General features: G+C 41.7%; 2 protein-coding genes across 16 annotated transcripts; one reads left to right on the top strand and one right to left on the bottom strand.

Moving 5' to 3' along the window:
• Positions 1-203: 203 nt before the first annotated feature.
• On the top strand, positions 204-9,814 carry sertm1 (serine rich and transmembrane domain containing 1). The gene is made up of 2 exons (XM_026183080.1): positions 204-564; positions 8,906-9,814. Exon 2 carries the CDS (start codon positions 8,911-8,913, stop codon positions 9,250-9,252), a length of 342 nt encoding a protein of 113 aa, XP_026038865.1. The 5' UTR covers positions 204-564; positions 8,906-8,910; the 3' UTR covers positions 9,253-9,814.
• A 3,995-nt stretch (positions 9,815-13,809) lies between these two features.
• nbeaa (neurobeachin a) lies at positions 13,810-113,224 on the bottom strand. Of its 15 annotated transcripts, none has more exons than XM_026183053.1 (61): positions 112,499-113,224; positions 81,703-81,934; positions 77,086-77,186; positions 74,493-74,588; positions 74,207-74,328; positions 71,265-71,391; positions 69,368-69,487; positions 68,356-68,502; positions 63,019-63,216; positions 61,942-62,075; positions 61,188-61,296; positions 59,135-59,287; positions 57,095-57,263; positions 50,485-50,564; positions 50,035-50,097; positions 49,556-49,653; positions 47,718-47,810; positions 45,017-45,125; positions 44,827-44,908; positions 44,447-44,570; positions 44,125-44,317; positions 42,567-43,253; positions 41,995-42,438; positions 41,079-41,296; positions 40,748-40,901; positions 40,255-40,278; positions 39,779-39,862; positions 38,890-39,070; positions 37,364-37,488; positions 37,188-37,253; positions 36,880-37,048; positions 36,186-36,571; positions 35,639-35,775; positions 33,370-33,524; positions 32,442-32,568; positions 30,612-30,731; positions 29,572-29,705; positions 28,896-28,957; positions 25,879-25,943; positions 25,306-25,414; positions 23,522-23,688; positions 22,859-22,983; positions 22,627-22,773; positions 22,020-22,156; positions 21,770-21,887; positions 21,487-21,589; positions 21,290-21,405; positions 20,377-20,489; positions 19,979-20,119; positions 19,752-19,871; positions 18,392-18,544; positions 18,094-18,258; positions 17,927-18,016; positions 17,139-17,331; positions 16,626-16,697; positions 16,102-16,257; positions 15,587-15,757; positions 15,294-15,395; positions 14,921-15,117; positions 14,657-14,808; positions 13,810-14,557 (listed from the first exon to the last, which is right to left on the bottom strand). In XM_026183053.1, exons 1-61 carry the CDS (start codon positions 112,814-112,816, stop codon positions 14,467-14,469), a joined length of 9,144 nt encoding a protein of 3,047 aa, XP_026038838.1. In that variant the 5' UTR covers positions 112,817-113,224; the 3' UTR covers positions 13,810-14,466. The 15 variants fall into 15 exon arrangements, with proteins under 15 accessions (XP_026038838.1, XP_026038840.1, XP_026038839.1 ...); XM_026183055.1 differs by having other exon boundaries at positions 17,139-17,316; positions 37,188-37,256; XM_026183054.1 differs by having other exon boundaries at positions 29,578-29,705; positions 37,188-37,256; positions 112,499-113,223.
• Positions 113,225-117,357: the final 4,133 nt, after the last annotated feature.

A 117,357-nucleotide genomic window follows, 5' to 3' on the forward strand; every position in this document is an offset into this window, starting at 1 on the left:
GTCTGTCGGACAACTTGTGGTGTGGCGTTAACTGGCTTCGCGAACAGCTTATTAATAACTGCTCTGTGAATGTGTCTGATCGTTGGTGTGATCGTTATTGAAGCTGATGAGCAAGCAAAGAGAAAAGTGGGAGGGTGGAGACGGAGAAGTGGAAAGGGGAGAGAGGTGAGGATGGAATTAAAATTTCCTCTCTTCTGCCCATCTTTGCTGCTTCTCAAGGAAAGGAAGTGTCAGTACATTTAAGCAGCCACAGTTTTTGTTGTAGGCCTTTTATATGTGTCACTCCATTTCTAGAAGGGACCCATATGTGACTGCTTCGTCTCTGGCTGACGAGCCTGTGCGGCCGTGTTTCACACTGAATGACAGAGAGAGAGAGAGAGAGAGAGAGAGAGAGAGAGAGCAAGAGAGAGAGAGAGAGAGCAAGAGAGAGAGAGGGAGAGGGGAGGCTCACAGGGAAGCTCTGAGGGGCAACAGATCTGGTTTGCTCGGCTGAAAGACCAAACAAGAGATGGATTTTTGCACAACGTGAGAGAGGAGCAGCTGCTTCACATAAGAAAAATAAAGGTCTGTATCTATTCCTCTTTCTTTTCTCAGCAACTGCATGCATGCTGCTGATGCTTCAGGCTACTTTGTTTTATTTTACAACATTTTTCCAAATTATTATAATGAACCAGACAGAGCAGGGAATCCTATAAGGAAGGATCCTGCTAAACACAGAGAGATTATTCAGCTTGAACTCATCTCTTCATTCACAGACAACTTTATTTATGGTTTATCAACACCCGCAGAGCTGCGGTGAAGCTGCTGTCACCGGCAGCCTTTCTGTCAAAGTCAGAGAGATTTAAAAGGAAAAGTGTGCGAGATGTACGCATGCATGGCGGGAAGAATTCATTTTAGTCACCAACTTGGAAGGTGAGCGGGATTCCGGTGTGACAGTTGGGAAAAGGAGGAAAAGCGTGACAAGCGATGAGTGGGGCAATTGTTCCCCCCAAGAGGGTGAGGAAAGCGTCCTTTCAGAGCAATCCTGACAAGAGCGGGGTTTGTTTGCATTTGAACTGATGTATGACTCACTCAGCTCATCATAATAATCAGAGAGTAAATGAGCTGCACAGGCAGAGTAACTCAGCATCGGGTTTTATGCCACGGCGCTCAGAAATATCAGGAGTAATTAACAGATATGAGAATGAGGTGTAAAAATACACTTTACCACAGGGATGAACTAACAGACACACACACATACACACAGTGAAACATCAAAGCAAGGAGCTCATTATCCACACTGGCCACTGACCAAAAAAATCGTCCAGTGCTTCCTATTCATGATGATCACTGTTCCTGTCTGCTCGTGGGTTAACTCATGCTACCTTATTGTCAGTTAGATTAAACCCTTCGCAGCACCTTTGAGATCTCACTCCAATTTGGCCTTTTGAAAGCAGCACTTTCATGCCCTGAATATCTGAGAGAATCAGATAGCAGCTTGAACACCGGGGCACGACCCCCAGTAAAGCTTTGAGTGCAGTCAGGTGCGCTTCGAGATTTTGCTATTGAAATGTAAAAAGCTCAGAATAGAAACTGCAGTTTGCTCTTTAGTAGTTTTGCAGTCAGTTCAACTCCTCCTTTTTCTAAATCTGGAGCCTCTTCAGTTATGTTTATATTTGTGCACATTTTTTTAATGCTTTGCTTAAGTGCACAAAAAACTGGAGATGATGTTTGTTGTCATGCTAAACAAGAAGAGCGGAGAAACGGTTTACAGCTTCTGGTGAATATTGTAACATCTGTTTCTTCATACTTTCATCATTCCTGCATATCTCTGACCCTTTGTGCGTTATCTGTGGTATTTGCAACTGCAGAAGCAAATTGGAATTCATGTGGTGAGGCTTAGGTCTGCTTTCAGCTGATCTGGCTTTGAATGTAAGATACGTAGCATGGCTGAAATCCAGGTTACTTTTATCTCCTGGTAATCTGCTATTTGGACTATAGAAGTATACATACACATGTGCAAGTGTTGCATGCATCCAATACAATGTATATCCCCAGGATTTCTGGGTTTTTTTGGCTCCTCTTGTGTGCTTTTTCGTGCATGAAAAAGTATGTGCGCATCGACACACATGCACACACTTCCACAAAAGAATATGGTCCAAATGCCATGACATTTTGAAACACATGGATGTTGTCCATTATTCATGAAGTGAAGGGCTAGTACCAGAACTAAACAAACACGAGAATCCATCTCAGTGGGAACTTTCAGTTTTAGTAAATATTTGCATAAGCTGCATGCATGGATTGTTAAAATTCCAGCAATGGCCGGGCCTATTTTCTTTCTCGGACACCACAAGGTTTAATAAAAAGTTGCAGAGAGGCTCCAAGGCTGTCTCTGTTTGGCCCTGAATGAGCATGAATGGTGCTGAATGTGAAAAAAAAAAAAGACTTGCGTAAAGACTGAACATTTATTAATCAAGTAATTAATATTAGACTCATACAAGGCTTACAAGAAAGCACAGTAAGATTTGCTTTGTTCTATGATTTTATCGACACATCGGGTATAAAACTGCAAAGACGTGCACTGTCCAGCAATATCAACAAGCATAGAAGAAAAAAAAAGACGATACGCACTAAGAAATGAAAACATGCAAAATAGGACAAGAGGGCTGATGGGGACGAATGGGCAGAGGCATAAGCTGAATGGTGACCGTGAAGAAGATTACACAGAGATGATGAGAAAATTAGGAGGGTGTTGGGTGAAGAACAGATTGAGAAAGTGGAGCACGGGAAGCTACGCGGCACCGTGTCTCAGAAGGAGTTTGGCTGAACATACTCCAGTAGCAGAGGATGAGGTTGTTTGAGGAGAGACCTCGAGAAATTGTGCAGATCAAAGAGAAGGAGTTTGATCAGGAAAAAGAGAGAGCCTTGGGAATCGAGGCTCACTGTCTATAGAGATAGACCAGTGGCAAAAATATAAAGTCTAAGAAAGCAACAGTGAAGATACGCAGAGAAATTTGCTGAAGTGTGCAGCAGACAGCCGTGTCTATACAGAACATATTTCAAGTTCATGACAAAGCCCAGAAACCAATGCTGCTATAGGAATAAAAAGCTGAAATACTTAATCAGACACAAGTCATATCAGAGAGCAAAAAAAAGAGAGCACTTCAGCAAGAACCCACTGATGAGCTCCAGGCTGCTAGACTCAAGAGGAAACATGAGAATAAGAGGACTAAAAGGCAGAACAGTCTCACAGTGCTGAACTCTGTGCAACCCTGACTGGGAGTAAAACTGGGAGAAAAGTATTAAAGGACAGAGATGTAAGTCATGTCAAGTAAAGTTTGCTGATGTCCAGCCTCAAGGTACGGCGCTCACTCATCCTATTTCCTCTCAGAGGAGCAGCTACCAGCAGTGGTGTTCATTCTCTGTTGGAGAGGCTGTCCAACAGAGGGGCCATTCTGGCTTTAAAAAAGCAGCTTCTGCTCAGAGGGAGGTGTGAGAGCAGTCCAGATCACACTTCAGTGAATCTGAGATGTGGCAAGAATAGGAAGACATTGACAGCATGGATAGAAAAAAATGTTATATTGTGTCTATTAAAAAAAGTGTCTCTCTGAGCAACAATTTAAGATCACAAAGCTTTTAATTATGTTGCTGACCTTACACCTAGAAAATAAATCCTGTTTATTTGTAATGATGTAAGGATTTTCATGAGGTATTAAGCATGCCTCTTGCCCCCAAAATGGGCTTGAATATCTGATATCCATGTTTATGAGCAATCTTAATAAAAATCATGAATTACTGAGCAGATACATCATTTTTTGAGACGACAACTCTGTGGGAGACACATAAAAAGATGGGAATAAAGCGCACACATTAAAACAGGCAAAAGAAATTAAGTCCATCTTCAGCAGCCAGCGTTTTATCTTTAACCCTCTGTCAGAGAAAGGAGGTGTAGGCTCAAGGGCAAATAACCAACGATCTGTCCAAAGTCAGCAGAATCAATAGTGAGCAAGGCCTGATTGCAGCAAAACATTATACATTATACAAAACCCAGATCCAGCACAACCAGAGAAAAACAAGAGATAAGACGAAGGCCACTTAAAATTTTAACTTAACACAGTGTAAATATTTTTGCTGACAGCCTTCTGGGATCTCGTACACTTGTGCACTACATCACTGCCGGATGCAGTTAAGGATCAACAAAGAAAACTTTTGCAACAGACTTGATACATAAAGTCAATGACTTGGGTTTCTACCTGACACTAAAATGTGAATTTAGTGTAACCTTCAGAAGGAAGAAAAACCATAAATTTGTTAACAGAAGCATGTGATGTGAGATTGCTGACTCACTGGAGGCAGGAATAAACAACTCATGTTCCAACATGTGAAAGCCAAGCCACTTTTAAAATTCATATAATTTTCCTGTATAAAGATAGCTCATTTTCCCAATTAGTCCTCTGTGTTCTCTGTACTACATTTGCAGCAATTCCTAAGGAAAATAGCTACTGGTATTTATTATATGTAGGCGGGTGTGTGCATGTGTGTGTGTGTGCATGTGTATGGCTCACCTCTCCAGAGTCAGAAGGACTGCATGGCCTGCCCTCTTAAAGTAGATTAGCTTGAAAAAAAGAACTGAGCGTGCATCGTTGCCTGGATACAAAAAGCATCATTAAGCACAATTATCAGCCACTTCAGCTCACAATGAACAAGCTTCAGTGCAAATTTCAAAACAACATATCATTAAAATCAACAACCTATACAGAGGAGGAAAGAGTGGTATGGAAAGATGAGGCCAACAGGTAAGATGAGGAAATGTGGCTGAGAAGAAGGAGAAGAAGAGAGATTTGAAGATAGATAAGTAGGCAGGAGTTCACTGGCAAGTTTTTGGGGATGTTTCAGATGTATACACAACTAATTACTGACATTTTTTTAACCTCAATATATTGGAAATCTAATGTGACCAAAACATTTTATGCACTAAATGAAAGATGTCAGGTTGGGAGAGAAAACAGTACAGAGAACGATGCATTGCAAAAAGACAGCAGAAGCAATGAAAGGCAATGTGAGCAGCGTGTGCAGGGAATATCAATACAAGTTTCCAAAAGAGTCTGGGGGAAAAAGAGAGGCACTATAAGCTAACAAAAGCGGCAAGACAGTTTTTCACTGGGCCAGGACAACCATTGGGAGCGTTTGATAAAGAATACAGAGTTAGGGCAAGAGAGCACGCAATCACAGAAAGGCTGCAGCCCAACTCATTCCTCCTCATTATGCTGTGCATCTCCCTGAAGGTAGTTTGGGCTTTAAATTAAAGAGAGCTAGAGTTATTGCCAAATGTACCATCCAGAGAGAGACAGTAAGAGAATAAAATGGAGTGAATACGTAGGGAAGAAAAGATTCTGGGAATGGAGTGCCAAATTGCCAAACTTCATAAGCAAAAATCATCACAGAAAGTTTTGTACCAAATGAAATTATCTGAAACTTTGTGCAACAAAACAGATTGTATATAAAAGATGGATATAGCCACTGTTTGTCACCCACTGGTTTGCACATTCAGTTCAGTTTTGTTTATACAGAGCAATCTCAGATTAACAACTGCCTGAAAGCGCTTTACATTGTAAGGTACATAACTCAGATATTAGACAGAAAACCCAAACAATCCGATGATCCCATATTAATAAGCACTTGGTGACAGTGGGGAGGAAGAACTCCTTTTTAACAAAAAGAAACCTCTAGTAGAACCAGCCTCAAGGCCACGACAGGAGAGCATAGTGGAGGACAAGGACAAAACATAAACTATTCAGCAATATGTAGAATATAGTCAAGTAAAGAAGAAAGTAGAAAAGTGAGTTTCCAGAAGTGAAAATCCCCCTCATTTTCCCCACTGGGATTTTGATTTGGAGTCACTATATTGTAACCATTCAGCTATCCACTGTTACTAAGTGGAACATTGTGGCATGGTGCTATGTGTTGCTGTGGAAACCTATCAACTTTGTGTTATTAATAAAAAAGTGTTTAATTTGCAGTGCTGTGGAAAAGAACTCTACCCACAATCCTCAGCTGAAACAGAGATCTCTTTGATTGGTGGAGGTTACTGTTATCATGGAAATGTTTAAACTTCAGAGAGCGCAAAATCTTAGAAAGTGAGAGCGGTGGATGCAGTTAGGAGCACCATATCAATATTTAACTACACACACAACACACACACACACACACACATATATATATATATATATACACACACAAAACTATTATTATTATTAGACGTAGTAGTAGTATACAATATTTTAGATGAAAACAACTCCATTCGTGAAGGCTTGAAGTTAGTCCCTTTGGAAGCTGGTATTTGGTGTGCATTTTGGCATGATTAGTTCATTCACTGCCAAATGTATTTAAGTTGCACAGTCTTTTCACTTTCTTTTATTTATTTATTTATTTATTTATTTATTTATTTATTATCCAAATCAAATCTTTTAATGGTCATATTCACTTAGTAGCTTATTGGCTTGGTTCAAGTCTTATAACTCTTTGAGTAATGATTTTCCAAAGCGTCAGTGGATAAAACGAAGCTCTTAAAAAAGTGGGCAGGCAGCCTTAACTGTAAACTTTATCAAAAAGGAGCCTAATCTTTTACACCTCCCACCATTTATTACCTTATCTGAAAGAAAGGCAGCACGGTGGCACAGTGGTTAGCACTGTTGCCGCACAGCAAGAAGGTCCTGAGTTCAATTCCACCATCAGGCCGGGGTCTTTCTGTGTGGAGTTTGCATGTTCTCCCCGTGTTTGCGTGGGTACTCCGGCTTCCTCCCACCGTCCAAAGACATGCAGCTTGTGGGGATAGGTTAATTGGATAATCCAAATTGTCACTAGGTGTGAATGTGCGAATGAATGTGAATGCAAATGGTTGTTTGTCCCTTTGTGTTGGCCCTGCGACAGACTGGCGACCTGTCCAGGGTGTACCCTGCCTCTCGCCCTATGACAGCTGGGATAGGCTCCAGCGCCCCCCGCGACCCTGAAAAAGGATAAGCGGAAGCGGATGGATGAAAGAAAGCATGGAGTGCTAAGCTAATAAGCATCAGTTGTTAGCTAATGTTTTAGCAAACTTCGTTTGCTAAGACTATCCACAAATGGCTAATTAGATGTAAGCAACTTGCTAATAAGATTTGAACTTTCGGTTTACTGTGTGCTACTTAATCAACTGCATGACTGGGAATTATTTGTTAGATAACAAACAGGATCGAACAGAAGTAGAAATTTCTCAATATTTCAAGTTTTCACTGAGTAGCTTGCAGTTTGTAGTCACTTCTGGGTAAATCCAAATTTAGAGATGACTTATTTAAAATTTAGTGTGAATGTCTTGAGATACTAACCAAAACTTTTGGCCTACTGATGAAAAATGCAATTAATTAATCAAAATAGTGTCAAAAAGAAGCTTCCATAAGGTTAGCATGGACTTCAGTTGCTCAAATGTCCATTTGAAGAATTTCAGTTTTGTACGTCTGTATTATCATTTTTCAGACCCAGGGGTTTGCTGCTTGGGATTCATCAGTGTATAATAATATATAAAAAATACTAATGACTGTAACAATGTAGCATTATGAGCGTTTAATAGATTGAAAATGCTTATAACTTGCATTCACTAGCTATTCAACTTGCATCATTTAATCTCTGCCAATTCAGAATAACAAGCAGCTAGTTCAAGCTTAGTTAACTAATTAGCTTATGAAGGTTAAATCTACTAGCTAACTGTCCCTTTGTAGTATTATTAAATTTAAAACACAGTGTTCATTGGTCAGGTTAAATAAATGATTATTAGTCCACATCAAACTGATTTGGTGTCTGAGCAGCAAACTACAAAATTGAGAGAACACTTTGTGACACTGAGACAAGTTTATAATGTTTTTATTAATATTGTCAGAGCAACATTCCCAATTTCCGGAATGAAACATCATAATGAAATGAAATGGCAAAGCATTTAAAGTGAAACCTTCCAGTTTCTAACATGTTTTTACATTGTAGCTACTTCCGCAGTTTTCAGCAGCACTGATCTGATTAACAGAGGTGATTACTGCAGATCAAAAGGCAGGAGTATAATTTTCTCCAGCCTTAATATCGCACGAGTGGCCGGGCTCACATATGGGGCATGCTGAAATGTAGGCTATAAAAAATGGGGAGAAAAGGAGGCCAGGAACAGAAGATAAGAAAGAAGTTGAGCTCATACCACTGGGAGATGAAAAGTGTGCTGCTGACCTCTAGCTTTCATACCGGTCATGGTCATTTATTCCTCGCTTTGAAGTGTCTTTCCTCTGCTGTCATAGATCAAGTCAAGACACAAGGCTGGTCTAACCCAAATTCAGCACAGCCCCCTTCCCCTCTGTGTCTCACCAGCACAAAGACTCTGACTGCTCCTCCAGCGGTCGCTCGCATTTCCTCGCCAGTTTCGTGCCATGCAGTAATTTGTGATGGAATATTATTAACAATATTAATATACAGTGGAGGAGGATTGGTTTTCATCTGTCTTTGTGAAAGCTGATTATAAGGGGTTTAATTTCATCAGATAAGGATGGCTTCATTTATGAGCACGCACAGCTTTGGGCACCGAGCCTGACAGGCATTCAATAAGACAAGCACTCCCCCTGCTGTTCATGGCAGTGTCATCGGCATAAATAAAGTAAAACAAAAAGCTTCCTGACTTTTAATCTGAACAAAAATCCTTTTTTTAATTGATCATTTCCAACCAAGGCTGTTTGGGATTATGTGAGGGTGTGGGCATCAGGAAGCATCTCCCATTCTTCAGCAGACAAAGAGAAATCACTTTTTAAAGGCTTTTTGTAAATACTGGATTTTTAAACTAAACGTGTTTTTGCTCCTCAATAAATTTCCCTCCTCTTCCTTTTGTCTCTCTTGTTATTCCATGACGAAACAACAGTCAGGATGTCTGGGATTGACGTTCCGTTGATGGACCAAAATGAGACCGGAATCTCGTCAGTAGACAATGGGACTTTCCTCCGTTTCTCCCCGACCTCTGCCTCCACATCTGCGGCCGCCTCATCTCCGGGGCGTCCAGGGAATGTTTATGTTTATGTATGGCTCTTTCTCGGCCTGCTGGTGTTCCTTCTGACGCTGCTCGTCATTTCCCTACACAGGCTCAAGAACATCATCTCCTCTTCTTCCTCTGTCCCCGACTGCAGCAGCGAGGGAGGAAGCTCCTTCACCAACATGGAGATATGTAGCATCTCATCTCAGAGGTCCACCATCTCTGCACTCTCCACCTGAGGGATGTGGGAGGGAGCACATACAGTACAGACATATGCACATGTGCTCTCATTGGTGCATGCCCATGCAAACAAAGGCAAGCATGCGCACACATATAAAGCACACAGAGGTCCAGCACCTCCTCACTGTGACATACAAACACAAAAACCTTTTGTCAGCCCCAAAGAAGCTGACATAATGGCATTACAGTCCGTGCATGCATATTCTAATTCTGGCGGGGCCATGCAATCTGCATAGGCACAGGGGAAATATCTGCTCATAATGTGATGAAGAGGTCTTGAAGGGTGAGTGTGAATGCACCCTTCTGAGTCTTACTTTCACAATTAAGACAAATGAATCTGAGATTCTGCTTTCCCTTTGCGGGGAACAGCATAATGAGGGACTCATTATCTTTTCTCCTCTTTTTTCTTTTTGTCATTTCTCGTATTGCACTCGTGTTCAACTTAGAAGAAATACTATTGTTTGAAGTGAAGCTTTGTACAGCATGCTTCATAATGTCTGTAGACTACATTGCAAACTCGGTATAAAAATCCTATTAAAGCTCTTTAACTTTGTACATGAAGTACATAGATGTGTCTCAGCTGTTCAGTAAGGTTTTGGAAATGAAAAGGCAAGATACATCCAAACTGTGATCACGTCAGGCTGGTAATCATTCAAAGTATGAAGAAAGGAGGTTGCACAAGAAGAGGACCGATAACGGTGATGTGGATGTGAAGGTAAGAAAGAAATGACGCTTGGAGACTTGACAGACAGGCACCCACGGACTCCAGCTCCAGACAGGCCAGGTCAAAAGTGCCATCAACTACAAGAGGAAATTCCGAGCCTGAAAGACAGGTCTACCAGCGCGACAGATTACCACTCTTGCCTGTCAATTTATAAGGCGTCCGATCCCGGTCTCCATAGAGACTACAGCAGCTCTGTGCTGCCATCAGCTTTTATTCCAGGCTTCGGTTAGAGAAATGGTTGTTTACTCTGAAAATACATCATTTACTTGTTTGTTATTTTTTTAATATTGTGAGTTGAAGTCTTTTTGACACTGTGACAAAAATGTATGGCACGTACAGAGAGAATTATTTGAAAACGGTTCATTCATCTTTGCCACACTTTGTCAGAAAAGTCAATAAACTGTAAAGACCACAAAGGCTCACAGATGACAGCCGCAAGCAATAAAAACAGCCAGAGCTGTCAGACTCCTTGACAAATCCTCACTGTTCTCCAATTAATCTGTGTATTTCAAGTGGTACGGTCTGACAGACTCATCACTCCCCCATGTATAAACTTTAATCACAAAATCCCTTTAACTTCTATACATGCTGAAACATCACACTAATTAAAAAAGAGATTAGTGGCAATGCTTTCGTTTATCATTCCAGTTATAATTGAGGTGTTAATGGATTTGTTTGTCTTGCAAAATTAGGAAAATGGCTGTAGTACTAAGCATAAGATAAAGCATCAAATATACTGTAAACAAATTGGATGTAATTATTAGCTTTGCTGTAGTTTCACTTCAGCTCATTCTTCCCAATCCACGAATCCCTGGATTTTAATTTTTTTTTAAATGATTGAAAAAATGCCACATACAACCCAAAAATATATACAAAAATATGTATCCATTCATCTTTTATTATTAATATGTGGCCAATTCTGGTAATATCTTTATAAAAACTGTGCTAGACACATCAATAAGATGCCATAATTAGGTATACAAGACCTTAATAATTGAATTTTCGGTGGCTATACAGCTCAGTGGAAACAAAAGTGGGTACACAATATAGTAATAAAGCAATAATAACCATAAATAGAGTGCGGTATTGAACGTAGTTTTTAGGTGAGCAATGGTAGATGTAGTATAGTATAAAGTATAAATAAAGAGATTAATAACTAGGGCTGTTAATGTGCAAATAAAAGTAAGTGTAGTTTGTAATTGTACAGTTAATGTTTTACAATATGATAATATGTAAACATATTGGCCTGATTTAAGGTTATTACAAAGTAATAACTACCGCAACTATTTCCAGGTAACATTGATAGCATTAAATAGCACATTCAAATACAGATTCTTTTAAAACATGAGGTGGTATTAATTTTAATATTAAAATAGTGACCATAGCCTTGTTATTTTACTATATTTCTTATTGTAATCGGATTAATAAACACCCAGGTCAGTCAGTCAATCAGATTGTAAAGTTCTGGTCATTTTAAAGTAATTAGTTTTAAATCTAATAAAAAAAAAAAAAATAGAAATCAAAATGTTTCAGTATAAAATTAAGTCATATCATTTTAATATTTCATTTATAATTTTAGACTATAAAATTCACTTTTAGTGGCATAAATTGATACTTAAACTAGTGTTATTTTCTACTGCCTGGTCATTTTAACTGTTTGGCATGTAAATTTTATCAAAACCAATGTTTCTCTTATTTAGAAGCACTTAAAACATAAAGAGATATATTTTCTATATATTTATGAACAAAGAGCTGAGGCATGTTTAAAATCTGCAGACCTAGTATCACAGAGTAAGTGGCTTATGTAAGTAAGTGGCTTACTGAAGTGTCCATGGGCAAGACATTGAACCCCCAAGTTACTCCCAATGGCCGGTCAGTGACTTACATTTGATGCACTGGGTGAATATGAAAGGCGCGTTTTAGAAACTTTATTAGAAAACAAACAATTTCTTTCTTCCTGTTAAAAGGGCGTTTTTCCTTCCCACTGCTGCCATGTGCTTGCTCCCAGGGGGTCATCTGATTGTTGGGGTTTTCTCTTTATTATTGTAGTCTTTACATTATAAAGCGCTTTGAGGCAAGTTGTGTTTTGGCACTATGTAAATAAAATGGAATTTAATTGAAACTGAAGCTACAGTTGGTAAGGGCTCACAACAGAAGATTGGAAAAACGATGCATGGATCCATCCTGCCTTGTATTAACAGTTCAGGCTGCTTAATGAATAAATAAAACTGAATTGAATCAAATTATTAAATGATGTTTGATGAGAGCAATGTGTGGCCATTTTTTATAAGCAGCCAAGCAAGCAAGATTGTGTTTTTTAAGAGTTGCAGCAAAGCAGTAAAATAATAATCTGTTTATAGTTTCACAGCGAAAGTTCACAAATTCAACAACTAGTGTATAATTTTAGCTTTTAGTTTAATTTTGCACATAAAGATGTTCAGCTATGAGAACAAATGACTATTTTAAACTGGTGAAATAAAAGAAAATAGATAAAACTGAACCTCTAATGTCGTCTGTGAAATTTCAGGTTGTATAATCACTGTGACAACTTTCAGTGAGGACGGCTGTTCTGTTCCTGTGTTATTTGAAGAAGCTCCACAGGAGTAGGTTTAAATGGGTTCTTTAGAAAAGAACAATGCAGGAAATGCTGAAAACTGAAAGTGGTAATTTTGTACTACTAACAGGGTATTGATGTCTGTGATGCAGGATGTTGCTATTTTCACAAACAGGAAAGAAAAAAAAACAGCAGGTAGTTCAACGAATGACAAGTGTGTGCAAAATGCAGCGTTTTAACTAGAAATCGCATTTATGGAAGTAAGATTTCACTCAAAATGGCAATAAATGTACGCGTGATACACGGTTGTGATCAATGAAAAGCCAAGTCATCAAATTCTTTGCATATTTTATTTTCTTATCATGATTTTTTTTCCAACTCACACGTCATATTTTACATCTTTGCAATAAAACATGAATACAATAGTTTTTTTTTAGGGTTTCATAGATCCAAAAATATTTAACCTTTTTTTGGATACGTAAGTTGAACCTGTCGATAGAGTATGTGCATGTGCGCATTTGATCAAGATGGCTTCACACATACGGTACATCTCACATTTCATCCTCTCTCTCCGCCCTCCGCCCCGCCTCTATCAGCTACAGAATCATGATATTGCTTACAACTGTGAGGTTGTAAAACTTATAATCACAGATGAGCTCAACGTTTTAAATACAAACATCAATGCACAAATTATCCCGTAGGAAAATGGACCTAAACGAAATGGCAGCCGACCAGAAAGAACCAAGCTAATAAATAATGATATGTGATTGGTGCAAAGTGCAAATACAAAACAAAACTTTTACATTGATTTGATTCTCTCTCTTTTTTTTCTTTTTTTTTAAATAATCAACAAATGTGGGTAAGTGAAAGTTTGCGCTTCCAGTCTTATTCAGCTGATCAAGTCTCCCGCCAAGCCTGAACCGAGACTATATGTACATATTTGACAGAACGATCACCAAATATACAAAGGAAATCATGTCAGTCTTGTGTTCGTCATCCTTGGTGGCACTGGTAAGACCTCTTTATCATTACCTTCCCTGGCAAAACATTTACCACCGTTATTACCATCAGCCTTGTCAACATTATAATAATTATTACACAGTATTTTACATACAGCAAGTCATTAATAAATTAAAGGTGATAAGCGCAGTTCGTGTAGTGAAAGTAGAAGTGTAGACTCTGAAGGAAGCAGAGCCTTATTTACATAAAAATCTGATTTAAGCCTGCTGAGGGTAAAGAACAAAAAAAACCTAAATGAATATTCAAAAAAAGAAAAGAAAAGAATAAAACAGGTGAAATTAAACAAGATTAAACAATTTTAAAAAATTAGACCTTCCAGCAATTTTTCAAGGGTGAATTTAAGATCAAGCCAATAGCACCTGTTTTTGAACAATGGGTAGAGCTAGTTCATTTCTGACCATTTCTTATCAGTTTAGATACATATTTCATTAATTATCCACCCAATAAGCGATGTGCTGGCATCTCCTCAAATGAAAAGTAAAGAACAAAATGTTAAACATAGCCAAAAGAAAAGAAAAGAAAACCTAGGATTTCTTTGAGGAACAGCAAATGTACCAGTCCTGTGAGTGGTACAGGTATGAAAGACCTCTACAATATCTGCTCACCTTGCCTCCCCCTCCCCACTCTGCAGTCTTCTTATTCTATTAGCAGGTTTTGGTGTGTATCTTCTGGGTATTAAGTGTCTGTGGTTACACACGTGTGTGTGCGCGTACATACACGTATGCACAGAGGAAGCAGTTTCCACCAGCGCCGTCGCATCCTAAAATCAAGTGAACTTCACAAGGGAATACAGCCTAAGGTCCGGTACTTGTTTTTCCATCGTCTCTGAACCTGTAGTTTCCCCTGTGCTGCAGATACACAGCAGAATGCATCACCTCCTCGCCTCCCTCCATCGTCCTCTTCCTCGCACTGTCCTCAGTACCTGTTCTGGTGTTCGTAGTGCCAGCGGTTGAAGTCTATGTTGAATGCCACAATGCTGCCAGACGCCATGCCAGTGATCAAAGTCCTGAGGGCAGAGAACACAGTAAATCACATCTGCGAACCATCGAAACTTTTGCAATCACATCACAAAGGTGACGCAGTCTTTGTCCTCTTCCTGTTTTACCTCTGGTCGTGTGATAGGTCCATGGCACGGATTCCGGCATCACAGCCCGGATAGATGTAAAGCTGTTTGAAGTCACACGCCTGCCACACCTCAACAACTCCATTATCGCCTCCTGTCACCAAATTCTGCCCGTCACTACTTAGCAGGATTGCCTGGAAAAGAAAAAAAAGAGTCCAAGTTAAAAGAAGCTCTTGGTTTATGGCTGAATAATGCGAACACCAGTGTATGAAAATGTTTGCATTCGAGTAACCCTGACAGCTTTACCCGTGTCGAATCGTTGACCTCCATTTGTGCCAGCAGTTTTCCATTTATGCTGAAGTTGCAGAAGCGGCCTCTCTCATAGTAGATGATGCAGTGTCCCTCGCTAGACACCGAGATGAGGCGTGGCTGCTGGCACAGCTCTGGACCCTCCAGGGCTCTGAGCAGGTCCCCTGTGATAGTGTGGACGAGGCACGGGCCCTCTGAGGGAAAAGATCAAAGCAAGATAGTGTAAAGCTTTGGCAAAAGCAACATTCACTGTGATTAACGTTCACTGCGTCCACGCCACTGTTCTCTGATGTGCATCTTTTATAATTAAATTAAATATTTATTTGCAAATAAACCTCTTCTGGGCAAAGACATATAAAGATGTACAAACCTTTGGCTCCACTAATAACCAATCCCAGCTCCGCGCAGACGGACACACACACCACCTCGTGGTCATGTCCTGTCAGTACTGCTCTGGGAGCAGGATAGTCACCTGAGGAAAACACAGTTAAGAGTCAAACCACTACATTTGCAGTAAAAATGTTTCCATTGCTGTAAATATACAATAAACATGCTCTAATTATTCAACTTAATGTTTGACCTTGAAGCGCATTCATGCACTCATGTCCCAAACAACGACTAGTTAACTTGCACACATTCTGTATCCACCATTTCACCACTCACTGTTGTTAGGGTTGTCCCCTATAATATGGTGCCGCCCACTCCAGTACCACAGAAGAAGAGTGGCATCTCTGGATCCTGACACGATGTAGCAGTCTCCTCCAATGTAAGACTCTGACCTAGCCAGACACGTCACCACATCCCAGTGGCCAAAAACTATCTGGGTCAGCTTTCCTGTGGAGAGCAGGGAGGTAGACAAGTTTGCCAACGTGTGTGTGCCTCTCCTTATCAAACTCCTGGAAGGCGACGGTGGGATAAAAATGCTTCGTGATGATAACTTAATCAAGCCGTGTCTCCTTTTAAACCCGAGGATCAGTAAAAACAGCATCTACCTCCATGTGCCTGCATGTATTTCCAAAAAAGCCTGCATCTCTTCTATGTAATAAATTAATAAACATGCAAAGCAACGACTCTGACAGAATCATAAATTTAAGCTTCAAAAAGGAAGCTGACAGCCTCGAGGAAATGCTTGCTGTACTTAGTGCTTGACATGACTTATAAATAATACAAAAACCAACCAGTTTCTGTGGAGTAAACACGGAAGCTCTTGTCCCAGAAGCCGCAGACGAGGATGTAACGGTTATCAGCAGTAACCACAAAACAGTGTGTGTTAATTTGGATGCTCTGGTCCACCAGGTCAGTGATCTGACGCTTGTTCACGCCTGAGTTGTTTGCTACATGGGAAGAAAAAGATGTAATCAGGCTAATGAGGGCAGAAAAATGGAAAATGGTTAACAGTATATCTAAATTCCCGATGCATCACGTGATGCTTTTGGCCACAGCTCCCCCAGTGATCTGGAAATTCCCTTTATCTACTTACAGAACATGTGTATCAAAACTATGGTCTGCAACTGCTTATATAAAAACAAGAGCTGCATATAAGCATCTGTGATAAATTCTGCAATAACCTATAATATTAAAAACTCCTTGATTCAGATCTGCATCTGGGCCACATCCCACCTCTGGTCAATAAAATACGACATAAATTGCATCTATAACTTTTTGAATGGATAAAATGCTGTGAATATGTGTGAGAACTGACCAATGAGAGGGTCCATCTCAATGGGCAGATGATGAGCTTGTTCTAGGGAGTATCCTGGAGCTCCACGGAGGCCTGAAGGGTTTGAGGCACAAATATTACACAGTCATACATACGCACATCTTCAAGTGGTGAAGAAGGCCTGATCCAGTGCTCTCTGATGGGAGCTCTGATGCAAGCGTACATTAAAAATTAAGTGCCTCGTGTGGCAGTCGGTACTAAAAGCCACTTAAGCTGCCCGTGATCCTGTATAATCACATTACCATGATTAATTACACGTAGTCTGTTGCGCTAATGAGGTCATTAATAAGGTTAATTGAAGCTTTAATTAACAAATATTTCTATGTCAACATCGAGGGTGTGAACAAAACAGGACTAAAGGGCATTATGAAACAACAAGAGCAAATGCTTCAGGCTCAGCTGTAAGTATACAAGCATTACCGGCTTTGGGAAATCAGTCGCAAAAATTCTTTAATAATTTAAATTTTACACGGACTTCCATCAACGTACACTCACCGACAGTGTTGTGCCAGCGGTTTACGGCGAACAGCCGGCTACATGTGACCGTCACGGCTGCTGGTATGCTGAGGTGGGGGAGCGTGTTGGCCGCGACGTGTGTCACGGGAGAGTTGGAGGGAAACTTGAGCACCATGATGACATCCTGCTGCATCTGATCCTTAAACATCAGAGGGCTCTGGGGAAGGAAACACTGGTGAGACAGACAGAGAAAGAGAAAGGGAGAGAGAGAAAGGGCAAGAGGGTAGGTTGGAGGAAGGGGGATGGAGACGAAGGGAGAGGGACAGACAGAACAGATGGGACAGAGGGACGGCAGGGGAAACGGTATATTAGTGGGAGCACAGGGTCAGAGCAGGTACACACACTGAGGGTGGCTCTAGGTCTAGGAAAGGAGGCGGATGCACCGGTTGCTGAGGGCTCGGGGGCTGACGGGTTTGGGTTGACATTGATGGCTCTGATGTAGAGAAGCAGAGGCCTCATGCTGCTGAGAGTAGCAGGGACTACAGAGAGGCTACAAACACCATTACATACTACTGTATGTAATAAAACTTCAAATAGCTTACATCTTGCTAATGGAAGCTATTCCTCTCGGAGAATGCGGACTAAAAATAATTGATGCACTGGGTAGAAATGTTTTAAAAATATGATAAATAAATGAAAACAATGAAGATTCAAAGCACTGCTAGCTCAGTAGCTCTGCAGCGCTCCTACAGTTGACTTGGTGTTTTCATCAGGTGTTTGTCTGTAAGTGCGTGCCAAGATGTGCTAAGGCTGTTGAGGTATCTCACCAGGTGCATGGCGGAGGACCGAGGTGGGTGTGGCTCGATCAGCAGCTGGGAGGGCACCTGACCACTAAGCTGAATCTGGGCCTCAATCAGCTGGAATCAGAGAGGAAGAGATGGGCTTACCACGCACAAGTTCGATTTCTGCACTTTAATGATAATCGTCAACAAACCTCACGCTGTACAGCATCTAGATTGTCTAGGTTGACTGCTCCCTCGTAGGATAAGAAGTTGAACACATTGAGAGCTCGCACCGCTTCTGGCCCTCGCTGCTTGTAGCCAAATATTAGATCAATCCACTGGTGAAGCTGGCACGACACGAACTCGCTCTCCAATGCCTGGAGAGAGGGAAAGAATCAGAGAGAGAGAATATTCGCAGTTTATCTCCAGATTTGAAGGTGAGGCAAAGAAAAAAAAGAAACAAAACTTCCAGGTTTAGTATTAAAAAAAACAAGTCTCTGTTTTTCTCACCATGCGGTTAATGCGAACAAAATCCTCGGGTTTCTTGGCCCAGACGGGAAGCTCCACATCACTTACAGGAACTGCATCTTCGCGCATCCCGAGCTCATATTCATTACTGTTGACGAACATCTCGGGCAAGTAGTAGAACTCTGGGATCAGCTCCTTATGGACACGAGCAAAAACACATTGTTCAGTCACTGCCTCTTTTTGAGGAGCATGCTGTGCCATGTGGTGGCTTAACCTTGCTTAATGTCTGCATATCTTACTGGAAAGGAGACACAAATGATATTGTAACTGATTTTGAGTACATCATAAACAAAAAAGCACAATTAAATAAATAGAAAAAATAAAGACCTGAAGAGTACAGCCTACTTACGATGGGGAAATATTGTTCTTCTGCAAAATTACCAGGTAATTAAACAATACCGAAAATTACTTAAGCAGTACTTAAAATTACTTACAGTATAATTTGTATCTCCTTTCCAATAAAACAGAAACAATTTCGGTTAAGCCACTCTATAATACAGCCCACACACAGGTACAGCCTACTTGCTCTGTAAGATGGCAAAATATTATTTTGTTTTCTGCCAAATTACCAGAAAATTATGCAGTACTTGAAAATAATTATGCAGCACTTAAAATTACTTACAGTATAATTATTTCTTTGTTACATGTAAAAAACCAACTCGTTATTTGTTGTTTTAGTGGAAGCTAAATTTAATTTCAATGCATTTTCATATAAAAAAAACATTGAAATTGTTATATTATAAAACGAACACCCCAAGATCAGAAACAAACAGCCAACAAACCAAAATCACACAAAATACCTAGCCTGGTGAACATCTAACAATCCACCCTCTGCACTCTCAGTATAATAACAGGCTATGCTGCTGCTTTAGTTAACTGGATCTAAGAAAAATCCACATCAATTATTGACGCTCCTTTAGCAAATTATTATCAAATATTTCACATATGGTACTTTCAGCTGCTCCCTTATTTCCCAAGGGGTCACCACAGCAAACGGCTCCACATGTCTGATCTGGCACAGATTTGTCACCAGATGCCTTTTCCTTCCCTGCAAAACTCCCATTTATCCTGGAGTGCGACCACCGCTGACTTGCAAACCCTTAAAACTGGGGTTGTGCCTCCTCCTGGAATTAAGCTGAGGACCTTTCCTCATATGCAAAACAAATATGTTAACCACTTGAGGCCATAAGGCCACTTCTAAATACTTTCAAATTGGAAATGAAAGAAGAAAATCATAATTTCATGCTCCTGGTGTTAGGTCTCAGTGCGGATGGATTTTATGCTGAATACATCTAGTCCAACAACCTCAAACCAGTCACTTCAGTAGGTTGTTCCACGTTACCTTCACATCAGCCGTGTCCCTCTGGCAGTTCCTCCACGAGCGACCGATGCCAGAAAAGGCTCTCTCTGGATGGTCGAACTTACCATCATTAGCGCTGAGGAAAAATGTGGTAAAGGGCTCCTACAGGAACAGAAAACAGACACGTTCATGTGAAAAGCAGCCCTGAGTGTCTGGCGTGTGTTTAGTTAGCTGTTTCCAGTTTATAAGTGTGTTAAGTAGGCACTCACTATTCTGAGCATCCACATCAGTGTTGAATGAGCTGTGGAGTATAAGGTTGTGTAGTGGTGAGGAGGTGCGCTGTCGTCATCCCATGTCTCGTAGCGCTCAGCATAAAATGCTGCTCGTTTGGGATTCAGGGCACCGATTGGCTAGAAGAAATCAGAGAGAAATAACTGGATGAATACTTTGAAGAGAAACCACACATTAGCGTTCTTCTGCATAGCGGGGTGTATACGCTCTTGGTGGGGATGTGATAAGGAGAGATTTGTGCTATTCCTTGGTACATTATGTACCGTAAATGCTATTTTGTGACTTTGATTCATTTGAGTTGATAGCATCTCCAAGTAGCACACACGCAGGAAATTGGAAAAGGTGCATAAAGAGTTTTATGGGTGGGAGCTCTAACCTTGGAAAGGTCTCTGAAGTTGCCCGGTAGTGTGAGATCGAGCTCCTCTGAATCATAGTTGGTCAAGACCCAAGGAAAGACAGGGTACTGGTTCAAATCATTATACGTCCTCCCTGCAGAAGACACAACAGCCATCAGCGACAACAGTGTGGCGTTAGTCTTGTTATAAACTGCAAGGACACACACACACACACACACACACACACACACACACACACACTACTCTTAGATTATAACAAACTATAAAATGTCTGTGTAAATGTTACTCTGGGAAAAGAAACGTTGCTATAAATATTTTAAAATCTTACACATCCATTATGCCGGACTCGTGCTGAAATATTAACGAACCGCTGAGCCCAGATGAAATGTTATACACACATTAACTAAAGACGCATGTTTTTAGTTAAAAAAAAAGAAAGTCAAGCAGAAAGATAAAAGTACAAACTGTTGATAAATGATGTCAGGAGTTAAACAAATATTCACTCAGTTTCTTTGTGTGCTTCTGACACTTACTCAGTATCTCAATATGTATTAAAACAAGTGGTTTTATTCATTTTTCTAAATCTGTTTTCTAGTATATAAAGAACAATTTGGCAAACTGCAGACAAAGCATTCATCTTATTACAAATCTGTCACCTTCTTTGTCTGCCCTCTTCATTAAAGTGTTTATAGAATCACCAATGAAGGAAATACACAATGGAAGTGTGCGTTTTCTATCCTTGGCAATCGAAGCAACCAAATAAGTTTAAACTGCTAAAAAACTTCACAGTGAATAAGAAATGTCCATATGACTCAGCAGAAATGTTTGGACATATCAGCCAGATTTGTGTGCTTGACCGATCTTCTGTTCACACGTATATCATTGACAGGTCCAGAGGTAGAAGAGTCAGCGCTCATTTAAAGTGGACTTCACCTGCAATAGTGTTGAGGAACATGAGGTACTCAAAGTTAGAGATCTCTCTCCGCTGCCAGCGCTGCGTCATGTTGGATGACTTGAACAGCTGGCGAGGAGTGGCCAAGGAAATCCGCCTGAAATGTACACACACACGAAATGTAATTCTCCATTTATCAAATCTTGGCATTGCCCTTCGAAGACAGAGCTGTGCATACCTGGCCTGTGGCAGACCATAACTCGTTCCTACACCGACCCGCGGGAGACTGTAGACAACCCGTTTAACGGTGGCCTGGTCGGGGAAGTTAAACATCACAGATGCTAGAGGGAGAACAAGATACAGTTAATGCTGATTTAAAATGAACCACTCACTTAACACTGAGCTAATATCCAAGAGTACATTTAAACAGATCAGGTAGTGTAGTCATTCTATACTAAAGCGGGTTAATTGCAGTGTCACCTGTGAGTATGATCGTTTCAGTAAGAACTCTGGAGACTTACTTCTGTTGGCCATGAAGACTTCTAGTCCAGTGTTCTGTAGCAGGTATCGTCTGGAGAACACAGCTCGGATCTCACTGAACATCCATTTGCCATGCAAACCCTCCGAGTAGGCAAGCACCTAATGAAGATGCACATTATTGGGAAAAAAAGCACAAAGAAAGACTTATAAGTTAACCCTGTAATTTACCGGTTTTCCTCCTCTCTCTTTCTGTGCACTGATCACTTATAAAGAAAAATGATTTGTTCTTACTTTAGGGTCCATCTTCTTAAACGCAGTATCTTCTTCATCTACCTCAAAGTAGATCTCAGTAGTAGTGATGGACAGAGTGCCTCGAGCCACCACCACTGGTGCTACCAACTGAGCTGGAGTACTCAGAACCACCGGACCTGTGGGGACAAATTCAAGGGTCAGGCATTACTATCGGTAGTTATACAAGTATCCGGGTCATGCCAATAAGCATGATCACAGGAGAATATAAAACAGCACATTAGGGTCATTTCATGTTAGTTAAGATTGACCAATCATTGGCTTCTTTCCCCTCTGTTGGAAACAACCGATCGGTTATGAAAGCCAGGGAGGAATCACTGGATTAAACAAGGTGTTTGATCTGATTTGCATCAGTTTTTAGTGAATTGTGATTTAATCTTCTGTGAGATAAATCAGCCAGACGGTTAGATTAGCTGCAAAGCTTTCAAATGTCAAACTTGCCTTTGGAGATAAAAAGTCTCGGACGAAAACGTACTAAAAACAAGAGTCAGAGAGTTTATTGTTCAGCTGGACTGTAACAAAGTCTGTGTGTGTGTGTGTGTGTGTGTGTGTGTGTGTGTGTGTGTGTGTGTGTTTGTTTGTTTCTTACCAGCGAGGTTATCGATCTCTTTTTCCTGCAGCAGACTAACAGCGTCATCGTCTCCCTCCAGCATGAGCTCTGCCTCCGGGTTTTGGGTGACCACCGACTGACTCCGGAAATTCTTTTTTTTGAGTCCCTTCTCCTCGTCTTCTGTACCTGTTTATGTTTAAGTGAGCATGTTAGAATATGCAGGGAAAAAACAAAACAAAGCAATATTTGTATGTTAGTAAACATTACTGACTGTACTCATCGAGAGCTTTGAGCGGCATGTCGGCGTGAGTAGATCCAAAGGCATTTCGCACGAATCTCCGTCTCCTCCTGAGGTCGTCCTCCCAGTAGTCTAGACGCCAGAAGTCGTGTAATTGGCTGAAAGTCGGGAGGAAAAAAGATGAGCAATTTCAGTTGAGGCACTTGTCTAAAGACAGAGATGACGTTATATGTGACATTTATGCTAAAAACCACCCAAACTAATTTCCTACAGTCTAAAAGGTTCCTCGTTATTAGGATAAAGGGCATCATTTGACCATGAGGGCTTTTCCAACTCTACAAACACCAATAACGGGCTTTTAGATAAAGAGGAAGAACAAATATTGTTGAGTTATGAACTGTAAACAACCAACAGTTTCTTTAATAGTGGCATAACGGATGAAGGATGGATAAGGTTAGATGTTACATGTTACATCACATGTGGCCGCCAGCCTGTAGGAAGGTCTGGATGAGCAAATGCTGAAGTGCATTAAAACAAAATAAGGACATCAGTCTCTTGATGCTTCCAGGCAGTAAATATATTAGGAGTCAGATACTGCACATTTTTATTACCCATTTCATTAATTTATATCAAAATCTGACTCCTTACTCATACTCCTGCAGGGATCGCTCGTGAGATTACACAGTGATGGTCTACCTCTGTGACATTGTTCCCCATGCTCCGTGCTTATTGGTCAGGATGTTGAGGATCTTCTGTTTCAGCTGGTTAGCAGTCACATGATCTCTGTGCTTAGCGGCGCTGATGAGGTGATCACACATTTTCTCCTCCTCCCTTCGGTCTGCAGCGTACTGCGCACAGTTAGACTGGAGGAGAAGGGGACGTGGAAAGTTAAACAAGGACCAGAAACAGTAAGACCGTGGACCATTACTGTGACGAGGACATGGTGCTAACAAGGAGTCAGTAGGTGATCAGATGAGGATCCTTAGTATTTACACATCAGGCCGATACACGCGTGGATAACTGCTTATCTTATATTGCACATATGCTAACAAGATTTATCTGAAGTTATTCCGAAACTGTCAATTGCAATCTAATGTAAAAAAAAACTGTAAAAAATGTTTATATAAAAAAATATACTGATAGTCCATTTACTCTTAAATATCAACAATTAGTTGATTATCATTTTCTTGGAGGATCAAGGCTGTTTGTCAACCCTGAGATGAGAAAAAACTGAGTTTTCTGTTCCAAAAAGAGTTGAATAAAACTTTGAGGCATTTATTGCGGTAACAGACTCTGTGAACCTGTCTGCTGTCTGGTTTTAGTTCCTCATTTGTAAGGCTGATAGAAAAATGAACAGCAGAGTGAATTCATCGCACAATTTTACGTCTTTGCAGACATGAAATCCCAATTATATACGGTATTAGCTTCATGTTATATTTCACACAAGTGCTTTTATGATCAATCAGTCAATGATGTCAGCGCATAGACAGCAATCAGTGGACATCATGGATTTATGAACAGTTTAAAATAACAGGCTACATCTTTCTAACTCCGTGATTCTTTGAACAATAATGCAGCTGTTTTTTCTAAAGAAAAAACGTGTTTTTTCAAGTCACTTCACTTCAGTGACAGAAATATTTGCAAATGTTTTAAAACTAAAGTTTAAATATTAAATTTAAACACAATAATTTGTGATGCTGTAATCGCTCACAGTGACAGAAAAAGTGGGAGCATGACAATAAAACAGAACGAAACTTTGTAAAGTTAAACAGGCTGCAAATATATGCCTCGATATGCATCGATTATACATTGATATGCAGTTACTAGATGCATAATTTGTAAAGGTTTCAGTGTCTGAAAATTCACAGTTTGAAAACTTTGGGGCCATTTCCACTAAAAATCATCTAAATCGGTGATACTGGGTGTAAAAATTTGATTTAGAAATCAGTGTACGGTCCGACACTCAGCTGCGGTCATAAGCTGTGGGTAGTGGCTTATCCACAGGGACTGCTGACCCAAACCCAGACGATGGTTGAATTGACTCTTTTCTCATAAGATAAAAGTCATGGCCCACACCGACTCACACTCATATTCCAATGGATAAAAATAAGCTCTGCTTATTATTTACTTGTTGCCATGGTGACTCTTGGTATCAGAGCTCCATTAATGATGGCTTTTTGCTCCATTACTTATGCATGCTCTTAACGCAGAGTTTACTGACCTTATTTCTGGAGCTGAAAACTTAAATTTGTCCAACCCAGAGTTCAAAGTTAGTTTGTTGAACCTGCTTTCTGGAAAATGGACCAGATAAACCTGAACAATATTTACCTGAAGCCCTCACAAAACAAAAGGACTTCACTTATCTGCACTGCTGATTTTTTTAAAAACGTTGAAAACAATACATATCGTCCAGTTTCTGTGGCTTCTTGCTCGCATACATACAGCAAGTGACAAACAGAAGTTGTATTTTGTGCTTATACCTCAAATTCAGCATGTTTGTGTACATCCTCAGCCCTCTGTCTGTTCAGGATGAACTCCGCTTCATTCGCAACGCGCACAATATGATCCTTCATGGCATGGCACAGGAGTCTGGCAGTGGGAGTAAGTGGAAAAAAGAGCAAAAGAATAAAATAAAATGGAAGGAACCATCTCTATTTAGAGAAAACATAAATTCTCAACAAGATGGGATGTGCAGCAATAAGAATGGCTAATGATTTCAGCTAACATCTGCTTCATTTTCAATGCAATGCTGTCGTTTTCCACTTTGTGCTTTCTTTGTTGGGTTTGCACTGATACTCGGGTAGTTTGGAGTAAAAAGGAAAAGCAAAACTGCAAGCACTGAAATTAGACCGGCTCAAATCAGCTGTAAATGTAATTGCACAATAATGATTCGACTTCCTGCTGGTCACACATGGCACTGTGCACTTATCCTGGCAAGGTTCTCATTAGGGCTCTATCACACCCATTAGTTGTTAAGCACTGATACAGAATTAGTGTTAATGTGTGAATTACAGACTGATGTGCTGCGATAATAATTAAGTGTGATGGATTACCTTCCCTCATTGATAAGCTCAATGAAAGCAAGTCCAGCATTCTTCTGAATTGAGTTCTGCCACTCCTAAGTGTAGAAGAGACACCAAAAAGAGTACGATGAACCACAGCTGGGAGTAAAAAAGGGTAAATGATGAACAGGTCATGCCATGCACACACCTCTACGGGTCATTTTATACTGGTTTTATTCATGTTCTAAACATGTAGTCAGTTTATTTTGGAGACTAAAGAATGTTAATTCATTTACTGTTGGTTTTACAATGGCTCATGAAAGTGGATCAGAGCATCAGAATGACTAGTGGCGCAATATACAATTACCCAAATACTTCAATAAAATATGAAATAAAACATATGATTTACAAGTACTTTACTTGAGTGTTTCTGTGCTATGCTGCCTTCTACTTCTGCTCTCCATTTCTTTGTTTTAAAGAATTAAATTGTAATCCTTGAACACTCACAGGTAATCTTACTACGATACACAAAATCTATGTTTGGGTGTCTGTTTGTTTGCAAACTCCTCTTAGCTCATCAGGAGTTGAGCAGCCAAACTTGGCATGCAGGTACATCTTGGTGCCCCGATGGTTCTTATCCATATCAGACACTATGGCGTCATCATGTTGCCTAGCAACAAGCTAAAATAATCCATTTATGCACCTGTGAAATCTTATAAAATGTATCATATAATTTTGTCACAAACACATTTTCTTTATATTGCCAGAATCTAAATTAGCGTACTCCCTTCTGAGTCACCTGTGCTAGATCAGAAAGGATGCTATATTATGATGCTGTTATATTGCCTAGCAACCACATCTACCGCCCCATTTTTAAACATTTCTCAAGTTTATCAAGTAAATCAGTTTGGAACCAGCACCGACAGGCCAAACAATATTATAGCACGGGCATGCAAATGCAATGCAATGCAAAGTATATACACATGTAGTATCTACTACAGCTTACACTACATATCAGTATATACAGGATTAACAATTTATAATATATTTGTACCATATTCAGAGTTACATCTGAATATCTTTGTATTTGATGAAAAACAAAGAAAACACATGACGGTTCAGTTCCCATAAACATGTTTTAATGGAGTGTTGAATTAAATTTTTCTTTTAGCCTGCAGTAGGTTGAAGTTCCTGCCTGGGAAACCTGCTGAAAGCACCTCAGAAACGCAGTGACAGCAGATGCCAGAGCAGCTTCACTGATCCGATATTGATCGCGTGGAACTCTACAGGAGGGATGATTATTCCAAACGATATTCCCTCATTTGGTGTCTTGATAGTGAAAGTGGAGAAAACTGGTCTCCCAGAATTCATCTGCTATAGGCGTTCAATATCGTTGTGATCTAGTGACCTTCATACTCAAACTTTCACTGAGCTCTCGTGACATGCAATGGGGGCACTGTCATATACTGGAAAGGATCTCTCTCATCAGGATAGAGAAGTTTCAATACAGGACAAAACTGATCTGCAGCCAGCATTTCCTCAAACCATGACAACACAAGTGTCCTGCTTTCTTGGCCTTCTTGTTTTCATTAAACATCAACCTAATGACCAGCATCACAGTGATAAAATATGTGTTGGTAATTGATATTTTCAACCAATAATACTGAAGTATTTTTTCCACTAATCTAAAATCATCCAGGCCATCCTTTTAAACTATGATTCCTCCTTCAAAGCCACTTATCTTCAATTATGCTAATTAAAACAACAACAACTATGCCTTCTTGGCTTTTTAGTACATGCCAGAAACCCTTGATTATTAATACACAGTACTGCAGTGAACCTGTGTGAAGGCATCTGCATTTGTTATATCGGGGATTTCCTTTAATTGGTCAAACATTTGTTCATTCTTCCACAGTAAATGCTGTTACATCATCAGACCCTGACTGGACGAGCTGATCAACACGTAAAAGGCTTAAAAAAGAAATTTAAAAAAAAGCTTTATTTCAGAGGACATAAACGGTTTCATCATTTACCATTGACTGTGTGAAAAGTGCACAGTAGTGCAACACTGATCAAAGGAAAGATGAAAGAAACAAGTAAAAATGCTCCTGTCTGTGAGAGAATGGAGAGTGGAGAAGGGTAAGAGTGCTGCTGAAAGCCTCAAACTATCAGACCTCCATTAGCTCCACTGGCTCTTAAGGCTGTGAAGGACACGTGGGACTATCTCCTGTTACATCCCCCCATCCGGAGGATCGATTTCTGGGCTAGGGTTTGCTCTCCCGGGTCTCTAATGGCAGACAAGGCCGGAGCCAATGGTAATACTATACATGCTGACGAGCAGCCACCCAGAAGTGGAACAGAGAGGAAAAGAAAAGGGAGTGGTAAAGAGAAGGGCAGTGTGGAGAGTGGTACGAGATGAAAGCAGTTGCTCCTGAAACACCGATTTAAAAATGACCACGGCTGAAGATGTAAGAGGACAAAAGGCGAGAGAGAAGATGACATAGAGGTAAAGATGAAGAAAATGGAGAGCGAGAGGATGGAAATGAACGCCTAAAAGAACAAGAGCGCTTTGAGAAACTTTACAACTTAAAAGAAAAGAAAAGCTGGTGACAGGTTCCACTTGTGAAAGGCTCTGCGAAGGTAAGTGTCACTCTCGCTTTGAGTTTTATGGAGTTTTATTGAAGTAAACTGAGCTTACTGGCTTACTGTGATAGCAGACGGATAAATGAGCCAGACAAAACGAATTAAGATGTAACGTCTGTGACATAATGTGTTTTTATGTAAAACTTAAACCTTGCATATGTCACAATTCTAGCCCTGATTTTATTATTATTGAGGGAAAACTATGCTATGATATTAGATTACATCTGCAATGCGCTTATTACACAGTCGTCCCTGCCTCACAGGGCAGATCAATAACTCTGAAGCTTCCGGTGTGCTCTAACCCCCCCACCCGAAAAAAAAAAGCCTTTCAAAAACACTTAGGCACGTCAGGTTTTGACAAAACTGATTGAAAGCGTGAGGACATTTCATCAAGACACAGAGAGGAGAGGTGAGAAGTTACCAACCTGAGAACAGAGCAGCATTACGAGCTCCACCACAGACGTGCTAGACTTCATACAGACCAGACCTGTGGCACAGACACATACAACACAGTCAGGAGCCTCTCTTTTATTCTCTGTGACACACACACGCACGCACGCACGCACACACACACACACACACACACACACACACACACACACACACACACACACACCACTGCAAGATACAAAAATATCATCAAGAAGACACTGTAGTGTCAGCGGTTTCTGCTGCTGTGCACAATCATCGTTTAAAAAAAGCATGCCACAGAAAAGACAAGAACAAACGGTGGAGAAAAAGATGAGGGACACCAGGAAGCAGGTGAGCAGAGGCAGGACTGCAACGCATTTAGTACAATCTCTTACACCCGTAACGCTAAAACTGGCATAATCTTATCTAAAAATATTGACACATCTAGCTAGCTGAATAGAAACAGTGCAAAATCCTACCTGCTTGACGAATGGGTGAAGCAGCCAGTTCAAAGACACACACACACACACACACACACACACACACACACATCACCTCGTTCTCAACCCTCCACTCACTCTTTTTCGATCTCACTCTGTCTCGCGCACACATACATTACTGTGAGGGACAGTGAATGAGGAGACTCCACAGAGAGACGCCAGTTAGAGAAAAAGGAGCCGTGTACAGCACCTGTACCTTCTATGAGCAGCTCCTGCCCATGGCTACCCAGCAGCGTCCTGGACAGGAACGGAGCAAAGTCCACAAATATCTCCCTGAGCAAAGGGGCCACCTTCTCCAAAGCGCGCTCCAGCTTTGTGGTGATACTGTGGCGGAGATAATCGAGAGACAAGGATGAAAACGATAGGCGGGCCGATAACATGAGCAACATACAGATGAGGGTACAAGAGCGTTTGAGGAAAAATCTCAGGGGATATACAGTAGGCGAGAAGGGACAAATGTGAATGAAAGAAATATGTGGAGACACGTGAGAACAAGGAAGGGAGGCACAGGACACAGGAGAAGAGAAAAAGCAGGTGAAGGAAACAGAAAAAAGTGCAAGTCGGACACAGAATGTAGAAAAAAACGATGGTGTGGTATGGAAGCAGTATGTCTGTATTAGTATTACTAGGAAAAAGATGAGTTAGAAAGGATAATTGTTAGCCGGTCAGCTTAGCACTGTGGGATGAGTGAAGGTTAAAGTGTAATAAAAACTGAACCTGAAAAACTGCCAGACTTGTCTCTTGAATGGTATACTGCGTCTTTATGTGTGTACAGCTGCATTTTAAATGCTTTTCCATTCTTTAGAAATTGAGACATGAAGAGTACAAAGCAGCAGACTCAATTATGGAGCCGCGATGGCAGTGAAGTTTATATTCCTGGCTTTGTAGGTAATGCGATCTCTGAAACAGACCTGGGTCGCTAATCTACCAATTGTGGTTTTGTTTTAACCTGCTCGGAGAACCAGATGATTTGCGAAAGCTGCGGTGAAGGTTAAAACAAGCATCTCGACTCAGGTCTGGCCTGGAGTTTGGGGTTAGTGTGAGGAGATGACCATGCCAGAAATGACAGAGTTGACTCTGCTACTGAAAAATTGTTGAAGCTGTTGAGGAAGTCGGCCCTTTCTTGCATGGCATTCTGGGAACATTTAGTAGTGGTTGGGCGTGGCAGAGGGTGTGTGGTGGAGGAGGGGCAGAGGGAGGGGCATGGGGACAGGACGAGTATCTCCTTGCCTAAAACACTGTCCTGCATCTCGGGGGGCTGCCTGGAAGCCAGCCAGAGAGCTAAAAGACTTGAGCTCAGGGGGCGTCTGACCGCTGCGCAGCGCACACTGCGCCACCTCACAATAGGCACTGCAATACAAACCACACACACACATAAAAACACACGTGCAGACATGCGCACTGATTAAGGGAGACATGCACACGCATCCCACCCACTCCTGTGTGTGTGCACTTTTAGAAGAACATGTGCAGCCATGTGAAAAAAACTTTTTACACAACTATATGGAGTCCTGTGAAAAACCTGTGAAAGTAAACCCCACGATTCACCTTACACAGCAAAGTAATGATTTCCTGATTTCCTTATCAGTCTCTTGCATCGCTGTGTGGCGATTTTGGCCCACTCTTCTTTACAGCACTGCTTGACTTCACTGAAGATTTCAGGCATTCATTTATGCACAGCTCTCTTGAGGGCCCACCACATTTAATCAGGTTGAGGTCTGAGCTTTGATCATTTTCTTTTTCAGCCATTCTGTTGTAGATTTGCTGCTGTGCTCGGGATCATTGCCCTGCTGCATGACCCAATTTGGGCCACGCTTTATCTGACAGACAGATGGCCTCATGTTTTACTCTAAAATACTTTGGTATAACAAAAGGAGCCAAAAAGCAGGTTCTTTGGCTGAAAAACAAGCAACATTACACCCCTCCACCACCGTGCTGACAAGCATGGTGCTGTGCATTACAGCTAAACATCTCCACTTGATCTCGTTGTGGTTTGTTCAGCTGTGCAGCTTTGCAAACCTAAGCAGTGTTACTATGTGGAGTCTGAGATGTAGTTCTTGAGTTTTCTGCAGTTTCCCTAAGCATTGCACATTCTGACGTTGGAGTAAACTTGGGGAAGATTGCGGCATTGTGCTTAAACACACCTGAATGCTCCAGAGCAGCAAACTGCCAAAGCATCTGCTTTCATAGAGATGCTCACAAGTGGCGATGATCAATTAATCAGGTGCATTCGATTAGCAGCACCTGGCTGCGACTTACCTTCTTAATTCCGTGAAGGTGTACTTAGTTTTTTTCACAGGACTGCACAGATTCCTGCGAAAACTTGCTTTTACACATGACTGTATCTGCTAACATGTCTAAGTAGAGTACAACAAAAATGTTACAGTGCAAACTCCTACAATGGTAAAGGAACACTGCTAATCACGCTAACTGGTAATTAGTAAAGACCTCATGTTGCAGATGATCATAATTTTTTTAGTGACACCTATAAAGTCTGAAGACAAAACAGATTTTTGTTAATGACAAGTTCATTTACATGTTTACAAATACAAAAAAAAGACTGTTGAGCCTAAGACATTAACGGTCTTAATTAGTAAGTGGTGACGTTTTCATACAAAGTTTTCATATCAGAGGTGATGAGCATCATACTGTACGGTAAGTGAGAAGTGTCAGGGGTGCGTGTGCATGACAACATATAATATGTGTGGCTAGAAGATGATTAATATTAGCTGATATTAGCTGATGGAACGATACCTGAACCCGTCTTTTGCGGTTGATTAGTTTAGCATGTCAAATGTGGTGTGTCTTACATGAGCCTAATAAAAATGTCCACAGCCACATCAGTCCAGAAAAAACTTCATCTTACCCTATAATCCTGTAATGAACGTGTAAGTGAAGTGAGAAATCTTTAGGGAGGATGAAGGGACAGGAATGAGGCAGGAAAAAAGACAATTTAACATAAAAAACAAAAGCAGGAGACAGGGGGACAAAATAAAGTAGGATGGAACTGAACCTATGAAATGAAATGGCCAAAGGCTGTATGATGGCGAGAGTTCTGACCTCATATTCTCCATGGTGTCTTCTGGCATTGGTGCCACTGTCTGCACCGCTGGCAGATTCTTACTAGTTGCACCATTGACAAAAGATGAAGAGGAAGATGAGGATGAGGAGGCCGAATCTGCGGCACCTGGACAGGAGGGAAAATAGTAACAAGAACCAAGATTAGTATGAAGTTAACAGTAATGGTAGTAATAAAGGAACTGGACATGCTGCTGCTTGTCCTTTTGGTAATGGCCCCGGTTTGAGAAAAAAGCTTTTCAATCAATATACAGAATCCATTCCAGAGAACAAATCCCTTCCTTATCCATTATGCATGTATGATAAAGTACAATATGTCTAACAGGCTGACAAAGCCTCAAATAGAAATCCACTCTGCTGCAGTGGATCTGCTGAGCATGATTCTACTCAGAAAGGATGATCTGCAAGTCTGCTGATGTTGTCGTTATCCTAAATTTGGGTCAAGGATCATCTAATAGACAATATCTCTCTGTTTTTTCTGCATTCAGTATTAAGTATGAGCCATATGTGCAACGTCCACCATAAGATAAGTATCTTATAGTTGCTGCGCAGTCTGCAACTTCCTTCATCTGCCCTCATATACAAGCTAAAACTAACCCTGAAAGGATCTGCTGGTTCAGTTTGCTCTGCCTGTTAAAGGACAAAAGCATGAAGCTTCAAAGACTTTTTGTAACAAAAGAAGAAATTCAACCCTGCTTGACTGAGCGGTTTCTGAGCTGCTTGAGGCCTTTTACACAAACACCTTTGTCATGCTGCAGTTCTCTATGTGCTCCTTTAGCACACACACTACCAACTGGGCAAAAGTCTTTATGAGTAAAATATCGAATATATGCACGTCGAAATTACACGAGTAGGTTCAAAAAGACATGGGTGGGTTAAGTGTGCGCTACAGCTGTGTGTTCTCTCCCACCTGTAGTGTTGATCATGCTCTTGGGTGTTGCTGTTGCAGCAGCAAAAATGTTGGGTGTGCTGCCAGCTGAGGCTCCTCCGCTAGTGGTGGGCGTGCCCACAGTGTTGACTGACAGGCTGCCGGGTGGAGGCTTTTTGACTGGAACCACGACACTCCTGTGAAAGACGAGACATAAAGGCATCAGGCAAACATGTATCCATGTATTTGTTACGTCTAGACCTTGAAATAGGCTTATTGTAAAAGTACAGTGAGAGATAGTTCAGGAGACATACACCTTCTCCATTTTCAAGACTTATCTTAAAACTATGCTTTCTAATAAACCCTGTAGGTCAGGTGACCCTGAATCATCCCTAAGTTAAGCTTCTACAGTATAAGCTCAGACTGTTGAGGGACATCCCATGACGCTCTGAGTGTTTCACGTCCACTACCCTCTGAATTCTCCATATATGCATATACGACCACTGCATGCGATGTGGTGCATCCCATTTGCTGTTTGCCATTTCTCTATGATCCTCTTTTCTGTTTTGTCTCCGTCCTAAACCCCAACCAGTCATGTCAGATGGCTGTCCTTCACTAAGCCCGGTTCTGTTGGAGGTCTCTTGCTGTTGAACGGGAGTTCTTCCTCCCCACTGTCGCCTAGTGCATGGTCAGACTGTCAAATCACTGGGTTTTACTGTATGCTACAGCACCAAATAAATAAAATAGAATAGAATAAACTCTTTTCCCCACGAAGATGACATTTGAAAACGTCCTTTGTAACACTAATGATGAGTTTTGACACCTCAGTATATATCAATAAAGTTAGAATAGTTTCTGAGTTTTTCCAAGGGTAGACCACCCTCACTAACTTCTTCCTATTAGGCTTTCAAGGGGTAAGTTCTTCTTCAGACAGATGTGCAAACATCAATTCAATTCAGTTGTATTTATATAGCGCCAAATCACAGCAACAGTCGCTTCAAGGTGCTTTCATATCGTAAGGCAGACCCTACAACGTGGGTAGACAACTCCAGGCCTCGAGTGCTGTGTTGGATCAAGGATCTAAAACCTGCAGGACACCGGCCCTCGAGACCTGGAGTTGCTCATCCATGCCCTATAATAATACATACAGAGAAAAAAACCCAACAATCATATGATCCCTATTAGCAAGCACTTTGGGGACAGTGGGAAGGAAAAACTCCCTTTTAACAGGAAGAAACCTCCAGCATAAGCAGGCTCAGGGAGGGGTCTTTCAATGTAGAAACTACGGTTTCTTAATTTAATTAATGTATTAATTGACCTACGAAACAGAAAACTTTCTTTTAGCAAACTCAATTTTTCTACCTATGAATCATCATCGTTACATTTTTTTCACATTCCTTTTAGTACCAGTGAATTTCAGGGCCCAGTAATGTCCCCAAAGATATCGAGACATCCTCTCAAAGAGTAATTTCTGCTTTTTATTCATAACAGCTGACAAAAATCAGGGAGCAACAAGGACATTTATTTTTCAGATGTAGAGACTACTGGGAGCTTAGCAGCAATATTAGAGACTATTTTAAATGTCAAAGTAGGTAAAACTATTGCGAACATGCTTTTTCTTTTTTTAAAACAAGTGCAGGTCTTTCTTTTGTGCAGAGATACAGAGGGAGATCTGATTAATCTTCCAAAAATGTCAACATAGCAGTCAAAACTGAAAGGGCGAGCACGCATTTCAAAACTACTAATAATACAGATGTGATTGTTTCCTGTTTCTGTACAGGAGATATCAGCATGTCGTCAGCAAAAAAACTGAAACCTTTTTTTTAAACTTATCATCCCCCATCGTGTCCAAGTATCTAAATCTAAAATCCAAACTATCCTGCTATCACTGCTGATAAACAAAAATTAACATTACTGGGGGTTTTTTTAAAACTGAATTTTCAAACTAATGCATCCATTTTACTCAAACCACTCAGCTGCATTTGCCTTTCTTGTCTTTGTGCCATTGTAGTCACCATCAAACAAAACATATCACAGACTGCTGGCAGGGGAGCACAATGTGTGTATTTGTAAATGTTACCATCAAGAGAACTTTGTTCAAAGTGAGAATTATCCACATATGAGGCAACGATCGGTTTCTGCACCCACTGTTTTTCTAAAACTGGTACAAAGCAACTTGACAAACAGCACTACACTAAACAATGTAGTCTCTGTACCCAAAATCGTTTAACTGATGGATGTGTCAGGGTGCACCGAAGCTAATACCTCTGCTTGTTTTACGCCCCACGTAGGTCCAAAAACTGGGACTGACCTGTCGAAGGAGTGGAACTGCATGGGCAGCATGGGGTGCGTCTTCAAGGCAGGGTCTGGGTGATAGGGAGTTGGCCCAGACTCCTGTCCCAAGTCCCCTCCATCAACGGGAGCTGCCACCAGGCTCTTCAGGATTTCCTGCATTCCCGAGAGCAGCGAACGAGAGACAGAACACGATACTTATGAGGCGTATCACTAAATTTTGCTTTGAATGGTGGTTTTATTTTGTTCTTTTATCTAACATGGAAAAGTGAGTATGTTCTAATCACACATAAGCTCACTGAAAGGAGCATCTAAGCTCAGGTAATCAACCAGCTACAAATACAGGCGATAAAAGTAATAGAAAATTCACGTGACCTCTACAGTATAGGGTAAACATAAATGGATACATACATTTGGACTGCATTAAACCAGATTTCTATTAGTTAAAATAAAACACAGTGATTTTCAAATATTTAAAGAAACTACAACTGAGAGATCTAAAGATATGTGCTGACTATTGTTTTCTCAGAATTAGGCTCATGTGGATGCTGGAATCACACGCCCACCTTGACATTGATGCCTTTGTTTGTTTGACTGATGCTGGAGATGGACGAAGGCGGGGCTTGACTAGCGTTGGGGGTGGAGCCGGGGTTATGGGGAGAATCCAAAAGGCTCTCCTGTGACCTTCTAACATCAGATGACAGACTGCATAACAGATCTGTGCCTCCTCCCCCACTTCCTCCTCCGATGTCTCTGTCTCTATCTTTATCCGTCTCTCTCCCCACCAGGCCCAGCCCGAGTCCAAGACCCATCTCCGAACCGTTTAGCGATCCGCTCACATGGCCCTCTTCTCCAATGCCCGAGTCTGTGTGTGGAAGGCCGGCACGAGGGGAGTCATCCACAGGGGTGGGGGTCTGTTTGTCGCGGTCGGGGAAGGCTGTGGATGGATGTTCTGGAGAAATTTGGAAGAAATTTTTTTTTTATGGATAAACACTGATACAATTAAAGAAGTATATTTTCTCAGTGCAGATTGGATTATCAAGAAATTCCACAACATACTGACCTTTGATGTTCAACTGAAAAAAAAGACTAATGCTTTAAAGCATTTTTTCAAGTAACACCCTTATTTTCTCTTTTTTTTATTTTATTGGTGTCATATTGATTCTTCTTATCAGTATCATTGTTTGGTCAAACAATGCAAACATCCAAAATCATGCTTGCATGTGGAGGATGATGGAGCAAAAGAAAAACAAAGGTCACCTGTACTGGTTGGAGAGTTAATCTCGTGGCGGATGCTTCTCCCGGATAAGCTGGTAGATCTGCCAATCTCTCGCTGGGGTTCCAAAATGTCCCGGTACTTCGAAACCATGAGAACTGAGATAAAGTAAACAACTGCCAGCGCCAGAAACTGAGCCTGCTTACTGTCATCCTGCAGCAAAACAACACATGCACACAAAGTTATTCAGCAGAGAAACACTCAGGCATCTTCTTTTTTTTTTTTTTTTTTGCTCCCTGTATCTATAACCAGACGAATACTGTATATACCAAAAATACACCCGCACGCTTACCACATCTCTGAAAACCACAGCTCGGAGACGATTAATGTCTACATCCTGGAGAAGTCTGTCTGGATCCTGCTAAATATGGAAGACAGGATATCAAAAGGTGGCGTGTCATACATATGCATGTTTCTGTAACAGTTTTAGGTGTTGCTGAATGCGTCCTCGATTCATGCGTGTGCTACCTTGCTGGCGGTGGAGGCACTGTGGAGGCTGTCCTGTGACTTGCTGCTGGTTAAGGAGGACTTGCAACTCCGATCTCTCTGTCTCTGCCTGCACTCCAGGCAGTTCCTAACCGCCACACAACATACTGAACGAGACAGAGAGGTAGAGGAAAAAAACAGGTAAGTATAGTGTAATGGAGTCGGCTTTTACATTTCAAGAAAAAACAAACAGGGGATGTCCTGAAGTCATGCATGTCATGACTGCAGCGTGTATAAGCATTTATTTAAAGCACACATACATGCACCCATACATTACAAACAAAGAACGATTTTTATTTTATGATGTGATCATTTCTCTGCCCTACATCAGAAATGACATTACAATATGGTGTAGCAGAAATGTAAGGTCATCCTAGAAATACTCCACTTACAATAATCTAAGAAATTAAGTAAACTGATGTGCTCTGCCAGCAATCAAATATTTCTGTGAGAAAAACCACTTGATTATAAAACACTGAACAAGTCAATAATCAGCTAATTAACCAATCACTGGAGCTCTCAAACTGAGGAACTACCTTCCATCTTTCCTCCTTAGAAAGGTACAGCGACAGAAAGACTCAGAGATTAAATATAAGTAATCTGGATCCACTGGAAGCACCCTGTGATGAACCTCCTACTGAGGCGGTCGTGGCCTGCTTTCACCGGCTAAAGCAGCTCACCTGGGTTTTCCACTCAAGTTCATGTTTGTTTTCTCTCTAATGAATGTTTTATTTACATAAACCTCTTGCATGGATTCCTTTTTAGTCAGCTTGAGCCAGCTTGTAAAAAATGGGGGTCATCTGGGATTGAGACCTGGGATTTGTCACAAACTGCTAAATGATAAAAAGGTGGTCCACAACAGAGACAGCCAATTATTAGCAAGAGTTAGCCAGGACTGCCTCCAACATGGTGTAAAGGGAATCAACAATTATTTTGGAATGAAAGCTTGTTGCGGTTATTTTGCCAATTAGCAAAAAATGAATTTGTTTTTTTATTTTCAAATCTCCAGTGGTTGTCCCTCTCTTTCTCTAAGCTCTCTACCCAAGGTGCCTCCAATTCCCCAAAACCTGAATTGGCTAAGCAGATAAAAATGGATGGACTTATCTACAGTATATCTGTATAATTTAAAAATACTTATTCCAATAGCGATAAACAAAAAAGCATTTTAAACCTCAGGGAAATAAAAACTGGCATATTTTCATATGTTTAACTTTAAAACTACACATTTAATTTGAAAACTGTTCAGTAATCTTAATGCTGACATAAGTAACTTTCAGTTCCAGTCATATGCAACAAGGCCATGAAGCAGTTTGTTTTTTTGCACGAGCCTTCAGAAGCTGATAGTTGCCAAAACACAACAGCTGCCTTATAATTTAGCTTGACCTGGTCACCCATGCTCCTCCTGCACTTCTTCCTGCGGCCCTCGTAGTTGAGAACTGCTGGTCTCGACTAAGAATCAGCTCATCTAAACATTTTATAAACACTGAAGAGATTCAACTCGGACGCACCGAGGCGGAGGCACTGCCTCATCAGTCCTCCTGACGACATGTTCTTCTCCGCTTCAATCTCACTGAAGTTGAGGGAGCTGGCAAACACCAGCACGTCCACCATGGCCATGAGACGAGAGAGGAAAGTGACGGCCGTCTCTGAAGACATCCCCTGCGTCGCCTCGATGTTCTCCAACTCCGTCTGCGAAAGAGGGAAAACACAACACGTGCTCGCCAGTTATTCAGTGAAAAACTGGCACTTAAACACAACGCACTGGATGCTCTCAGAAGTTAGGAGGGATGAAGAAATCCTGAGTTATCTTATTATTTTAACAAACAACAGAAAAAACCTATGCAGTCGCGCCTTGCAATGAGCAGGACCAAAACGGTCACGGCTGGCTGTTGCACAACAAACACGGAAGGCAACCTTGAGTGTCATGCTGGTTTAGTGAAAAACATACTTATAATGATGACGTTTGGCAACATGAGGTGTTCTACAAAACACAAAGTACAGCCTGGTGACACACATATCATGGTGACAGTGGGGTTGTGGCAAAGACAGTGTGGGTTTTTAGCATTAACAGCAGTAGTGTGGACACACTTGGGCTAGCCTTGAATATCTTATGGGCCCCTTGATTTATCAAACTTTGGTGCGACTACATTGAAAATCTGAAGGCAGCATTGCAGGGGTCAAAACCAAGCGGTGTAGTTTTCTTTCTGTGTCTCTGCTTCAGTAAGCAGGACGTGCAGGGCTGTGGAGAGCTGACAGCGCAAGCATCTGGTGGCTCATCAGAGCAAGTGAGCACAGACATTTTGGGGGATAACAGACACACAAGGTGAAGACAGAAGGGCTTGGGTTGGTGCTCTTAGCTCTTCTGGTGATGATGAGAGTCTCAAGCTCTTTACGCACCTCTCCCCCTGCGCCTCCTCCCCCAGGAACAGGGGTCACCTCCTCTCCCTTTGACCCCCTCTGGGGTCCGGCTCCTCCTGCCTTCTTTAGCGTTGATACAAATGGGACAGGCTTAGCAGATGAAACCCCCAAGGACGTTTGGAAATACTCTCTCTCGTAAAATATATAAGCAGACTATATACCCCCCAAATAATCTTCTCCCTTTTGTTTCTTATTGATCCATGCTGTGGCTTTTTAGGCTTTTTCACCCCCTATATATTCACATAGTATTCTAACTGGGTTGACATACTTAATCTTTATGAACAGAGACTAAGAAATCAATAGATTTAGACAATATAAGGTAAGCAGCAGAGGAGCACAACACGCAGAAACACTATGGATGTCAGACAAGCAAGGGTTAGTGTCAGTCACAATGGTTAATAAACCAGAGCTAAGTATTAGTAGAATAGAAAAAGAGGAAGAAACTGCAAACTTACAGTGTTGGCACTACTCTTAGAATTCTGCACATGCAAAACAGACAAAAACAGAGAGAAAAAAAGACAAGAAAATACACAAAACACATGTAACACAGAGAGGAAAAGAAAGGTTAAAATGCAAAAACGCTTAAAACAATAGGCTATCAAGCTAACGAAAACGGTTAATTGAAGGGATTAGAACTAAATATTGTTAAGAAGGGTTAGGTTGACAGTTGCACATACTGGTTTAATTGGGAGTTAAATTCGTTTACAAGTCTTTTTTTTATTTTATTTTGTCTACTGTGATTTTCTAGATTAATTCAGGGAAATAGCCCTATCAAGGCACACAAGATCTGTGCTGCAAGGGGAACTAAAAAAACCACACACACATACAAAAAACAAAAACAAAAAAAAAGTCTGTGTGGGCTTTAACGCTCCAGTAACAGGCCTGTGAAAGAGCTGTCGACCTGCAGTTTTCCCTCCTACCACAGAGGGGTGCAGAAGAGCCACTTACGGAAGGGGAGGTGGCAGCAGACAGGAGAGGCAGAATGCCTCCACAGGCAATGATGATGTTGTCCACCATCTGAGAAATGAGGTGGATCGTGTTGTGGACGAAGATGATGTTTTCATTGCTGTTCACAAAGTCCATCACAGACTTCGTGGAGTGGCTGGAAGAGAATAAAATGCAAACCGTTTGAAAGTAAGACATAGTTTCTAACAGGAAAACACAATATAGCTGTGACATGAATCAGATCTTTAGCATAATCAGTTTATTTAAAACGAGGCGTAAAATGACTAAAAATGGTCAACTAACACACACCTGGCGAACACAGCATCGAACTCACCTCCTCCACACATGCACATCTGTCTCCAGGGCAAACAGCAGGTCAGTGAGCAACCTCTGGTGCATTGGAGACCATTTGAATTCTGGGATTCGGAACATGGTCGTACGCGGGCCTGGGCTGAACTGACGCCGCTGCTCCTCCGTCATGGGCATACCCCTGAAACCCAAATCAACGCGTAGGTCCCTCTCCAACTGGGCTGCAGTGCGACCGTGGAGGGCCTGTAACAGTTGTTGAATAAGCAAGTGAAGCTCATTTGGTCTAATATAAGACTTGGCATACACGCATCGATGAAATTCAATTTCATTTAAGGTGTCAAAACCACAGGAAAAAAGCCCCCCAAAAAACACAGAAGACTCTCATTGTGCATTCACTGATCGGTTGCTGAAACTTAGCTCGTGTGTGGGCAGCTTCTCAGCTTTTTGGCCGGGAAAACAGGACTGCTGCTGAACTGTTTATTTTAATCACAACACAAATCACATTGGACAGGGTAGAGAGGCAGGCTTGTGACCAGTGGCTCACTTGTTCAGTCCTTAAACTGAGAGGATAAATCTCAGTGGGGGAGGTGAAAAAGCACTTTCCCCAGCTTTCTGTGATTTTATTACCCAAAATTCCAACAAGCAAGGGTAGCATAATGAGGCACTGCAGCCACTTGAAAGTCATGAGGTATTAGATGAAAGACAATCGGTATTAATGTGATTTATAAGGATGATTACACACTTTTTTCTATTTTTATTTTAATGCATTCACATTATAATTTTTTTTAACATTTTGATAAATGCAGCGAAGGAAATAAAAAAAATCACTCATATGTGCAGGATAACACCTCATGGCAGAGTTACTTAGTTTATTTGCTGACCAGTGTGTACACAACATGTGAGGAGCTCCCTCTTAACCAGCTGAACACACTTAAACACACCTGAGTGGTTGCAGTAGTTTGGATCTTCTTTGTGTCCTTGTCTTTCCCATCATCTGACCTCTCTGTGTCAGAGGTGGTGCTGGCTGTATCTCCTCCAGTCTTAAGCCCTGCAGTCTCTCCGTCCGCACCGTCTGTGCCCTCTCCCTCTGGGAAATCTGGTCTAGAGGTTCCCTGGGTCTGGCTCTCAGCCTCAGCAATTGAGCTGATGTCAGCAAGAGGGCTTTGGATTTTGAAGGGCCCATCCTCTGGAAGTTCCCCGGTAGTGTGGCTTTGGGTTTGTGTTAAATCAGAGCCGCAGCTGGTCATGTGGGCCAGCAGGCTGAGGTCATCACTAGCGCTGGTGGTGGAGTGAGCTGGGGCTGGGCCGGATGGAGTGGGCTGATCTGGACTGGGCAGTACAAGGGGGTCTGTGGCTGCCAAAGCTGGAAGCAACTTCTCATCAACCTGGAAGGAATGAATGGGGAAAAATGGGAAAACAGTACAGCTTCAGGTTTGAGGAAAACTTAGAAACATTATTTGGGAGAGTAAAAAGGACTAAGAAGGATTAGGCAGCACAGTAATACTAATCCTACCTTACTGAAGAGAAATCCGTTGTTGCTCGGGACACTGTCTTTCTCATCCGCCAATGTGATGAGGGGACCCATGTTCCCATCATCATCCAGGCTGACTCCTGAAAGCCCGAGGTTTGTCCCCATTCCAACCCCCGAACCAGATGTGTCATCTTTAGGCGCCAGATTCCCATTTAGGTTCTGAACCACACTGCAATAAGCACTGTCCAAGAGAGAATCTACCTCAACCAGAGGTCCATTTTCCATTCCTCCCCCACCTCCTCCACCTACACTTCCACCAAGACCTTCAGGAGAGAGGTCCAGGTCATCCAGCTTTACTTCCGTGGCTTCTACTTTCTCTGCTTTAATGTCTACCAGAAGGTCATGGACCTCCACTCTCACGCCTGGACCTGCACTTTGCTCCCCAGGTGTAAGTGCTTCTCCGTTAGGTCTCTTCACCGCGCCTTCTGCGAGGAGGTTGCGTGAGTCTGCGCCGGCCCCCTCGCTGTACTCCGCCTCACTCTCAGGTGTCTGCGTCTGGGAGTTGTCATCGATCTCCAAGTTGCCATTGACGACAGGCGCAGGTGTGGCAGAGAGGCCGGAGATGGTGGAAACTGAGCCTTTCTTTCCCTTCTTCATGTTTTCCTCCTCCTGTCGCTGGTACTCCTCATACATCTTCGCCAAATACTCCTTATGGGCTTCATAGGTCACCTGTGACAGATGGTAGATTATAACTGGTAATGTTATCGGCACACAAGCACTAACAAAAGTGAATCTTCACATCAATAGCCACACGGTAGTCCAAAGGAGACTCATAGATCATTTACACCAAAGTGCAGAAAACTGGGACACTAGCCTTCCGGGGCCATTAGACCATTACCCATAATGCCCCTTCACTTTTACCCCGAGATGAGAAAAAAGGGCGAGTTAAAGTTCTGTCACTGAACAGTGAAAAGAGAGGTGATCAGTTTCTGAAAGTGTCTCAATGCTGGGTCATTCTGGCCCTGGAAGATGTTGAAACAACACATAACAGTGGTCAAATTGCACAAATCACCAGGTTTCTGTACAGCTTATAAGCAGCTTGAATCAGAATATCAGCACCTGGAAAATCCCCATTAATATCTGCTCATTTGTAGCCAAACAGCAGACAAGAAAGTCAAGCTCAACCGGCAGTGCTGCACAACAGCTGTCATCAGTGGCAGCCCACATGAGCTTAAGCCCTATCTAAGGCTCCTATTGGACAATCTCCCATTAGCTCGCTTGCAGTTGTTACCGATCTGCAAGCCACTTTGCACTCCCCTCTACTACAGCTCCTCCTTTTTATTTGCCATTTCTGATTTTTACTAATGTCACGTTTGCTTTTATTGACACCTTCACTGCTCTTGCTCGGTCTTATTGCCAATCTCGCCATCTTTGGCATTCATGTATGTACATGGAAGGCTTTGGAAGTCCCAGGACAGAGACATACCACCAAATCTAAAATACAGCAGAAATAACATAATCGAAATAACAAGCTATACTTGTACTAAACGAAATAAGACTACTGGGAACTGTTATTGAATTGTGCATGTCCCACTCTTACCTTGGAGTGTGCTATTGAAAGGGTGTCCACCCAGACCCTCCATCCTCCCCATTCGTATTTGATGGCATGGTAGAGAAGGATCCTAAATATGTTGTACACCATCTCGGTTATTTTCTGCTCTTCTGGGTTCTTGGGGTTGATGTATCCGAGGGAGAACATCCAGTCCTGCCACACGGAGCACTGCAGCAAGCAGCTGGTGCACAAAACAGGCAGCATGTGAGATGAGCTGTAGCATGAGTTTGATTTCAAAATAAAAGCCACAGTGAGGCGCTAATGAACACGGCTGGATAAGTGCAGGTACAGTGATTTGTGTGCTTTTTACCGGCGATTCTCGCGGCTGTTACTGAAGAGTTTTATCATGTCAGAAAGAAAAAGTCTCCTGACTTCCATCAGCTCCACACTGGGACTGGAGTTCTTCAGCAAGGTGGCCACCACTTTCAGAATCACTGGGTGTGAGGTAAAAAGAAAACCAAGTAAAGGGAAGAGAAAAACAAGATGAGAGAGAAGGAGAAGCAAATACTTTTAAAGCATTTGGAATGAGATCAAGAAGTGGAAGATGGCAGCAGTGTCAGCTTCTCAATTTACACTTTGTTGTTTGTTTACTCGCATTAAGAAAAGGCAAAACAAACAAAACACTCCATTACTGGCAGACCAAAGACCGCAGAGAGACACAGATGCGAGGTGAAGTGCTTATGCACTTACTGGGATTCTGGATCTTGACAGTGGAGTCGGGGTCTGGGTGTGGTTTGTGAACAACCTGAGTGCAGACCTGCTCAGTCAGAATCTGCACGGTTAGAAGATTGACAGTAGTCATTAAATTATAAACACACAGATCCCAACAACTCAGATCCGATGGCTTGATCCATTGTAATATTTACTGACATTCACCTACCTCGTACAGAGTATTGTAGGTGGTGATAGAGACGGTGTTGGTGTGCATCATCAGCCTCTCTCCCAGCAGCGTGAATAGGCTGTGTGTGTGCATGATCTCAACCTTTCTCCTGCAGGGAAACAAACACACACATTTGTAAAGGCTTTATGACAGTTGAAACTGACACTGATTGTCACTGACCGGGTGACGGTCTGATATTGGCAGGTGGCACCATGTGGCCCTGTCAGCGATGATGGGACCAGAGAGGATACGAATTGAATACCAACAAGAGAAATTAACAAGAGGCATTAACAATACGACGACACCATAGGAGGCAGCGGGGCAATGCTCATATGGCTGTGAATGATTAACTTTTATTAGTTACCTTGCCGGTGGGTAAAAATTGTGCTTATAAGAGGGTTTAAACTTGAGAGGCTCAGGAATCAGGGATGAATAACTTCTGAGTATTTTACAATTGAATTAAATGAATAATGCTTGAAGCGCCTTCATATTCCTGACCAAAGCCTTTGGAGGATTTAATCACACGCGCATATACAGTCAAAATAATGAGTCACTTTAGCTACTATTGTGCCGTTTTAAATGATATTTTCCAAAAACATACTCTCATTTAGAGAAATTGGTTTTGACATCAGCTCAAACTTCCAACTTTGTTTAAAAAAATGGAATAAACTCGAGGCAAAATGGCTTATAAATAAAAGCATCGTCTATATACCTGGCTGTCATAATAAGGCAAGTCTATAGATTCAGTGTAACCGTACTCAAGAAGCTGTTACCGAGTCTGGCAGGCTATTGTAGAGGATGGCAGTGAAGACGACTACGACAGGTATTAAACTACCGTGCTGTTGAAAAGTCTTGAGCTACTCCTCATTTCTTTATATTTTGCAGGGAAAATGGAAAAAAGATCCAGCGATTTACTGAAACGTGCAAACAGACATGGAAGTACACTGTTTGTACAATTCTGAGCCAAAATTTGTTGTAATTTCTTTAAGTAGTCTTCAGGAATAGAATAATTCTTGAAGCACATTTGAAACTCTTCTGTGGATGTTTGCTGCCTTTTATTCTGTTCTCTCCCACGATGATCCCACACTTCAGTAATGTTGAGGTCCGCGCTCTGGGGAGACCAATCCATGACTAACAGTCTCCCATCCAGACATGCTTTCACTGCACTGACAGTGTATGGGACCACTGTCATTCTGGCAATTAAGGCTGCTTTCCAGGCGGCATTGCATGGTGGATCAAAATCTGGCGCGTTTCTGCATTTGTGCCACTGATTTTTAGTCCATTTCTTATGTAATTTGGCACAATTCACTCTTTTTTTTCCCGTTTCCTCAAGTATGGCTTCTTGACAGCCACCCTTCCACAGAGACCATTTCTGATGAGGTTTCAGGGAACAGTAGATGGATCAACTAGCTAGAGCTAGATCTACCAAGTCTTGTGTCAGTTTATTGCTGGATTTTCTCCTATTCCTTGACATGACTTTCAGATACTGCTGCAGATAGCTCAGCTGAACATGGTCAGGTACAAGGACTGGACTGAAAATGGCTGAAAAAGCAGCCAATGTCCAAAAGAACTTGGTAAACTTGAAAAGCCTGGAGAACTCAAGACCACTTTAAGGACTTGAGGGATGGCTCAAGACCTGCGCACAGTTCTGCATTATGCCGCATGATTAAAGTAGGCCATCTGCCTTTTAGGAGTAGCTGCACTTTGAGTTGACTGACAGCTGGAAAAAACCTTCCCAAGAAACACAGCAGCAGACGTGTATTTATTTAAATATAAAGTCGACAGCTACCTAGATCGCTCTTACAGTGGACATCGCATGAACTTTAAAGATTTTGCTCTGGCTACATCAGACATTTATATTCTAACATGCAGTTCTGCTGGGAAATGTCTAGATAAGTTCAGGGTAAGATAATCTTTAATTCAAAATGTCACTGGCTTTTAAGACGTTATCATAGCAGAACCCTGATTTTTTTATTGTGCTTTCTTTTTTTAATATGAGAAATCAGATTATCAGTAAATCTAATACCACCTGACAATGTTCAGTATATTTAAGAATATTTGAAGATTATTAGGAAAAGCACTTTTTACTTTACTGTAACGTATGCATGATTGGCTTTACTATTTAATTTAAGACTGATGTACTGATTAGGATCGATATTAAATTTCCATATGCAGTGAAATGACATGTAGACTGAAAGGGGCAGCCCTACGGGATGTTTGGCTAAAGCAGATGTTAAGTAGGTGGGGGGCTGACGGTGCAGGGCTCAGGTGCATTATGGCAGCCTGCTCTCATGTCAGGCAGCGAGAGGCGCGGCTGTCACATGGGATGAATAAATCCCCCAGCATTCACTGCTGCTCATCAAGGTTCCACCTCCCTGCCAGTGCACACTGTCAAAAGGATTATTCCGCCTGGACATGATGACGAGGGCATTATCTTGGTGTACACACAAACAAACAGTCTTTCTAAGGTTCAGTGGAGACTGCACTGTTGCAGCTTTACTGCAGTGTCTTTCCACACACTCAAACCTACACTATGCGTGGCACATCTCCATCTCCCTCCACTGATGCAGCATTTTGGGGGGGGGGTTTAGTAGTAAAAGATAAAAGGATTATAGGAAAATATCAAGTACTCCCTCACTTCAGTGCTGCAGAAAACCACACAAAGGAAATATACCAGGAAAGCTCAGCAAGCAGTACTGACTTGTGACCAAGGTGCTTGAGGAAGTAGCCCAGAACTTTGAGTGCCTGGACCCGGATACTCTCACTCTTAGAGGCCAGGAGCTTGCAGATTACCCTGTAACATGTGAGACAGAGTCACAGGTCAGAGAGACAGTTATAACATCTTTCTTTACTACAATAGCAAACATCAAGCAAACAAAAAAACAAGAGCAAAATTAGGGGTTCTTCACTGTGTAGTAAACACCTGCTGCCTGAAACTCAGCAAACATTCTTAAGAGTCACAGTTTGCAACACGAGCGCTGACTGAAACATTTTCTTCAAAGAAGCGTGCACACAGTACATCAAAAAAAAAAAAAAAAAAAGAGGAACAAGCCACAGTTTGCAACTAGCTCTCTAGCAACAGAAGAATTACCATAGCAACCAAAAAGACATCCATGTGTCGTCGTGCTTTGGGGGAATTACAAGCACAGCAAGGGTACGTCTTTGAAAAAGGCTGCGTAGTTCGAGCTACTCGAGAAACATAATGTAAAAATCCTATATCAGTCGGGCTCATCCCATCTCAGTTTTCCCACATTCAATTAGTCTGCTGTTACAAAGGATCTCTTCTTATGAATCAAAGAAACACATCCGCCCACCTACCACCTTAATGCAATGCCTTTGTTAGTAAGAAGGCCCCAATGATGATTCTGACCTCTGGCTCGATGAATTTAACCTTTCGGACAACAGGTCCTTTTCTTTCTGAACAATTTGCAACGCAGTTCTTACTGGTACAGAAGTGAAAAGTCAAACATCGATGGCCTAATTTCCTGCAATCTTCACACTTCAGCAGGTCACATTCGAACTTTTGTTGGTGTATGCCTTGATTTGACCGACCTGCTCTTAAACATTTATTTCTGGCTGCTCCCTTGTCACAAGGGGTCGCCACAGTGGGTGGGCCAGCGTGTTTGACTTTTAAACCAGGTGCCCTTCCTGACACAACTCCAAAAACGACTTGTTTCTCCAGCAATCTTTGGTTTGCCAAGCAAATGTGTAATTCACTACACTATGGAGACACTTGTTAAATATCCTACTACAATATACTAAATCTCTATTTGTTTCTTTGTCCCCAAACTCCTCCTATACCACCAGGAGCTGAGCAACCAAACTTGGCACATAGGTAAATCTTAGACCCCCGAAGGTTCTTATCTACATCAGATAATATAACATCATCATGTTGCCTTCTAGCCACCTGCCAACAGGTTAAAATGGTCAGCTTTTAGCGTTTATACACCTACATCACCCTTTAAAAGCATTGTACAATTTTTATTTTATGACACTAACCTTTAACTCGTCTACAAAAGTTAAATTACGCATGTTGAAATTATGACGCTATCATGCTACCTGGCAACCAAGTAGCAATTTGTTAAACTGCCATATTTTCAACCTTTATGCACCTATAAAACCTTATGAAAGCATCCTGTCGTTTTAATTTCAAACAATAAATTGCCAAGAAAGAAACTAAAATGATTTTTAATGTATAAACCACATCTACCATTCCTATTCTTTTAAAAGTTTGCCAAGGAGGCAAATAGTAATAATAATAAGAAACACAACACCTATGACGCAGCAGTTTGGGGATTTATGAAAGATATTACACTTTTCTGAATGAACACTATCTACTTCAGTTAAATTATTCATAATAAATCATGGGTTTTCTTATAACAAAATAATATATAATACTAATATAGATATCGACATAGATGCATATGGATGCCTATGTTGACACAAACAGCATAGCTCTAACCATAAACTTATTTTTTCAGGTTCTGGTGTTGTGTAAAACTTTTTTAATATGTATGCAGATGTGTGAGCAGCATTCACCTTATGCCGTTTCTCTGGTCAAATGCGGGGATCATGGACGCCGGGTGTTCAGACATAAGGGCCACTAACAGCTGGAGCACGTCGTGAATATTCTCATCCTGCAAAGAAAGGAAAGATGAAGCAGGTGAGATGGAGAAAGCCCTGTGGGACAGACGGACACAGGGTTAAGAGGACAAAGAGAGTTGTAAGGGTGGACGCAGAGGGGGTGGATTACAGAATGGCAGGTGGTATTTCAGAGCAAGAATAGATATAATTGTTACAGAAGAGAACATTCTGTTCAGTTCATTGTTGCTCCATTTTTCATGCGGTCACAGCACTGAAGCTGACTCACACTCACTCGTTTAAGTGGACCATAACTTCAGCCCACAAATTATAATGCACATTTTGCCACCAGCTCCACTCAACCGCTCTCACAGTCTCTCCGTTTCCCTCTTTTGCCCTCTCTCAGTGTCTATTTTAATACAGAATTTAGCATTTACCTCATGCATGGTCAGTAGATAGTTGAGAATGCTCTGCAGCTCGTCCTCCTTCACGCCCCGGTCCTGTGAAAACCAGACATTCAGTTAAACATTCGTGATCTCCTGTTGTTTTTTTACCTCTTATTAACTACACACCGCTTCATTAATTCTGTTTCTGGCTGCATTTTTACCATGAAGCAGTAACAACCTCCTTACACACACACACACACGCGCGCGCGCGCAAATGCAGGAACAAATCAATATCAGAGCGCACAAACACAAAAGCTACAGTGTTTTATTCACGCTGCAAATCTATAATGCAATTCTCCACACACACATTTTAGATTAAGCCAACAGTCCCCAGGAGAAAAAAACAACAGAGGACATAATAGGAAAAGAAAGCCAAAAAAGAAGCGATTTCTTGGATCTTATGCGATGAAGATCACGGTAAATCGGTTTCTCTCATTTTACCTTGAGTATGAGTTGTTTGAGGAAGAGGAGCATGAAGGCTCTGAGTGAGATGATCTCCTTTTGGGACGGTCGTGGTCCATCTAGACAAAGACGCGCAAACACAAAATTAATTTCCTGTTAAAAATACATTTTTACACTCGATAATGATCGGCTAAATAAGCCCACCACTGAGCCTTGGTGTTTACCTATATTGGATTTTATTAGGCTTCCTGGAGAGCAGACAAAAACACGTTAACACAAACACGCTCGCACACACTCACTCTGCTATATGACTGTAAATAACTGTCATTAACTCTAGTGGCAATTTGGATATTTTATGATTGTACTAATCTAACGTATTACAGCAAAGACGCAGTAATTCACAAAAATGTGATCCAAACCAAACAACCGCTGTAATCCACTGTATATACTTTACAGCTTTGGTACTGGATGAGTTGTTTGCTGTGGTGGTTTACACACAGATAATCGAGCTAAAAAAACACAACAGTATTTTCCGTGTAAGTTTACTTTCACAGAAGGCAAAGAGCATGCCCTTATAAAAGGTCTTCATCCGATGCTTTGAAATACTCTGGTTTTAACTCAAGTGATGTTAACCAAGAAGAAGTCATGTGCAAAGCAAAACATTGAATTATTCTTTTAAGATGTATCTGTCCCACTGCGCAAGTGTCCAGTGAAGGGGGGCATGGCTACGCGGAGGCTGGAAGGGGAAGAAGTTTTTGGAGAGTCGGTTTCTTCTTGTGTGGAGGAACGAAAGAAGGCAACCATTAAAGTTGGAGTTAACATACCAGTTGTGTGATTATTGGACTAACAATTCCACCACCTGAAAACACACCACAAACTGCAGTGTGATAAATGCATGAAGACCAAGAAAAACAGTGCAGTGCTTTGTAACGTGAACTGTCCATCGCGAACTCAAACGTCCGTAAAAACGAGCCTGTACAGTGCATCTGCAAATCCACCGAGCACACAAAGAAGCCCTTAAATAACCAACACATTCCCCTTTGTTTAGGCCAAAAATGTGCACCCATTAAACACAGTGAGTAATGAAGGCTTCAGGAAAATGGTCAACATACTTGTCAAAAGACATGTTCTCCCCTTGAGCAATTATTTTTCCAATGTGGCAAAATCTGCACTGTATGCAGGAGGGAAAAGAGCTGTCGACTACTCTGCTACGAGTTTTAGTCACATCCATCACGCTGGTACGATGAATGAAGTGAAAGAGTTTCTATTATTTATCTGCATAGTTTAATTTATGAAGATTAACTTAATGTAGAACTATGTAAAGATGAAAGCAGCGCCCTGTTGATTTAATGCTGTGCCATTTTTTTTGTTTTTTAAACCAAATGATGCAAAAATGATTTAAAATGTATTTTTGAGAGCGGCACAGTGTGTCTCTTGTCCCGCATCCCTCCACTCATCCCCAACCAGTCACGACAGCTGGCCGCCTGTCCCTGACACTGGTTCTGCTGGAGGTTTCTTCTTGTTAAAAGGGAGTTTTTCCTTCCCCCTGTTACCGAGTTCTTGCTCATAGGGAGGTCATCTGATTGTTGGGTTTCTCTGTATTATTGTGCTGTCTTTACCTTGAAATATAAAGCAGGCTGAGGAGACTGTTGTGGTGACTTGGCGGAATATAACTAAAATTGAATTACTAAAGTTCTGTTAAGGTTCAGGAAAAGGTGCATGCTTTCTATAGCAGATACATCTAGAACTGGGCAACTTACACACACACATGCAAAAAGAGCAATAGTGTTTGTTTCTTCTGCGTCAAAGCTTCACAACTCTATCACTTTTAAAATGATTAAGACAAAAAAACTGACAACTCAGATGATGGCATAAAATTTTAATTGATGTAACTGTATTTCATTCTTTTTTTTAAGTGTTTAATGTGCACGTCAGATACAGTTGAATTTATAGCTGTGATGAATCGGCTCAAAACAGCTGCCAAATAACTAGCTAATGGAAAGCGGTGCCAGGAAGCCTAAAAATGCATTGATTTAGATCAAAACAAGAATGATATAAGACCCACCCTTCAAAAACAAGGACATTTATCCTCTGAATCCCACTGCAGTCAGATAAAGTTCCCTTCTTCCTTTCCTACTTTTTTTTTTTTACTTATTCTCCATTTTCCTCAACTACTCTATTTTTTGTATCGATGCCTTTAGCAACCAAGCACCCACAATGCAACCCAATAAACCTCAAATGCTACGTGTCCTCATCACTCCCGACAGAATTGTTCTGTTTATTAGAACCAGTAAACATTTATGACGTCCAGTTTGTGTGTATTTGTCATTTCACACGTTGCTGTGTCAGGGTGTTTGAAACTATCCCTTATTATGTATTCCTCAAAGGAAGAGAAATACAATCGCAAACAGTGTTTATTGTAAACGGAATAAAATGCACCACGTCCTCTCAGAAACAAGACTTGACCCACTGTTGCTTAGCCAGCAGAAGTAGGCTCACGAGAAACATAAAAGGCCGAGGGTGTGAAAGGAAGACGATGTGAAGCCTGTCCCTCCATTTCTTTGTCACGCTCTGCTGCCCTTCAATCACGCGAGTGTGTACGTGTTTCAGTCTGTTCTCCTGCTCTTCACGGAGCCAAAACATGACACCCAAGCAATCCACTGCGATCCATCATCCTTATCTGTCAAGCTGGTGCGTGTAGCCTGAACGGTGACACTGACCATCCATCATGTTTACCCAGCCACTCTGCATTAAATGACCAGGTGAAAGCGGTGTGAGTGGAACCTCCTTATTTAAAGCTCTTTTGTCATAAGACGCCTTGAATAAAGCTTATATTCTTCTAAACAGCTTTCCTTGGGCAGGTTTAATTACCATCACTTACTCTTTGAAATTAATTTTCGTCTTTGTGTGCTCCTAGTCTGGCTGCACAGTTTTATCTAGTCTAATTTACGATAACAAACGAGTAGTTTTTATTTTAACTGGATAATGGCAAGCTTTCGAGAGATAAAGAGGTTTAAAGTGGTGCGATTTTGTTCTGACTTTGGGCCCTTTGCCACAACTACACACACACAAACACACGCTTCAGATTTGATCTAAAAAGAAAATGAATTTCCTCAAGATTTGCCCATTTTACAACAATTAACACAAAGTACATAGAAAAAGTCACGGAAGTTGGCTGAACGAGGCTTAATACATAAAGAAAAAAGTGTATAGACAGAAAAAAAAAAAGATTTGTCATGACTAAGACACTCACTGGCCACTTTATTAGGTATACCTGTCAGCTCATAACAATCTGAAGAATGGCCAGTTTACTTTGAGCTGACAGGAAGACAACAGTAACTCAAATAATCACTCGTCACAACCAAGGTATTATTGCAGAAGAGCATCTCTGACTGCAGATCGACTACAAGCAACAGAAGACCACACTGGGTTAATAGGGACAATTGAGATTAAACAAAAACTTGCCAAAATTGATAATCACCTGATCAATTCCGTTTTAATGACAAAATCAAAATTTAGTGTGAAACATGAACCTGAAAGCACGGCTCCATCCTGCCTTGTATATTCGGTTCAGACTGATGGTGGCACACTTCAGGTCCCTTGGTACCAACTGAGCATGGTTTAAACACCATGACTTGACTGACTATTGTTGCACACCATGTCCTTCAATTTAAGACCACAGTGTACCACCTTCTGACGGATACCACACCATGTCTCAAAGCTCAAATCATATCAAAATGCTTTATGAAACATGACAAGGAGTTCACCGTCATCAAATGGTCTCACCATTCACCAGATCCAGGCGAGCAAATTTGGGATGTGATGGAACAGAAGACTCATCACAACAAATCTGCAGCAACTCTTTGAGGCTATCACGTCAATGCAGAAAGAAAATGTCAGAGGACTTCCAGGACCTCATTGAATCTCTGACATGAAGAATTAAGGCAGCTCTGGAGGGAAAATGAGCTCCAGCCTGGTACTAACAAGTCGTACGTTAAGTGTCCGCTGAGTGTAATTCATTTAGAGCCCCTTCCTTTCTTTTTTTTTAATTCAGTGGAGGACATCTGATTATAGTTAATGCAATTTAAGAGCAAAAGACCCAAGAGGTTTTATTGTGAAGACTACACACTCTTTCCTTGGAACTTCCAACCACCACCTAATTTAGCCATTTGTAAAATACACAGTTAAAGGAATTTGGTATTTTAAGCTCAGTCCAAGTCTGGTGCAAGATAAAAAAGAAAATACTAAAAATACAAAATTGTCCTTCCAACTCGGATTCAAGCCCATTCTTCAGCTAGTTGAATGCATTTTTATCCACAAAGCTCGTGGTATGAGCAACATAACTGTCCATTACTATGCAAATGAGTGCATATCACATTCATACAGTATAGTCAAGTGCATACATTTGCAGGCTTTCAAACCACAACTAGCTGCTTTTAGCTTTGAACTACAGTACGAATGTGTCTGAGGCTAATTGCTGCTATACTGTTATCTGCGCCTTTTTTTTTTATGGGGCTAAATCCCAGCAGGCAAACAGTAATATCGCCAAACAGAAAAGAAGCCAGACAGCCACTTGATTAGAAATTCCAAAAGCTCCCTTGGATCTGCCAATCACATGTCTGTTACCATGGAGACATGGGATGCGTACTCATAGTCAGCGGAGGGTCCCGGGCAAAAGGAGAGGTTGATTAAAGTGTGAGGCTTCCTCCGACCTTTTGCTGCTACAGAGCGTGACAACAGCGGCGGTGCTAGCACTGCTAGCTGTTCCCTGCTCTATTACAAAGGCAAAGAAAATTGAATATCTGAGTCAGCCCTGTGTTATTTTAAAATAGATATGTTTTATAGTGGCTTTATAAAAAAAAAAACCATGGACAAATCTTTGAGACCTTTTTCCAAAAAAACTGCATTCACAAGAAGCACAAGGTGTGGGTACATTTAAGGAAATATAAAAGATTTATTTACACAGGTGTCACAGCTATCACCTGTTCTGTTCTTAAGAAATAAAATGCAGCAGTTGGAAAAGAGAACATGCAGTGTCTGCTTCTGAAATGGTCTTATTCACTCTTAAATACACAAAAGAAGCCGCTCAGCCATTCCCATAAACACCAGTGGTTGTTGGGAAAAACTCTGAATGTGTGTGTGTCTGTGTGTGTATACATGTATTACTCATATTGTGGAGGCATAAATCTGTTTCACCCTGTGGAGAACTGCAAAAGAAAGTATTGGTGATCAAAAGAAAGTGCCCACAATGTAGATATCTTAATAAAATTTATATTTTAGTCCAAAGATTTAGGTTGGGTCAAGTTCAGTTTATTTTTAGGGTCACTTGGATGAGTGACGAAACGTTTCTCCCACTGAAAAACTACGTCCAGATGAACAGAATCAACTTTTGGGGATTTACTTACCTGGATGATTGAGCATACATCAAGACAACTGTGTAATATATAGCAGAAATGATCATTTTCTTTACTGTATATACATTCATAGCTTTAACTATTTGAAATGACTGAGTACGATGTCACTGCAAATTTGTACGGCAATTTGAAGTTATTAATCACTTATTCGGGTATTGAGGTGACCTTTAGTTGTCAACTGTCAGCAAAAAACTCCCTTTCACAATTTAAAAACCTCTTGAGCTGCATTTCTAAAACTATTTTTTTGCAAGGCCCATCTCCATCTTTTAAGAAAAAAAAGCAAGTGCACCACTATTACAGCACAATAAAAATCAAATGAAAATGATTAACAAGAAGCTCAAAATTACTGCTCATAACTGTGAAAGAAAACATTCCTTAAATCTCACATAATCATGATTTTAAGAGTCGTTTAAATGTTAAACTGATGTGGTTCAAACGGGCGACTGTCAGGCTTTTAAGAAGAGAATATTTTACTGTATATTCTAGCAAATATCTTCTGTCCGAGCTCTGAATTATTTACTCTCTATTTTCATGACAAGTGTGAAATTCATTTGTTAACCGAGACAACAAAAACAACAACGCCACGAGGCAGGAGATGAAGCGTTTTAACACAACCAAGGAAAGAAGGAAGTCATTAACAGGCGTGTAAAGGTAACAATTATCGTATTAATTTAGAAATAATGGAGATTTAGAGCAAAACACAGTAAAAGAAACTTCCTGGATAGACGACTGGAAGCCTTTATGTGGTCATGTATTAATGCTAGAAAGTTAAGTCTGTTAAACTAAGGTAATAGACCAGATAAACTGCGCATTAGTTTGGCTGTAACTGTATCAGTTCTGTGATGTGTGTGACAGCAGCCTCTTTAAATATTTGAATCACAGAGGATGGGATCTGACAAATTAGCAAAAAAAATAAAAGAAGCAAAGCCAGAGCAGCTGTGGCTCAGTCCACATAACAAACTGTCCTTGGACCTGATACTGAACCGTAAAACTGCGCACAATTTATCACTAGTGTGTGTGTGTGTGTGTGTGTGTGTGTGTGTGTGTGTGTGTGTGTGTGGCAGAGTGCACCGTATGCACTGTCTTTGAGTCCCTAGTGGTGAAGTGATGGAAACACTGTGAGCATGTGAGCTGTGAGCCTATGGGACTGTCATTGCTCCTTATTCACTCTTGTCTTTCTTCTTACAGCGAGCATGCCTTTGTGTTCATGCAAACTGTGTGCACTGTAAACATACCAAGACCTTTGGGGGTGATTCCACTGCACTCCAGGGGGTTGATTGCCCAGTAGTAGTACTTCAGAGTGTGCATCAGCTGCAGGACGGTGCCGATGCGGCGAATGGTGGTGTAGATGGTGGCAGTGCCGATGAACTCCGATGACAGGTATGTGTACAGGGACAGCTGGACCTGGAAATACACAAAATACATTCAAACAACACATGCACGGTACGTGCGTTGTCTTTATATGCGCATGTTGACGGACAAGTAGTTTGGGGAGAGAAATAAATCATCACTTTGTGTTTATGATATTCATGAAATAAGCTGTTTAACAGTGAAAGGACGGCCACAGCGGAAACTTCCCTCCAGTAAAAGCACCAGTGTTTTCCTGCTTTGTGTTATTTTGATGTTTCTGTGCCTGAAGCTCTTCGAGCCTCATATGAGGAGGCAGTTACTGACTCTGGCATTTGAGGCGTGCGTTCTCCAATCGCTAATTTGCTCCTTTCCTCCTTTTATGTTCCGTTTAAAAAGAAAAAAAAAAAAAGTAAAAAGTAAAAAGTCCCCCCCTTCTATTGATATTCCACTAACCAATCCTCTCAATCGCACTTTCATAGATTGGAGCGTGCTGTACGCTCAGAAATCTCTGAGCTCATTACAGTGACCGTGACGCTAAGGACCAGCCTTAACGAGTTAGCTCTGTTTAGACGGATGAAATTAGCAGGGTGCCACTGCCTGACCATACCACATCACAGCTCATCTAAAAAGGAGAGTGCACTCAGATGACTTAAATGGCCTTCATTATATTACATTTCTCACATTAAGCTGTTTATCTGGTGCAATTTAAAACCATCTCAGCAGAACTTACGAAAATTCTTGATCGTATTGCAACACTTCGGGCTCCGCTGCTCCAACAATGGCTTATTAAAACAAAAACAAGAAGAATATATATTCCTCCCTCTCTGAAAGGACTGTGTTTACCAGGAGAAACGGGCTCTTTTAAAACTGAGCAGGGGACACATTATGAGAGACGGGTGATGTGATTCACATGTGATTTCTTCAAGTGTTTCATTAAGTCCTGAACATGACCGAGGCTATTTTCACCAATAACAAAGGTAATGATAATACACTGAGAGGCAGAAAATAATAACACTCAGCGGGAGGCAGAACGGTACAAAGGAAGTAAGATTAAAGGATTTTAAGATTTCTTGTGTGTGTGGGGCTGCTTAGTATGTTTATTATGCTGTTCTTATTGTGACCTTAATTATTATCATGTAATAAGAACTTATCATCTTTCCTGCAGTGGCACTCAATTGCAGGTAAAAAACAAAACAAAAAAACAATATGTAATCACATACTTCAGTCACTTTGAATCTCTGAGATAAAAGCCAAGATCAATACGCTGTATTTGTACAGTGTTGCATTCTGACATTCGCACACCCCTCCATCTCCTGAGAAGCTTGCATAGCTTCTGTTTTTACTCCAGGACGCCGTCGGCTGCACCGCTATACCCAGAGGCCAATCAGCTCTCGGGGTCAGAGGGAAGGAGACAGGGAGCCAGGAAGATTTGAGAATAAATGGAGGCAAGAGCTGAGGGGCCCTTCAGCGATGCCACATCGAGTTCAGAGTGAGGAGGAAAAGAGGAACAACACATCGCTCTCTGTCCCGAGGTCTTTTCAAATGTCACTTTTTCTTATTGTTTCCCCTCGTTTGCGTGTTCTGTCCTTCTCTTGTGTAATGCCCCAGCCCCTCCCCCCAATGTCTTCTTCCATCCTTGTTTATTATATTATTGTAAAGGGCAAAAGCCAGTGAGAGATATCAGCCCCTCCTTCATCTTTCTTTTATGATGTTTACATGTCTCTCTTTTTTCCTGAATTCAGACCAAACCTAGAGCACACAATAATCAGAAAAAAACAGTATCTCTTGCTTTCTTTTTATGTTTTATGTTCTTCCCTCTGCTGGTTATTTTTTTTACAGGCCTCCAGACCTTTATTTTCTTTGCAGCAAGGTCATGTAAAACACACTCGCACACATTTTTAGGAGATGCCTGAAAATAAACAGACCTTGGCGGGGGTGTGTATCCAGATGGCAGCGTTGAAGAGGACATGGTCACAGAGCTGTTTGAGGAGTGGCGCTCCATGAGGTAAACCATCCAGATACTTGGCAAAGGACAGGAACTGCTCAAGCACTGCCCTGGTGATGTGGACCCGTGAAGACTAGGAAAAGAGCACGCAATTATAGGTTTGAAGCTGATAAAAGAAAAAAGCTGATAAACACTCTTTTAAATTATTATTATTAACGTTTTATTTGCTGTCATCCTACAGTACAGCCAGTGTAACCACGGATACAGCCAATCACCTGCTGAATGACGCTTTTCAATACATAATTTTAGGTACCTAAGCTAGAGTTCAACACAGGTCTCAGGTAATTAATTTACACCATCTGTTTTGTTAAGAAGTGTGCATATGATATCGCTGTCTCTTTCCTCTGCACATTTCTATCTTCGCACAACAACTTCTAATACCTACACTGCACCGAGGCCTTGAGACAACGCTCCTTTCTTTACGTTTTTCTAGAAGAATGGGAAACATATACACAACTAAATCATATTCTAAAAAGCTTGTAAGTCAATATTTGATATGACCACCTTATTAGCACAGCCTGGACTCTCTTAGGTAAGCTTTCCTGTAATGTCTTTAAGCAGAATAGCTCTCCAGCCTTCTTAAAGGACATTCAAAGCTCTTTTATGCTGCCTTTTGTTCTGTTCTTTGTCAATATGATCCCACGCTGCTTTAGTAATATTGTGGCGTGAGCTCTGGGGAGGCCGATCCATGACCGACAGTGTTTCAGTGTGTTTTTCTATCCAGGTATGCTTTTACTAGATTGGCGTTTGGGATCATTATCATGCTGAAATGTTTTCACTGATAAAGATGTTGCAGATGGTACTGCATGGTAAAAGTCTCCAGCGTGTTTTACAGATGGCTGTAGACACTGCTGTACCTCTCTCCTAACTTCACATATTTAAATTTGGATTCATCGCTCCATAAGACTTGTTGTCACTGATTTTTAGTCCAATTATTCTAATGTAATTTAGCATATCTCAGCCTTCCCCACCCATTTCTCTTCCTTAAGTATGGCTTCTTGACAGCCACTCTTCCACTCAGACCATTTCTGATGAGGCTTCAGTGAACAGTAAATGGATCAACTTAAGATCCAGATACATCTCTCAGGTCCTGTGGCAGGTCTTTGCTGGATTTTGTCCTATTTCTTAAGGACCTGACTCACATACTGTTCATCTGCTGTATGATTTTTCAGCCTGCCACTTCTGCTTTTGTCCTCCACTAGTCCATTTTCCTCTCACCAAGTTGTACACGCAGTATAATGTGGAAATATGCCACATTATTGGCTAATAGCTCTCTGGAAATAACTAACTAACGAACTAACTAACTAATAATACTATTTTATGTCAGATTTGTCTTGGAAATTTACAGATTCAACAGCAGAAATGGGAAACAAATTATGTGTTTTGTGACAGGCTGCTAGTAACTAAATGCTAAATTTGCTAAATTGCGGTTCATGTGTAGACACAACACTGGTTTATCTCGTGATTCATAGGTACACTAACAAACAAAAGCATTTCTCTGAAGATGGTCAAATACAAGGACTGGACTGAAAATGAGTGGAAAAGCAACCAATGTCCAAATAAAACTTTGAAAGACCTTCGGAAAGCTTGAAAACATACATGCAAACATGTATATCAGGAATTTCTGGCTCATTAGAAGCAAAACATAAAGGAAAGACAGGTGGCTCAAGACTTTTGCACAGTTCTGTAATACTGATGAAATGCAATCAATACTGCAATAAATTTGACCTTTAATATTGCACTGAATAAAATAAAAGAAACACCTGTCAGTATAGCCCAAAACATTTTAACAAAACAACAAATGACAAAAATATTGTTGCATCACGCCGCATCAGGTTTAAATAGCTATATACATATAAGCTACCTAGCAGAGAATACAGCGGAAATGTAAGTAAAGCTTGATAAAAAACCCTGATGAACTTAATGGAGCTCAAATAGAATGCAAACTCTTTCCTGGAGGCTCTTGTACTGACCTTCTCGAGCAGGTATCCGATCACCAGAAAGCCTTTACCGCCCAGCATTTGCTCCTGCATGGCCACTGAGCTTTTCAGCAGCTCCACCAGGAATGCTAGCAGAGTAGCACTGCAACATAAGCACACACCAGCAATGCTGCATTGAAATCACTACTGGACAAACATGTTTACTACTGCAGGCAAGACGATCCATGCCGTGTTTGCTTCATCACTCTTCAGACCCACATTCATATACCCCAGCATATATTTTTAATAAGCAAGGTGCTTTGCTGTTTCTTATTGTCATTTCCTTGATGATATATTTTTTAAATAATCGGACTGCAAAGCTGCTCGATACTGGATGTAACTGGATTAATACTGATGAGATGGGGCGGTTTAGGGGAATCTCGGAGCAAGGAGAACACGTTGACTTTCTAAAACACCTTGCTCTTCCTCCTTTTACTCTCTGTAATCAGTTATTTTGTACCCTGCAGCACAACCGAGGTTATTCTTTTAAAAGAAAGACAACTCTCCCACATACGACATTTACCTTTCTCTAATGTCAACCATTGTCTATATTTACTTCTTCTCATTTTCCCTAGTTTGTTTCGGGGTCCCTACCAGGATCAGCTGCAGCACTGCATAGCAAACAAAACATGTAATATTTTGAAGCTTCAGCCTGATTTCCTCTGCTGGAAAAGAAAAAAATGGTGCAGTTGATATAAGTGCTCTTCAGACAGCCATCAGGTTCTCTGTATTTATGCAGATGACTCACCAGACAGTGGTGTCCACGCTGCTGTCATTGAGCTGCTTGTAGTCCAGCTGTGCAAAGAGAGGGAACAGGACCTGTATGCCTCCTATAGAGTGAATGGCACTGTGGATGGAGTGGGTAACAATAGCCTTCACATCCTGGGGGTTGGAAAAAAGACTGTTAGCGCTGACTTTATTTGACATGTTCACACAGTAGAAATCACATGCTCACTTCCACTATTAAAGAGCAAACAGCTCTCATATGCAGACTTAACAATAGAAAATGTTGCAGACATTTTTTTATTCCACATATGGTAATTTAAGACTCGCTTCTTTTCACACACATATTTAGTGCAGCTATTGTTTTGTTTTTTTAAAGACTAGTTTTAGATCCCACAGAGACAAATTGAAACAATTTACTTCAAAATAATTTTAATTATCTCAAAACGGAGCATTTCCTTAGGGCTATAAATGGTACCTGTGTACCACTTTAAGCTGTTTTAACCCACTGAACTAAAATCATGAAAAAGGCGACTGCAAGACCTTCCTTAACTAAATTAACTGGATAAGAAAACAGGACTCCCTTTGTGCCCTCATAATTATAAAATAGAGAATTTGCTGCCTGGATGGTTGGTGCATTTTTCACACACTGTGCAACTGAGGGAATTCTCAGAAATCAGGAGATTTTTTTTTTAAGAAAAGAAAAGCACCACTGGTTGAGCAGACCTCCATCAACCTTGAAAGATATATGCTTAAACATAACTACAAGCAGTATCCTTCAAAGAAGGTTAAACTAAGATCTAAGAGTCCTGTCAAAATCAAATCTGTTTTCTATATTTTCTTAAATATCATATCAGCTATAATATCTTATACTGAGGAAATCCCTTATATCTACAGTGCTCCAAGCAAGGTAAATACCACTTATTTTTCACAAATGCAATTGAGGCGAGCGTGAGTCAGCCTATGAAAAACTAGCTTGATAATCACACTGAGCAATCACTTCATTCCACTTCAGTCATTCACATATGCATTACTAAACACATCAAGAGCTGTGGGCTGTGATTTAGAGCGAGCTCTCTCAGAAGAAACAAGCCAAACTAACCTGTAGCATGAGTGCGTGCGGTGAGTGGACAAAGATGGAAGGGTTTTCCCTGGGCGACGACTCCAGGCAGAGCTGGGCATCCGTTGCCTTGGCGTTGTAGGTGAAAGAGATGGAGCTGGCCAGCTTTCCGTCATACAACACCTGCTTGTGGTGCTCAGCCAAGTGGATGTCGCTCTCGGACTTGAACTTGAAAGTGCTCTGCAGTGGCGGTGGAGGTGGAGGAGGAGGAAGAAGAAGATGTCAAGGGTTGTGTGAGGAAACCATTGAATCAGACAGACAAATGACTTTCCCCGAGACGACAGAAGCGCGTCTCTGTGTGCACAAGTTCAACACCCAAAATGGAGTCTGCTTAATTGCAGCATGAGCCGTGTGTAAACAACACAGCATTAGCTTAATGAACACAGCGCTAACCCGGGCACTAATTCAATTAGCCCAGAATAAGAGATGGATGGGGGAGCGGATGTGTGGGAGAGGAGCACTCGGAGATCCAAATTTATCTCTCTCTTTGTAGTCCACCAACACCAAACACACAAAAGAGAAGGGAAACATTATTTACATTTATCCCACAAAAAAAACAACAAAAAACCCACACAGCCTGGAATCTAAAATAGCTTTACTTTGGATCATTTTCTCACTTTTCTGTTCCTCCACTGACATTATGGACGAATGTAACACAGCAGTATGTTGAAACCAGGACACGCGGTCTAAAGATAGACGCATTTCTTTAGTCCACGCACAAATTGTAGGAACTGTAGGTTGCACTTCATCTGTATCTATATCCGTCTATCTGCACAGGTCTCTGGGTTCATGTGTCCTGCAGCAGTGCTGCTACACACAAAGTATAAAGCCCAGCAGATGAAAGGCCAGCGGACTGATCTGCCACCCTCTGCAGCAGCTCTAGGCGGGGGCCGCTCTCCACCTACAAGCGTCTGGGTCCCCAGGTACCTCACTCAGCCTGACTGCACAGGAAAGCCGCGGGCCGATGACAGACCTGCAGGCCCGTCTTCTTCTAAACCTTTCATCTGAGGTCTAGCGTAAAAAAAGATTAAAAATGCCCTGAGCAGTTTTAACCATGCACCACTAAATGTAACATCCTTATTTCCATCCAAGGGCTGAATACAAATTTACACTAAACCTTCTCTGATTCAGTTACGAGAAACACAAAACGCTTCCTTGCATGGACACGCAAAGAGGAGCCGGGAGAGGCCACTAATCTGCATCTAAAGCCACTTTTCACACAGTCTTCACAGCACAGCATTGTTTGCAAGAGTAATTAATGGTAATTACAGCATGCTTCTATTTTCTGAATTAAGAAGATATTACTTTAGTCAGATACGGGAGCTGATGACCCCGTGTTAAACAGCTCCTCTGTGAAGCAGCGTGTGTCAATAAGCTTATCTGTTAAAAATTGTCTGAAATTCTGCAATAATTCTTCACAATCACTAATAAAAAGCCTCTTCAGTTTATTTTGGAGCGGGCCCTACAAAAGTATTGTATAGCCTGAATGTGAAATTAATGCACTTATTAGGATGCAGATTTATTGCAGCGTCAGCCTGTTTATTGTGCTGTACTTACAAGGTGTGTGTGTGTATGTATAGACGCAGCTCTTTTAAATGTGAGCTTGCATTCAGGTTGCCATAGTAAAAAGGGGGAAGGCGGGCTGCTGAAAGCGTGAAAGATCTTTGCTGACTCTTCAAAGTACGAAGACATAAGGGGATATCCGTCAGGTGGAAGGAGGAACATGCATTAAAGCGTGGGTTTTTACATATGTAAAGCCTTACGCGGCTGCACTTAAAAACATGTGTCCCCTCACACCGAAAGGAATGAAAGCGACAACTCTTGCCTTTTTCGCACCTGACAGATGCAGATGCGACATGGCCTGCAGTGATAACGGCGCACGAGCCCGTGCACGCACGCTTAAACCATTCAGCTCATCCTTCGCCTGCCTGCAACTCCAGACAGTTTACTGAATGACGGCCAACTCTTCAGGATGAGAATTCCAGCATCTGACAGAAATGTTTCCTGACTTATTATAAGCTATTTATAAAAAAAAAATATATCTAAATCTAGGACTGGCTATCTGTAAATATTCAAAACTAAATGTCAACTCTAAACACTTTCTAAAACTGAATTAGAGCAAAAATATCAGAAATCTACCAAGACATTTGTAGCCAGCGTTAGTCACACATGTTAATCTGCACAGAAATCTAAAGGTTCAACATTAACAACTCGCACCACAAAAAAAGATTGTGAATGTCACTATAATGAAACATTTGAGACATACACACAACAACACACACAAGCGCACAATGCAGGTGTCCAGATACATACTCGCATGGTTCATTAATTAAGTTGTGGCCAGATTGCTGGCAGAGCTCTGCAACGAGGACATCTGGACCTCCTATAAACAGTGTAACCAATGACATATTCAACACATGAGTGGCAGGACATATACAGAACACACACATACACACGCAGAGGAAGATAAAAATAACACCAGAGCTTCCTTTCAACCGTGGCCCGCACAGAAAAACAAGACGTTATGTCCCGTCTTCTTCTGTCATTAGGAGAACATGGAAGTGCTGAACTGCGCACGCAGACATTTAGCACAAACAGCGTGTCAGCCATCATAAGCCTCGTCAAACCGGAACACCACGCGCACCCTCACTGTGCTAAAGCAGAGTGTCTGTCTGCTTCCTGTTCCTCATTACTGAACAGTAACACTGACAGTGGCCGGGACTAAGAAGCCGCATACGGCTGCGCGCACACATACTGTGTGTATATATGTGGATACAGTTCGATTAAACACAGACTAGGCAAAACCCAAGAAGAAACGTATAACACACACACACACATACGTCCACATATGCGTGAAGCCACGGGAACGAGGACCGACCTACATTCGAGTTAAGACAGGAAGCTGCGTGACACAAACAGACCCACTGGCGTCCCTCCTTTGGCTGAGCGAAAAGCCCACGCACTTGTCATTACAATGCCAGCGCCGAGGCCTGTGGCTTTAAAACAACTGAGCCATTTAATGGTCTCTTCTGGGCATCTGAGAAGCCCATTCTAAGCCATGCAGAGAGGCAATCATCTGACTGATCAGCCTCAGGAAACTGTGGGCTGTGACAGAGAGAGGAATCAGTATTCATGGCAGAGAAACAGCAAACTCCATGCATGCGATCATTTCGAGGAGCACAAGAGAAGTCTAGTTCATCAAATGCCTCGATGATTAAAAGAAAAAAGGAAAGGTGTAAAGGCCACATGTATGATTCAGCGCTCGTATATGAGAGACAGCTCTAACTCCTGCATTCTATATACTGCATCTTTCCCCGTCAGCGTCACAGTGACAATTTCAAATCCCTTCACCGGTGCGCCTGTAGTTTCACTTTCAGGCCGGCCAGATCTTTACTGCATCCCATTCACCTGTTCTCCTTCCCCCAGATCGCTCATGTATACACACAGCTGCCATCTAATACATGCAAACATGCCAAAGAAAAACATTATTTAAAAGAACAAAATCTGATTAAGGATATTTTCTTTCTAATAAGCAGCTGAAATCACATCAGCTGCCTTATCCCCATGACGACTCGCGGTTTTTAAAATTCTGACATCTTTGGACACCTTCATAAACAAGTCGTAAGTGGCCTGAGGCGTGCGAGTGTGCCAAAACAAGAAGCAGACAGCTGGCAAGGCATTTCAGCTGCCACTGATAGCCAGACCAAAAGGCAGAAACTGTGATTTCTAAAGCAATCAGAGCTCAACACCCAACATTGTGAAGCCTCATTTAAATAACTTTAATAACCACAGGAACACAAAGTCCTAAAAAAAAAACCCCAAAAAACACTTGAGTTAAAATGTGGCATGTATGGATAGTTCTGTATTTGCCTTTTGTGCCTTTTTAACCTCAAGGAAATGAGTGCAACCAAAAAAAAAAAAAAAACTAGGTGTATGAGTAAATCTAGGCATTCAAAAAGCTCACTGAGAAGGAAGGTAGATGAACTCAAGCTGTACAACATCATCTGCTGCTGTCTTCACAAACTGATGTTGATGACACTGAAACTGACAGAAGCACGATGAATCAAATGGAAAAACTCCTGCACCTTTTAGATTACATTACTGATGACCTCTATGAGAAAGCCTGGCTTTGAACAATAACGTTTGATGTATATTTTTACATTTAGTTTTCTAAGACGTGCGTTTTCTATACTGGAATAAACTTGGTATTATTGTTAAAAATGTGTACAGATGTTTTTTACCTGCTTTCAAGTTACGGCTTCACACATTAGAGCTAAAAAGCAAGAAGTAGCTTCAACTTAAACCAAGACAACGGACACGTCAACAGTAGCAGCAGAGAAAAGTCTTATAAACAGATAAATGTTTGAAGTGCCTAAAAAAATGTTCTTATTTAAAATACTACTTCTAATCAGCTCGTTAAACACACTTCATATTCTAGTACTGGGATGAAGTACTTCATAATGTCTTCAACAGGGTCCTGAAAACACTGCTCAGAGATTCTGGTCCATATTGACATGATAGCACCACACAGCTCGTTCCACCACATCCCAAAGGTGCCCGACTGGGTTGAGATCTGGTGACTGTGGAGGCCATTTGAGTGCACTGTCATGTTCAAGAAACCAGTTTGAAATAATTTGGTACATTATCCTGCTGGAAGCAGCCATCAGTAGATGGGTACGCTGTGGTCATACAGCGATGGACGTGGTCAGCCACAATACTCTGTGGGGCTGTGTTGTTTAAACCATGCTCGCTTGGTACCAAGTGTGCCAAGATAATATGCTCCACACCATTACCCCTCCACCAGCCTGAACTCATGGCACAAGGCAGGATGGACCCATGCTTTCATGTTGTTTACACATTCGGACCCTACCATACAATCACAATAGACAAGGAGACTCATAAAAACCAGATGTTTTTCCAAGCTTCTATCCAGTGTTGGTTTTGTAGCCTTCTTAGTTTTTTTAAAGTTCAACCCTGCCTTTAACTTTAAAATAGTGCAATAATTAAGATTTGTGGTCTGTGGTGAGGCCCCAATATTTCAAGATCGCCTTGATTTATGATATTACATTTAATCAAACACAGTTATTGTTTGTGTTTAAATCAGCACACAGCAGGTACCAGTGCACAGTGCAGACTTTGAAGATACAGGTAAAATCCTCAGGTTATAAACAACAACATGAATGGAAACCGACAGCATATAGAAACATTAAATAATAGTCAGGAGGCCGGGATGTTCTAACTGTGACACTGAAGCACTGCAAAGCATTTGGAGAACATGTGCTATAGTGGTGATAAGCATGGATGCGGGCGCTATCTCACCTTGTATCCTGGGCCGAGCTGGTGAATAGCAAAAATCTGAGCTGGGTTGAGAGCTTCACTGAAAACGTAAATGGCCCCCAGCTGACCGCAGAACACCCTGTTAGCATCTGCTGTCTCTGATGAACCCAGGAAACACTTGTCGTAACTCTGAAGGAAAGACAGCGCACAAGATAATGTTACCTTTCAGACATAATCAAACAGAAATGTAATCAGAGTAATCGACAGTTTGGAGAAAAATAATATGTTTTGAAGTTTGCTGATCTTTACAGTGATCTGAAAGACAGATATGGTTCATTTTGAATCATAAGATCTCTGAAGCTATAAACAGTGGATGGTGGAAAACAGATAAACCTTTGATAGCTGCTGGTTCCTAATCGCTCGGTCCCAACTCTACTCTCACCTGCTATTACATTTGTCCCGTTCGCTCTCATAGCCCTTATCACAATGAAATCTTTACTCCTCTGCCTTTTTTCAAAATGAGGACAAACGTTTTATCTTCGGCCCTCAGGACCAAACAAACCCCGATACCGTCGACGTTTTCCGAGACCCTTGATTTCAAGTCTCTGAATGAGCTGCATGAACAGCAAAACCCTCTCCCTCAGTTTCTTACAACAACGTCAACCTTCAATACCAGCAGAAATGTCAAAAGCTGGCCAGGATGGAAGGGGAACAAAGGCCGTGCAGCTACCTGTCACCTGCTAAATGGAAAAGTTGGAAGTTGGAGTTTGGGTGAGCTATGTTGGAAAGAGGCCCAAGGACAACTTTGTTCCTGCTGACAAATGCAGAGGGCAAACCTCAGATGTCTGCCAATATCACAACAGGAGAGAGGTGTGAAGTAGAGCCAGGCCAGTACTGGATTTCTGACAGTGCTGCGGAAATCCTTATTTTGAAGCTAAATCTATTTTTTTAAGCAATCGTCAAATAGAAGCAGCTGAATAATGAACTCCACGTTCATAATCAACTGTGCACGCTACCACGTAAAATCCACAGCAAACAACATCAGCGCCCTTACATCGTTGGTGTTGACGTGCCAGGCCATATCACCATAGGAGACCAGCTGACCGTTCACATAGCAACGGATCTCGGAGTTCCTCCAGCGGTTGTAGATGTGGACGATGCTGATCATATACCACTGAAAAATTGAAAAAACACATTAAAATAAAACACACACACACAAGATGATTAATCAAAACAAGAAAAGCATCACTGCACCAAATTACCAAAACAAGAACTAAATGTTCTTTGATTTACCCGAGGCTTTTATATTTATGGGAGTTCTTCAGAACTGTTTCGTGACGACTGAGACCTTTCTTGTTTTGGTTTTTTTCGTTTTTATATACAACCAGAACGGTATTTTAATCGATTTTATTCCTCTGCCTCTGCTCTCACCTTGGCTATTACTGACAGTTGTTTGTCCATCAGACGCATTACATCCAAACCCTCAGGGCTGAATTGAAACTAAATTGAAACTTAGTGAAAAGGTGACGCATTCATACTGAGAACTGAGAAATACAGCAACGGCCTTGGCGTATAATGTTTACTGCTACGGGGGTCGGGCGGTCCACAGCGATGACACCTGAGTCCCGTGCTGCAATTGCACTTTTTGGGATTTCCTATTTTTATACCTCATCTGCTTTTGAAATGCAGAGCGAGTTATAGCCTGTTGTCATGTGTTTGTTGGGGTGTTGTGCTGTGACAGCAGAGAGGAAAACCAAGAGTGAAACACACAACGACAAAAAAAAAAAAACACAAAAAAGGGCTCACAAGTTAGGCAAATAATTTGCTTTTTTTATTCTTTTTTTTTTTTTCCCTTTTGCTTCTCAGAGAGAGTGAAGGGATCTCTCGGGGTTGCAAGTAATAGAAGGAAAAACACTGTCAGCCTTGATTGCTCCAAAATATCTGGTACACTGATGTTGTTGATTTGGACAATGGCTCTGTTGGTGGCTGAATGCATCATACAGACTACTAAGCTACTGTAAAAGCAAACCAGTTGAAGCCTGTGGTGAACAAAATGTGTTACTTGCACCTTTGCACTTGTTATTTAATAAACACAAACTACTGAAAGATATTGACAAAAGCCTCCTGCTGTATCCACTACTGTATGTTTTCATCAAGACTTTATTTTATTTCCTAGCTTAGTGAAAATTCATATCTTTGTAATACAGAGAATACTCACTCTCACTGCCCTCTACTTTAGCTCACTATAAGAAGGTCAGCTAACATGAATTACAACAGTGTTGAACTCATTTACTCAACAGAACGCTTGTTGTTCTCTCTCTTTTTTCACTTTGCCCACCTTTATAGTGCATGGCTACAGCAATATGCTTGTGTGCCTTCATTAGAAAACATCTTCCCTGGTGATAATACACACAGGTTCCCTGGAGAGAGACTGCAATGGGGAACAGGAGTGCAAAGGGGAGGGTGGGGAAGCTATAATTTTGCAGGTGCATGTATACATGGGGAGTAGGGAGCACAAAGTGTGCGTTGCCAGCGTTCAGTCTCTCGTACATGCATGCACACACGCATTAACGCATGTGCACGACAAGGCAAAACGCTGTGAGACACGGTGGCTTTGAAATTTATCAAATGGAACCACTGGGAACTTCGTTAGGCGGTGCAGGGATTCTACTGGGTCAGCAAATCCTCTGGAAGGCCATCTCATCAAGTAATGTGTGTTTGTTTATGTGCGCGTGCGAGGATGTGTGCGAGCGCGTGTGTGGGACAGTGGCAAAATGCTGACAGCGCGGTACAGGGGCAGCGTGCAGGTCTTAATTGACAGACCTTATCTGGACTCATCAACATTCGGCGTGTGTGCAGAGAGATGGGGGAGAGCAGCAGCACTCTCCTGATGCTGTGTCATTTAACAAGTGGCACAGGAGCTCCAGAAAATGGGTGTTTCTTTTTCTTACCTTGCGGGGCTGGAAATCATATTTCACGCAGTGCTGAAAGCCTTTTCCTTTCGACTTCAACGATGTCACAATGAGGCAGTTTCCCACAAAGTGCGCGGAGTAACCGATTCCTTTACTGGTGCGAAAACTGAAGAAGAATGAGAAAGAGAAACACTCATTTCACTTTGGTGTAGAGTCGAGATACAAGTCTGAAAATGGCTGTGATAAGTTTTCAGCTAGCTGTAAATGAAAACAAATTAGCTTAGGCTAACTTTATGAATGAGCTGTCCCTCTTAATGGCATGTGAACCATGAAGCTGCTTAGACTAAAAGAGCTGGATTTTATTTCACAAATACAACTGCACCTCAAGATACCCTTACTACTGAAATACATGCACAAGGCACCTTTCACAGCCACATATCGCATCTTTTAGGGTCACAAAAAGCAGGATTTTAAGGTGCTTTCTTTTCAGCGATGCCAAGGGTCCCAGATTGTAGGTTTGTGAGAAACACCAGTAATCCCTCCATTTTACCCGCATAATTTTTCTCTTCCCGCGCTTGTAACCTCCACATAAAACCTAGTCTCACAGCTAAGCTTCTTCCTGAAACAAGCAGACATATTTTCTTTTTAAAATAGACCCAGAAGGATCGCGCATACAGCAGGAAGGAGATATAAATCCCTCTCAAGTGAATCCCTGGTACACATTAGTAGGACACGTACTGCGTTATCACGGCCTTCATGCAGCTGCTGAGGCCAATATCAGACAGGCAGCTGGAGTAGCAGCTGCATCTGGGGGAGGATGATAAGACCGGGGCCAGAGAAGAGGAGGCTGCCCTCCCTCTCTCGCACCCTGCTTACCATGACAACCTGACAAACCAAACTGTTACTAAGGAAACAAGATTACATCCGAGCACTTTTCCTGATTAGCACTCATCTCCGAGATAGTATCTGGAGGATATATGGATGCACATCGCGCTTCCGTAGACGACTTCACAACCGTTTCCCTCCATAATGAATCAGAGGGAGGAGAGGTGAAGGCAGGACGGCGCTAGTTAGTGTCAAAGAGCGAAGAGGTAGAGAGAAGAAGCCAAGCAGTGGCGTGAGGGAGTTCAATTAAATAAAAGGTCAAAGCTAATGAAGCTTCATAGCAGCTAACGGCTTGCACTTGCAACACTAACGGTGAGGCCAGCGAGGGCCAGAGCTGCACAGCGAGGAGGAGGCATCCACCCAACAGGTCACTTATAATGGAGTGTGTTGACATTTAAAGTTATGTTCTAATTTATTATCTGTTTATCTATTAACTTCCTAACCATGTCATTCAGTCTGACTAGTTAACTCATTATATTAAATGTTTCACTGAAGACACTCAAAAGCTGAACAAATGTAACGCTGGAAAAAGATTTGAATAGATCTGATTGTTTAGGATTCGGGAGCTATGTGATCATCGCTGTGTCTGTGGCCAGCTGACAACACAACACTTTAACACTCCTAAGATGACAAAAAAGATGGAAGTGAGGTGTTAGAAGAGCTGATCTGTTTCCTACGAGTCTCGCAGTACTGAAATTGCTGAAAAACACCATAAGAATGGACTCAAACAACTTCAGCATTTTTCTACATCTGATTTTAGACCAAAAATCCTCATTTTTATTTCCCTTTTCACAAATATAATATGGATTACGCGTCTAAACAGAAACATGATTAAAACAATGTCTTAACGCCTGTTGCAAATCAAAACAAACTATCACAATTTGTTTGCGATAGTCAACAGCGAGTGCTAACAGTTTGTTACTTGTCTAAAGCCGTCTGAGTATTTACTTGTATTAAAAAAAATTATTAAAAACCTACAAATGCAACTTGTTGTGATGATTGAAAACATGAAAAAAATGCTTGTCTGATTTTCAGATTTTTTTTTTTTTTAAATCTTGTAACAGCTGCACTTTGACCCCATGACTCCGCGACAAGTTCCCACGGTGAGAGTTCTTAGGAATAGATAGACAGACACTTTGTTGATCCCACAAGGGAAACTGTGCTTGCTGTTGTGAACCCTTCTGAACAAGCCAAAAGTAGCTTTTGTTGCCTAAAGACAACAACAACTTCAGTTCATCCTCTGTCTCACACAAGCAGTTTGACCTCCCCTTCCTTTAACCCAGAATTCTTTTGATTCATTCAGTTTCTGACGTGACGTTAAAACCCATCACGTGCGTGCACCCTGACGGAAATCTGTCCACTCAACCTTTCCAAAAGCACCGATTGAAACCTTTCTTACATGCACATTTGTGAACCTATCCTGTATGGCGTTCATACAGATTGCGACAGATTGCAGTCTGCAGTATATTAAGTGCTTTCGCATACTGTGATTAAGTGCAGCACACTTTCAAACTGTGTCATCCGTGTTCACCTCAGGTTAGTTTTCTTCCAACTGTAACTATAATGCTTTTTGACATCCAGAAGGAACAGGCCTGAACTTGCTTTGTGCAGCTATGTCGGCTCCTCTGCTTGGATCAATAGTGAAAGCACAAGGACGTCTGTACGAACTAAAACCACTTCGTACACAAGTAAAATTTCTTTAAACTGAGAACACTAGCGAGTGCTGCCACTATAGAAATTTGCTCATGTCTGAGCCTCTTTTGTCATTTTCTTTTTCTCAAACCTATCTAGAGTTTTTTTTTTTTTAAAGCATACCAAGAGTCTACAAAGAAATCCTGTGCTTTTGTGATCCCGGAGGGCTGATAAAAAAACCCAACTTGGCGACGTTTGGATTCCTTTTCCTCGATTTAACGCCTCTCTAACACAATAATATCAGGGTGACATCATTAGGTCAACAAGTCAGGGAAATAAGTGCAAGATTCACAGCTAACAGAAACTCTTTAACAGTACTCGAGCTGATTTTTCATTGAAATTCAAGAAAACGTACACGTTTGAAGATGTTTAACTTTTTCAACAGTCCAGATGAATGAACTTACCAGTAGAGGTACGGCTTGTCTTTATCCACATTGATGTTGTTGAGTGGATCCTGCCTGAACCAAGTGTTGATAGTGAATCCGTTCTGGTATGGCCATTTGGCAATTGGTGGTAAAGCTATAGCCTGGAGCAGAACAATCAGCTATCACTACACTCATACGCACGAGAAAATGCCCTTTAATATGAGCTGACTGACTGCAAACAAGCATAGATTAATCTGGATAAAAAAAGAATTATTCTGATAGATAAGTGGTGTATAAGTGGTTAGTGCGTTCTGGTCGGTCTCACCGCTGCACTCCGGCCTGGAAAGTTGAAAAAGGTGTCCGGACCGTGTCTCTGTGGCATCTGGTTCAACACTGACAACAGCTTGATAGCGTGTCTTGGCTGGAGGAGAGGAGGGAAGACCAAAGTGACTGCCATTATTAAGTGACAGATGCTCCCTATCAGGGGCACAGGAGAGAGTAAGACTGTTAAAAAAAACAAAAAAAAAAAAAAACAACATGGTGTGACATCACATCTCTACCACAACCCAGCTGGATCAATAACTCTTCAATCACCTCCGTCCTACCCCCGACAACACCTCATCAATACCATGGCAACCCTTAATCGATCTGTCTCTGGAGAGGGCTGCTGAGGGGAGGAGGAATCGGAAAAGATGGGAAAACAGCGGTAGGTGGATGGGTTAGTGATAGATATTGGACAGCAGAGAGCAGTGGACTGCTGATCAGTGACCAGAGGTTGCTGATGGAGGTTGCCCTGGAGCCTGCCTAGAAGGGGGGATTGCCGAAGAAGTGGCAAGGATTCACAGGATGAGTTAACAAACACCGAATCATCGCACACTCTGCAAACCTTGCTAAAACTACAGTCAGTAAGGATGTCATAGGAGACGGTTTAGACTCATAAAACCCTCGTTAATCTTCACAGTACAGTTTTAAAACATCCGCTCTGAGTCAGCTAAACCGTCTGACTAGAAGGTGGGCCAATGAGCAAACTACAGAGAGCTGTTAAGCTTACAACAAGAAGCAATGTAAGCTGAGATTGCACTAAGCACTCCCAAATCTAAGCTCCTGAATTAATCCCATTTTCAGGTACTGGCGTTTGTAGCTCTAAAAGTAAGCATGAATCAGCAATAGCAGAAGCCAATTTAAGCAGAAATTCGACAATAAACAGCATAAAAGCCTGAAGCAACCAAAGTGCAAGAGTGGTTCGTGTTGCCGTTTCAATAAAGGAGGAAATGTATTAATCAAACTCTCTTCCAATTGCCTGCAAAGCAATTCACTGAGAATACAATGCCAAATTGGCAGGTTGTGATAACAGACGTTTATTTGGCTCACTGTGCAAGAGTAAAGAAAGTTTGAGGTAAGGAGAAGTAAAGAAGAAGAAATGGAAATCCCCGAACAAAGCATTCAGCTTCATAGAGCGGTTCAGATGATTATATGTGTCCTGAATGTGACTCTACTGGACTCTACTGGCTCCTTCACCTTCACACCTGATTAAGCTTTCACTGTCACTTTTTTTTTTTTCACCATGCTTCTCTTCAATTACACTAATAAAATCAATTACAAGCAAAAACAAAAACAAGAACACAAGCTAAAGTGTCTTAACAAACATACAAAAATGAATCCTAATATGGAGTCAAAGGTATACACACCCATCCTGCATTATTCTAGTGCATTAGCACAAACATCTCACTAAGTGACATCCAGACTAATGACACGCAGACAAACTCATGCTGTATGGCTAATATAGTTTGCATTTTTTAAGCTTCCACAGCAAGTGAATACCAGTAAATCAAAAACAGTGAAATGTCTAATTCAGCAGCAAATGTGACATCTGTAAAAACAAAAAACCTAAAAAGATCAAACATATCCAAGGTTACAACATCCCAATAATCATCAGTGTTGGCAGAGAAAATTAATATTGCTTCGTGAATACCAGCTCTTCTCAAACCAGACATGAATCTTCAATAATGTTCTGATATATTTGTTGGTCTGCTGCCATCTGAGCAAACAAAGGGTTTCTGACTGAAGCTCCTTCTGTCGTTGAATTGTCCCTTGGTTCCAACTCCCTGAGGTACACCACATCAGAAATGCTCCCAATATGAAACACATGACATACATCAAAAAAATTTTTGCAGTGTTGATATTTGTTAAACTGTAAAGAACCATTAAGTGCATGAGTCTTAGCCCGTAGCTAATGGTGCGTGTCACGCCACTTCCCGGCATTGGCCTGCAGGAGAACTCGCTAGATTGGATGACGTACTTTATTCTCTACAGCTACAACCATGCAAACCATAATCTGCACCCTACTGGATGAACTCGTGTGGGCTGTCTGGTTCCAGATCTTTTTAAACCGAGACCAAAGTGGCAGCTCGTTTCCAAATAAGCTCTCTAAGACTGGCGCAGAGGTAAACACATGAAATAGCCCTGCTTCATGACCAGGTAGAGACACAATTTCAGTCTCATGGGGGTGGGGGTCACAAGCCAGTTACTCCTAATGCTGGTCCCAAGCCAGGATAAATGGGAGGCTTGTGTTAGGAAGGGTATCCAGCATGAAATCTGTGCCAAATCAAACACGCGGCCCCCTTGGGGAATAAGAGAGCAGCCCAAAGTAGCTTTAGTGTAACAAAATGTGTTTCTGCAAGAATTTAAGACCTGCAGTTGCTGTTGCTGTCGTTGTCGACTGACAACAGCTAGTTTTCAGTTTATAGAGGCTTTGAGTTGCGCTGGATGCCCTTGATTTGCATGAAGGAGCCTAGACCACAACACTGCTCACCTGCTTACACAGACAATGAATGGAAGTCGTGGAAATGACAGATCCTGCGGAGACGTACCCACAATCTAAAATTCTAATCGCTTCTTAAATCACCACCAAAACTTACCCAGATGCCGTTTTCGCCCCTCAGCATACTAAAGAGCAGCTTCAACTCCTTGACTGTGATGCTGTAGCTGGCCATGACTCCCAGCATGTCCACCAGAAGGTCTGACAACAAAGAAAACACACACACACACACAAACAAAAGGCAGAAAGTAAGTGTAAGACAGCAGAGATATCCTGAATGTGCATGCTCCTATGAGTTTGTGTGTGAGTCAGCGTTTGGAAGTCTCTCTACTGACATTTCTGATAGAATATGGTGAGGGCATAAGACACTGACAGGTTGTTCTACTGTCAGTTGAGCAATTTATTATTCAGAGAAGTAAAAATCAGCGGCGCTTCATCCAAGTACTCAGAGCTACTGCCATGTAAACAAAACACACACAACCTCAAACCTCAACGAGTGTTGCTTTTCACAGCACTGCTAAATACGGTCAGAGTACACATGACAACGGATAAAGCTCCATTAATACATAATGATCTTAATACATCAGGGAATAGAAGGCCAAACAACTGAGAAAGGGCTAAATACATTGTCAGCTGTGACAGCGTTAATTATGATTCACAAATATAGCTGTGGTCAAACGTTTACATGTTGTGGTGATTTGGGGCTTTTAATGATTTCTTTGAACTGTTCTTTTTCCAGAGTGCAATGACTGTACAGCTTACATCTTTAATCACTTTAAGAACACGAAGTGAGTTTTGATTTTCTCTAATCCACACAGGGTCACAATTGTACATACGGGCTCGACTATACACATACATCACCTCTACTCCCACTTGGGTAAACATCACTTAGCAGGGTGCACCTCAATCAGACAGTTTTGACAGCCATCAAAAAGCTTCTGATATAATTTTGGATGGACTGGTGGGATTCATCTAAACTGGTTGGCTTCTTGGTACAGACCCAACGTTCCTATGTTTGAAAGCTTCGCCTTTACTCCTGCAAACAAACCTCATGTCATTGTGGCCAGTTAGCTCAATCTTTGTCTCCTCTGACCACAAAACGTTTCTCCAAAAGCCATTTGGCTGATTCATGTGGACAGCTGCAAATTCCAGTCTAGCTCGAAGGTGTCGAATTTGGAACAGGAGCTTCTTGTTTGTTCTGGATCTCCTCAGTCCATGGCAAAAGCTCACTCCACTATGGCCAGTGAAGCCAGTGTTCCAACAGTTTCCAGTTCATGGCAGGCTTGTTGGGTTGTCTGAACATCCTAACCTAACCAAATATCCTCTCATCTGAGGGTGACGCATCTGAATATCCTGTATTTACATACAATTGTTTATTTATGTAAATCTACACAATCCTCCTTCTTAAATCTTCACAGAGTTCCTTCCTATTGTTCTGAGCATTGGTCCAATACCAATTTTTAACCTGGCAAAATCAATTATAATCACTCACAAGAAGTTAACAGACCTTGGACTTGTCAGGTTAACCCTTTAAGCCTGAACTGTGAAATAATTGTGAGAATAAAAAAAATAATTAATGAATTCAATATTAATTTGCAGATATGATCTTTAACTTGTATCAGGCTTTACAGGGTTAAAAGGCACCGAAGAATAATAATAATAATGGATTGGATTTATATAGCGCTTTTCAAGGCACCCAAAGCGCTTTACAATGCCACTATTCATTCTCTCTCACATTCACACACTGGTGCAGGCAGCTACGGTTGTAGCCACAGCTGCCCTGGGGCAGACTGACAGAAGCGAGGCTGCCATATCGCGCCATCGGCCCCTCTGGCCAACACCAGTAGGCGGTAGGGTAAAGTGTCTTGCCCAAGGACACAACGACCAGGACAGAGAGCCCGGGGATCGAACCGGCGACCTTCCGGTTACAGATACGCTTCCCAACCCCCTGAGCCACGGTCGCCCCACAAGAAGCTACAGCATAACTTAAAAGATTTGAGTATAGGAAAATATTAGAGGCCCTACATTTTTAAATGTTGATCCTGTGTCGATTAGATAAAATCCAAACCAAATTCAAACGTGTGCACCCACTTCCCTTTTTTTAAAGTAATTAAAGATGCTGTACAATGATGAGTGTCTGTAAACTTCTGACCACACATGTCATTTAACTGCTAATAGTACAAAAAACAGCATGCAGAGTAGTATTAATCTCCTTTTAGCAAATAAACCCCAAAGAAACAAAAAACAAATATTCATATTCACCAAAATCGTAATCTATTCCTTTAATTTGTTCACATTTTAACAGACAATAGTGGCAAACCTCCCTCTCTAAGGCTGCGAAAGAGCTTTTGTTTAATGGCTACATGTCATGAAATGATAAAAACAAGACTTTAAATACAATTCCCTCTCAATATTCAAGCATATAATTAAATACCACATTGAGGCTTTTGTTTAGCCCAAATGACCTTCCTGCTTCATTGACTTTCACTTTACACAACCACAACAGATCAGTGTGGATATGGCAGAGAGACAGCACAGCTCTCTCAGAGGGAGCCAATCTGCTTAGAAAGGCTCTTCTTTCCCATTAGGCCTGCTAGATATGAATAGAGTCTTCCCATAATATTTCATTAGCCAAAGCCTAGCGACAGGGAATAAAGGAGAGGGATATCTCACTGAGGTGCTGGGTATGAGAGGAAAATGCAATACACAATGTCCTAGATTCAAAACCCCTAAGCTCTGTTTTTGTTGTGTTCAATTCATGTGGGTCATTTTGCATAGGTTTGGAAAAATGTTATAATCACAGCTCTCTGGAAGAATCGGCATTAAATTGATTTAAGTGGCGTATACTCTGCTGTAGTGAGCAGTAATAAGTCAAAGAAGTTATAAAACACATCATCCTGCGGCGCTAGCTAGGGCAGAGAGGACACTGGGGGGGTGGAGCAAAAGATGTGCACTCCGAGGCATCATTAAAGGGAAGCCAAGGTCAATACGTTCATGTAAAGAGGTGAATGTGGATGTGTTGTTTTGCAATCAAGCCCCGTGAACAAATGGCAGTGAGCACACAGAAACACATCGAGGTTAGTATTTTGCTTTTGCTGCACCGAAGGATTTTATGGATGTTTCACTGCAGGGCAAACACTCATGGACACGTGGAATAGGTTTTGATATAAGGGAAAAACATCTGAGTTTTTTCCATCAAGGTGGAGGCACGTTTACAGATTCAGCTGGTTGTTGCTTCGTCAACACGATTACAAGGTTGAGAGGTTGGGCATCTGTTAAAGAACAGCCCATTAGGTTTTGGTATGGATCCCCATCACTTTCGTTAAAGTAGAGAGATAGGCCACTGGCCTTGGTAGAGGACTTCTTTCCTCTCTGTCAGCAAGGTTATGCAAAAAGTGCAGAACAAAGTGCATGAAACTTGGACGCACAGTGGAGAGCTGGAGTTTACAGAAGGAACTCATTACATATAAATGCAGATTTAGACACTGAGCTTAGCACAGACTCTGCTCTTCTAGTCTGAGTCTTACCTATTTTTCAGTATCAGAGAAGTTTTACACCAAGCGTGCAATTCAAAATAAGTGGTTCCTGAAAATTCCATGGGTGACGTTTTGGGTCTTCTTCCAGAACTTAACAAAGTTTTGACACATTCGACTTTCTGTAGTCACAGTTTGAAGATGTCCCCTGAACGCCTCACATGCAAACAGTCATTGTGAAGGCATGCATACAGATAACGCTGGTGGCCTAATAGCTATAAGGTGGGTGTGTGTGTGTGTCACTGCAACTGAATAAAAAACACATGCTATTAAAAGTAAAAGCTAATGGTAACCAAGGCAGCTGTGTTCAATCCCAAACTTTGATTTAAGGCCTATTAACCATTTAAATAATAATAATAATATCATAATATTTTGTTAGCATTTGTTTCAAATACCAATAAGTTAGAATCAATAAGTGATACATCCGCATGTTTCTCTCCTCAAGCACTACCATCATCATAAACTAAGTGTGACCAGTAAGTTCTTCAGCCATAAAGAGCAAAAGCCTTTATTTAAATATGGCTGATCTTCTCTTCAAAGTGATGTCATAGTCCACCTCTGTGCCACTGCCAGTGTTTTTTGAAAGCTCTCTGGAAATCCCGTTCCAGACTAATTGCACTTGTGTATCTGCAATGTGTGCTGGATCCCCTACACTGTCCCGAAACAGCATGAGGTTGGAAGAAGAGTAATTTAGAGAGTATCCTTTGTAGTTACTGACAACTGTGTTCATGTTTCATATTAAAAAAAACACCAGAATTTTCAGTGTGCTGAGAGCAGGTGCACAATGGCACGATCCAGTTGTTTGTGTCCTCAGACCCCACAGAAGGCAAAATTTTTGCGTTGACAGTTTGACTCTGGGATGAATTCACAGTGCCAAGCCCAGTAAAAAAGACATTAATATGTTTGGACACGGACACTGAAGACGCTTCCTCTGTAAGCTGTTTGGACCTGGTTCAAAGCCACAAATTTGAGGTCATATTAAAATTGTGGTAATTCGGGGAATTATCTAAAAACAGTCAGGCGTGGTTTTTGCTATTACAGGGTGGAGTTAATTCAGGGGAATTAAGCTGTAAAGTTATCATTATATCCCACTATATTCTCATTTTATAGGTTGTCCAATCTTGAAAAAAACTGATCAAAATACAAAGTATGTGCGCATGTATCCATGTGTACCCACTGCTCACCTGCAATCATGTCGTCCACAGTGCTCATCTTCAGCAACACCTGCTGGATGAGGCCAACCTCGGTGCTGGTCTGCAGGTTGCGCACACTCTTGCGGAGTATGGCTGTGAACATGCTCCAGATCTCCGCCTGGCACGTCACCTCGCAGTGGGAAAGCAGCTCCACCATGCAGCCGATGCTCTCTGCCTCCTGGATGATGAAGTTCATCTCCAGGTCAAACTCGCCGCCCACCAGCTTTAGGAGAAGAAGTGGGAAGGGGGAGAAGGGGGAGGGTTTGGGAAGGGAACAGACGTAGAGCAGGAATTGGGGGGGAGGGTGGAGAGAGAGAACAAGAAGAGTGAATGATTTAGTGTAGCATTTAACCTTATGTCTGAAGGAGAGGTAAGCCTGGCATCTGATGGATGCTGATTGTGGTTGGGAAAGCATCTCTTCTGCCCGGGGCCTCATATGCTGCAACAAATAAACGTCCTTCATGTGAGCACACACACACACACACACACACACACACACACACACACACACACACACACACACACACACACACACACACACACAGAGATCGTCCTTCCTCTCCTTCCTCTCTTCCTCCAATTACTCTCAGAATACAGCAGGCATAAATATGCCCCTCTCTACCACCTCAGATGCACAACACCAATTGAACACATACAAAGTTAACGCACATGTCAGTCCCTCTCCTCTCTGATGGCATTAGTGTGAGGAGACCGCACTTTAAAAACTAAATGCAAATGATTTTCCGTCTCTTAATGGCTGGCAACTATAATTACTTGGATAAGTACAGCAACAACACGCTAGCACATTAACTAACACGCCACATGAACACAGCCATACCCACACAGTTCACCCTCAGCACGCTACGCTATCCAGGAAACGGTAGCCATAGCAACCAGCAAGCTATGAGAACACCACAGGGGTTATTAAATCAGATGGAAAAGAAACATGCAACAGATTATCAGAAGCTAGCAAGACAGCAAACAGGATAAACATTATGACTATTGTGGTGTTTACACGGCATGAGAGAATAAAACTAATCGATAAATCAAGGAGAGTCGGTCTGTTTCACAATGTGATTAAACTGGAGGGGCAGCAGGGCTGTGGTGTGCTGTCTGCAGTCAGGAGCGGGAAGACGCAGATAATGCTGGTGCTGTTCAATAAAGGGTTTATTTTCAATAATTCATTCTGCATGTGGTTAAACGACCCTTAAGCAAAAACTATTACAAGCTCAGCGGGGAATGTAAAGTTATACTCTGCGCACTCTTGCTATCTTTAAGAGATGATCACATAGCAATTTACAAACTGTGTTGTTTTTGGATCACTGTTAAAAAAAAAAAAAGTTTCACACACTTGGCTTCAAAATGAAACTTTTAAAGAACAAATACACAATAATATTCATCTGACAAATCAACAAATCTGTATTCGACAGCAGCTAAACACATCCCGGATGAATCAATACACCTTGTGAGACATTTAGATTCACTTCATTGTGTCCAGCACTGTTTTCCACCAGGAGTCTTCCTGGCAATTGTCTAAAACAAAAGGCAATCGTTTGTGTTCACTGACAAATAATACACCTCCTGTTGCAGATGAACCAAATGTTCTCAGCAAGAGAACTTATAGAGGATAGAGCAGATTATTGAAATGAAGGAATTAAATGCGTCTGGTTATTCCGGAGCATTCCCGGAGTTACTGCCGATGTGTTCATCGTAGTGTGTACTTAGATAGAAATGTGCGTGTGAATGGGTGACTCATACAAGTTGTATAGAGCGTTCTGAGTGCTCATGTAGAGTAGAAAAGCACTATGGAAGAACCAGTCCATTTACCTTAAAGCTGTTTATGAACAGCTCATCTTTGCCTCATTTGCTGCATATGAAATTTTATGTTTCAGCCTGTTACAGATAGCACATCTCTGTCCCTGGTATGAGCATCATAACCGCAGGGATGATGAGGGTTGAGCAATAAGTTAATTAACCTACTAGAATTTAAAAAAAATAATTAATTGATTATCAAAGACAAGAAAACAATTCTGTTGGTAGAAGGGCTAACAAATAATCCAAGGACACAGAAGGGGAACTGAAGTTGTTGTAGTCACCACAATGTTGGTTCAACTTTCATTTTCATCATCAAAATGTTTGGTCGGTTTGAATATTACACGTACAGACGCATGAATCGATCAGCTAGGGACCAGAATCAACCAATTTCTATAATTCTCGGGCCTCATCTGTGACTGGCCAATCTCACATGTGCCCGATTACAAGCCAGTCTATTTCATGCGTGCATAGCAGCACAACCAAACACACACACACACAAACACACACACACAGCCTAATGCTAACATGTCGTTAGCATGGTGGAAGCATCTCAGTGTGAGTAAAAACACAAACCTTTCCAAAACCCAATCAGACTCTTAACAGACCAAACCGAACTTGGATATTTTAAAGAAAAAAAACAACAAAGGAAAAGTGGCTAACGCTAAAGCTATCCAGAGCCTCGGTATGAGCAAAAGCTGAGCAAGAGGAAAATTATAGAGACAAGGGGAAAAAGTGCAAAGGGTCGATATCCTATTATCTGCTGACTTTATAAAAATACTGGAAAAATAATGCAAGTATCTGACATTTATTTTGTTATATAAATCTATTACCACTGCCTTTTTTCGGTAGGGTAAGCAAGAGAAGATCCTACACTTAATGATTGATTTTATAATGAAAATAACATTTTACCATGAAGAAAAGTTTATTTTTGTCTGCTTATGCTGTCAGTTGTAGTTACAAAGCAAATAAGAATTGGGAAAAATAAATCAGTATCAGTGGATCTCATTTAGGCACACCAAGAAAACTTCAGAGCTTTTATAATTACAAGCAACTTTGCAAACAAGCATAGTCTTTGATTATGTCATCCTACTTTCCTACCTGTATAAATGTCATACCCAGCAATGTAAGCTCACCCTATGCTGGAATACCAATAAACACTCCACTACAGCAAACTTTAACACAGACAGGAGAAATGTGTGGGAAGAGAGCAGAGGAGTGACATGTAGTAAAAGACCAGCTGCTGGGGAATGGAACAAGGGACACGCTGCTGTCACCATTTATTAGTGCACAGATGTTTTGCTACCTAAACTGACAAAATCTGAGCAAGTACGCTTCAGTTTAACAGCCAGTAGTTACAGCACTGCAAAAGACTGTTATTAGAAAAAATAATAATAGTTGAAAGTCAAAATTTAGAAAACCTGACTTATGAATACATTTCAAACAAACAAACATCAAACAATGAACACTGATGTAACCCATTTGTCACCGAAGCTCCTGCAAACCTGGCTTTGATCTCACTTTAAAGAAAAATGACGCTGCCATATATAATATTGACATAAAAAAGGTGCGGCAATCATTAGCAACACCAACATTTGTCATGTGCTGCCCCATCCAATGACTTTCTGTGAGTCTCAGGCTCACAGAACTATAAGATTAAAGGCTGGTCCTTATCCATAATATCCATCATGCTTCTTTTCCCTTCCTTTTACAGACCTGCACCTTTTTCAATTCTTCAACACTTCCAAGTGTACAATCAGCATGTTACTTGCTCTTACCTCCCTCTCATTCCTGCCTCTTTCTTATTCTTCCCTATGTCTCTCCTCCCCCCTTTCAGTGATAAGAATTGATCCGCTGCACTCCGTGAATGCACAGATTAGAGTGGACCCCTGAATGAGGTATGGAATAAAAAGAGGAAGAATTAACTCATCCCACATTGAATTTCCCCTTCTCCTCTGAGGTTCCCAATTACAGAGCTCACTGGGGACCACTGTGTTGTATTACATCTATACAGCCTGTCCGTCTGAAGACGCTCAGTATTACATGTAATAGAGGCTTAAGGGGGGGAGGCGGCGTAATTATTTTTTTCTGCAGAAACCTGCTCACGGATACGGAGCAACTTGAACAGAGAAACGCATACATCCCCGGGCCAAACCTACACGTGTACAGCACAAGAATCTCGCTGTGCATACTGCTTCCCACCCGTGTGAGGAAGATCACACCAAGATGAGAGGGGTGATGCAAACGACTGCAACGAATTGAGTCTCGTGACAAACAATAAGGAGGGGGGAAAGCGCGAGTGCAGAAAGCGCAGTGGGAGAAATAGAAGTGTCTGAATAATTATTATTATGTCTGCTCTACCAGAAACAACATCTGGGGGGAAAGAAAAGAAAAACAACAACCTGGATGACACCGCCAAAAACCGCCTGAACCTCAAAACGTAAAAAGGAAGGAAAGTCAGACTGAAAAAGACTTCTTCAGTATAAAAATGTTCCAGTCAAAATTAATGTTCTCCATTTCATGAGACTTCAATAAAAGTGATAGATGCCTGAGTCCATTATTTGCTGGAATGGGGTTTTTAATTGATGTATAAATAAACACGCCACCTAAATAGCAATAAGGCTCATCACAAACAGCCTGAGCACACTCGAGCGCACTCAAGCACCATCACCGCCTCCATCGTGCACAGCCACAAAAGATTCCTAATTAGTTTTATGAGGGAACATGATTCTTTTGCATAAAGACTCGTAACCTTCAATCTTTCTTTTCACCCCCGGTCCACGTGTCTACAGTGTCGGTTCCCACCCATAACGACAATGCCCTCACAAATCAATGAGCACGCACAAGAGGCCTTTACTACCCACCCTGGTGGGTAAAAGACACAAACCAGGGAGGGAGCCACATTGCTCCTCATGCATCACGATAAACAGGCATGGCAGTGCCACCCACTCGCTGACCTCACCGTCTTCCTGGCAACTGCTAGAAGACGTTTGCGTTGGCTCCATTACGGCAACGATTGCTCCCAGAGCACGCCGTCCAGGGCTGGATGTTCCATTCACATGCACGCACGCACGCACATACACAGAAAAAGAGAGCAAGGCAACCAGCTAGAGTTCACATTTGACAGGTAAACACTGGAATGCATATGAACAGAAGCCTACTTGTTATATGCCTACACTGTAGAGTACACTCTTCTGATCACTGAGCATGTGCTGTTTAACCTTGAAACATACTCAGCAGCAGTCTGAAATGTAAGAATATCTCCCACAGGGCTCATGACTGATGAGTAATCTCCTTATATTGTGGTGTATTTATGGGCTTGAGAAGTGTTTGTCTGCCAGACACCACTCGTTCTCACTTTTTCACTCTGTGACTGAGGTGATTATAAAAGTCAGTTATTCCTGCAATGTACCAGCTCTATAATTGTTCACTTATGTGTTGCCGTTTCACCCCCCCCACCGCCCGAAACCACGCCCGTTCTCCCATTTCTATTGCTGTACTGTTTGGCCTTGCAGCACTGCTCATTCAGACCCCAACGGGAGCTGGCACTGGGAGCTTGGCATCATCCGTACTGTGTCAGGGAAGTGGGAGTTTCAAGAAGGCTGGGGTGGGGGTGGAGGGTGCCAGGACCGTCACACCACAAAGGGCTTATACGGGCAGGCTCCTTGGCCAGCCAAAACCAGCTCTCATAAGAGCTCGGTAAAACAAACAGTCCCTCTGTCCCTCCGAGCGGTTCTCGCCAGCAACACTGCTCACAGATAATCCAGAGCAGCTCCAAGGGTCATCGGCATTTTCAAGCTAAGACAGGTCAGAATTTCAAAAGCTTTAAGTAATAAAATAAATGACACCCTGGGGGCCCAGTATTGTTCATATTAAATGAGTTTAACATAATCAGGCCTTAAAGGGACACTTAACAGTATGAAGCCATTAATAATGTCGTTATCATTGAGTAACCAACTTAAATTGTGAAAAATAAACATTTTGTTATCTTAACGGCAATTATCTGGATGTTTTTGGCTACGATCTACTCATTTCTTGGACTACACAAGCTTTTGAGTCTCTTCCATCCATCCATCCATCCATTTTCATCCGCTTTGTCCGGGGCCGGGTCGCGGGGGCAGCAGCCTAAGCAAAGAGGCCCAGACCTCCCTCTCCCCAGCCACCTCCTCCAGCTTATCCGGGGGAATACCAAGGCGTTCCCAGGCCAGCCGAGAGATATAATCTCTCCAGCGTGTCCTGGGTCTGCCCCGGGGCCTCCTCCCGGTGGGACATGCCTGGAACACCTCACCCAGGAGGCGCCCAGGGGGCATCCTTGTCAGATGCCCGAACCACCTCAGCTGGCTCCTTTCGATGTGGAGCAGCAGCTGCTCTACTCTGAGCCCCTCCCGGATGGCCGAACTTCTCACCCTATCTCTAAGGGAGAGGCCAGCCACCCTTCGGAGGAAGCTCATTTCTGCCGCTTGTATCCGCGATCTCGTTCTTTCGGTCACTATGGTAAATGGTAAATGGCCTGTATTTATATAGCGCTTTACTAGTCCCTAAGGACCCCAAAGCGCTTTACATATCCAGTCATCCACCCATTCACACACACATTCACACAGGTGATGGCAGCTACATTGTAGCCACAGCCACCCTGGGGCGCACTGACAGAGGCAAGGCTGCCGGACACTGGCGCCACCGGGCCCTCTGACCACCACCAGTAGGCAACGGGTGAAGTGTCTTGCCCAAGGACACAACGACCGAGACTGTCCAAGCCGGGGCCGGGGGCTCGAACCGGCAACCTTCCGATTACAAGGTGAACTCCTAACTCTTGAGCCACGATCGCCCCACTACCCACAGCTCGTGGCCATAGGTGAGGGTAGGGACGTAGATCGACCGGTAAATTGAGAGCTTCGCTTTTACACTCAGCTCCCTCTTCACCACGACGGACCGGTGCAGCGTCCGCATTACTGCAGCTGCAGCCCCAATCTGTCTGTCGATCTCCGGCTCCCTTCTCCCATCACTCGCGAACAAGACCCCGAGATACTTGAACTCCTCCACTTGGGGCAGGAACTCATCCCCGACCCGGAGTGGGCACTCCACCCTTTTCCGGCTGAGAACCATGGCCTCAGATTTGGAGGTGCTGATCCTCATTCCCGCTGCTTCACACTCGGCTGCGAACCGTTCCAGTGCGACCTGGAGGCCCTCACCCGATGAAGCCAACAGAACCACATCATCTGCAAAAATCAGAGATGAGATTCTGAGGCCACCAAAGCGAAAGCCCTCCGCCACTTGGCTGCGCCTAGAAATCCTGTCCATAAAAATTATGAACAGAACCGGAGACAAAGGGCAGCCCTGGCGGAGCCCATCACCCACCGGGAACGAGTCTCTTAATCAGCGATATTACCTGCTAGCAGTCGCTCAATGTCATTCTGAGGTGCAGCTCATTTGACCAATGTGTAACTTTGGTGCCTTTTGAGAACAAATCACACTTTCCTATTTATAATAGTAAAAAATGAAACGTTACGCTGTATAAGTTTGGTCATTTTTATGGAGAGAAAATCATTACAGAGAGAATTTGTGGCTGTGTCTGTGAATCAACTGTATTCCTTGTAGATGCCACTCCTGCAGTCACTGATGTCATTGCTTCCAGGAATTTCGAGGCATCTTGGTAGTGCCAGATTTTGGCGGAGACATGTGAAATCAGCGGTGAATCACATGGGTCTGAGTCCGCCCCAGACCATTTTCCTGAATTTCCTACTCTCCTTGCCTGTTAACTCTCTCTGCAGTGTCCAATATGATGAAGGCCAAAAATAAAAATGAAAGTTTTTAAGGTTTTGTGTAAATGAAAATGAAACTTATGAGTAATCTAATGCAATGAAAGCAATTCATAAAATGCCCTGTTCTATTCAAGTGTCCTTGTAATGGGGAAATTATTCATCGGCAGCTTTTGACTGCTCATCTCCACACAGAGAGTATTTACTGCCAGATGGGGGCAGTATAGAAAATATGTGGTACAACCTCTTTCCGGGCTAGTCTTATCAGTCTGTCAGCCAGCCATGAAGAAGAATGAATAATGAATAACAATCATAACAAAGAGCTGAAGTGAGACCAAGTGTTAAAAACAATGATAAATATCTGCTGTAGCCACTGTCTGCACTTTTCTTACTGCATTTTTTTTTTTATCCTTGATGGTTTTTTCTTCGTGTCTCTGCCATTCTCTGTGAAACCTGCTGTCACATCCATTTTCAAGCCCACCTGTCAACCAATCAACATTCGACTGACCCACAGTGTCATCCACGTCAAGCAAAGTGCAGTTGGGATTTTGGATGACTGCATGGGAGCACGTTTGTGTTGGTTGAAAACCGCTTTCCGTGGGCTCGCTGTAGGCAAGAACTTGCACACGAATCGCGGCATAAATTAAGGATAAGACATAACAACGACACAGGAAACACATTTCTCGCCACTCTTAAACGAAAGCACCATTCAGGCATTAGTGATCTGACTTCTTCTGCCTCTGCTTATTCTTAGCTTGACATGAAAAGGTCTTGACGTGACATGAAGACAATAGCTATCTTACCACACGCCATTTTTTTTGTTAATGATTGTGCTTCATCATTTATAAGCACCTATTTACCGTTAATTTTTTTGTTACTTTCTAGTTCGTTTACAAATCCTTTTAATTAAAATTCTTATTTTATCACCTTAATTTAAGCCTTTAAACACAGCTATTCTGAGCATTAACTGAATGTGAAAATTCATCTCAGTAATTATTATTTAATCGAAAACAATCTCTCACAGACCCACCGCAGCCCATTATGTAGTGCTGTGATGGCACATCAAACAAGCGATTATGCTGGCTGATTACTACGACTGACTGTTGAATATTGGATAACTATCAAGGCCAAACCTGGCAAAAGAGGCACCTGTTGCTCATTATGGCTGTCAGAGAGATGACAGGTCAGGGAGGTGAGTGGACGGTCAATAGCCACCTCTTCTGCTTCTGCACATTCAATTGAGCCTTTGGAAATGGCATCATCAATATGCAACTTCAAAGCCCCCGGGAGTGTGCTGGAGAGGTGCGGCCATGTGTACGTGTGTGTTTATTTGGCGTGTGTGAGAGTGCGCGCATGTGTGAGTCATTACTCATTTGTGTCCCCTGAGTGAGTCGTGGCCATTCAAGCCCTTTGTGTGCAGAGTGAGAGGAGACGAGAGGCCCATCTAGACATGAGATCACAGATTATACACTTAACGCTTCGCCAAGAGGGCTCAACAGAGCGCAGGAGAGCAAAATTGAAGGAGAGCGAGGAAAAAAAAGGGGAAAAAAAGGGGGAATCAGAGAGGGAGATGATGAGAGAAAAACAAACAACAGAGTGAATGGTGTGAACTGCAAAGGGGCAAGAGGAAGCGGCTTGCACTGAAGGGAAACAGTGATGAGAAAGAGTGCGTTTGTGAGAGCGAACGGGCGAGATGGAGCGAAAAAGAAAATGAGGGCGAGACAGCGGCCGAATGCTATTGTGCTTTTCTTATCAGGCCGGCAGAGCGATTTTATTGCCCGCAGCTTTACAATGAGCAGTTGAGGGTTTAGTGCTCCAGTGATGACCATAGCAAATCTCTGCAAAGATATGGATTACACTAGGGCTAAACTGGCCACTAAACACTCAATAATCCACATTCTGTATCCTGCATGACCTCATTTTCTGGAAAACTGCATTGATAAGAGCCTCAGTTAATTTTATCACTAGCGCAGATTCACAGGATAAACTTCTTCTTAATCTTGTTTTTTTATACCTTTAGGTTGAAAATATATGAGGGGCCCAACGGTGGTTGGAGGAGACAGGCATATTTCCAACAACATATTCTAAAAAAAAGTTGATTAATGGATTGCACTATGAGAGAGAATGAGATTTGATTAATTCTATAAGTGATTAACTACTAATGGTAGTGTTTTGGATATGTAATCAGACAACCCAGCAGGATGAATACGATGTATTATTTTGAAGCTCTGTGAACCAACAGTGTGATATAAAATGTAATATTTTTTTTAAAAAGGGGGTTGTTTTTTGAAAAATATATAGCTAACCAGGACCAATACAGTCAAATAGAATAAACAAAAATATAATTAATGTGTAAACAATCAAAATAAATGGCAAAAAAAATGATAGTTGGCATTTTAATCCAGTTTCAGCTGCAACAGGATCCAGCCTCCTCCACCCCCCCCCCCCCCCCCCCCAGAGAAAACAGCATGATAAAAAGTAGGAGAAGAAGAAAGAAAAGAGGATGAGATGTTGAAATAAAAAGGGCAATGCATGTGTCTCTCCCTCTTCCTCTGTGATTGTGATTAACAATGACATGTTGACTGACTGGAGCCTCTAGACACATAGGGAGGAGGGGATAGCCTCCAAGACTGCATTTCCCATGGGCCTTTGTAACAGCGTCTGCACAGATGGCAGATGGGATGAGAAACTCATGAAGCCTCATTCAAAACAACAATCACACAATCACACAGTCAGCACACACACACGTACACGCACACACACCCAGTGAGTCAGCAAAATAAACATGATCAGCCATGAGTGTGTGGAATATCTAAAGGCTGTTATGCATAAAGTGTAGGGCTTTCACTTCAAGCTTTGGAGTGCGATGAAGAGAGAGAAGTGAAGATAACTGCAGAAATGTCAGACACACGCACACACCAGATACTGCAAGAATTACATAAATCCACACTAGGGGGGTGGATATATGGGTGGTTTGGACCAGTAAAAACTGGTGAGGTCACCCTGTGATCAGCGTAGCTATTTTTAAGGTCACAAATATAAAAAGAAAAAAAAAAATCAAAGACGCAGGCATGTGGGATGAGTCGGAGATGCAGGACAAAAACAAAAGAGTGGCAGTAAAGCCTGTGCAAAGAAATGAAGATGACAGCATTCGCCAAAACCAGACGATAAGTTGACGGCATGAAAATCTGCCATAACTACACAAACTGGTACTGTACACTAAGCGGATGTGCAGTATTTATACTTATATACTTAAAGTTCACCACATCAGTTGTGACTGAAATAACTACTTAAAGGACTGCCAAGCCACAGCCATTAATGGGCCTGAAACAATGAATCCTACTGACATGATTCCCTTCCTCTCCCTCCGTCCAGGCTGACAGGTGCACTTTCGGTTTTGGACTGTAATGCTTTAAAAGCTTCTAGACAGCTTGACTCATAAACGTTCCCATTTTTCTAAGGAGGAAATAACTTTGATCGTCTATAACTGATTTTAAGAGTCAGATTTTTTTTATTTTCTTGAACAGTTTACGGAAATTTAGTCTGCATATGAATGAGAATGACGGATGCAGGATTTCTAAGACCCCAAACTCTTTTTACTTTAAGATTTTTATTTATCAGCATTTATTGGCAAATAGCCAATATGGACCGATATGTCAGCTGGGCCAATATATATCTATTGGTCAAGTTCTAATGAAAATAAAGCATAACCAAAATTTTAGGTATGGGAAGCTTTCTGGTTCCTTTTGCATTCTGTTTGTAGTCCTGTAATCCATGCAGGTAAACAGTGCGTGTTAATATGCTAACCTGAAAATGGTGATGGACAGAGAAATAAAAATGTGTGGTAGACATCACTATGGACGTACTGCTACTAGGCATGGTATAGTATATCCTCACATAGACTCAACACTCTCATTTTATAAATAAATAAATAAACAAAAAAAACTACAGCATCTCTTTAGGAGCTGACACAAAATGACATGTTTTCAACCAGCCACTCAAAAACTGCATTGAAGCTAATGTGGCAACAGAGCACCATCTTTCATCTTCCACCAATACATGTGAGTATACATCTATAAGAAAACAACAAAAAGCATCGGGGAGCTTTAAACATCTCATAGAACTTGCCACACAAAATGCACTTTCTTAATACGCACTTTGCGTTTTCCCCGAAGAAGAGTGCAGATGGCCGTTTATTACAAGCTGATACGTCAGCCACATACAGCAGCTCCATGCAGCAACATCAACACTGTTCTCATCCCTCTCACTTTTTTTCCTCTCACACATAAGCCATCCAATCACAGGTCTGACACACAGAAAACCGGAGAAAATAAACTGGGCTTAACGTCTGATTGAGAGTGCTTATCCGACGCGCTTATCTTGGGCCAGGGCTTGTAAGATTTCATGTTTCCCCAAACGATTTGCTCGTTTCTCACTTATCATGTTTCCCACGTGTAGTAGTAAACACGGGCCACATTTGGTTTGAATAAGGCAAATACGAATGTATTTATAGGCGTGTTTTTTTGTGTGTGTTGCATTAATGTATGCAATAACTTTGAGCCATAATGCACCAAATTAAAAATTAGGTATTCAGTCCTTGTACCATTTCAGGACTTAATTTGGGTAAAGCCCTGTATGCATAAATATTTAGGCCCATGGGCAAAGAAGGCTTGTTTCCCATCAGTTAGTGTAATGCTGTCAAGGGTGCTGTGTGGGTAAGGTGACGAATTCCAATCAAGCATGTGCTGCCTCCAATTAAGCAAATAAGTGAAAGCTCTACATTTGCATTACATAAAAAAGAAATGCATTTAAAAAAAACAAAACAACTGCATTTTGGTTCTCAGTGCCAGGAGCTGTACCCTGGGCACGTTTTCCACAAAAATAAGCATGAATGTGCGTCTGTACATGCATCAAAGAGAAGCAAAGCTATTGAGCACTCCCATGTACCGGCTTGTCTGTTTCTATTAGCACCGCCAGCAACCAAAGAGGGAGAGCTGCATAAAAGAGGAGTGAGAAAAGGCAAGATAAGACAGTAATACCTGCTGAGATGTGTTTCTTATGACAGCCACTACAAAGTCTCCAGTTCGCTGCAGACCAGTTCAGTGTGCCTTTTCCCGCTTCCTGACTCAAACCTTATCAAGTGCTAGCTTAAAACATACTGTGCACACACGCAGACAAGTGAGCGCAAACACTCGGACGCTGCTGTTAAAGTCGGCCAAAGCCAGCACACATACTCAGCATTCACAGGGCTAAAGGCCTTTAAACAATTCATTGCAAAATGTCTTGTAGGTCTTAGTCATTCGCACTCTCGCTTGATTCGTCACCAACACACAGCAGTAGCAGCAATTCACATGAATGACAGCATGAGTAAACACAAAGAAAAGAGAAAAGAGAGAGAGAAGGGAGGAGATAACTGGAAGAGAACTGCAGGGATGCGGAGAGTCTTCCCAAAATAATCCAATAATAATGAGCCACCATTTCATTAGCATTTGAGTAGCTTGTAAAAGAAAAAAAAAGATTTTTCAGAAGTCTGTTTACTGGAGCAGAAGTGAAGGGAAAAAGAGCTTTTAACAGAAGAAGAGATCAAGAGTGGAAAGGGAGATGGAAATAAAGTGAGGTCAGATGTCACCAACAGGGCAGAAAGGAAAAACTGCAGAAAGAGTAACAGTGTGAATGTTTGCTTGGGGGAAATGACAGATAAAGAGAGAAGACGGACAGATACAGCGGACTCTTTTCAGCACAGCGGACAGCTCCTGCTCTCTCTGCTGACAGATACACTGACTAAGAGAAGCTGCATTGGAAATCCTTCATTTGGGCGGAAAAAGTCATTGACAAACAGCTGAAGCTGCAACTGCACTAATTGCTGTATTAATACCACCAGGATCTTTTCAAGGTCTAAGAGTGCGTGGCGGCAAAATACGACCAAAGATGCGAAAGCCCCGCTCTTTGCAGGAGCCCCCGCAGCAGAGCAGAGCCATACTCAGCACGGCTGATATTATATTCAGGGGGAAAAAAATCCAGGTCAGAAAGATGTGCACGTACGCACACACACACTGCAGGGATTGGAGGATTGCAGCCAAGTGATCGCAAAGCTGACTTCATCCAACTGCAGTTTAAAATGTCTGCCACCTGATTGGCTAAAGAGGCTTAGTAACGGATCTTGCAATAAGCCTTGTCACATGCTATTGGGTAACAAACAAAAACAAAACAAAAAAAAACTTTTTTTTGCTCTTTCGTGTTATAGATCACGCCCTGATACTCTTTCACAAACACATTATTAAAAACCACGTTTCCGATTCAAAAAGCTATAAAAACATCACACTGAAATGATGCAGTACTGAGTAGTAAGTATAGCAGTAACAGTAGCTCAGACTTTTGATTAAAGTTAGGCACAGCTCGTTTGGCTGTTTATCAGTGGGATCTTTAAAAAATGCTTTTTTAAGTTTATGTAATAAATTTGAAGATTAGGAAAGCCTGAGCGCCAATGAAAGTTTGAGATTTTTGGATTTTCTTCCAATAAAAGCCTGCTGCATGGTGCTACTTTTTTAATTTATTTATTTTAGCCAGGGAATTAAAAAAAGGAGTTGGATATATAAAATTAAAATGCATGTGCATCCCCTACATAAAACCATTTATCATAGAAATCTGAAAGCATGTGCTTGAGACTGACAGCGCTGAACTGCTAGAACCGTGCCTCTCAGCTAAAATAATAAGCCGATGCACTTTCTCATGAATAAATTTACATCTTTCTTTATACAACACAATTCAGTCGATGGCCTTTTCAGTTCAGTTTGCTCTTGTTGTTCGGTTGATCCCTTTCATCTAGTGTTAACTGGGTCCTGGACCCAGGAATAAATAAGTAGGACGCAAAGAAAAAATAAAAAAGTGGTATAGTCATATCGTGCTATTGTTGGGTGCGGCAGCCACCCTCAGCAACATATCCTTTCTACAAAGACGTGTATGAAGTCAAACAGCTGCACTTTAAATCTATAGTGTAGTCGTCTCTAACCATTTGCTTGGCAAGTGGCAGGTTGCTCGTTCGATTCCAGCCATAGACGCAAATCCTTTTGGGATTGTGTCAGAAAGGGCATCTGGAGTAAAAGCTCTGCCAAATCAAACACGCATCACCACCTGCTGTGGCAACCCCATGTGACAATGGAGCAGCCAATGACACTTTATTCTGTACTGAAGGAACTGACTATACAATTTTAATAACTTAGTGTGTGTCTTTCAAGCGTAGCCTCCAGAGTGGCGTCATCTGAGAAATTCGAGGTTCGTAGTCGTTCCGATTTCTTCTACGCTGGTTGTGTTTTTATTTACTTTTGTGATAAAGCTGCAAAACTGTGACACCATAAGGACTGCTCTCCACTTAATGCCACGAGAGAGGTGAAAAGCTTGTCATGTTCATAGAAAATATCAGATCAAGTATTTTAAGTGAACTGTAATCAAGAGGCGGCACCAGAATGTAAACTGACTTTTAAGCTAATCAAGTTAATGATGGCAATTAAGGCAATCGGCTGCCTTTTGAGCTGCTTGTTTTTGTAAAAGAAATGTTTTTTCACAGAATGGCAACAGCGTTAGCTTCATCATTTCTGGAAAGTACAGATCGATAAATCGTTAAATAAATATGCCAGAGTCACCACGTGCTGCACTTAGCTTTGCTCATTTAACACCTGAAACCAAAGGAATGAATGAACACGGGTGTAACTTCTTCATACACTCTGGAGACAACCTAAGAGCTGCAGTAAGGAAGCACTGCCTGGGCCTTTTACCAGAACACAACTTTTATGATTTATGTGTTAAGGCCAAAAAAATAAAAAATAAAGTAAAATGCCTGGAAGTCACGAGTGGGAGAGCGAAAAAGTATCTAAAGTAGAAAGGCTCAAAGAGAGAAAAAATAGAAAGGGCCAAGGAGAGAAGTGAAATCAAGGACATGTTCTCACCGTGGGAAGGACTGCATCAAACAAATGAGAGATGCTGCTGAAGCCGGGTGAAGGCATTAGTTAAATCGTGAGGTGCTGAAGTGGAACTTTAAGGACCCTTCTTTCAGCATTTTTCTCCTCTTCCACTTGGAAACAGCAGATTCTGTCTAGGAACTGATGTAACTTAATTTCTCTTTTCAGTTTTTCCTCAAGACAGGAAGTAACAAGGGCATGCTTGTGCGTTATGTCATGGGAGCCTCAGAAGGAAGCACTCGAGGCTTGCGTTCTGTACTTTAACAAGGCCTTTCGCAACTTGTCTCCTGATTTCACTCAAAATGTGATAATTTCAAAGCTGAGAGGAAGTGAAGTCCTACAGGGCATCCAGCGTGTTGCTTACACCTCACTGGGTGTAAGTCACTATGTGCTCCTTGTTCTTTCTCAGCCTCCGCAAGGAATGATTGATCAGAGCAACTTGTTTGCAGTATGCAAGTAGTCTGGCGTTTTATATGTGCAAGTGTGTTTCTTCTTGGCTCCATATTCAGTTATGTGATGATTGCCTTTTTACGGAATGCGTTTGAGTGTGTGCGTCTTTGTGTGTCTGTGAGATGAGGCCGCTGTAGACTAGCTGATGTTAAGTTCAAAGATCACTAGATAAGACCCAGCAGACCTGCCTCGCATCAAGCTGGTGGCAATTCAGGATCACTAATCTGTTTGCTTGGTTTGGTTTGTCGTGCATGCACTACATCAGATAGGATGTGTGCATGCACAGTGTGTGTGTGTGTGAGTACTCACACACAAACGCATGCCTCCGTGCATGTTCGCCATCAGCTGAAACAATGGAGAGTACTGTTCCATTGAACCGCAGTTGATGGAGGATAAGAGCGGGAGCAAGCAGCTCCAGTGGGTCTCAGTAATCCATCATCATAAGACACAGTCAGGAATGACACACTCAAATGCGCGCGCACACAAAATACGGCTGAGGGGTTAGCGGACCATGATGTACTTTGCGTTATTGTACAAAAAAAAAAAGATCACACACAGTGTGCACACACACCCACACACCCAAGACAATCAAAAGTCAAGCCAGACAATTACAAAACTGAACACAAAGAAGCCAAATTTGCTGAAGCCAAACTCGGCTCTGACGTATTTCATTATATAATTATTCTCTAACAATTCCAAAATGTGCTTTTTAATAAAAGACGGCCAAAAGAATGAGCTCAGGCCTCAACTACACATCTGTTGTGGTGCTGTACCAGTACAGGCCTGTCCATCAGCTTTACTTCAGACTCGTCCTCCACGCTGGACAGTGGTGAACATGAGGCGTTTGAAGTAAAACAAAAACAGCGGTAAGCGAGAAGCAGTTGTCAGAAGCTCGTGCTTTGGAAATAAAACCTTGAAAGACAACCAATTGAAGTTTGTGCTGGTGTTGATCATTTTAGATTCAAATCAAGTCAGTTTTGGCCAGTTCTTTTTTTTACATAAACCATGTTTTCAAGTCATCTCCTTCTGTCCTTTGCATTATTTGCATGCCTTTAGGGGATTTAATACATTAATACTTTATCTCTCATAGCTTCAATTTATCTGATGACTTCTGTTTTGGTGCATGCCATCATCCTGGAGGAGATTTTCTTGGATGCTATTAGATAACTAATGGATGTGTGAGCAAGCTAGAAAGACCTAATCAAAAGACTTAACTTTGAGACGTAAAGAAGGGCAACTAGAACCCAAAAATATAAGCTGGAGTTACATTTAAAAACATCTAAAAACTACATACGCAACAACGTTTATGAAAAAAACTTGTGGTATTAAGTTAACCAGAAATGCCTTCCTTACACACAAAATGTACTCAAAATTTAACAATTTTTACCTTGGAAACCAATTACAAAACCACTATTTAAGTCATTTTTTTACTCTATTTAGTCATATTTACATAACAAGTCATCCACCACTACACATATGGATTTGTTTATTAGTAAACAAATCGAGGAAAGTAATTAATAAATGTCTCACTGTAGCTGCCATTAGGTTAGGTATTAGTGGCCGATATCCAACTCCCGATTCCAGTCTAACTACAATGAAATAATATTAAGCTTTCAAAATTATAACTGCACGTACACGAAATGTTTAAGTGTCGGTTATGATAAAGTTACAAAAATATAAAAACCCAGATAATGATCTCATGAATGTCAAATTCACTCACACACACAAACTATTTCCAATCAAAAGGTCATATCAACACAAAATCCATTCTCAAATATCACAGAGCCATGCCAGCATGCACGCTCTCTTTGCCAAGAAGGCCTCACACTTGAAATAAGAGAGTAAACACACGGAAAGATTAGGATTTTTAGAAAAGAAAAAAAGAAAGACTGCAGTGACTAAAATTATGTCATGGGAGGAATAACTCCTGGCAGGAGTCAGCAGTGACATTCAAATACAGACATCTCATGAATCATTTGTAGCAGCTTTGGAGATAAACATTTCAGTGCAATTCCAGTTCCTTAGGCAAGCAACAAAATCACATTTTAGGTACCCATCCATCCATCTATCTGACTATCTATGCACACACACACACACACACACACACACACACACACACACACTCTCACAAATCGATGTCTGTATGATTCTTGTCAGCAATGCCAGATTTTTCATTTAGGTCACTGTGCAACTGGGAATGAAACAATTTCCATGCGTGACCCCCACGGTACAATGCACAGGGTGAGACTCAGCCATCTATTGAATCCATACATTAACTTGATTATAAGAGCCTCCATCTCTGCACTCAGATAACATAATCCAACCCTTACCCTGAGCTGACCGCATTCAGAGCTTGAATGTGGCGAGTGCAGGGTAAGGGGTCAGTGGATATAGAGGGGTGGGTTGGTGAGGCACAGGGGCTTTTGGAGGTTAGTACAGTGAGTCACCAACACTGTCAGATATTGGCTTCAAAATGATTTCTTGTACCTCTCTCCTCGAGGGTTTCCGAGTGTGAAAGTGCCTGAAGGAGGGGTGAGGATAAACCATGACATAGTGCTACAGGATCATGGTTGTCCTGCTGGTATCAGAAACGAACATTTCTACATGTGGTTACGTCTTATTTGAATAACTGGTTTGTGTCATTTTACTCATAAATACCAAAAACTTATAAATGTCAATTATAACATAAATGTTTTTTTTCTCTCCAATATTTATTTGTACAACTAGTCAGAGTTAATTTAATTCAACCAGTACATGCCAGTGCTTCAGTATTGTTTACTTCATGATGTTAGTTGTTGGCTGGTTACTAGGCAACATCTTGATGTCATAATATATCATGGATTATTTAAGTTTTGGGGATAATTAATGAGATGACACTGTTATGGAATTAAAATGATACAACACAAGATGTTACAGGTGCATAAACGCTACAAACAGGTCTCTTTAGCCTATTGGGAAATGGTTGCTAGGCAACATGATGACGTTTCTTCAGTGCCTGAACTTAATTTCATTATAAAAGAAATGTGTAAACTTTACAATTCCTCCAAATTGCATTAAGCTGCAGGATCATCTTCTCTCCCTGAAACAATTGAAAATAAAGTGCTCTTTAACTATAAATAATTAATTGTAAACAGTTAGTTATAAATAATTCACTGGAAATGAGCCGCTCTACAGCCACCTTTATGTGACATATTTTACCTTCCCAAACAAAAGCAATTGCAACAGATTTATATAACAATGTCAGGTTTTTAAATCATTTCCCAGCATGTTTACGGGACATTGGTGGTTTTCTCCTTGTAATTGCATTGATGCTTTGCTCATACTGAGGCTGCTAGCTAGTTCTGTGTTCCTTCTAGCTTTAGCTTTGACCATTTTCCCTTTGCTAGCTTCTTTAAAGTGTTCATATATAGTTGTGTGAAGGTGATTTGAGTGACTGGGTTTATTGTTAGGAGTATTTTCATGACGGTGGTCCTCCCATGGTTTACTTTGGCAAACTTTACGAGGCGCTTCAATGCTAATTACATGTTGTGTGGCTGTGAGTGTTTGTCTGAAACCAAATTTCTGCTGAAAAATAAATAAATAAAATGGCACACCCAGCTTAGTTGAAAACTGGCTTTTATTTTCTCAGGTTAAAACAAATGAGTGATTTTTTTAATGCATTTTCTACACATATTTGATTTAAGTCACAAAACAGTTTTTTTCTTTTTATATGCTTTGTAAAAGGTCTTATGACAGCACAGCTTTTTTTAAATGTGATAATTTAGCACTTTACCATCACAAACACTACTCCACATGCTGTTAAGAGTTTCAGTGGATTTTGAGCCTTTTGTGACATGGTTTATTTTTCCTCAATTACTATGAAATAGGTTTAGGAATGTCACACAGATGCTTCTAGCTAAGGGCAGGATGGGCTTTACAAACATCTTGTTCTCCATCAATCATTAGTTCTTTTCTTCCATCCTATGGAGAAATACCGAAACATCAGCACCTTTTCAACTTTTGGTTGGTGGGCAAATACAGAGGTCAGGCAAAACAGGCCACACTGTCATGAAGCGTTTCCAAAGGTGTTCAATTAAGTCTGTTACATTCAAAGATGTACTAGGTTTTGCATCTTTTCTGACTGGCTGCTGGGCACCGAGAGTGAGCCTGCCACTGTCTTTGTGTTTTAACTTTTTAATTAGATGTGTGCTATATATATTATCTGTAATATTCTTGTGTACTTGTATGGAATAACTGCCTCAAATGAGCAGCATAACAACAAAAATAAGCTCTTTATCTAATGAGCAGTCTAAGAAAAGCCATTATTTATACTTACATGTAAACTGGAGGAGTAGACTTTCAGTGAAGCGATGACATTTTTTTTTTTAACTTTACCCACTGACTATATTTTATCCTGCTTTTAATGCAAATACTGCAAGAGCATTGATTATAGCAGCATTTGTGATCTAACACACATATACACCCTGATATGCTTCAGAGGGTTTGTTTTGCATGTGCTTACAGTTTCTCTGTTCCAGAGAATAAATGGAGTGAGGCTGATTTTTGCAGTAACTGCTGTTTTTGAGGCTGAGGTTATTATAGTTAACTAAAACTAACCGAAATGGTTTTTTGAATTTGGAAAAACACAAAAAAAAATCCTTAGTTTTAGTTTTTATTAGTTTGGTAAAAATGTTACAACCTGTCTGATGAGGCACTGATTTCAAGACATTCTGTGTTTTTATTGCAATACCTAAATTTTGACTCTGACACTGATGACTAATAAAACCTCATCTAAAATAAGGAAATCAACAGGAAAATCAACTCTGGATTAAAAGCAAAAATTCAGAAACCAAACTGATTTAAAAACAACCAGTCAAAATGAAATCTAATATATGTATAGCTGGTTTTTGGGTCATTGCAATTACTTTGTTAGAGCTACAAACGAAAAAACTAAATACAAAACAAGGAAAAAACAAAAACAAAAAACAGGTCGACAGGTTACTAGTCGGCTACTATAATTTCCGGTATTGGCTTTTCCACGTTTCCACCTAATACAGTATTTCTAGCTGCCCACGCTAACATAGATGACTAGAAAGGTGCTAGATCCAAACATCAGTCAATAAACTTTTGTACCAGATGGTTACTAGATGTAAAACAAAGTAAGTTCTTACACATTCCCACCCAGAAGAACAGGCTTCAATGGCCCTGGCTTAATACAGACTAGTTGAACTCTGCTACAGGTGATGTAGCAGCCCTCTCACTATAAACGACTTCAAACCCGGCATATAGGCTTGCACAGGAAACAACACTGCAGCAACCGTCTTTGTGTTTGTCGTCGTGTTGGCACATTTACAACTGACACCACAGCCAAAGCTGCTGCAAAATGATTCTCCTCGTAAGTCCAGTTGATCCTACACCTCAATGGACACAGAACAGCTGATTAAGAGGGTCGATCGTGTAAATATACGCTCCACGTAGCACCTACTCCAAGCACCTGCACTGGAAAGACCCCACATGTAAGATTTGTCATGGCCCGAAATGCTTTCTTATCAGTTGTCGACACTACTGACTGATATCCAGCCCACCTACACAATGTTATTGCCAAATAAGGACTCTACAGTAGATTATGATACTGTTCTTATTTCCCTTGATGATATGAACCACGGCTCACACTCCTAACTTCATTTTGTGAGCCAAAACCAGCGCTGCTACGCTAACGGCATCACCTCCACAAAAAAGGAAGACACACACAAAAAAAAGCATACAGTGTCACTGTGGCCTGGGTAACTAGTGTTCTTATTCTTACTTAGGAAAAAAACAACAAGTTTTAAGTCTAATATATATACACTATTTCAAGTCTATGTCATGTGGTGGCCATGTCGTCCTGATATGTTCTTCACTCACTGTGTAACAGGGTGGAAAGCAAAAAGCAGACAATGATTTGCTGTGATGCAGAGCAGAACTACTAACCAGTGTAATGTGGTGTTAAATGACAACTTCTGACACCGTTTTCAGGCTGTAGGGGATGCACGAACATACCTCAGAGATCCTAGATATCTAATATAGAATACTAAAATTACACACACACACACACTACAAACTTGGCTATAATCAACCGTCGGCCACTGCAATATGCAGCATGATGAATAGGTACACAGTTAGCTATACTTCCAGTAAGGCAAGTGTGTGTGTGTTTAGAGCCAAGGGAGTGAGGCGAAGTAGGCCAGCATGAATATAAAATCACCCCTGCCAGGGAATGATGTGGGCTACAAAAAGGAAGAGAGCAGAGAGTGTGTGTGTGTGTGTGTGTGTGTGTGTGTGTGTGTGTGTGTGTGTGTGTGTTGCCAGAGAAAATGTGCAGATGAAGGTGTAGGAAACTAAAGCAGGGGTTCTGTAGGAACACTCATTTCTCCTCTTTCTGGGATGTTGGGGGCGCACCCTTGCCGGTAGGGCTGCCACGATTAGTCGAATTGTCACGATTACGTCGACTATCAAAATCGTCGACGACTGATTTAATAGTCGACGCGTCGTTTGAAGCTTTGTAAGATCCAAAAGACGCAGAAATAAGTAGCAGGATTTAAGAGTGTAATAACGGACTGAAACAGAAGATGGCAGCACTGCATGTACAAGGATGCCAGCTGCCGTTAAACCCCGAAGAAGAAGAAGCTGTGTCCCAGAATTCATAGCGCAGCCCTGCTCAGTTTCCAACAATGGCGGCAGCTAGTTAGTTTTAATATTACTCTTATTATTCTTTCTGGGTCACAAAATAAACGTTTAACATATTTTCAGGCGAGAATGTAGCTGTGTAAATCTCAAATATCTGCTCAGTTTATCAAGACACCACATATTTTCAAAAGCGCTCCGACGTTTTCAGAGACGTCTGTTACCCACTAGCTCGATAGCTAGCCGGGGGCTAGGCTAACTAGAGCCGTGAGAGCACCGGACTCCCGGCAAATCGTTTTCAAACCCACCGCCGTCTTTCGCTCCTCAGGTTAAACGTGATATATAAGTCACTTAGATAACTTAACAATGTTATTGTTTTGCCTTTTTTTTTTTTTTTAGTAATTTATTTGTTCCTGAGTAAATCAGTTTGGCTGAGATTAAAGTTATAGTTTTTACACAGCTGAATAAACGTCAAGCAGACAGCTGATTATCAGAAGTGTGAGATGCTGTTATAGTTTAGATAGCAAGGAGTTTATTAAACTTCACCGAAACAATCTGCAAATTTCATTAAAATTTAATAAACTATCATCCTGTCTTTATTTTTAGTTAGCACAGACCTTAAACACTTAAAGCTGTAAGCTAATGATAGTTATATAAGAGCAGATGCTGCTGGTGCAATAAGCTGTAGTTTTACGTCCAATGGATGATGATCTGATTAGTCGACTAATCGCCAAAATAATCAGTGACTAGTCGACTATCAAAATAATCGTTTGAGGCAGCCCTACTCGCCGGCACACAAAAACCAGGTAAATCAAACAAAGCAGCTTGTTATAATTTTGGAGATTACTGCATTGTCATTGTGCCAGATGTAAATGCACGCACACACACGCATACACCGATGCAAAACAAACAAGATTCTCAACAGTGTTTTTGATCCAAATGTTTTGTATTAAGATGACATAGGAATTATATTGTAATGGCCCCTCCCATCTCACTACAATCACACACAGACAATGCACACTTTTGGGGGAGAAAAAAAAACACACACACACACACACAAAAAAAAAACACAATAGAGGCAGACACAAAAGCATGAAGCAGCCAGACACACAGACACAATGGTGTTGAAGCAAGGAGCACAGCAGAGGACAACCAGAACAATCGAGAACATATGCTTCCTGGAGCTCTTAATGTGAAGCTGTGAAAATGAATTATGCATTAGGCCAGAGAAAAAAAGCTGATATTAAATTAATCAATTAATATTTTATATCTTAAGGAATTTAAGAGAAATCTCAAAGTCCAGCTGGTTACACTTTTACAAATGCAAAGGGACGAGTTGGTTATCTTTGGTTAAGTACTTTACACAGTATTAATATGCGGACCTTACTTCTATTCACGGATACTTTTGATGCAGCGAATTACTAACAGGGCTGAGTGTTTCAGGTTTCAGGTCACATTTACGCCTAAACTAATAACACACAAACAGCTGCCCTTTTAATGTCTTTATTGAAAACCTTGGGTCGTCAATCACAGCGCAGACTGGAAAAAGTAACTGAACCTCTGTGCTAATGACTTTGCTAATGATGCGAATCATGTGTTGAATCACATTTTAGATTTGCTGAAGTGTACTCAGTGTTCAGTCCTTAACCTAACAAATCTCATATTGGCATATTGAGGCATTAAAAAAAATCAATAAAAGTTGAATTATTTATGAGTGGTAATTATAACAAATTCAATCAAAAAATTATCAAGATTGATAATGGAGCCTTAAAGCATACAGCAAACACAGAAGGTGACTGTTCGGTTCAAAAGCGATTACATTTTCAGCTCGATAATTGCCAACAAGCATGTGCTTCCCTTATGCAATTCATTCATAATTCATAAAACCTGCTCTTGCTTAATTAAGACCCCTATGCCGATGGTGTTTTAAAGAAATCAAACTCTAGACATAAAATCCCCTCTATGACAATTTATAGCATTGCAGGTAAAAGCCAGGCCTGAGCGCCTTATGTCATCTACTTATTGCACTTCTCTTCCATCTGCAGTTGCATTTACAAAAACCTAGCAACAGTAGGTAAGAGGTGATGACAGGACAACACAAAGTCTCCCTCCAGACCTTCTAATGCTCAAAGACGAGAAGACGGAGAAAGTATTCCGAGAATAAGAACCAGTGAGGGGTGGCGCTGCAGACAGCTCCATTACCTAATCATAAAAGGGATCATCTACATTCATCCAACGGCCGCTTCACCCAGCCAGGGAGCCAAAGAGCGAGACAAGATTACACCAGTGGGTAAGGGGAAGTGGATGTGCTTAGAGGAGATGAACAATCTAGAGGGATGGAGGAAGTGACAGAGAAGCCACTTCCTCCCTCCTCCCCACCAAACCTCTGCCCCTTGTTTTCTTCCCATTCTCAGAAGACACGCTCACCCAAATCTTACACAGCTTATCCTTGGAAAAACCCCACATCTGGAAATAGCTGCTAACAAAGGATGAGAAGGAATTTAGAGAAGCGAAGCAGAATTTAGGAGCCTTAAGACAGAGAGGTGAACGTTTTTAGCCCGGATGCCTAATACACACGCATACAAATCAGTCTGGTTTGAGTTTAGCGCAAATCGTGTTTTAATTCAAGCTAAAAAGGCTGAAAAAGAAATGATAATGAAAGCGGGCCTCAGCATTATGCCTTAAAAGAGATTCTTTGGTTCAGAAGCAGATCATTCTGGAGGAGCTTGGTAATAAGAGGATTTGGGAGCAACAAGGTTTGTAGTTTAATGGACAACCTGGCATTTATACTTCTAATTGGGTATTTTCCTTCCCCAGAAATTTGCAACACTATGAAAAGAGTTTGTAGATTTGTCCGGACTGCGGGAGAATCTGAGAGGTGCAGATCTCGGCTCTGGAAGAACGCTAGCCATGCTAACAAAGTAGTACAAGTTAATTCCACGCTGTGACAAGTGATCGATGAAGAAAAATGGCCAATTAAAAGTTTAAATGTGAGCGAAGTCTCACATTTTCCCTGGTTTATGGGACTCCCAACTACATTTCCCTGCTGTACCCAAAAGAGCAGAGGAAAGAGGAGAACAGTGATACCCACAGCATGATGAGGCTCCGCAGGGGGGCTGGAACTCATCAGACCCCCACAGAACATCATACAGCTGGACCTATGTTACACTCAAGAATAAAAGAGCACCTGAAGGACAATCACAAACTGAACCGCTCTGAATCCTTTTCATCATTTCTCACCCTTTAGTTCACCATCTTTCTCCTTCAACCGCATTTTGTTCTTTTCTTTTTTAAAGTACAAGATGAGCATCCTTCCACATCATCGTTTTCTTCCTGGCTTTCATGCTCCCTGTCTCTCCTTTGGCTCATGCAGAGGTCAGGACAACCCAGCTGTGTGATAGATAGCAAAGTCATCCATGACCTTGCAGCAGAAGCCACACCTTCTGTCCTCTAGCTCTTCCTTACATAGGGAGGGGTGTGTGTGTGTGTGTGTGTGTGTGTGTGTGTGTGTGTGTGTGTGTGTGTGTGTGTGTGTGTGTGTGTGTGTGTGTGTGTGTGTGTGTGTGTGTGTGTGTGTGTATATATATATATATATTTTGTATACTCATTTAGGGAAACAAAATAAGAGAGCGTTCATGCAGTGTTTTTGTCCAGCACTGTTTACATCGTTAGCTAACGCTGCTTACTGCCTGTGGACCCTAGGCACAAACTGGCAACCGTAAGCTTCTCTGCAGCTTTACAGCAGCTAATCTTTCCCAAAAATAACCACCTCAATATCATCTTGCAGAAGATGGGAAAACAGTTTTTGAAAAAATAAAGTGGAGCTGGCAGATTTAAAACATATGTGTGCATATCAGACAATATACATACCAATACTTATATTATATGACAGTCCAATATGGGCCAGCAGTACTGAACGGTTAAAAAAAACAACAACTTTCAATCAGATCTTTGTCTTTGTGTCTTTAAAACTACTCACTATACTCAAAAGTCCATTTAAACCACGCTAGCAAGAGAGCACATGATTTAAATGACTGTTCAAGTCTGTTAGCTGATGCTTGTTAATACGCTCATCTCCACGGTTGTGCGAGCACCAGATGACGCATTGTTATTCCACCGCGAGGCCATGCAAGAAGATCACAGTGCTGCAGGGAAATAGTTAACCTATGCCCTAGGTATGCAGCCACGGGGCACCCTTGAAAAACGGTTCATTTAAACTGAGTTTTGTGCTGATGTCTCAAACCACCTCAGGGCAAAGTACAATGGCACAAAATGCATCTTGAAAATGGGTGACCTATTCCTTTACAAATCCATGAAGCATAAATCAGCATGCCAGAGTCGCAGCGCACCAGACAGAGATTCAAAGACACAGAGCGAGTCTCTGTGATGCATTTGTTCCTCCATTTATAACCTCGATGAATGGATTGAAGTGTGCCTGCATTCACCTCGGTGTATTTTTATAATCAGGATGTGTCTGACTTGGTGTGCTGTGCCGAGTCTCGCTCTGCCGGCTGAGGACTCAGGATCAGGTGACCTTGGTGATTGTGGAACGTGTGGACAAGAATAATGAGACGTTTGCTAACAGAGAGTCAGTGGGACCACTGAGGAGGCTCAGGTGGGGATTGACACTGCCAGAAGATATTGCATCTGACCGAGGAGGATGGCAAAGGAGGAAAGGAAAAGCAAAGAAGGTGGCATAAAAACTAAGAGTGAGCCAGAGTGTGTCACCAATCATTTTCTATCCCAGATAAACACGCCGTTTTGATCCCAAAAAAAGCATTACAACTAGATAAAGCCGCCTATAAATAAGCCCAGCTGGTGCTGTACTGAGGCAGAGGGACTGACAGTATTGCCTGTAGATGCATTTGAAATATATGTCTCAGTTCTTCAAACAAAGAATAGATATGACAGTACGGTTCAGACAGATAAGTCACACATCAACACTCTTCTCTCTGTCAACAAAAATTGCTTCTCACCTGGCTTTCTTCCACCAGCATCACAACGTGTCACACAAATAACCAGCGACTGGGTGGAAGAAGTGGCTGAACATTAACTGGAAAGATTTTAGGGTTAAAATCTACAGAACAAACAGTGCAGTGAGGCAAACGACAGGAAGTTCTTGGAAGGGGAAAACTCAACTGTGAAATGGGCCCAATCAAACAGACTGAAGTATCCCATCGTGGAGAGGGCTGCCCATAAGAGTGGTGCCTAAACTTTAAATTACTGCAACACCAGCTGAATATTTCCAGGTCAGCTGAAGAGATCTGGGTTCCCAGTTTTACTTGGGACCTAAAAATGTAAAACTACTCAGTAATTCTTAAGGATAGAAAAAAAAAGCAAAAGATTAAATGAACGTCTGAAAAAATAAATCTGCTTACTGCTCCCCTCCCCTATTAATCATCTTATGATCCCTCGGAAAGGGCCTCAACTCCTAGACTGAGAACCATTGATCTGTAAAATCTACATTAGGCGGTTTGATGTACATCTACTTACCTACAGACAGGTGACAAATTTAAGAGAAAGACTGAATAAATTAGAACACAAACACATCCATCATAGATGCCTCCACATAGGGCTCAGCGAGGTATGAAAATCACATGCTATGGACTTAACAATTGCCAGATTTCAAGTCAATCTTAACCCCAATGGGAGATACAATAAGTAAAAAAGTAACTCATCGCCTGTTCTGTACTTTAAGATATATTAAGCACATAAACAGGAGACTGACAAAGGCAGCTAGAGAGAGAGGGAGAGCAAAGAAACGCTGTGGAAGAGTGCTGTGTGAGAAGTCCGGAAGTGCAGAGCAACACCAGGTGGTGGAGCGTCTGGATGCAGGCAATCAAAGACCGGTGTTGCCTTGACAACTGTGATGCCTTGTTGATGATAATTGCTGAGCACCTTGCTGTCAGCACCCCCCCACACCTAGTGAAGGTCTATTAGTCTATGTGTGTGGACTTATTAAAAGATTAAGAATAAACAAGGGCAGCACTGAAGTGTTCGGGCTCAAAGTTGATTTCTCAACTGTTCTTCTCTTTCTTTCTACACAGTTTCATGTCGCCGTACAGACCAAGGAGCATATCTGATACAGCAGACAGGCCCATCTGTTCACTCCAGCCGCAGTGGGATCTGATCAATAAAGCCCCGGTGGAGGAGAATGTGGCTGCTGTGGTCTCCCACACTGATTGGAATAATGGATCAGCTTTTGGGTCACAGTGGACTCATTGTACCAGCAGCATGACCACTGAGGTTTCCTGCCTCCACACCTCTTTGTTTCAACTCTTTTAATTAAGGAGCTGGGCAGCCGAATTCCCTAACAGGCTTAGCTATTGGCAGCCTTGCAACCAGAACTGATTGTTCAATTCAGGATTTAGCAAGTAAAGCTTTGTATGACCAACACACGCTGCTTTAATTTGTCAGCGTGTCGGGCCTAATGCAACACTTGCAAATAAACATTAAGGCCTTAAAAGCGGGTTATTTACAGAAAATGATGCAGAGTGCATTTCAGCTGAATGCTCTGATGGGCTTTCACTGATCTGATGTGGACCAGTCCTGTCCTCTTCCGCTGCATCAGCTGGTGATTTTCTGAGCACATAGCCACTGCAGCATCCTACCACCTCCTCCTCCTCCACTCTCTCTTCTCCTCCCCCACCCTCCCTCAACCCCTCTCCACCTGCTTTTAAATGCATGGCGCTGCCCTGCCAACCTAGTCTATGCAGGCAGCATCACTCCTCTCAGTCCCTCCAGAGTGAAGGAGGAGGCTGTGGAACAGGATGGATGGTTATCAGCTTGTGCAACCCGGGGGGTTGTAAAAGAAGGAGACAAGATTGGAGTGAGCCAGCGAAAGCCCCTCTGCACTTCCCCGTAGTACCAATAATCGATTGGGGAGATGAGAGGCGACCTGAATCAGAATGGCTCACCACAGTCTGACTGAGATCAAACTGGTTTGGCTCAACTGTAGGCTGTCCTGCTCCAAGCATCCAGTGAGTTAACAGGCCGTCAGACTCGCTGCACTGTAATCGGGTAAAAAATTCATTATCAAGTCATTATTATTCTACCTTCAAAAGAAAATCAATAATGATCAGACCCCCTCCTCCTCTTCTCCATGCTAGATGCATGTAATATCATGCAGCACACGCCATCGCCTGATAGATGAAGGAGGGGGACACAGCCAACGCGCACACGTCCTATACCTCCCCCCAAAAGCATTAGTCTTCCAGACCTACATCGGCTGTACATTTTGCTCATCTGTTTCGTAACAGTACACACCAGTCATGGGAAAAAAAAGAAGAAAAAAAACCCAGCTGGATTAAATCCTCTGATCTAGGCCCTGCATCGCCGACACAAGCCTCCGATGGAGGGGTAAAGATGGAAGAGGGGTGGAAACGTATATGTGCTCCAGAAATAATGGCTGCTTGAAGCAGAGTAATATAAACCATTAACAGCTCCAAAGCCACCTATACACAAACGTATATGTGACTCCTTTGGGCTCGGGATGCAGGGCCCTGCCTCCAACAATAGGCCTGTGCATAATTTTGACCCATTCTCATACACACACACATATGTCGATGGTAGCATAATGCTAGTCGGCCTTTGTCCGCGTTGGATCTGTTTGTTTTTGTGCTGCCAGGACGTGCACACATGCATGATTTTGCCCGTTTAGGGACACGAATGGAGTACGTTGTAGGGGTCCTGATGTTGTGCGCAACATTAAAACCACTCGCGGCTTGTTACAATCTGCCTATGCATCACTTCAGGGTACATATCGGGGTCAGGAGAATAGCCTGCATAGACTTTTTCAGTATCCCCCACAGTTTGACTGCGAATGTCTCCGGTTGTTGTAGCTACCGCAAACGGGTCATTTAGTCAACAATGGCCGGTGATTAGACTACCCTCAGAGCCTCGGTGGGGTCACATGCTTCATTCAACTTCTCTGGTCTTAAATATAACACACTATTATTTCTTACAGCGGCCTTGTTTCATCTAAAGGAAATAAAAGAGAAATATCAACCACCTCTCGAACAAACAAATGACATCATCCCCTGAAAGCCACACAACCAGGAGAGAGCGAAGCATCGTAAATAAAACATAGCGGGTTGGGGCGCAGCGACTGTGCTGTGCTCTATGGCTTCCTTTCAGCGTTTTCCAGGACTGCTCGGTCCTGCTCCCACTCACCAGGTTCAGCACCGTCTCCACGATGTCCCTGTTGCTAACCTCCCCGACCTGGATCAGGCCCACCAGCACGGCAAATTTCATCTGGATATTCCTTATCGGAACAGCGGGGTTGATCACCCCAGCCGGGAGGACCATAGAGCCGGCTGCAGACACCATCCTTTCCCCGGTGGTGCCGGAGCCAGAGCCCGCGGCGACCTGCTGCTGCGGTGGCGGCGGCTGCTGCGTGGAGGAGCCCGCCGGAGGATGGGACTCTCGGTCCGTGTCCGTGAGCGAAGAAGCAGAGCCCGGTGGTACTGAAACCGGCTTCTCGCTCGACATTTCCCCTCGGAAACAGGGAGGAGAGGAGCGGTCGCCGCTGTCCCTCACACCTGCTCTACAAGCTCGGGCGTCTGCTGCTGCCGCCGAACAAAAACCATCCACTGCGCAGGTGAAACAAGGGGGAGCGGCGTTTGAAAAACTCTGGAAATTCACCCTATCCACCTGAAAATGTGTAGGGACTCATAGGTGTAGGAGAAAAAAATGATGGAAGCTTGACAGGAATGGAAACCTACGCTTCTCTCGCTTTCTCTCCTCTTTCTGTCTCTCCTCTCTCGCTCTCTCTCTCATTGGCAGGTTGCAGTCAGTGCGGTCGTGGAGGAGACAGCGCCATGTTAACGCCCCCTGTCTGCGGTAGCGCGCTTAAGCCGCGCATGCGCAGTGTGGGGATTTCTGGGAGGGTGCTGAAGCGGAATAACATGGAGCCATCCATGCATGGGTTCACACAGAACACAGCACAGTCGAAACAACTGTGTGTTATTGTGAGTTTTAAAAATATATATAATATATAAATATTGTTTTACTTGTAAATATTTAATAGTGCGAGGGTGCGAACATGGATTAATGATGGAACTTTCATTACATTTCTTTAAGTAGCAGAAATAGGCTGGGTCAACCTCCACAGATGTATTTTGGGTGTAGTGCAGGGGTAAATCCAGATGGAGTTTAGGGCGCTTGGTTTCCAGACAGAGGCTGTTTATATATTCAGAAGCCATCCATTTGTCCCACTTACCTCTGTCCCCCAGTTCAGCTCTGGTGCCTTTGTTTATCCATTAAGCATCCCACTATTGTTCTCCTGACACTAATCTGTTCTTGTGTGATTTTCTCATTTTCCCCGTTTTTTTTTATGTCGTCATCAACTGTCTTCCCCTTCAAGAAATTAATTTTGTCTTTTCACTTTCACACTTTCCTTACCTCATCACCTCTCCATCCTTATTTTGCCTTCTGGTTTGCAAAGCGTGGTCCTTACTATACTGCCTAACTTAAAATAATAATAATAATAATAATAATAATAATAATAATAATAATAATAATAATACTACGGCTAATTGTTCTGATATCTTTGTATGACAGGAAATAAAGTAAAAAACCTTCTATTTTCACTTCTCTGTTTTTGTATCCCTTCTGGCTGAAACTAACAGAATGTGCAAATATTTGCCTGGAGATGTGTTTACAAGCAGTTGCCATGGAAACTGTTTTTCGTAATTGTACGTGGATTATCTTAAAATAATATAACATAATGTGTGTATGTGAGTGTGTGTGTATGGGGGGGCATTTAATTATGCATTAAATTAACATATATGACGGGTATTGCATACAATAATACAATATCTCAGCTGTCACATGGCCCATGTGTTGGTGATCTACTCAGGTTCAGGTGTGTTTATGAGAGAGGAACTAAAAACCTGAGCAGTAATAGAAGTGAATGTGTTTTGTGTCAAATTCAAAATGTTTTATAGGCTATATGTCTTCCATGGCTTCATTGTGTTTATGGCTCCTTCATAAGCTATAGTTATGACTTGATCCTTTATGAATCTTACCCTATATGATCATAGTGTATATCTGTATTTCTGTAACTCCTCCTAAACATGTCTGGATGAAACGTAATACTTAAGCTGCCTAGAGTACCAGGTAGTGCTGTGTAATACTGCATTCTTTTATATCTGTCGTATAATGAGTAAATACAGAGCCGGTATTGCGAATGCCAACACTTTTAATTTATAAAGCCAGCTTATGTAGGGAAGAGCAGTGTGGTGTGACTTATGCAAATTATGAACACATTTTAATGACCAGTAAGTTACTGTGATTTTTACATTCCATAAAAATTGGTCAACACAACAAAGCACTCCTTTCAGCGTACATAAAAATACATGAAAAGCTGAAAGGTAAATGTGCCTGTCCCTGAAGCTCTTTGGGTTGTTGTTTAAATGACCTATAACTAAAATAGACATGACAGTCAACACAAAAAAGGTTATAGATGCATACTTTTACATTTCTGGAAAAAATTGTTTTTAACACAGTTCGGTGGGCTACATATTGTATTTAGAGGATAGGAACAAAATATCGATCCTATCATTCTAGTGTCGATCTGATACTGATATCAACATCTATAGTTCTTTTGGAAAACATTTTTAAAACCACCAAATCCTTATAAATCGCAGCCGATCTCAAAACGAACGTGTATGTTAGTTGTAAGTTGCTGTTTACGAATAAATTTTGCCAAAATGCAGTGACACGTGTCACAGGAATATGATGTTGCGCATATCAAACAAGCAGTGATGCGAATAGCGCCTGCACCACAGCTTCCAGAGACGAAGAAATATATTTAGCCTATTTATTATTAATTTCTTTGGTGTCCATGAACTCTTTTTTTTTTGCTACCTGACCGTAAACAGTCGTATAATGAAGATAAAAAGAAGAACATGATAAATTAACATATATGTCTGTGTTCTACACAGCAGCCGCAGGCCTGGAAAAACCTCCCGCAGGGCAATTCTTTGCTAGTGTTTATGATTAACAAATGATTAATGGTACAGAAACCAAAATGCACTTAGGATTAATAGGATGGGTTGGCAATACTAAACACATACACTCACCAGCCGCTTCATTAAGTACAGCTGTTCAGCTGCTCGGTCTAATCAGCCAGTCACATGGCAGCAAATCAATGCATTTGGGCATGTAGACATGGTCAGGATAACCTGCTGCAGTTCAAATGATAGAAAGGTGATTTCAGTCACTTTGAATGTGGCATGGTTGGTGGTGTCAAAAGGACTGGTTTGAGCATTTCAGAAAGCGCTCGTCTACTGGAATTTTCCTCAAAACATTTACTGAGAATGGTCGGAAAAAGAGAAATTATCCAGTGAGCAGCAACTCTCTGGGTTTATGCCAGAAGTCTGAGGAGAATGGTCAGACTGCTTTGAGCTGATAGGAAAGCAGTAACAGTAACTCAAAAAGAAAATGTTTGTTATACCAAGGCATGTACAACATGAAGAAGCTTGAAGCAGAGGGCTACAACAACACCAGGTGACATTTAGTATTTAGTATTTTAGTATTTTATTTATTTATTGTCATTGTCAAGAACAATGAAATTGCGTTTGGGGCTTCCATACAACCCAAAAAAAAGAAGAAAATAATAAATACCCCTTAAAACCCAAGTGTACATATTTAACCCAGTGTGACTCCAATGCAATAAGACAATCCTTAGCAATAATGTTCGTAGAAATTCAGACAAAGACCTGAGAAACATGACAAAATACAACAATGCAACCCATTCAATATTATTGTACTGTGAGATATGATATCAGATATGATAGTTATCTATTTAAGAAAGAGGGGGGGGGGGGGCAGGAGGGGGAAGAGAATAAAGATATGATGCACCAATGCAGACCAGTTCATTGCTATTAAGAAGTTGGATATGGTTATTGTCCGTGAGAGGGGGGCAGAGAGTTCAGGAGCCTCACAGCCTGTGGATACAGGCTGTTGGCCAGTCTGGATGTTCTGGCCTGTATAGACCTGTACCTTCTCCCTGAGGGCAGCAGATGGAAAATGTGGCGCGCAGGGTGATGTTGGTCCCGCAGGATACTGTGCACCCTCCTCAGACAGCGAGTGGGGAAGATATATTTAGAAATAGCATCAGGTTTTTATGATCAAATAGCTGCTAAGAAACCACTACTAAGGAAAAGCAACAAGCAAAAGAGATTTGTTTAGGCCAAGAAACACAAGGAATGGACATTAGACCAGTGGAAATCTGTGCTTTGGTCCAATGAGTCCAAATTTGAGATTTCTGGTTCCACCCACCGTATCTTTGTGCAACGCAGGAAAGGTGACCGGATGGTCTCGACATGCATGAAGGAGGAGGTGTGATGGTGTGGGGGGTGGTTTGCTGGTGACACTGTTGGGGATTGATTCAAAATTGAAAGTACACTGAAGCAGCATGACTACCACAGCATCCTGCAGCAACATGCCATCTCATCTGGTTTGCGTTTAGTTGAACCATCATTTATGTTTCAACAGCACAATGACCACAAACACACCTCCAGGCTATGTAAGGGCCATTTGACTAAGGAGAGTGATGGAGTGCTGCACCAGATTGCCTGGCCTCCACACTCCTGACCTAAACCCAGTCGAGGTGGTTTCGGGATGAGATGGACCGCAGAGTGAAGGCAAAAGGGGAGACAAGTGCTCAGAATTTCTGGGAACTCCTTCGACACGGTTGGAAAGCCGTGTCAGGTAACTACCTCATGAAGCTCACAGAGGGAATGCCAAGAGTGTGGAAAGCAGTAATCAAAGCAAAGGGTGGCTGTTTTGAAGAATCTAAAATATAAAACATGTTTTGAGTTATTTCACATTTTCTTGTTTAATATATATATCCATCCACTGCTTTTACTCATCAGTTTTTTAGAAAATCTAATGAGGCTTGATGTCAGGGCAAGCTGGAGATGCTATTAGCTCAAGTAAATTCATGACAATTCATGATGTTTTACATGACTGGATGGCTTTTAATGCATGAATTCAAGTGTCAGTTTATGTACCCTTCTTGCAAA

Source organism: Astatotilapia calliptera, chromosome 10 (assembly GCF_900246225.1).
Source record: "Astatotilapia calliptera chromosome 10, fAstCal1.2, whole genome shotgun sequence".
Taxonomy (NCBI): Eukaryota; Metazoa; Chordata; class Actinopteri; order Cichliformes; family Cichlidae; genus Astatotilapia; species Astatotilapia calliptera.

What these genes read in the sequence shown, in the direction of transcription:
- sertm1 (XM_026183080.1), top strand. Translation starts at nt 8,911, where the DNA reads ATGTCTGGGATTGACGTTCCGTTGATGGACCAAAATGAGACCGGAATC.
- nbeaa (XM_026183052.1), bottom strand. Translation starts at nt 112,816, where the DNA reads ATGTCGAGCGAGAAGCCGGTTTCAGTACCACCGGGCTCTGCTTCTTCG. An exon ending in CTAAGAGTAGTGCCAACACT is followed by an intron (nt 39,863 to 40,254) that starts GTAAGTTTGCAG and finishes TCAACGCTAAAG; the next exon opens with AAGGCAGGAGGAGCCGGACC. An exon ending in TAATGCTGCTCTGTTCTCAG is followed by an intron (nt 25,944 to 28,895) that starts GTTGGTAACTTC and finishes TTCTACACTTAG; the next exon opens with GAGTGGCAGAACTCAATTCA.